We start from the raw sequence: 121,896 nt of genomic DNA, 5'->3' as shown, positions 1-121,896 counted from the left end.
GCCACCAAATATCAGTAATCACACAACCACCCAATGAATACTAGACTGAAACAACTCTCCTCATGTAGATCATGATACAGGCCACCAAATATCAGTGATCACACAACCACCCAATGAATACTAGACTGAAACAACTCTCCTCATGTAGATCATGATACAGGCCACCAAATATCAGTAATCACACAACCACCCAATGAATACCAGACTGAAACAACTCTCCTCTTGTAGATCATGATACAGGCCACCAAATATCAGTAATCACACAACCACCCAATGAATACCAGACTGAAACAACTCTCCTCGGGTAGATCATGATACAGACCACCAAATATGGGTAGTCACACAACCACCCAATGAATACCAGACTGAAACAACTCTTCTCAGGTAGATCATGATACAGACCACCAAATATCAGTAATCACACAACAACCCAATGAATACCAGACTGAAACCACTCTCCTCTTGTAGATCATGATACAGGCCACCAAATATCAGTAATCACACAACCACCCAATGAATCCTAGACTGAAACAACTCTCCTCTGGTAGATCATGATACAGGCCACCAAATATCAGTGATTACACAACCACCCAATGCATACCAGACTGAAACAACTCTCCTCGGGTAGATCATGATACAGACCACCAAATATGAGTAGTCACACAACCACCCAATGAATACCAGACTGAAACAACTCTCCTCAGGTAGATCATGATACAGACCACCAAATATCAGTAATCACACAACAACCCAATGCATACCAGACTGAAACAACTCTCCTCTGGTAGATCATGATACAGGTCACCAAATATCAGTAATCACACAACCACCCAATGAATACCAGACTGAAACAACTCTCCTCATGTAGATCATGATACAGGTCACCAAATATCAGTGTTCACACAACCACCGAATGAATACTAGACTGAAACAACTCTCCTGAGATAGATCATGATACAGACCACCAAATATCAGTAATCACAGAACCACCCAATGAATACAAGAGTGAAACAACTCTCCTCAGGTAGATCATGATACAAGCCACCAAAAATCAGTAATCGCACAACCACCCAATGAATACAAGACTGAAACATCTCTCCACTGGTAAATCATAATACAGGCCACCAAATATCAGTGTTCACACAACCACCCAATGAATACATGAGTGAAACAACTCTCCTCAGGTAGATCATGATACAGGCCACCAAATATCAGTGATCACACAACCACCTAATGAATACTAGACTGAAACAACTCTCCTCAGATAGATCATGATACAGACCACCAAAAATCAGTAATCACACAACCACCCAATGAATACTAGACTGAAACAACTCTCCTCAGATAGATCATAATACAGGCCACCAAATATCAGTGATCACACAACCACCCAATGAATACCAGACTGAAACAACTCTCCTCAGGTAGATCATGATACAGACCACCAAATATCAGTGTTCACACAACCACCCAATGAATACTAGACTGAAACAACTCTCCTCTGGTAGATCATGATACAGACCACCAAATGTCAGTAATCACACAACCACCCAATGAATACTAGACTGAAACAACTCTCCTCAGATAGATCATAATACAGGCCACCAAAAATCAGTGATCACACAACCACCCAATGAATACCAGACTGAAACAACTCTCCTCAGGTAGATCATGATACAGGCCACCAAATATCAGTAATCACACAACAACCCAATGAATACTAGACTGAAATAACTCTTCTCAGGTAGATCATGATACAGACCACCAAATATCAGTGATCACACAACCACCCAATGAATACTAGACTGAAACAACTCTCCTCTGGTAGATCATGATGCAGACCACCAAATATCAGTGATCACACAACCACCCAATGAATACTAGACTGAAACAACTCTCCTCTGGTAGATCATGATACAGACCACCAAATATCAGTAATCACACAACCACCCAATGAATACTAGACTGAAACAACTCTCCTCAGATAGATCATGATACAGACCACCAAAAATCAGTAATCACACAACCACCCAATGAATACAAGACTGAAACAACTCTCCTCTGGTTGATCATGATACAGGCCACCAAATATCAGTGATTACACAACCACCCAATGCATACCAGACTGAAACAACTCTCCTCAGGTAGATCATGATACAGGCCACCAAATATCAGTAATCACACAACAACCCAATGAACACATGACTGAAACAACTCTCCTCTGGTAGATCATGATACAGGCCACCAAATATCAGTGATTACACAACCACCCAATGCAAACCAGACTGAAACAACTCTCCTCAGGTAGATCATGATACAGACCACCAAATATCAGTAATCACACAACCACCCAATGAATACTAGACTGAAACAACTCTCCTCTGGTAGATCATGATACAGACCACCAAATATCAGTGATCACACAACCACCCAATGAATACTAGACTGAAACAACTCTCCTCAGGTAGATCATGATACAGACCACCAAATATCAGTAATCACACAACCACCCAATGCATACTAGACTGAAACAACTCTCCTCTGGTAGATCATGATACAGGCCACCAAATATCAGTGATTACACAACCACCCAATGCATACCAGACTGAAACAACTCTCCTCGGGTAGATCATGATACAGACCACCAAATATGAGTAGTCACACAACCACCCAATGAATACCAGACTGAAACAACTCTCCTCATGTAGATCATGATACAGACCACCAAATATCAGTAATCACACAACCACCCAATGAATACTAGACTGAAACAACTCTCCTCTGGTAGATCATGATACAGACCACCAAATATCAGTAATCACACAACAACCCAATGAATACTAGACTGATACAACTCTCCTCTTGTAGATCATGATACAGGCCACCAAATATCAGTAATCACACAACCACCCAATGAATACCAGACTGAAACAACTCTCCTCTGGTAGATCATGATACAGGCCACCAAATATCAGTGATCACACAACCACCCAATGAATACTAGACTGAAACAACTCTCCTCAGATAGATCATGATACAGACCGCCAAAAATCAGTGATCACACAACCACCCAATGAATACCAGACTGAAACAACTCTCCTCAGGTAGATCATGATACAGGCCACCAAATATCAGTAATCACACCACAACCCAATGAATACAAGACTGAAACAACTTACCTTGTGCAGACTCAAAAGATCCAGCTTAACATTAGAGACAAAATGAATCAATATTATGTTTTAGGTTCTACTATCAAGACCTTTCAGGATCCTCTTATTTTACACACCTTCAATTATTTGTAGGCAGATATTTCATTGGTTGATAATAATGACCAGAAAAGTGGAATTTTGTAAGATGCTTGTTTGCTAAAAAAAAAGTGTGGACGCAGAAAATGTATTTCAACAAGATTGTTTTGTAAATGTGATTTTTGAAGACACTGGGGAAACATTATGAGAAATAGGGCAAATGTACACAAACACTTCTAAATTTTAAAACAAATATTTATTCAAAAACCTATATGGTATTTTTCACTCTGTAACAACAATTACATCATAACATACAACCACATGAAATTAGCATGTAAAGCTCCATAAAGATACATATAATATTGAAAATTGTGTGGTTATTACAGCAATTCACATTCTTTTATAATATTAATCATAATATGCCTAAATTAATTTATTAAATGATGACTGATTAATGTCCAGTAGCAAATATTACATTTATAATAAATCTCAGTTAGATTAATACCATTATGAGATATTTATACACCAAGCTTTGTAATGAGTTGATGCAGTAAGTCAATTTACAGGAAAACATATCACTCTTGTCCATGTTGTCAAAGATCTTATTCCAACTTGGCAAACTGTCTTTTCCCTTGTAATTGAAACATTAAATATGGTAATGGGTGATACATGTACGTGTGTCACATGAGAGGGATAATAGCTTGCTAACATAATAATGAATGTTCTGCAAGGCTGTGTAATACAATGGATTTAAAATTGGAAGAATAAATATTATTGGCCATAAGATTTACATTTCTTTGAGAAGACCCCTAAAAATATCAAACTTAAAAATTCTAAAAACCCAAAACACATGCCATGATTTCAACTTACTAAAAGAGTACTAGTCTAATAACCATGCAGTGTAAGCTTACACTGGGAAAAGATGGACACAATTTTATTATTCCAGGTTTAAGACGTTGACTTATTAGTTTATTTTGGGGTATTACTTTTCTTCTTTCCATGAACTTTAAATTTCTATTCATTTTAATGATCTGTGTCAAATCAGGTTAATTTCCAACTTTCCAAATGTTATTGCTTTAATATTCTAACCAAAAACAGCTTAAAGTGCTGTTTTCAAGATGTCTTAAAATCACCAAAATTAATAAGAGAAACTAGACAAAAAAAAATCCAATAAAAAAAAAATCCATCAAACTCAATTATTTACATATGTATGTACACATAGGGCATCATAACATTTGCATTGTTTAAAACTGTTTTCTAAAGACTTCAAATTTAAATTTACCCCCTCAAAAAAAAATCAAGATTGAATCAAATATTTATAAATAAATGTATATCAATAAATAAAAATAATTTGTACACTGTACATATTTATGTTTTCATAAAGTTTTCAATTGTCACTGATAATGAAGCCTTGTTGGATCATCAAAATTGTCTAAAACCTCTACCAATCATCGTCATCACTGGAGTCATCATTCCTTCCACGAATTGTTTTATTTGTCTTGGCATGTCCTAAAATTCCCGTCTTTTTCTCGCTTGCAACAGTTGGTGGTTCCAATAAATCACCACTATAATTGATAACATCAGCACGTCCTAAACGCCATTCTAACATTTCTGTTGGAAAGTCATCTTTACCTCCCATTTCATCAAAACCCACAATATAGTCTGTTGTTTTTCCATCTTTAGCCACACACATCGTAGGAAGGACAACAATCCTCAATCTCTCTATCAGAAACGGGCATTTCTCTGCATTGATCTTGGCAAATTTTGTTTCCATATGTTTATGGGCTAAGATTTCTAAATGTTTGTCAACAATTTTACACCTAAATGTACTGTCCCGGTAAAAATGACAAACTACACGCTTACTCTTTTTACACATTTCAAAGAATTCTTTTTCATCTAGAATTTCAGTGTATTTGCCATGACCTTGTGTCATCCAATCCTGTTTTTGCTTCTGTGCCTTTTTCATCCCTTCCATTCGTTTTCTACGCAGACTTTCAAAATCATCTTCATCCATGTTGTCAAGACGATGTAATTCAGCATCAACCTGCTGTTCCATCATCTGAGCTGCCTGAGTCAGTTGATTCTGTAAAGCATCTTGAATCATTGCGTTCGCCATTTTCTAGAAAAAAATAATGGTAAGGTAAAGATATGTAACAAATGTTTTAAAAACTATTTTCAAAACTACAGAGTGTGAATTATTTTATGTTTAATATAATAGAATTATTCACTTTTATTGAAGTTGCTACACTAACTTATCAACCAACATGGCCATCTACATGTATGATACTTGTCATAACACAATCCAACAGCCAAGGGTGAGTCATATAGAATTTACTAGATGTCATAAACCTGTGTAATTCACATCACCCCTCTCTACCCTTAATTTTGATAAGACTCGATTATCAAATGTTACAATACACATAATAAAAAACAAACAGTACAGGAAAACTATTTCAAAGAAAGTTTCGATAGATAGTAGTTCAAACTCAAGTGCACAAAATAATACGAGTATAAAAGTTTTGCACCAAGAAGTTTTTCAACCCCCCTTTTTATTTTGTTTTGGTTTTTTTCTTGTACAGCACTTGCATTTTTTCTGTGTTATTAGTTTTTTTACGAGGAAAACATACCTTGAGCTGTAAAACTGTTTTATGTAAAATGAATTATATTGTTGATAAACGTCGTTTTATTTGAGACAGTTTCTATCCGCTGGCTGATTCACGTTACTAGTCCCAACGTGAATTGCAAGAACTTATCCTTTGTAACATGAATTTTGATTGGACGATTAAAAATTTTGAACAAATCGAATTCGGGTTTGCAAAGTTGACTTAGTGATCATATAAATATTTGTTTGGGGATCACAAGGGGTTGCACGACGACGTCATTATCGGTATAAGTCAAATCGGCACCTGCTCATTGTTGTGCTGGTGAAATCGGCCCCCATATAAAAGTTAAAGCGGCAGTTGTTCAAATCGGCCCGACCCGACCGTGCAAGGGCTGTATAGCCAGTCAAGGTCGTTAAAACCTTCATTTGTTTGTTTGTCAAATCGGCATCGAATAGTATTCGGTGCCGATTTGACCAAGTTACAGTATAGAAAGTCCCTAATTAAATCACATTTTTTTTAATAACGTTAAAAGTCACATCGGAATCTAAAAAAATCGATATCGATTTAAAAAAAAGAAGTCATATCGGCATGTATATAAAAAAAAGTCATATCGGCAACTATATAAAAAAAAAGGTCATATCGGCAACTATATAAAAAAAGTCACATCGGCATCTATAAAAAAAAGAGTCATATCGGCATCTATTAGAAAAAGGTCATATCGGCATCTATAAGAAAAAAAGTCGTACATCTATCGGCATCTATAAGAAAAAGGTCATATCGGCATCTAGAAAAAAAAAGTTATATCGGCATCTATAAGAAAAAGGTCAAATCGGCATCTAGAAAAAAAGTCATATCGGCATCTATTAGAAAAAAAGTCGTAGATCTATCGGCATCTATAAGAAAAAGGTCATATCGGCATCTAGAAAAACAAGTCATATCGGCATCTATAAGAAAAAAAGTCATATCGGCATCTATAAGAAATAAGTCATACCGGCAGATCTATGATAATAAGTCAGATCGGCATTTATATAGTTAGTTATCAATTCGGCACCAAATAATATTTTTCACCTTTTTTCTGCTTAATCATTTATAAGAAAATTGGACTATGATTGAATTTTATTTTGTTCTGCATGACGTACATGTACACAAACAGAAGATATTACTCCGAGGATTTTGAACAAATCGAATTCGGGTTTGCAAAGTTGACTTTGTGATCATATAAATATTTGTTTGGGGATCACAAGGGGTTGCACGACGACGTCATTATCGGTATAAGTCAAATCGGCACCTGCTGGTGAAATCGGCCCCCATATAAAAGTTAAAGCGGCAGTTGGTCAAATCGGCACCGAATAATATTCGGTGCCGATTTGACCAAGTAACAGTATAGAAAGTCCCTAAACTTTTAACGTCCCTAAACTTTTAACGTTATAAAAAAAAAATTGGGATTTACACAATTTTTTTTTTATAACGTTAAAAGTCACATCGGCATCTAAAAAAAATCGATATCGGCATTTATAAAAATGAAGTCATTTTGGCATGTATAAAAAAAAAAGTCAAATCGGCAACTATATAAAAAAAGTCACATCGGCATCTATAAAAAAAAAGTCATATAGGCATCTATAAGAAAAAAAGTCGTAGCTAGATCTATCGGCATCTATAAGAAAAAGGTCAGATCGGCATCTATAAGAAAAAAAGTCGTAGATCTATCGGCATCTATAAGAAAAAGGTCATATCGGCATCTAGAAAAAAAAAGTTATATCGGCATCTATAAGAAAAAAAGTCGTAGATCTATCGGCATCTATAAGAAAAAGGTCATATCGGCATCTAGAAAAAAAAGTCATATCGGCATCTATAAGAAAAAGGTCATATCGGCATCTAGAAAAAAAAAGTCATATCGGCATCTATAAGAAAAAAAGTCGTAGATCTATCAACATCTATAAGAAAAAGGTCATATCGGCATCTAGAAAAAAAGTAATATCGGCATCTATAAGAAAAAGGTCATATCGGCATCTAGAAAAAAAGTCATATCGGCATCTATAAGAAAAAAAGTCATATCGGCATCTATAAGAAAAAAAAGTCATATCGGCATCTATAAGAAATAAGTCATATCGGCAGATCTATGATAATAAGTCAGATCGGCAAATATATATTATTTTTCACCTTTTTCTGCTTAATCATTTATAAGAAAATTGGACTATGATTGAATTTTATTTTGTTCTGCATGACGTACATGTACACAAACAGAAGATATTACTCCGAGGATATTAAGTCATAGATAAGTCGTCGAACAAAAAATTTATCATTAAAGATAATCCTAATCAATGCGTAGTTTTAAGTCCAATGTGTGTTTTTACTCAAATAAAATGAAAATACTTGCTCAATTAAACTTGCCAAAACGTATCTTTATGGTTTTCTAAGTGTAATTGCATCAAGAAATTAAGTAATTAAAATTTATTCTCTTTTCTTTTAATGTCTTTCTATTTTGTTCTTTTTCTGCTGGGCATTACTTTTATGTCATTTTGTCTCTGGTGGAGAGTTATCTGAAGGCAATTTATCTTTTGGTCTTTTGCGGAGGGTCACAAGTTGTCGTAATTGTCTAAGAGGCAATTATACCACAGCTTCTTCTTATTTCTTCTATAATAAAAAGGAAGGAATAAGCTGTTCAAGTATTGAAATGTCTTACATGCACATAGGCAGATCCAGGGGGGCTGGGAGGGGGGTGTTCCGGCCCCCTCTTTCGTGGGAAAAATTTGGTTGATTATATAGGGAATTATACTGAAGCATGACTGGGGCGGGTCCCCTCTTTGGTCAGTCAACTGAGCCCCTTATGAAAAGTTCTGGATCCGACACTGATGCACAATTAAGCGTTCTTTCGTGTATATAATGTCTATAATCACTATAATTATTAATCCGATTGACACTTAAATGGTCAACAACTACGGTATTGTATATAAGTTTCAATGTAGTTCGTAATTTACAATAGAACTCCATATCAACAAAATTATCATGTTAAATCGCATTAAGTTTCCTAACTTTCCATTTGTCATAGTATTGTTCTATTGTTCTTTATTGTCTATAGATATGAGAAGTATGAGTTAACAATGCCTAAGTACCATAGATTACTAGAATATACAAGTTCAGACTGCAATGGTCCGGCTTAAAGAATATTCCTCAATGTCAAGAATCCAGTTATTTTGTGCCATCTTTATCTGATTTTAGGTGCTGTTTTTTTTTACTGTTCTAATAGGACTGTAAAATATGGACCCGGCGACAATTGTTCTGTCACAGATTATTATAATTGTATAATTTATCTTTTTTAATCCAAATTATTATATTAACTAGCCTATTCATTTGATAGTATTTGTATGTTACGCTTATAACTGCTAGCCCATTCTTTTGCATTTATTCCGCCTTTGTGTCAAATAATATTTAAAAAAAAAATACAGCTAAATTGATTTGATAGTATTTGTATGTTACGCTTATAACTGCTAGCCCATTCTTTTGCATTTATCCCGCCTTTGTGTCAAATAATATTTAAAAAATACAGCTAAATTGGCACTAGGTGTTAGCAGGCTCTTAACTTAACGATTCCAGTTTTAACAACTCATTACTGAACAGTTATAAATCAAATGCCAGCTTACATCTACAATTCATAGAAGGAAAAAAATGTTTGTGTGTAAATAAAATTTTCTAAACATGTTCAAGGGTCTTGAAAAAAATGTTTGTGTGTAAATAAAATTTTCTAAACATGTTCAAGGGTCTTGAAAAAAATGTTTGTGTGTAAATAAAATTTTCTAAACATGTTCAAGGGTCTTAATAACTTGAGAATTAGCACTACTGTGACATGTATAACATGTATAACCTTCCTTAACATATTACCAACGAAGCTGTCATAAAGAGATATAGTGAAAAAATACCAAGAGGACAATTAAAAATCGGTCTTTGTTAGTCTTGTATTATTTTAACTTTTAGTTTCTTGTGTACAATTTGGAATTTAGTATAGCGTTCATTATCACTGAACTAGTATATTTTTTTTAGGTGACAGCAGAAAGACGTCTCCGGATGCGGGAATTTCTCGTTGCATCAGTGAAGACCTGTTGGTGACCTTCTGCTGTTGTCTGCTCTATGGTCGGGTTGTTGTCTCTTTGGCACATTCCCCATTTCCATTCTCAATTGTATAACTCATATAAACAAAATAAAAAATATTGCACAGAAAAACAATGATTTAGCCACACCAGTCTGTGAGACAAATAATACATACAATCCGAAAAGCGGGGTGAACGTCGGTTTCTTCCGAAAAGGCAATACATATATGTAACACGCCACGACAACTTGATTTCAAAAATATTATGAAAATAATGTCACTGAATAACATATCAGAGGGTCGTAATGCCCTTTACAGTCAGGCGTCAAACGGCCATTTTTGGCTACCGTTAGCATCAAAATGATTTAAGTTTTACCGTGATTCGTTAGAGGCCTCACTGAAATAAATATCGTTACCGTTATTTTTAAAAAATCTCGCCTAAAAGAAAGTGCATATTTTATCGTCATGCATCAAAAATTACCGTTATCGTCATTAAATTTTTGTCAAGAATTTTTACCGTAAACCTACTAAACGTCATTTATCAAAATTTTTACCGTTTATTCGTCAAGAAGGCACCTCCTTTACCACCCTCATATCATACAGATTTTTTATGTAAACATTTTATCTGAGACTAGTCTCAGATTTTATTAATATTTTAAACATGTAAAATAAATAGTGAAAAAAATAAAAGAACATGCAGAGTTCCATTGTTCCATTGTCCGCGCCCACCGTACATATTGGGCCATTCCAGTTAATTTCTGACAGGTGGATAGGGAGATTTTTTTTATACGTATCAGAAAAAAACCACATGAAAAACTACCTATCAGATCTAAAAATTAAGACATATCAGATGTAGAGTTTCTTTTCATATTGGGTCGATGGGCTTTCATGGCACTGAAAAAATGACCCATCAGAATTTTTTACTGCAAGGATTGTGGCCATCAGAATTTTTTAATACAATACCAGATAATGCATGATACGAAACTGTCTGCATTCCAAAGCACCCATAAGATCTGACATACGCATTTTTCTCAACCCCTAAGATGTAATTATTTTTAATTATTTGCTGCTGCAAGAACTTCGGAAGTTTTTTGCGTATAAGTGTACGTGTCAGATGAAAAAAAATCACCCCTAAGATGTATAAATTTTACACCCCTCAGAAAGGACCATCCACCCCCCTTTAGCAGATATTAACTTGAATGGTCCATTTTCTGTCCCAGGACAATAACTGACAAGCATATTTTTTCTTTAAAAACCATTTTTATATTATTTTTTTTTTTTTTAGATATTTCCAATGATCACAATTCTTTAACAATTTGTTAATAGGCACTGATTTTCAAAATTGGTAGAGGCATTGCTAATATTAATCTTATATGATATCTGGCAAGAATTGTACACTTATATTTTCCATAGTGTTATATTTCCAATTCTTTATAATTACATTAGATGTAAGTTTCATTATATACTTTAGAGAACAGCCCGGATTTTCCCTGATATTCAACATTGAAACCTTGTAATTGATTGTTTATACAAGCAATTAAATGATTAGGTTAAGTGCTTCTATCACAGTTGGTGTCCACTGATGTTATCAAATGAACACAGATGGCTAGTTGGTCAAAATTATTTAATTTTCATATCCTCTACATTTTATATTCTTGTCTACAAAAATTCTCAGTCAAGGTATTTTAAATGAAAAACATTACCTCAAAAATTCATTTAAATAATATATAAATTTAATTTAATTTTTCTTTAGGATTTCTGCAGCTTATTTGGAAATGCTATGATAAATATTTTAAATTTAGCAAATTTTATATGTTTTAATATTATATTATTGTCAATCGGGCCCAGGACTATAATCTAGACTATCTTATTATAGCCTCAGTAATTAATTCCATTTTTCATGTGCATATATTTGAAGCTGGTATATTCAGTGAAGGATAAATATTTCTTGTTAAAAAAGTTTTTATAGAATACATTTTTTAGCATACATGTTGTGTTTTTTTATTTTTTTGGTCGGGTTGTTGTCTCTTTGACACATTCCCCATTTCCATTCTCAATTTTATTTTTATTTACTTTTTTTATTTCCAGTTGCAAGCTTGTAGTATATAATTATTGTGTGTGCATATTAAGATGAAAAAACAAAATCTGGTCTGAGTTTCTAATACTAACGGAGGTGTTTCGGTTACGGCCACCTTTCCTCATCAGGTATTCCTAACCTATATGTTTTCTTTCTTGTAATACTTAGAATGGTTCGAATTTGCTTTTACTATGGTGATACTCCAGAGGCCGATTTAGAGGGGGGACCAAGCCACCCCTCTTTTCTGGGAGACATTTGATTGATTAAATAGGGAATCACTGAAGCCTAACAAGAGCAGGACCCTCTAAGGCAGACAGTGATTCTCTATATAACTATTTTGAAATCAATCAGGTTCAGGACCAATAGATATAGGAAGATGTGGTGTGAGTGCCAATGAGACAACTCTCCATCCAAGTAACAAACAATCCATATATTCTTTAAAGGCTAAAATATTTTCTAATTCTGTTTACGTGCAAATCATATGGAGTGGACACACACACCTTTTTTATTTTCCACTGAATAGAGGGGCAATATGTACATAAACTACTTTTATTGTGATAGCATCGCATTGAAATGAGTGAGATGAAACGCTTAGAATAAGAGAAAAAAAGTTGAAATATGAAATAAAAATGAGAATGGAAATGGGGAATGTGTCAGAGACAACAACCCGACAAGAGAGCAGAAAACCTATGAAGGCCACCAATGGGTCTTCAACACAGGGAAAAGTTCCAGCACTTGAAGATGTTTTAAAAATGAAAATTAAGCACAACAAGAACGTGTCCACAGTACACGGTTGCCCCACTCGCACTATCATTTTCTATAGTTCAGTGAAATTGGAAAAATTCTAATTTGGCCTTAGAATTAGAAAGATCATATCATAGGGAACATGTGTACTAAGTTTCAAGTTGATCGGATTCCAACTTCAACAAAAACTACCTTGACCAAAAACTTTAACCTGAAGCGGGACAGACATAAGGACGGACAAACGGACGCTACAACCAGAAAACCTAAAGCCCCTCTACTATTATAGGTGGGCATAAAAATAAACAACAGATGCACCATGAGCCATCTAGCGTATGATACGCCTAACGGTGTTCAAAAATACAGTCACTAACTTCTCAATGTCATACCAGAAATTTATGAAAAAAGGGGGGGGGGGGGGTGATCTTAATAGATATAACTCAGTCAACAAAGTTTAACGAAAAAAGGTCAAAGCATTTTAAGGTTATTCTCTGAAAACAAGAGAATCACTCCTTTTCATGAATAAATATCATCACTAGGGAATGTGAAATCTAAAATTTATAAAAAAAAACCAAAAGGCAGATTAAATAAATATAAATTCACAATTCACAAAAGTTTCATGAGAACTACTGAAAGCGTTTTTTGAGTTTTCTCCAAATACTAGATAATGTTGATGTCTGACATGTAAAAGACGGGCAGACAAAGATATAACATAAGACTTCCTTTAAGCAGGCGTATAAAAAGGGGGAGGGGTGTTCTTATCCTAAATTGTGTTTGCTTCATGAATATTTTATAAAAAAAAATTGTTTAAACATTAAAGGGATTTTTGTTTTATAATTAAATCAAATTTATCAAAAAAATGTTAAAATTTCAAAGAATATTCATTTCTAATCAAAATTAATCTTCAAAATGACAAAAATATCATTTAAAAAAAAAATAATAAAAAATATTCATAACTTTATTTTATATTCCTTTAACTGTATTTAAACATGATTGATGAAAAAGGTGACTTGTTTGTCAAAATCCTATGAAGAAGATAATGTTACAAGTAGTAGAAATATTTATTTTTCAAGAAAAGACAGAAAATGCCAAAATGTTGACTTTCTTATCAGATAATCTATGTGTAACATCTGTGGTCAGTTTATTGGGAAGAGTGATATATAATTTACAATGACTTCAAACTGTGAAGGTAATCAGTTGTGAAATTGGAGATTCCCTCAAATCTGAGGGCATTCTTCGGGCTGTACTATAAAGTATATAATACGTTATTCTGATTGGCTAACATGTTATTCCGTAAACAATTGCATCAGACAATAACATTTATCATGCATGATGACACGAGGTCTCACAAAAAAGTGCACAGGTGAATTAAATAAAACTGGATAAAAATCAGTCGTGTTTTCATGATTTTAGCTAAAAAAATGTAATTATAAGTATTGAATACTTCTTTTTGAAACTTTATAGGGTTGTAAAAGCGTTGACCGTGCGTACATTTTTAGAATGAAGCGCTTTTTACAAAAAATATAAGCATTTACCGCATTCGGCAATGCTCGGTGGATCCTGTGCTCTCCTTCTGAATGTACGGAATCTGCCGAATTGTGACGAATGGCATTTACCGATTGAAATATCACATGATCTTATTTCATTCGAAACATTCGTTAGATTTCTTCAGATTTATCCATCTGCACAGAATACCGAAAAACGAAAAGAACCCGTATGAGAACGTCATAAACAAGAAAAATCTCTCCGCATTAATTAGGGAAATATCAATCAAATACTGCGATAAAGGCACAATTATTGTAAAATATAACGTATAACAATGTCAACACCTGCTAGGAGACGATTGATGAGAGATTTTAAAAGGTAGTGTAGCCCTATTCTCATTTAAAACGAATTATGTACTTCAAAACAGTTATCAAACATGGCTTCCGTTTTTGTTTATATATTTTTTTTACAAAGTTCTTACTGTTCATTTTCAGATTACAAGAAGATCCACCTGCTGGTGTAAGTGGTGCCCCAACAGACAATAACATAATGTTGTGGAATGCAGTAATATTTGGGTAAGTTTTGTGGAGAAACATAATTTGTCATAATAATCAGGTCAATCCCTATTCATTGTCATTGAATAATCAGAGTTTACTAATTCCAGCACAACAACATTAAACATTTAGGAACATTTGAATAAGTTACAGGTGCCCTTTCATGGAAAGAATAAATAAAAAGCCAATTACAAACATGCATCATCTTCTACAAAAAAACTGTGTATCTTTTAGCCATATTGCCATATAAGCCACAGATCTACTTATGCCAATGCAACTGCCAGTGCCTATGATACACTTTAACAGGGTGACCCTAGAAATCTTCTGGTAGCGTGATTTCAGGGATCCTGGTCGCATGAATAATTAATTAGATCCTGGTGTAGTCTGAACTGAACCACAAAGTCAATTAAAAGTTAAATATTATACAATTTAAATAAGGCACTGGCTACGGTTACATGGAAATGTAACAATAATAAAAATATTATTGTTACATGGGAGACTAATTGCCGGAATGCAAAGTTGGCGAGGAACCGAAAAATTACGAATGTAACAATAATTACTGAGGCTACGGTTACATAACTTTATTGTTACATGAAAAACAGTACGCTTGTTTATTAAACTTAAATCTTCTATAGTCGTGTTGCTTAATTCTTTCATATGTACCAAATAATACTTGTAATAATGATAGATAGTAAATATTATTATTCAACAAATAGTGTTTAGGGTGAGAGAAAAAAAAGAAAACTTGGGATGCGTTTTAAACGAAACTGAAACAATATCAAGACATAAATTTCATACAGCTATACAACTTGACGCAAATTGATACATCAAAAGCAAAGTTTGCTAACTGTAACTTAAATACTAAGAACTTTTGTATGTACACGTTTCCGTGGAGGATGTAATTGTGTTCATAAAAAATGTCGGACTTTCAAAACCAGTTACTGGATTTGTAGAAATTGTCATTGTAAATAAAAAGTTACAGTAAATAAATTGTATGTAATAAATTTATGTATTGTAAATATAAAATAAATGTCTACAACTTTTATAATTTAGTACATATTACTAGTCCCATCGTACATTGCTGTTTTTCATGTAACAATAACGCAATGTAACCGTAGCCTCAATAATTATTGTTACATTCGTAACTAAACAGGTCCTTGCCCAACCATGCATTCTGGCATTTAGTCTCCAATGTAACAATAATATTTTTATTATTGTTACATTTCCGTGTAACCGTAGCCAGTGCCTTTAAATAAACCAAAGAAACAGTTATACAAGTTTACAACATTTAAACTGCAGACTCAACAATATGGGGGCATAATCTTAAAACTTTGAAGAACACTTATCTCGAACAAAAAACTCCCTCTCTAGAGCTGTTTTCTTTCTATACCATTCTACATTTATTTTCCTTAGTATCCTGATTACAATATGGTTAAATGACTCTGATCAAAGAAATGATAAACAGGGCAACAGAATTATTTTGACATTTTTCAAATACAGATTTTCATTATGACTCATGGGCTCATGTGAGAACTCTGTTATGATACATGATATCGATCCTGACCCTGTTATGGTTTCCAGAAAACATCAGAGAAGAACAATGAATCAAAGAAAAATGCCACCAATTAAGCATGCATATGTGGAGTCTCATGTTAAAAGAAGAGACTTGACACTACTGCATCCCTATAATTATAAAATGATTTCTTAACATACATTTTGAAATTTGAGCTTAGTTTGTTTACAGTCTTATTTTATTGCTTGTTTCATGAACTTTATTTGTTATATATTCTGTTTTAGGCCACATGACACACCTTTTGAAGATGGTACATTTAAATTAACAGTAGAATTCACTGAAGAATATCCAAATAAACCCCCTACAGTACGATTTGTATCTAAAATGTTTCACCCTAATGGTAAGTGTGTATTTAGTACAGATTTCCTACAGTACGATTTGTATCTTAAATGTTTCACCCTAATGGTAAGTGTGTATTTAGTATAGATTTCTACAGTACGATTTGTATCTTAAATGTTTCACCCTAATGGTAAGTGTGTATTTAGTACAAATTTCCTACAGTACGATTTGTATCTAAAATGTTTCACCCTAATGGTAAGTGTGTATTTAGTACAAACATCCTAAGAATGATGTAGAGCTTGACATATTATTAGGTCCTGGTGCTCATTCAAACTCATAGATAAAATTGAGAATGGAAATGGGGAATGTGTCAAAGAGACAACAACCCGACCAAATAAAAAACAACAGCAGAAGGTCATCATAGATACATGTATAAGAAGATGTTATGAGTGCCAAAGAGACAACTCTCCATCCAAGTCACAATTTGTAAAAGTAAACAATTATAGGTCAAAGTATGGTCTTCAACACGGATCCTTGGCTCACACCAAACAGCAAATTATAAAGGGCTCCATTAATGACTAGTGTAAAACCATTTAAACGAGAAAACCAAGAATCAAATCTACAAAATAAAAAGAGAAATGAGAAACATTTATGAACCACATCAACAAACAACAACTACTGAACATCAGATTCCTAACTTTGGACAGGTGCAAACAAATACAGCGGTGCTTTTAAACGTTTTGATAGGGTACATTGTTTTATTACATGTAGGTACAACCCTCACCCTTTCCAGAAACAATAGTGTAACATCACAACATAGAAAGACACATACACTATAAAATATCAGTTGAAATGGCTGGACTCAATCAAAAGACATATTAACACAAGTGAACATACACTTACTTATAAATTTGACTGATTAATTTATGAGCTGTATATAATGACAAGTTAACAAACGCATCTTTCTTTGTGTTTTATACAAAGTTCCAGAATAACCATCAATCCACAACACATTTTGGTACAGGAATGTATTCAATTATTTTTATGCCCCACCTACGATAGTAGAGGGGCATTACGTTTCTGGTCTGTACGTCTGTTGATCTGTCCCGCTTCAGGTTAAAGTTTTTGGTCAAGGTAGTTTTTGATGAAGCTGAAGTCCAATCAACTTGAAACTTTATACACATGCTCCTTATGATATGATATTTCTAATTTTGAAGCCAAATTAGACTTTTAACCCCAATTTCACAGTCCACTGAACATAGAATATGAAAGTGCGAGTTTCAGGTTAAAGTTTTTGGTCAACATGGTCAATGTAGTTTTTAATGAAGTTGAAGTCCAATTACATGTTCCCTATGGTATATGATCTTTCTTATTTTAATGCCAAATTAAATTCTTTGCCAAATTTCAGGGTCCATTGAAAATGGAAAATGATAGTGTGAATGCGGCATCCGTGTACTTTGGACACATTCTTGTTATTTTATGAATTTGTATGAATTGCTTGTTGATAATGTATTTATTTACTAACATTATATTGTTTCAGTTTATGCTGATGGTAGTATATGTTTAGATATTTTACAAAATAGATGGAGTCCTACATATGATGCATCAGCCATTTTAACCTCTATACAGGTAAGGTTACATATAACACTAGCCATATTTACCTCTATACAGGTAAGGTTACATATAACACTAGCCATATTTACCTCTATACAGGTAAGGTTACATATAACACTAGCCATATTTACCTCTATACAGGTAGAGTCCTACATATGATGCATCAGCCATTTTAACCTCTATACAGGTAAGGTTACATATAACACTAGCCATATTTACCTCTATACAGGTAAGGTTACATATAACACTAGCCATATTTACCTCTATACAGGTAAGGTTACATATAACACTAGCCATATTTACCTCTATACAGGTAAGGTTACATATAACACTAGCCATATTTACCTCTATACAGGTAAGGTTACATATAACACTAGCCATATTTACCTCTATACAGGTAAGGTTACATATAACACTAGCCATATTTACCTCTATATCAGAACATGGGTATTAATCATCAACCATTGTATCATTTGTAAGATTTTACAAGACATTACACATTTTACTTTGCTGGTATTTTAATAAAAATTGAAAAAAAACTAAAATATATTTAAAAATTTACTCAAGGTCAAGGCATTTACTTGTTATAGCCAAGCAAATTTAACAAATATTGAAATATGAATGTGTATATGTACAGTGAAATTATCATATGAGTCATTTATAAGGAATTGAGAGATTATTGTCTTCAGTTGGTTGCTTCCCTTACATCATGTTACTTTGTACAGGTGCTTGGAAATTAAACAATTAGAAATAAACAGAAAATAAATTATTTTGGTTTAACATCCCGTTGTTGACGACATTACTTTAGGTCATCTTCATCATCCATATCTGTCATCATCCTAGCACATTATTGTCTCTTTCTGATTTTAGTCTTTACTTCACGATCCAAATCCAAATAGCCCAGCAAATAATGAAGCTGCTCAGTTATATAGAGAAAATCGGCGAGAATATGAGAAAAAAGTAGCATCAATAGTGCAACAAAGCTGGCAAGATGATTCGGACGATGAGGAGGACACAACTAAAGAATTGTCATAGCAACAGCTTTCATTAATTAGACATGCAGTTAAAAATCTCTCCATTGATAATGTACACATATCTTTTCCTTGTAAGGGGTTGTCTCAGAACTTTTCCTTATTTGGTGTCGTTAATTTTAAACTACATGTAGATTTTATAACTAACATCATTTTAGAATGTTGATCAGCATATTGAGCTGTTTATAATTCTGAAATTCAGAAAATAGTCATGTCAATTGAACTCGTAAAGTATTAGAATTTCAATATAAATATGTTATGAGACAGCCCCTAACAGTCATTTCTGAAAGGGCAACATATGTTTGTTAATGTTTGATTGAATTGTACCATTTAGATGTGTTCCAGTCTTGTTAAGTCCAATGTCAGTTATGGTATTGTTAAGTAAGCACCAAAAAAAAAGAGTAAAAATATGCCTGACAAATGGGTAATTTTTCATCTGTTGCTAGTTACAGCATCATGTTTTTAATCAGTTGTAAAATTCAAGGGATTTATTTTATTTTCACTTGTGTTTTATCAAGTTTTACAAAAAAAACTTATGATTGAGAACAATCAAATCAAAGCATTTTTATGATCAGATATCTGAAATGAGAAAGTTTTTAGGATTTTTTCTGTGATAATGATTTATGTAGTATGACTTAAACATTTCAGAGATCTTGATCATGTTGGTAAGGGAGGTAACTTGTTGTCTGCAATGATAAATTGTATTAAGGCCACACAGACAAATCTCTGTGTTAACAGTTCATCTATTCAATAGTAGTTAAATGGTTATAAATTCTAACAATGAACGTTATCATATAGTCATAAAATACTGTAAATTTTAAAATAAAGTTTAGTCCCAATTTGGGTATTATTTCAGTCTTTGCTTGATGAACCAAATCCAAATAGCCCTGCAAATAATGTGGCAGCCCAGCTATACAAAGACAATAAAAGGGAGTATGAGAAACGAGTTAAAGTTATTGTAGAAGAAAGTTGGATTTTTCATGGGTCTATTGAGGACGATTGAATAACATGGTCAGGTCTACAAACATCATAATTATATCAATGTTTTATTGTATAAAACTTTAAAAACACTTCTAACTGAGTTAGTTGATGTAAAGATTTTTTTATATTCTTATTTTAGATCTGTATTTTTGGAAAAAATCCTTCTGAATTCTGAATATTTGCTATTTTATAATTGGAAATGTTTAAAAATTGAAGAAGAAGTTGGTTTATATTAGAAATTGCTTAGAATTGTCAACAAACAGTTAAATCCAGGGAAAAGCGTCAAACAATTGAGCTCACAATATATTTGGAAGTTGAAATAAGATGGTGGAGGACATATTTGATTTCTACTTTATATTTTGAATACCTTCTTTTTATACCAAAAACAGTTGTATGTTGTAAGTCATTTTAGGGTAGTGTGGGGAGACATTGGGTATATGTCAATGAGACAATCCATGACACTTGATCATGTATTCAGTTTAGATTCTTAAAGTAAATGAAAAGGAACATTTGACCCTTATACATTAGAATACAAAGTTCATCACAGTTTTATAGATTCTTTATATGGAGTTAACCTCTCCTTTAGATAGACCATTGACCTTGGTGTCTAATGAGAAGTAGAATATGAAGCAGGGAGACATATGTCTCTATCTGTATGAAGTATTATACCAGAAGTGCTGTAATTTATAATGATAGGAAATTGTATGTGTACAAGTTTCTGTATAAGACTATTTTGTTTTATTTTATACCTATTGTATCATCAACTTCTCTACAGTGGGCTGTTATCACTAGTCTGTGGTAACCATGGTAACCATTGTTTTATAATATATTCATGACAATTTGTTGTCATTCTTTATAAGTCGGAATAATAGCTCCACAATATGTATTTAATAAAATAACAATACAATGTAAATATCATTAGTTTGTTTCGTCGTCAAGTAACTGACCTAACTGTTAATCCATTAGTTCTGTAATGATAGATCATTCATTATTAAAACCTTATTTATAATTGACTTTTTATAGTGGTACAAATATGTAAAACTTGTTAAACTTGTTAAGTTATCATGAGGGACTAGGTAAAGTTAACAAAATACAGTATTACGGGTCTGAGATATACAAAAATAGATTAACAGACCCCAAAAATATAGAATAGACACCAATGGCCTAAAAATATTAGAATATTTAAATAAAGCCCTTTTTAAATACATAGACACTGGAGAGAAATTGATGATATTGTTTATTACTTTGTGGGCACACAAATAATAAATGGACTTCATCCACAATGCAAATACTTGTATTTGTCTTGTGCAGATTTCAGTATAATTATTGTATTATTATTATTGTTTTGTTCCCAGGGATACTTTACAGAGTAGTTATAATACAAGTTTTTTTATGCAGATATTATTTTCATTCTTGGTAATTTTAAAGTTATATTTTTCACTTGAATAATTTATAATCAAAACCACACTTGAAGGATTTATGTAAACATTTATATGGCTACTCAAATGAAGATATATATTTTGATGAGTTTCACTTCAATACAGTATGTATCCCTGAGTACTATGCTTTGGTTGTTTTTGTTATTGTATAATGTTGCCTGTATCATAAAGTATTGTGGTGTACTAATACTAGGTATATTTGAAGGTACACCAGAATTCTTATTAAAGTATTTCATTGGTCACATAACTTCACTCAAAGATTTCTGTGTTATATTATATATTTAAACTACTTTTGTGTTATTATATAACGAAAAGACTTGTGTTTATATTATATAACTTTTAATTGTTAATTTTATTAGTTATATACATCTATCATCTGTTCTTGCCCACACAATTTTAGGTCATTAATCAAGGAAAGAATTGATGATCTAAAATTTGTGGCATTATCCAATTAAAATGAACGTTACATAAGAACAATGAATATAAAGCACTCTATCTGACTATTATTATACCGATGTCATATTCTGTCTGACTATTATTATACCGATGTCATATTCTGTCTGACTATTATTATACCGATGTCATATTCTGGGTTATAGTTATTATGTTATGAACCACTTGAGTGAACTTTCTTTGTATTATCTCCGTATAACATGATCTATTTATCATGAGTTATTGAGTTTTGTTTCATTTTTGTAGTGATCATTGATAATGTCTTAAAATGAGACATTAAAATTGAAAAAAAGTTTAGTTGTCTTATTATTTAAATATTATTTCTGAAGGGCATTGTGAGGTTATCATGTGCTAGTTTGATCTCTGAAAGGCATTGTGCGTTCATTGTGTGCTAGAGTGATCTCTGCCCGCTGATTCACAAAGCTTTCAACATTTCACTTTATTCATGACCCTTAGTTCTAACTCATAGCTGATCATTCTTAATGAAATGACTGAAGAAAAAAGAGTATATAAACACATGAATCAAAATAGCTACAAGCACCTGGCAAAAGACATAGGCATAAGATTAGTGACAATTAAAAAGCCAAAATTTGACAACAGACACCACCGTAAACTTCACACAGTTAGTGTTACAGTAAAAAATAAAAAAGTATAGGCTACCAATCTATAAAGACCAAAGAAACAACACTTTTATTGTGTTCTTTATAAGTCACAGTGATGCCTTCAACACAGAGCAAACATTCTCACATAATACAATAATAGAACTAGTTGGAGCATCCCACAGGCAAGATATTCTCCTGACAAAACCCAAAGTATAGAACCAGTTGGAGCAGAAAATGTTAGTTCATCCCACAGTCAAGATATCCTTACTGACAAAACCCAAAGTATAGAAACAGTTGGAGCAGAAAATGTTAGTTCATCCCACAGTCAAGATATCCTTACTGACAAAACCCAAAGTATAGAAACAGTTGGAGCAGAAAATGTTAGTTCATCCCACGGTCAAGATATCCTTACTGACAAAACCCAAAGTATAGAAACAGTTGGAGCAGAAAATGTTAGTTCATCCCACGGTCAAGATATCCTTACTGACAAAACCCAAAGTATAGAAACAGTTGGAGCAGAAAATGTTAGTTCATCCCACGGTCAAGATATCCTTACTGACAAAACCCAAAGTATAGAGACAGTTGGAGCAGAAAATGTTAGTTCATCCCACAGTCAAGATATCCTTACTGACAAAACCCAAAGTATAGAACCAGTTGGAGCAGAAAATGTTAGTTCATCCCACGGTCAAGATATCCTTACTGACAAAACCCAAAGTATAGAAACAGTTGGAGCAGAAAATGTTAGTTCATCCCACAGTCAAGATATCCTTACTGACAAAACCCAAAGTATAGAACCAGTTGGAGCAGAAAATGTTAGTTCATCCCACAGTCAAGATATCCTTACTGACAAAACCCGAAGTATAGAAACAGTTGGTTTAATTAATGTCAGAGTTGAGCCACCGACATAGAATGAAAACTGTTGCTGACAAAACCAACAGCATAGGGACAGTGACTTTGGATGTTCATCTTTTCTGAGTTCAGCCTCCAACACATTAAAAAAAAATTGCATCAACATGTACTGGTTTGAGTTATTACATCTGTGCATTTTTCAAACTCTGCAAACAGTTATACAAATTGCTTATAACCTACAACCAACATTATCTGCAAACCAAATATAAAATTATCCAGGATATTATTGAACTTATCTAATTATATAGCAGGGATTGAACTTAAGACTTTGGCAATTGTAGCCCACAGTTTAAATTTTGTATCCTACATCTAGTCCTAAACAAGAAAAGCAGAAATTGAAGAAGCTCACACCAAATTTTAGGGGCCATTGCCAATTTCAAACCCTGTATTGTGACGAAGGCTACAGAAAGTGGGTCACTAGTTTTTGTTGAGCCTGCAACTTTTGTTGCAGAAAGCTTGAAATAGTGATGGTGATCCGGCAGCAGCGGCTCTAGCTTACTTCTTAAAAGCTTTATATTTTAGAAGGTGGAAGACCTGGATGCTTCATACTTTGTATATATATGCCTCATGTTACAAAGTTTCCGTCAGTCACATGTCCAATGTCCTTGACCTCATTTTCATGGTTCAGTGACCACTTGAAAAAAAAGTTCAGATTTTTTGTAATGTTGAATTCTCTCTTATTATAAGTAATAGGATTATTATATTTGGTATGTGTGTTCCTTGCAAGGTCCTCAGGCCCGTCAGACAGTTTTCACTTGACCTTTACCTCATTTCATGGATCAGTGAACAAGGTTAAGTTTTGGTGGTCAAGTTCATATCTCAGATACTATTAGCAATAAGGCTAGTATATTCGGTGTATGGGAGGACTGTAAGTGTACATGTCTAACTGGCAGGTGTCATCTGACCTTGACCTCATTTTCATGGTTCAGTGGTTATAGTTAAGTTTTTTGTGTTTTGGTCTGTTTTTCTTAAATTATATGCAATAGGTCTACTATATTTGGTGTATGGAATGATTGTAAGGTGTACATGTCCAACTGACAGATGTCATCTGACCTTGACTTCATTTTCATGGTTCATTGGTCAAAGTTAAGTTTTTGAGTTTTGGTCTTTTTATCTAATATTATATGCCAAAGGTCAACTACCGGTATATTTGGTGTATGGAAATATTTTATGATCTATGTCAGTTCTGCAGGTTTTATTTGACCATGACCTCAATTTCACGGTTCATTGGACAATGTTAAGTTTATGTGTTTTGGTCTATTTTTCTCAAACTATAAGTAATAGGTCAACCATATTTGTTGTATGGAAGCATTGTTAGCTGTACATGTCTGTCTGCCTGACATGGTTCATCTGATCTTTACCATATTTTCATGGTTCACTGGTCTATGTGAAACTATCTTGGTTAATTTTAAGTTTATGTGACAGTTGTAATAAAGCTTTATACTTAAGACTATCAACATAATATCAATGATTAGTAAAGAAGGCGAGACATTTTAGCGTGTGCACTCTTGTTGTAATGTTAAATTCTCTCTTATTATAAGTAATTGGATAACTATATTTGGTATGTGTGTAGCTTGCAAGGTCCTCGTGCCCGTCAGATAGTTTTCACTTGACCTCAACCTCATTTCATGGATCAGTGATAAAATTTGAAAAAAAAGGCAGGACAGGATTTTGAGTAAAAAAAAAAGGCAGGATGAGTAACTTGGCAAAAAAAAAGGCAGGATGACAATTGTAAACCAGATGCTTCGCAGGGCGTAGCTTTATACGACCGCAGAGGTTGAACCCTGAACGGTTGGGGCAAGTATGGACACAACATTCAAGCTGGATTCAGCTCTAAATTTGGATTGTGATTAAATAGTTGACACAGCATAGGTTTCTGACACAGAATGAATGTGTTCTAATGAATTTAAAATTTTTGTTTTCTCTTAAAGCAATTCACTATGCTGTTCAAAATAAATCCTCTCAAAAAAATGTTTGAAGAAATTTTCTTTTTATTTATGAAATTTCAAATAAGAAAAATTGAACCCAATTTTTTAATCACATCCCCCTTTCCCTTATTCCAAAACTAATCTCAATTAAAATATTCTAATGGAGTTTGCAACAATAACTACTAATTTAAATACATCATAAAATATTAAGATGTAAAAAAACTGCTTGTTATCACTGAATGGTAAAGATTATTTAAATTTATCAGTTGGTAGTAAAAAGTGAATATACATTGTATATTGTATATAACAAAGATTTAAGTTGATTCTGGACAAAGAAAGATAACTCCAATTAAAAAAAAATCTTGCAATAAGATATTTCTTGCTTACTATTTTGGACAAAGAAAGATAACTCTAATTAAAAAAAATTTTGCTATTTCACAATATTGTGAAATTAGATATTTCTTGCCATTGCACAATACTGTGCAATTGAAAAGACTTGTTATTCCACAATACTTAATATGATAATTTTAGATCCTGATTTGGACCAACTTGAAAACTGGGCCCATAATCAAAAATATAAGTACATGTTTAGATTCAGCATATCAAAGAGGCCCAAGAATTTAATTTTTGTTAAAATCAAACTTAGTTTAATTTTGGACTCTTTGGACCTTAATGTAGGCCAATTTGAAAACGGGACCAAAAATGAAGAATCTACATACACAGTTAGATTTGGCATATCAAAGAACCCCATTTATTCAATTTTTAATGAAATCAAAAAAGTTTAATTTTGGACCCCGATTTGGGCCAACTTGAAAACTGGGCCAATAATAAAAAATCTAAGTTCATTTTTAGATTCAGCATATCAAAGAACACCAAGGATTCAATTTTTGTTAAAATCAAACTAAGTTTAATTTTGGACCCTTTGGACCTTAATGTAGACCAATTTGAAAACGGGACCAAAAGTTAAGAATCTACATACACAGTTAGATTTGGCATATCAAAGAACCCCAATTATTCAATTTTGATGAAATCAAACAAAGTTTAATTTTGGACCCTTTGGGCCCCTTTTTCCTAAACTGTTGGGACCAAAACTCCCAAAATCAATACCAACTTTCCTTTTATGGTCATTAACCTTGTGTTTAAATTTCATAGATTTCTATTTACTTATACTAAAGTTATGGTGCGAAAACCAAGAATAATGCTTATTTGGGTCCCTTTTTGGCCCCTAATTCCTAAACTGTTGGGACTTAACTCCCAAAATCAATACCAATCTTCCTTTTGTGGTCATAAACATTATGTTTAAATTTCATTGATTTCTATTTACTTAAACTAAAGTTATTGTGCGAAAACCCAGAATAATGCTTATTTGGGCCCTTTTTTGGCCCCTAATTCCTAAACTGTTGAAACCAAAACTCCCACCTTTCTTTTGTGGTCATCAACCTTGTGTCAAAATTTCATAGATTTCTATTAACTTAAACTAAAGTTATAGTGCGAAAACCAAGAAAATGCTTATTTGGGCCCTTTTTGGCCCCTAATTCCTAAAATATTGGGACCAAAACTCCCAAAATCAATACCAACCTTCCTTTTATGGTCATAAACCTTGTGTTAAAATTTCATAGATTTCTATTAACTTTTACTAAAGTTAGAGTGCGAAAACTAAAAGTATTCGGACGACGACGACGACGACGACGACGACGACGCCAACGTGATAGCAATATACGACGAAAATTTTTTCAAAATTTGCGGTCGTATAAAAAGTCAGGATAAGCTAAGAAAAAAAAGGCAGGACCGAATAGACTGAAAAATATAAAGGCAGGACAGAGATGACAACTAAAAGGCAGGACAAAATTTTTCATCCTAGCCCCCCTCCCCCTCCCCCATAAAAATCAAATGGTAGCTCCCTTAGGTCAACTATATTTGGTGTATGGAAATATTTTATGATCTATATGTCTGTTATGCAGGTTTTATTTGACCTTGACCTCATTTTCACAGTCCATTGCTAAAGGTAAAGTGTTTGTGTTTTGGTCTCTTTTTCTTGACCATTTTCATGGTTCATTGATCAATGTTTCGTTTTCTTGGTTAATGTTGAGTTTATGTGACAGTTGTAATAAAGCTTTATATTTTAGGTCTATCAACATAATATCAATGATTAGTAAAGAAAGCGAGACATTTCAGTGTGTGCACTCTTGTCTTTGGTTAGTAGGAAGATTCACAGTGTTTATATGATATCCTATAAACGTCTACATTTTGTGTAATTCATGTTTCAGTATTAATGATTAAAAGGAGACTGACAACCAGCAGCAAAACAAGGTCATGTAAACTCTGCCAGACATAGCCACCCTGTGGTAAACTCTGCCAGACATAGTCACCCTGTGGTAAACTCTGCCAGACATAGTCACCCTGTGGTAAACTCTGCCAGACATAACCACCCTGAGGTAAACTCTGCCAGACATAGTCACCCTGAGGTAAACTCTGCCAGACATAGCCACCCTGAGGTAAACTCTGCCAGACATAGTCACCCTCAAGGTAAACTCTGCCTGACATAGTCACCCTGTGGTAAACTCTGCCAGACATAGTCACCATGTGGTAAACTCTGTCAGACATAGTCACCCTGAGGTAAACTCTGCCAGACATAGTCACCCTGTGGTAAACTCTGCCAGACATAGTCACCCTATGGTAAACTCTACCAGACATAGTCACCCTGTTGTAAACTCTGCCAGACATAGTCACCCTGAGGTAAACTCTGCCAGACATAGTCACCCGGTGGTAAACTCTACCAGACATAGTCACCCTGTTGTAAACTCTGCCAGACATAGTCACACTGTGGTAAACTCTACCAGACATAGTCACCCTGAGGTTAACTCTGTCAGACATAGTCACCCTGTGGTAAACTCTGCCAGACAAAGTCACCATAAGGTAAACTCTGCCAGACATAGTCACCATGTGGTAAACTCTGCCAGACATAGTCACCCTGAGGTAAACTCTGCCAGACATAGTCACCCTGTTGTAAACTCTGCCAGACATAGTCACACTGTGGTAAACTCTACCAGACATAGTCACCCTGAGGTTAACTCTGTCAGACATAGTCACCCTGTGGTAAACTCTGCCAGACAAAGTCACCATAAGGTAAACTCTGCCAGACATAGTCACCATGTGGTAAACTCTGCCAGACATAGTCACCCTGAGGTAAACTCTGCCAGACATAGTCACCCTGTGGTAAACTCTGCCAGACATAGTCACCCTGAGGTAAACTCTGCCAGACATAGTCACCCTGTGGTAAACTCTGCCAGACATAGTCACCCTGAGGTAAACTCTGCCAGACATAGTCAGCCTGAGGTAAACTCTGCCAGACATAGTCACCCTGTGGTAAACTCTGCCAGACATAGTCACCCTGTGGTAAACTCTGCCAGACAAAGTCACCATGAGGTAAACTCTGCCAGACATAGTCACCATGTGTTCATTCTGTGAAACAAATATAGTTGAATTATCTGAGAAACAGATTTCACCAGGAAAACATAATATTATAAACTGTGAATAAAAATGAGGTAAAGGTCAAATGAAACAGGTCTGCCAGACTGACTTGTTTACTTAACAATAATTTCATACACCAAATATAGAGTTGACCTATAGTACTGCTTATAGTATCTCAGAAAAGGACTTAAACATTGATCAATGATACATAAAATGAGATCAGCTCAGGTGAACTCTGTCTTGGAGAAAGTTTCGACCTTGCAAGGAACTGAAAATGAGGTCAAGGACAATGGACATATGACAGACAGAAACTTTGCAACATAAAACATCTGCAAAAAAGGTGTGAAACCTCCATATATTCTACCCTCTGAAATACAAAGCTTTATACAAATAGTTTACTACAGGATAGTGATCCCTATATATACATTTTGCGACTCATCGCAGTCGAGACAATAACAAACCAAATCTTTCAAATTTTTCTGAAAAGATTTCTCAAGTACAGGATTATGTCAATACTTTTGTTTTCCATAGGATCATACATGTCCTATCGTTTCAAACTGATATCTTTAATGTTTCTTGTCCTCTTTCCAATGTCAAATGCAGGCTGACCTCTTACAATAACACACAAGCTTGCTTCCTTTTTGTTTTTTAGGTGTCATATTTTTGTTTTCTGTTGAATCATTTGAAATAATGTCATGCTAGGAAATCTTATTGACAACTATACATTATGGATTTTGCTCATTGTTGAATGACAAGGTTGTATGGTACCCTTTAGTTGTAACCTTATCGTTTCTTTGGACTCGGATGTAAAGCTGGCTCAATGGCAATCATACCTCATATTTCCTTTAATTTGTAGAGTATTTATAACGGTAATGTATAGCTATCTCAATGGCAATCATACCACATATTTCCTTTAATTTGTAGAGTATTTATAACGGTAATGTATAGCTATCTCAATGGCAATTAAACTTCATATTTCCCGTTTGATATTTTACAGTTTTTTGTGGTGAAAAATAATTTGACATTGTGGCTTCAGAAGAATGCCCAAGCACAATAATCCCTCAGATTAGGAACCATTTCATAACAGTTTTACTTCAAAAAGATAAATAAATATCAAACTATTTACATTCTATATTTATTATACTATTCACTTCCATCACAGACTTTATACATAGATATAACTTAAACAATGAGAATAATTATGACGGCTATTTATTACTTTCTGCCATTATCTGTAATCCCTGGTATCAAGTATTGTGGTTTCATTTATTTTCCCTGGAAACAATTTTAATAGTTCGAGAAAAATCTCTATTCAATCATCTGTTTTGTTATGTGGTCTTATGGAAGATGCTAAGATTTGTATTGTATAGAGTATCTCAGTTCCTTGTTTCTCCCTACCAATGAAAATCCAACTAGTATTCAGGTCTCTACTGTTCATTATTCTAAACCAATGAAAATCCAACTAGTATTCATGACTCCATTGTTCTATTGTAATGTTAAGTGTCTTTTATTCAATCTTGTAACATGTGTTATTCCAATGTCCATGTGCTAAGCAATGTATTCTGATTTGATCACAATATATAAAGTAATGTATGTTAATCTGATTCCTTGTTTAGTACGTCTTTAACTTCTTGTGTCATATTTTCAATCACACTGAAATCTATTAGAATCTGCGTTTTCTTGGGAATATGTTGTCTGAAAAATAAAAGTAACAAAAGTTGTAAATTGCCTTTTGTAAACACTCTTTTGGGGAGTAATTATATATCAGCAGTTGAGATTGAATGGTAAAACTTTTTTTTATATTTTTTTTAAAGTCCGACAGATTGAGAGCCAAATATTTTGTGTATGTACAGTTTATTGTTGAAAAAGGAGTGTGTTAACCACTAAATGTCTTCCCTTTTTTTTTGATTGCTGTCTGTCTGAACTCTTCTTACAAGTGTTTGATTTTCTCAACAAACAGTTTTGATGTTTTCTAACACATGTCTGAACTTTTCTTACAAGTGTTTGATTTTCTCAACAAACAATTTTGATGTTTTCTAACACATGTCTGAACTTTTCTTTAAATACAAGTGTTTGATTTTCTCAACAAACAATTTTGATGTTTTCTAACACATGTCTGAACTTTTCTTACAAGTGTTTGATTTTCTCAACAAACAATTTTGATGTTTTCTAACACATGTCTGAACTTTTCTTACAAGTGTTTGATTTTCTCAACAAACAATTTTGATGTTTTCTAACACATGTCTGAACTTTTCTTACAAGTGTTTGATTTTCTCAACAAACAATTTTGATGTTTTCTAACACATGTCTGAACTTTTCTTACAAGTGTTTGATTTTCTCAACAAACAATTTTGATGTTTTCTAACACATGTCTGAACTTTTCTTACAAGTGTTTGATTTTCTCAACAAACAATTTTGATGTTTTCTAACACATGTCTGAACTTTTCTTACAAGTGTTTGATTTTCTCAACAAACAATTTTGATGTTTTCTAACACATGTCTGAACTTTTCTTACAAGTGTTTGATTTTCTCAACAAACAATTTTGATGTTTTCTAACACATGTCTGAACTTTTCTCATACACATGCCTATTTCCAATGACATATCCTTGTGATGCTAGTTATTAAACTGTAGCTGTGTCCATTATTCATTTACCTGTATTTCACTCCAGCCATGTCCATCATTAATTTACCTGTATTTCACTCCAGCCATGTCCATCATTAATTTACCTGTATTTCACCCCAGCCATGTCCATTATTAATTTACCTGTATTTCACCCCAGCCATGTCCATCATTAATTTACCTGTATTTCACTCCAGTCATGTCCATCATTAATTTACCTGTATTTCACTCCAGCCATGTCCATCATTAATTTACCTGTATTTCACTCCAGCCATGTCCATCATTAATTTACCTGTATTTCACTCCAGCCATGTCCATCATTAATTTACCTGTATTTCACCCCAGCCATGTCCATTATTAATTTACCTGTATTTCACCCCAGCCATGTCCATTATTAATTTACCTGTATTTCACCCCAGCCATTATTTCACTCCAGCCATGTCCATCATTAATTTACCTGTATTTCACTCCAGCCATGTCCATCATTAATTTACCTGTATTTCACTCCAGCCATGTCCATCATTAATTTACCTGTATTTCACTCCAGCCATGTCCATCATTAATTTACCTGTATTTCACTCCAGCCATGTCCATCATTAATTTACCTGTATTTCACTCCAGCCATGTCCATCATTAATTTACCTGTATTTCACCCCAGCCATGTCCATTATTAATTTACCTGTATTTCACCCCAGCCATGTCCATTATTAATTTACCTGTATTTCACCCCAGCCATTATTTCACTCCAGCCATGTCCATCATTAATTTACCTGTATTTCACTCCAGCCATGTCCATCATTAATTTACCTGTATTTCACTCCAGCCATGTCCATCATTAATTTACCTGTATTTCACTCCAGCCATGTCCATCATTAATTTACCTGTATTTCACTCCAGCCATGTCCATCATTAATTTACCTGTATTTCACTCCAGCCATGTCCATTATTTATTTACCTGTATTTCACTCCAGCCATGTCCATCATTTTCCTTGAAGCAATGAATTCTGGTTTTTCATGATATTTATCTGAATAGTAAACGACTTGTTTGATACCGGACTGTATAACAACTTTAGCACACTCATTACATGGGAACAAAGCCACATATATTGTACAGTTCTTTACATCGGATGAGTTCTTGTTCAGAACAGCATTTAATTCTGCATGGCAAACTGAAAATAAACACATAATGATTCACATCGGATGAGTTCTTGTTCAGAACAGCATTTAATTCTGCATGGCAAACTGAAAATAAACACATAATGATTCACATCTGATGAGTTCTTGTTCAGAACAGCATTTAATTCTGTATGGCAAACTGAAAATAAACACATAATGATTTACATCAGATGAGTTCTTGTTCAGAACAGCATTTAATTCTGTATGGCAAACTGAAAATAAACACATAATGATTCACATCAGATGAGTTCTTGTTCAGAACAGCATTTAATTCTGCATGGCAAACTGAAAATAAACACATAATGATTCACATCTGATGAGTTCTTGTTCAGAACAGCATTTAATTCTGCATGGCAAACTGAAAATAAACACATATTCAGTTTAATTTTATGGAGAAGTAAGCAATCCTAAATTGCCTTTTGTTTTGAGGTTTCCCAAAATGTTCTGCATTTTTTTTATACAAATCAACAAATATAAACTGTATCATGTGCAATAAATTTAGACATTTTTTACCTCTGACCACACAATTTAATGTAAAATATTAGACGTCATAGAAACTTAATAACTTCATGGTGTTACAAATGACACTTCAGTAGCCCAGGCAAAATTTGAGTTGTCATTGAAAACTGCTATTTGGAAACATACAGGCTAGCTGCTAGAGAAGAGCAATGTACATGATGTAATTTCTTCTAAACTTAGGTGTAAAAACTATATAATACCATAAAGCTGTTTTGTTTGTAAAACATCTGAATGTTCACGTCCCCATGGCATTAAATCGTCATGACAACCAATTGGCATACCATTATATCCAATTCCAACAATTTTATTTTCCTCGTTAACAATACAAGCCCCTACCTGAAAGGTAAACAGAAATTAAAGATGTATATTTCTTTTGGTGTCATATGGTGTTTTTAGGGGTTGTATTTCAAGATTATCAAGTTACTGTCATAATGAAGGAAACCAATATCTGCTACCGCATTACCTTTTGAAGTTAACAGATATAAACTATCTATTAGTTGTTTTAGTTTTTTACATATACATTCAGTACAGTATTATCAAAACTATTATATACTCACTTAATATTCAGATTTTTTTTAGTACATTTACCATAGTGGTTTTTTAAACAATGTTATTGCTAGATTTATAATTGAATTTTTTTTATGTATATGCTGCCTTCTTGAAAAGTAATGATAGCAAAATTTTAAATGTGTAATTTTTTTAATTTAGTAAAACCTTTTCTTTCACAATTGGAAAATTTCACAATATAGAAATAAGGCCAAAAATAAAATTTCATTCGTTTGATGTTGCCGACCCACCCACCTAAAAAGAAGCCTACCTGAGCAATTTTATAACAATAACTGTTTTAAAAGTTTTGTAACTTCTACTGATGTTTTTCATGATCTGATCATCATTTTCTTGTCTAGATCATATAAGTTATGAGGTGGAATAGGACCTTTATCAGGACTCCGGGATCAGCTGTTTTTAAGCTCTGGATTTCGGGATTGGCCCTTTCCGGATCCAGGATTTTTTTTTTTAGGATTTTAGGATGACGGGATTTACTTTATTTAATTTCGGGACCTCGAAATTAGTGTTTTTAAACCCGGGAATTCAGAATCAAGACCCCCTCCTTTCCCCCCTCAGTTATGTTTTGGTTAAAAAAAAACAAATACCTACTGACCTGGCCAACCTTACAATTTTGAAATATTTTGATCTACAGAGAAACTCTGGTTTATCCACAATTTGTACCTTAGCTTAGACAGCTGGTTATCTGGAGCCTGTGTTGTCTTTGGTAGAAAAGCAACACTGATGACAGACCCCATCCCCAACAAATTGTCAATGACCTATTGGTGAAAGGATATATTCCAAATCATACCAAACGATAACAAGTACTGATAATCAGGCTAGTATCACCATTTCAAGAGTCACTCCCCAAGTAGATATAATCCTAACCATAATAACATCAATATATCTTACCTGGGTTCTAGGATCTTTGCTTCTTTGTGCAGAAAGAAATGCAATTGCCATGAAATAATCAGGCCAATCTAAATAGTTCTCTCGCTTACCATTTATAACACCAGTGACTTCACTAAAATAAAATTTAATTTTATGTTTATACATAGTTAATGAAATGGCTTAGATAATAGGGTAGTAGACAATTCTTTTTTTAAAATAAGTTATATAAGATCATTTCTTATAAAGACAGTAAGGATAATCAAGAATTTGCACTTTCCAGACCCATTTGACAGAAAAACGAAATAATCATTTCCCTCTTTTGATGTTGAATAGCTGCGGTTCCCCAGATCAGAAGGAAATCTGTTGATAAATTGCTGAGAGCGTCAAGGGAATGTGTACCACAAACTGACAGTGTTTCAGTGAAAGGCCAATATTTACCATGTCTGCTAGAAATAAAATTCAATTTTGCTGGGCAAACATGCAATGACGGAAATAATGTAAAAGAAGATGGACACAACTGGTTTTTCTCCTATATTATTAAACCAAGATGTTATACTGACTGATTTGATAATTTTTTTGTTTAAAAAAATATAGGGTGGGTTTCATACACCTAATCGCTATTTATTCCATTCCGGATTAGTTATAAAATTACACAACTTTTTCATCCAGTTGAAGCTATCTGGGACCCTGTTTAAACAATTCACCATGCTTGATACTTTTTAATGAGACCTGTTTAAACTACCGTAAATACTACAAGCAAAATAACTTTATACTTCAATTTTAATTTCGAAAAAAGTGGAGCATACTATATCAAAGTTTCTTGATGATCACTTTCTAAAGTTTTTACTCCCTCAGCTCACTACTGATGACCTCCATTTTTCGGCCGGTGACCTAAACAGGAAGTTGTTTAAATGACTGTTTTTCCCGGAATGGACTAAATAGCGATATTAAAGTGTATTGGGGTCTGAGCATGATGCAGGATTGCTTGGTTTTAAATTTTAGCGCGACACCATGAAAACTGGAAACACAGTCTGGATGGACACTATTTTTCAGAGACAAGTGACCGTGAGTAAGATTATCAGCTGTCAGATTATAGGACTGACAGACTCTTGGAGTGTCAGATTATAAGACTGTCGGATTATAGGTTTGACCCCAATAATACGTACCATTTCTCTTTAAAATCGTCGCTAATGTTATTTGCTGATGACATCGTTCATAAATTTCGCGGGAAGATTCTTCTTTAGAATAAAAGAAAAATCCAAAGTGTTCCGAATGAGTAAATCAATCCGGAACAGACATGATTTGAATCCGAAAACTAGAACTTTTAGTAATTCTCTGCAACCACTAACCAAGTTCATTAAGTCTAACTGATCAAATGATCTAGTAATCAATTAAACCTGATAAATGATGTCACTAAGCTTGACATTCAACCCTCCTGCTAATACACCTTATCGCTATTAGCCTACTCGGCCGCTTGACCTTTTGACGCATACAACAATCACTGTTCCATTGTGCCGTCATATATGTTGTTTTACGACACAAAATTTTACAGGAACCTGTGTGATATCCAGTAATGGCTGACAACTAGCGATAAGGTGCATGTGATCTATTTAATCCATTAAATTTGACAAATCATACTAACCATCAACTGCTGAAAATTGACAATGCTGTGATCGAACCATTTCTTAAATTGGTCTTGGTCTGTGGTATATCAATCTACTAAATCAATCTAATCATGTGATCTATCAAATCAGTCTAAACAGATTATCTATCAATCAATTAAAATTTGTAAGGGTTCCGCAGAACCCAGTGTCTCAAAATTTACTTCTGGATACTATCTTGTGATCAAAAATAAGCTTCAATCCAAGTTTGGTACAAATCCAGGATAGTTTAAGAAAGTTATTAACAATCTATTAATAGGAAACACAAAGAGATGCTGGTAACAAGTCAGAAATAAATCACTTCCATTCCTTTGTTAGATGTGTTTACGCTTTTGATATTGCCACTTTATAAAGTACTTTTAAGTTGGAATTCTCATTGGAGCTGTTTTTTTTTTAAATTTTACTTTTAAGACTGGACTGATCACGTGATCTATCAATCCATGAAAATAGTGTTTACTTTTACCAGATTTTTGGCTGTGTATACTGATCCTTCCCATGACAGTAAAGCCCTTTTATATCAATTAAAACACCTGAACATGTGACTTCAATTTATCAATACTACATGGCCCAAAAACTTACTTATGGAAATCAATGAAGCAAAGAAAATAGAAGAATTACACATTTTTTTTAAAGGTCAGCTGAAGCCCACTTCTGGATGTGATTTCCTCGCTGTATTGAAGACCCATTGGTGTCCTTTGGCTGTTTTCTGCTCTTTGCTTGGGTTGTTGTCCCTTTGACATATTTCCCTAGATACATCCTTACAATTAGGTTTATTTGGATCTTTTAAAAATTAATGAGACATACACCTTAACCCTCTTTGCTGCCAGAGGGACACATATTTCCACACCGGCAGTGTTTGAGGGACACATATGTCCGTGGTGAAATTTATGCAAGCTTCTTATCAATGCTGTATCTCTTTTAATTAAAAAAAGCGAGATTAAACAGTGTTATGTTTTTTTCCAATGGGTCCTAAATGTTACAGTCATTATGTTGTGACGTCATATATAAAATGACGTCGTTGTTTGGCATGTTACGTCACAGACGTTGAGCTGTCGTATTTTCCCGCATATGAAATGCAACCTTGAAAAACGATCGGCAGCAAGAGGGTTAAGGGTTTACTTTGTCCAATGCAATGGAATTATGGGTTGTGTGACTATCATGTTTATAAAGACACAGGGTCCATCTTTTGAACATGTATCAGTTTTTTTCCCAATTATCCTGCTCACAGACAGGGATGTTAAAGGTGCCACTTATATGGCCTAAATCAACATAGAAACGAAATTAAACATGGTCTAAAATTTTAATTGATCTTGATCATGCACAAAATACATAAATAATCAAACTCAACACATGATATGTCAGCCTAAAGTTGAACCTGATTTAAAACAAAACCTTTACTGACATGCTACATAAAGAATCAGTAAGTAACAAGATTGAAAATGTGATTCTATGATCAAAAGTTTATCAGGCAATGATTTAATTTGTGCATATAAATGTGACACATAAGATAATATTTGTGTGGCATATCCCTGCTGCATATATAAAGGTCAAATCAAAGGCATCGTACATATTCATCAAATAGTATGTGCTTGAATTTCATTTAGTGATGTTTAGAAAAGCTTGAGGAAAAATATTTAGAAATATGACTGGCATATCAAGCACTGGTGTTACCAGATCATTTTTTGTAAATACTTTAACAGTTAAAAATGTTGCTAATTCAGGCAAGTGTTAATGAGTTGAGTTTTTTTCTAAACTTTTTTCTCTACATAAGTCTATATCTAGTTATTACTAATCACTACATACTAAAAACTAAAGAACAACAGACACTATAAAAATAAAGGTACAGAGAAAAATTATCGCTTGTAGATCGAACAAAGATGAAAAAGTACCTTCAAGATTTTAACATTTACTAATAAAAAATAAATAGAGGTAGTGTGAAAAATGTGCTGCCATAGGTTTAAAATTGTCATAGTTTAATCCTTTATATTAACTCAGAAAAGATACTTGTACCTATCATACATATAGATTTATAACAAATGATTTAAAAAATAAAAAGTGGTTGCATACATAATTCTACATTAAAAACACTAATAACTATTTAAAGTACAGTATAAAATACAAGGTTAAACTACAGTGGTACTTCACATAATTAAAACCTGCTATTTCCTCGTCTTAAAAGTGATATGCGTGAGTATATATGAAGTAAGAAATGAAGCTGCTGTAATATTCAGTTAACATTTCTGACTAGACGCTGTTCTCAATGGGGTAATACCTATTTAATTATCCAGGTGATATGAGAATATGTTTTGGGAGACACTAAAATTCACAACCTTCAAATGAATATTATATGATCTTGAGAAGTCAAATCTTGGGTTTTATATTTTATGAGGAGGAATGGAATCTTTAAAATCAATCTTACAAATAATATTGCTATCATTTTTGTTTATTAATAATGATTGGGTATTTATATTATGATAAAACAATACATTGTCACAATTATTTCACTCATTGTTAGAATCATTTTACACCATTAAAACTATGTGCTGTGTAACTTGACATACAGTACAAATTCTCTATCATTTTACACAAGGTTACTCTACCAGCTTTTCCGTTAGAAGGTGTTGGTTCACTCGTCACAAATGTTACTATAGTTAAATAATGTGACATCACACATATTGTTAGATTCATTTTACACAATGTCACTGTAAGATTATAAAAGGTAACATATAACACATTATAAGTATCATTTTACACAATGTAACAATAACACTATATTGTCATACTTATAACACACATTGTTAGAATCATTTTACGCAATGTAAAAAATAACACTATATACTGTGCTCCTTGACTTCACACCGCTGACATTTAACAGGTCCATAATGGTTAGGTTCCCTTTCTTTTGGCTTCTTTTCTTTATTTTCTATTTCCTAGAAAAATAAATAAATATATGAAGAATGAGGTTATCAAAAGAAGTAACAGAAAGCAAGTTAAACTTGTACAATGATTTATAAACAGTGTGTTGACTAATTGTGTATGTATTATCAAATGTTTGCTTCAGGATTTAAGAGTCAATAAAAATTTCAAATATAAATGTGTTCATAGGTTTGAAGCTAAAATAATAAATCTGTTTGTTGCAAGAGTATAATACTATTGTGCTGACAAGAACTATTTACCATCCTTTAATGGACTTGATGGTGGAACTGTGTTCTCTTTCGATTGGAAAGCTTTAGATGGATCAAATCTTTTTCGCCCTTCTAATGTCAAGGTCTTTTCCTCTAGTTTCTGGTTGGTTCTTTTAAGCTTATTAACCTGTTCTCTGAGTGAGGTAGTTTCCTTTAAAAAAAAAAAGATTAAAATTTTATTAAAAATATAGATCTAACATATCAAACTTCTGTCTGACCTCACTATAATAACTAATAATTGTTGCCTGTTGAGTTGCTGGATCATCAATCCGTAGGCCCAAAAAAATATATGTCTGTTTAAGGTAATATGCTTTAAAAAAATAGGGTAGGTAGGTTAGTATTTTCATTTTATTTTTAGTGACATGATTTTGAGTGTGCAGTTTTGAGGTCAAGGTCAGAGTTTATCATGGGTCGGCAAGTTACGTAATTTTAATGATTGGATTACTTCCCTTTGTTATTGATTGTAAAAAATGGCAGCACAATGTTTATTTCATCACACAAGTCCTTAAAACAGCTATCATATTCATGATTAGGCAACACTATCTTCACTTTCAACACCAGTTCAGTTTATTTTTCACTTTACGACGGATATAAAATGGCTTAGGGTCAGCACTCAAAATAGGGTTTGTCAGGTAACGGTAAACAGACATATATTTTTTTTTGGCCTTACCAAATTATAAGGTAAGGGATTGCACTGTTGTTGCTTTACATTCTGTCAAGAGTTAAATGGATGGTGACATTAAGAGATGTCAATATTGACTTATTACTATATTTCTCATTAATGGAGATAGATATACCTACTAGTTTAAATCCTATACAATTAAGTTCTTTTTGGGTGTGTACCAATACACAGATTGCTGTTTTTTTTTACATTTAAATTCTTGTCTCTTTTTCCTTTTTATTCCATTATTGATTTATTGTTCATTCACTTCTCAATCTGAATATATATGAAATATTAGCCACTGGACTCGGTTTATGAGTCAATACAAATAGTTTCACCTATTCAGTTATATTGCTAATACCTTTTTCAGACTATTATTTTCTTCTTTTATTTTGACAATATGATGGATTTTCTGTTTTTGATTTTGATGCCCCAGTAATTTGGCATAGGCTTGACTCAATTTATCCATCTCTGCCTGGGCAAACTGACTTCTCCCTGCAATGAAAAACAACCATCAGTCTGTTACATGAATAGTTTAATCTATTACTGGGAAAACTGACTTCTCCCTACAAGGAAAACAACTCTTTCGCTAATCAAACAGCTGTCCCCTAAAAAATATTGCAACATTAAGTATAAACAATCATAAAATAAAATAAAAAGTTCTTTTGGTAAGTAATTTGTCAAGTGTGTCAATTACTGTATAATTCAGGGCTATTCCATTTAAATGTATACTTTCAAACTGGGGTAACCACCTACTGAAACAAATGAAGAATATCATTTAACATTCCTACTGTAGCACCCATTCATAGTGTCTCCCCTGGGTTCCATGTATGTTTTTATGGAAAAGCTTGTAACATACATGTTGTTTGCTCTATGGTCGGGTGGTTGTCGCTTTGACATATTCACCATTTCCTTTCTCAATTTTATATTATATAATTTAAGTACAATCTAATATCAATAATTACCCAGTAGTGCCATTTTCTCCATCTCATAAGCGTCTATCTGTGCCATGAATGGCTCCACTTTTGTCATCAGGTCTTCATACATCTTCTTCCAGCTGTTAATGAAAATAATATAAATAATATATCAAATTGTGATGTCAAATTTTACAGGAACTTTGTGATTTGAAGTTACTGGGGACTATTTAGTATACAAGTGTAAATACAGCTATTCTATTTGTGTTACATTGCGGATATGACTAAATCAGATCATACATTATTCACAATATCACCGACCACATGGACAAAATGGATTTAACTGTAATGGTAAATATCAAGAAGACAACATTACATCTAAAGCTTAAGAAGAAAAGTGTTGCTGAATAATCATAGAACATTGACCAATAATTTAATTTTGGATGTAACACATCTCCTGATTGGCTGACGTTATTTTGTTATGAGCCCATAGACATAATTAAGTCATGTGACCACGAGGTCACAAACGATTTTTCATGGTTTTCTACGGTTTAAAATGGAATTTAGAATTAAATTATAAGAAATGACTGTAATATTTTTTTTTTGTCTATTCGAAATAACATAAAAAATGTAGTGCACACTGTTAAATAACCCGCTACGCACGTTATTCAGTGTGCACCAAATTTTTTTGTCATTTCTTTATAGACAGAAAAAAATATTACAATCATTCCTTAAATAAATCAGACATGAAATGTTATACACAAAAAATTTTAATCTTTGAAAATGATGTCACCCAATAAAACCCCTGGGAGTTTTGAATATGAATCCTATTTTACTATATTTATAATAATGGAGGTTGCAGTTGTTGAAGGAACGGATACAATTGTATGATTGATATAAATATCTTTTTATTAATTAGTTGAGAAGTTTGAGACACCTACTTGTTATCATTGTCCATAGCCTTGGCTTGGTCTCTCAGATCCATTAATTCATCTTCATAGTGTTTGGCCATTTCTTCTTTTTCATCTTCCACTGTGTGTATTTGACTAAACATAAAGTAGTATTTCTATTTAAATACCTGTAACTTGTTTAATAATATAAAGTTATTCATATTAATACTAATAATGGGTGTGAATACTCCAGAATTTGGCCCCAAAGCCTTTCTTCATTTAAAAAACTTTAAAAAATGGCTCCTTGTTACATTCTCATAAAAATTTCTCTTTTCGGAAAAAAAATTAACACCTCAATATCTTAAAACTTATCGTATTTGTTTCAAAAGATTTTGTACATTAAGCAAGCTATTGACATCCTGATAGGCAGACTGCATTCTTCCTACTGTAAAGCTATAAGTATAAGCAGAGATTGATTTCTTAACAAATATGCGGTGTGGGCTTTACTGGTTGTTGAAGGCTGTATGGTGACCTCTAGTTAATTTCTGTGTCAATTGGTCTCTTGTGAAGATTTGTCTTTTTTATACATGAAAAGAATAAATCACTTAAGACTGCCATTAAAGGTAGACATATTTATGACTAATAGATGGACAATTGTATATAGATCTAACTATACCTTTGTAAAGATTGAACTTCCTGTGTTAGCTGATTCCTGTCCTCCTTCACTGAATGGAGAAGTTGAGATAAATCTTCTATTCTATTTATTGATTCACTTTCTTTATGCTTTACTTCGTTTTGCATCGCTTCAGTTTGTGTTCTATATTTCACAGTTTCACTTTCTAATTCTTTAAGTCTGTTTTCTAAAAGCTGTATATTATCAGTCAAATCTCTATTACAAGATTGTTGACCTTTGACCTCAGTTTTAAAAGTTTTTATTTCAGATTCATATTGTAAAGTTAACCTTTCTATGACCTCTTCTTTAGTATCTATTTCCTTTTCAAGTCTTGCATTCTCCGTATTTAAAGTATCGACTATTTTATTAATATCGTTAATCTGCTGATTCAGCATATCTTTCCCTGCCTCAGTGTCCTGTATTTTAACCTTTAGTGAATCAATCTGTGACATCATTTCCTGTTCCACATGTGATATTTCTTTGACTTTATCTTCATACTTCCCTTTGAAATCTTTATACACATGTATTTCTTGTGTTAACTTTTCTACATCGTTTTCCAAGCTGTGAGATCGTACACCTTGATCCTCTAATGTCTCCTGTAATGTCAGGTTCACAGATTGTAGTGTCTCATTCTGGTGTTCTGTGTTTTCTAAACGGGTTTTAATAGAATCTATTTCTGTTCTACTTTCTCTTTCCACATCTTCCAACTTAGTTTCTAAATGCTTAACTAATTCCCCAAGTGCTCCTTTTTCCTCCTCAAGGGAAGTAATCCTTTGTTGTAAGATCTCCTTTTGGTTTGTGACCGTCTGTAATTCTGTGATCAATCTCTCCTGTTCACTTCTCCAGTTGGTCTCCTTCTCTGTTGATTTGTTACTCACTTCTTCTAATGAACTCACTAACTCAGAAAACTGTTTTGAGATGGCCTCTTTTTGTGTTGTTACTTGTTCTAATTTTGATGTTAGCTCTACTTTCTCTTCATCTAATTCTTTCTCTCTAGTATAAGCATCTTCTAATGACTTGAGATGTTGAGATATAGTCTCAGTCTGAACTGTCTCTTTCTCCTTCAGATTCATAGTGTCATTCCTCAACTTTTCAATCTCAGAATGAGCATCTTCCAATGACTCAACATGTTGAGATATAGCCTCAGTTTGACTCTCATCTTTCTCCTTCAAATTTAACAAATCACTTTTCAATGTTTCAATTTGATCCTTAATTTCATTTTCATCCCTCAATTTTTTCTCCTGTAAAAAGTCAATCTCATTCATTAACTGTGTATTTTCTTTGTTTAGACTGTGGAATTTAGCATCCAACTTCTTCAGTTTATCATCAGTGTTTTCTTTATCTACTTTCACTTTGCCTAACTCCTCCTTCTGATGTAATATTTCCTGTTGTTGTTGTACTTTCACTTTCTCTAATTCCTGTATCTGTTCTATCAGGTAAATGTTGTCAGATTTACTTTTTTCTATTTGTGAGGTAAGTGATTGTAAGTTGTTGATCAAATCTTGTTTCTCCTGGATAACTGTCTGAATGTTTCCTGTCATCTGCTCAGCAATATCAAGACGTGTTTGTTTTTCTATTTCTAGTGTATCTTCTACAGTTGTTAGTTTCCCTTCAAGGTTAGAAACTTCTTCCTTCAAACTTGCTTGCTTTTTTTGTGTGATTTCCAGTTCAGTTTGTATGCTTTCCTTTTCTTTCAGAACCAGTTGTAACTGGTTTGTCAATTCCTTGTGTCCGTCCTCCATTTTCTCCTCAACAGCAGATTTGAGATGATTCATCTCTTCTAGTTCTCTACATAACTTGATGTTTTCCTCGGTAACAGAAATCTCACGATGTTCTAAATGTAATATTCTATCTGCATGTTGTCTTGCTGTTTCTTGGTTGACCTTGTTTTCGTGTTGTATTTGACTTTGAAGTGACCTCTCCATTTCCTCTAGACTGTGAATTCTGTGTTGTAAGTTTATGATATCACCCTCCTTATCTTCTATGCTGTCCATTAAGTTCTGTAATTCCACTTTTGTGGCCTCTAGTGATATCTCCAAGTCTGTTATTTTCTCTTCTTTATCAACAACTAACATCTGGAGGTCAGAGGTCAGCTGTTTCTGTTCATCTAATTCATAGATAAATTTTTCCACATTCTCCTGAAAATTAAAACAAAACTTGATAACAACTTCTAAGCAATACATTGATGCTCAAGATAAACACATTAACAACAAGGTCTTCACTGTTACAACAAGTGTTTTTTCTTCAAATTCCTAACAACAATCATACGCTCATATGATATACCAATTTTTGTTGATTTTGTGGGTACAGGAGAATCACAAATTTAAATGTTCATTAATTAATTGCATAAGTTATGTCAGGAAAAACCTTTTTGTTCACTCTCTCTCTGATATTAAATGTTGTTCATGTCAGACGTGTTTTCTATAAATTATTACCTTCTCTTTGTTGATGGAATGGACCAGTTCTTTATTCTTGGACTGTAGGAATTGATATTGGTCCTGGACCTCCATCAGATGACATTTAGTAACATCCAGTTGGGACTGAACTTGATCGGATTTCACATTATTCTGATTTTGTTCCTCTGCTGAAAAATACAAACTATCATAAAAATTCAGAGATATGACATGACTGCCATTGAGACATCTATCTAATGTCCAGTGTTGGGAGGCCTATTTTATTTTTGGTGTAATGAATTGATACACATTATATTGATTCTTGATAAGTAATTACAGTATCAACATAACTTTTATTTTATTTTCGTTAGTACTACTATGATATGTTCAAATTCAAAATTTCGTCAGACAGGAACTGCAGTCAAGATATCGATTATCTGATGATTTTAAAGATTGTGGCCTCATAGAAATACAGTCGATAAATTAAAATTTTATGGGACTTCATGAAACCTATTAGGATTTTTTATTTTGTTTTTTAATGTATTTTATGAAACAATCCTAACATATTTTATAACACAATAAAAAACTCACCGAATTGACCTTCAATAAAATAATAGACTCACCAAATTTAATTCAATAACTTGATACTCACTAAATTGACCTTCAATAACATTAAACTCACCAATTGACCTTCAATAACATAATACTCACAAAATTGACCTTCAATTACATAATACTCACCAAATTGACCTTCAATAAAATAATACTCACCAAATTGACCTTCAATAACATATACTCACCAAATTGACCTTCAATAAAATAATACTCACCAAATTGACCTTCAATAACATAATACTCACCAAATTGACCTTCAATAAAATAATACTCAACGAATTGACCTTCAATAACATAATAGACTCACGAAATTGACCTTCAATAACATAATACTCAACGAATTGACCTTCAATAACACAATACTCACGAAATTGACCTTCAATAAAACAATACTCACGAAATTTACCTCCAATAACATAATACTCACCAAATTGACCTTCAATAAATAATACTCACCAAATTGACCTTCAATAACATAATACTCACCAAATTGACCTTCAATAAAATAATAGACTCACGAAATTGACCTTCAATAACATAATACTCACCAAATTGACCTTCAATAACATAATACTCACGAAATTGACCTCCAATAACATATAATACTCACCAAATTGACCTTCAATAAAATAATACTCACCAAATTGACCTTCAATAACATGGTACTTTTCTGTTAATGTCTTGATGTTTTCATTCAATGTTCCATTTTCTCTGAAATGATTTATATGATTAAATACTCTATCAAAAATAAGATATAAATAGACTTATAAACAGTTGCACCATCTCAGAGCAATATAAACAATTCTATTTTTTTGTTAAATATGAAATTAAAATCAAGTTATTATCAGGGCTAAAGGGCTAATGATACAGTTACGTGGGAAGTAATGACATCACTTACACTAAAATCAGAATAATTTTATAAAATTTTATTTTTTACAAAGATTGTTGAAAATGGATTCTATCACTGCATCATGTATGATAGCATATAAATCGATTTGAGACAGTTATAAATTTTACAAAATGCAGATTTTCGCTGTAAAAAGCAGTGGGATCAAAACTACAATATGCTTTAAAGACACATGAAAATTTTATAATATGCACATAAAAATGAGGTCAAGGAGTATGGACATACGTCAGATGAAAACTTCAGACCATAATATACAAAATATGGATTATAATTTCTTCAATCATCTGAAATGAAAAGCTTAATACAAAACGATAACACTGACACCAACAGAAAAACATCTGTATGTTTCACATTCTGTTACATACTTGTTGAATAAGGAAGCTATTTGACTTGATGAATAAGGACGCTATTTAACTTGATAAATAAGGAAGCTATTTGAAGTGTGTAATGACTATGAAGGTGTTGTATAAATAATCTTACTCTTCCAGGATATCCAATTTCTCCAGGAGACTGGCTTTCTCTGCTCTGACCTCAAACAATATCTGTCCTTCTTCCTTCAAGTTATCTTGTTTGGAAAATACCTCTCCTTTTAAATATCTAAAAATAAAAATAAAAGATAATCTCACAACCTGGTTTAAAGTTACTGTGCTGCTAAATTCTATTAACTTTGCATAGATCCAGTATTCTCTTTACCTTGTGGAAAGTGAAATGTTTCAAATATATAAAAACTTCCTAAATGTCCAGTTTCATTTTTTGTTGAACTTCTAAGCCATTTTAAAACACATGTTTATCCTGGCTTTAAATTGCCATACCTAGTTATAATACATTGGAAATACTAGTTACATGGTAATAGTCCACTTCATTTATTATAAAAAGAAAAAAGTTTACTAAATACAAGAATGTGTCCATAGTACATGGATGCCCCACCGGCACTATAATTTCCTATGTTCAGTGGACCGTGAAATTGAGATAAATCTCTAATTTGACATTAAAATCAGAAAGATCATTTCATAAGGAACATGTGTACTAAGTTTCAAGTTGTTCAGACTTCAACTTCATCAAAAACTACCTTGACTAAAAACTTTAAACTGAGGAGACTAGCGAAGTGACCAACAAACTGATGGATGCACAGACCAGAAAATATAATGGCCCAGGATAAAAGATGTTTTTCTCTCTAAAAAATAACTTATCTTTCCACACAAACAACAATCAATAAAGGTTACAAATTCAATTGATAATTGAAACCTTATCTTTGAAGTCTTCATTGAAAGTGCATAAACATAAGGGATCTGCACAATATTTTCCCAGATTCTCGGGTTAACTTCTTCAATCTCTTGGAATATCTTGGTGTTTACTTATAAATCTTTAAAATGGTTCAATACCTGATATCATCCTCTTGACTCCAGGTTTCTGACTTTAAATCTTTGATCATCTTTTTTAATGTGGAATATTTAGTTGATAACATACTCCTGAAATAGTACAGTATATTACATGTTACAGTAGAATCATTAGTGTAAATAATCAATCAACATAATTTAATAAATTTTTATAACTTTATTGGTGCAGGAAGCCAGAGTGCTATGAGAAAACCACAGACCTTTGATATGAAAACTGACAATCCCAGAAAAAAAAGATTGAAATCGAGAGCATTTGCACGAGCAGGGATCAATGTCACAACCTCAGTGTTGACTGACTAGTGATAACAATAGTAGAACTACTTAGACCACTCGCTACCGATGCACCCATGACCACATTGTGAAGATCTGATGAGTCGACTTTTAATAGTTTATTCTAATGTATGGCTTTTATACCACTGTCCCATGTTTTTTGTGTGTAATTAAATGGAAGTTGTAGGTTCCAGTCGGTTTTTGTCACTAAATTTTCATATTTTGTTATGTCTGGGTTTTTTTTATAGTTGACTATATACAGTATGAGTTTTGTTCATTATTGATGGTCATAAGGTAACCTATAGTTCTTTAAATCCGTTATCATTTGAACTGTGTTGGACAGTTGTCTCATTGGCAATCATACCACACCTTTTTATTTTACACATGTTATTCTAAATTACCTGTTTTTTTCAAGAGTGTCAGATTCCTCCCTATAATCTTTCAAGGCTATCTCCTTTTTCTCCAGATTTTGTTCCAGATCTACTTTGTCCGCCATAATCCTTTCATACCGGGTCTTAAACAACTGTATCTTCTTGTCGAACTCTTGAATTGTCTCATTAAAACGTTTCTGTAACTTCTACAAATCAGAGTCAAATCATGAAATATCATTACAGCTAATTTCCTAATGCATGTAAAGCAAAACTTTGGTTGCCTTGCTTGCTTTGTTTGTATAATTTTTTATACAAGCTTTGTAAATAAAATTAACATCTTTAAACAATATATATAGGCAAAGTTTAACCTGTATATATAATATTTGAATTTAATTGGGTGTTATCCTAATTATTGTACAATATAAAAACAAAGCCAGTAAGCTAACTAAAGTCTTGCTCTACATGCTTTAGGAAATTAGCTGTAATAGATACAAAGGGTTATCCTTGAATCAGTTGATACCATGACACAGTTACAGCTGTATTTCTGTTTCTAGATTTCTTCTTTTTTTAATTTTTACATTTTCTCATTTGTTATAAAGACAAGCAACTTTGCCTCTTTATTAATCAAAAGAAACTTTCAAAACTACCAAAATATTCCTTCTATTGACAAAGAAACAGCTATGCGTAGGAACTATTTTGCTTAAAATATGTACTGCTTTCTTTCAAACCAGGCCTGAATTAGTGGTTCTATACCTTTATATATAGATATGTAAATTTTTTTTTTACAAATTTCTCACTCAGAGGTATTTTATTCAACGATTTTCTTGGTATAAACATGTAGATATGCAGTTTTACCTCAATGATTTTCTTGGTATAAACATGTAGATATGCAGTTTTACCTCAATGATTTTCTTGGTATAAACATGTAGATATGCAGTTTTACCTCAACGATTTTCTTGGTATAAACATGTAGATATGCAGTTTTACCTCAATGATTTTCTTGGTATAAACATGTAGATATGCAATTTTACCTCAACAATTTTCTTGTTATATTGATATGCAGTTATACCTCAACGATTTTCTTGTTATATAAATATGCAGTTTTACCTCAACAATTTTCTTGTTATATTGATATGCAGTTATACCTCAACGATTTTCTTGTTATATAAATATGCAGTTATACCTCAACAATTTTCTTGTTATATAGATATGCAGTTCTACCTCAACAATTTTCTTGTTATATAGATATGCAGTTTTACCTCAACGATTTTCTTGTTATATAGATATGCAGTTTTACCTCAATGATTTTCTTGGGGTTTTCTGTTTTCATATTGACAGCCAAATCTTCACTGCCTTTTCTTTTGAAACCTGTAATAAGAAATCAAACATTTTTACCAAAATACTTCAACAGTAAGTTAAACATCTTCAAATAATTTTTCCATCATTTTAAGATATCTACAATTTTGTGCTATTGGCAATTCATTTTTTATAGGAATATCTAATATGGATGTGATTGGCTGCTTTGTGGAATATTCAATGTCTAGACTCATAAACAGGGTTTCAACTGCATTTTTCCATCCAATATACATGAACATTTTATTCTTGTTAATTTAATTTATGTCTAGATTCAAAATTAAATTTTAGTGAAAATATAAATTTTTGAAGAAAGTTTTACTTTTTAAAAATGGAAGATGTAAAACAAATTTTTAAAACTTTTGGTTTCTAAACAAAGTTTTAGTTTGGGGTTGATTTTTTTCAAATTAAATACCATTAAAAGTTTTGCATGTGAAATTAAAGTGAAATAATTGTTGTTAAAGTAGCTCTTTTAAAAATGTTTCTGTTTGTGTACATCCCTGGCTTGTAAATATTTCGGCATTGCATGTTCCTAATGAAGGTAAATCCACATAAACGGTTTTCCCCCCAATGTATGTTACTTACTGCTTATTTCTGAGTTGTTCCTAGGTGTGCAGTTATGATCAGCATCAATATCTAAAAAAAAAATGTAAAATATTACAACTGTTATACCGTATCCAACATGCCATGTTTTCTCATTATCACAATGTCATGACATAATTCTTATCATTCTCTATCAAAGTACCAGACTTCAATTGTTGTGCTGTAACCACTGTCCCAGGTAAGGGAATTGCTGACCACTCATAAACATGTTAAACCCTGCAACATTCTTTATGTGCCTATACCAAGTCAGGAGCTTGTAATTCAGTGGTTGTCATTGGGTCATGTCTCATATTTGTTTTTCATAATTCATATTGTATAAATAATTTGTTCTTATGTTGTACTGTTATACCACTGTCCCAGGTTAGGGGAGGGTTGGGATCCCGCTAACATGTTTAACCCCGCCACATTATTTATGTATGTGCCTGTCCCAAGTCAGGAGCCTGTAATTCAGTGGTTGTCGTTCGTTGATGTGTTACATAATTGTATTTCCTTAATTTTTTTACATAAATAAGGCCATTAGTATTCTCGTTTGAATTGTGTTACATTGTCTTATCAGGGCCTTTTATAGCTGGCTATGCAGTATGGGCTTTGCTCATTGTTGAAGGCCGTACGGTTACCTATAATTGTTAATGTTTGCGTCATTTTGGTATTTTGTGGATAGTTGTCTCATTGGCAATCATACCACATCTTCTTTTTTAAAGGTCATGTAGGTTCACATTTTTCATGTCAGGGCATTCATTAGCTGTCTTCATAGTATGTAATTTCAAGAGTTATTTTATATCTGGAATAAATATATTTAAACTAAGAATTCCATCATTTATTGTACGATAACACTAGAAAAAAAAAAATCTCAAAAATAGGTGTGATTAAAACATACCCAAATGATGGATTCTTTCTTCTATCACCATGACAACATTTTCTAAAATATGTAGTTCATTGTTCTGGTGATTCTGTGTGATATCCAATTCATGTTTAACACGAGATATTTCTTTATTCTTACACTCCATCTGGTGTTTCAGGGAAGATAACTCATGCTGAAGACTTTCTTGTTTCTTACATGCTGTGTCTGCATTTGACATCTGCTCAGAAAAAAAGTACAACAAACATGTTAAAGTTATTCTTTAGTAAAGTTAAATGGGTCCAGTTAAATATAAACAATTTACAAAAATTGAAATAAAAGAGTGCCCTACTTCAATATATATTAGTAATTCATATTTGAGATAATCACAAAATTCAGAAATTAAGTATAACATTAGATTAAAGCTTTGCTACAGAACAAGTCTTGTAATAGATTGATCATTATTTACTCGATGTTCAGAAGCAAATTTTTCCAGTATATTCAGGCCACAAACAAATTTACAATAAATCCGAAAGGTAGGGTCTATGGTTTGGTTGACTGGGGTGACCGATAGAGAAGTTTACTGCCAAGAAAAACATGGCATTGTTAGAAAGGGCAGAAATTGTGCCTAGCGAAAAGACACCAAAATAACTGTATTATTAATGAAAAAGAAATATACACCTTATTTCTGAGGACTTCATTACTTTTCTTTAGCTCCTTCAATTCTTTTTCTAGTGAAGCTATTTTTGCCTGAAGGGAGATTTTATCTGTGTGAGCTGTTTGTAATCTTCCTTCTAATTTAACTATATCGTCTTCTCTGTGTGTTAACTGCTTATCTAAGTTATTTCTCTCCTGAACTAACCTTTTTATCTGTAAGCAAACAATGATTTATCAATAGGTCTAAATGAAGAAATAACTGCCATACGTTTATTTTTAATGTGTAATATTGTCAAAAAATTGCTATTAGTGGGAAGAACATGTTAAAAGAATTAAACTTTTAATCCATAATGCAATTTCAAAATTTGAAGTAAAATTTAAAATTGTAGATTAATTTTTGATTTAAATTAAAATTGTAGATTTATTTTCCATATTAATGCAGCAACACATTCTGTACGTAGATACTTATCCCAAGTCTGTAATTCAGAGTTTGTCGTTTGATGCTATGTTACATATTTGTTTTTTGTTAAAAAAAAAAGTACATAAATTAGGCCGTTTGAAGCTGACTGGAGTATGGGTTATGCTCATTATGCTCATTGTTGAAGGCCATATACCTATAGCTATGAATGTTGGTGTCATTTGGTCATGTTTTGTGGCGAGTTGTCACATTGTCAATCATACCACATCTTCTTTTTTAAGTCAATAATATACCTCTCGTTCCAGATCTTTGATTTTTGCCATTTCCAAGGAGTTTTCTGAAGTTTTGTGATTTTTCTTTTTATCTCCCTGCAAATAAAAGATATGATTATTACATTAAATTCTATTCCATACCAGATAGACAGAGATACATGTAGATACTTTCCACTTAATAGAAAACATGCCTGATTTTTAATTATAGTAGCATAAAACATTGTGCTTCAGTTCCATGCCAACATGAAGTAAAATACCTTAAAATGTTGAACTTAACATAACTCTGTAACAGTTTTATGCCATAAAGCTTTATATTTTGATATTTTTCATTGTAAACTTAGCAGTACATAGATTAATAAAAAAAAAAGTTGATCCAACCATGTGCTCCTATATTGCACATTAAGATTTTCGGACTAACCAATGACTTATGACCATCAACCATTCCTACATTTAACATGTTATAATTAATTCTAACATGAGGTCCTTCAAAAGTACACACCCGTGGTAAAATATGAATATATTCCCTGGGCTGTTCCGATCATACTCCCACGTCATATGTTATTTATGAATGAGCTTCCAAACGTCATTGAACGATGACGTAAGAATATAAGCATTTAACGTGAAAATATACGCTTCTGAACCGAAAATCATCACAACAAGGAAATGTAAACAAACAATGCTAAAATATGGTATAAGCCATTTTTTTTTTAAATATATAAGACATATAAGTAAATTTTCATTTTGATTCATCCAAAACGATCTAAATACGTTATTGAAAATAGTTTAAGCATGTCACTAATTCAGTTAGCTCTGTTCTTTTACGCCAATTAAATAGTGTGTTTATTTATGGGAACAGCAAATATTTGCCTCCACCTAGAGCGCTTCAATCCAACAGAATTGCCATATTTGTCCTATTAGAATCGAAATAATTCATGGGGGCTTGAATATATCTAGATTTTACCACGGGTTGTCCCTTTATGCCGATATTTTACGCCTCCCTATCACTCAGGTTAAAATTAAGAAATAATTCATGGGGGCTTGAATATATCGTGATTTTACCACGGGTTGGCCCTTTATGACAAATCTTTTACCCCTGAGCGATAGCGAGGGGTAAAATATCGACATAAAGGGACAACCCGTGGTAAAATCTAGATATATTCAAGCCCCCATGATTTATTTCCATTCTGATAGGACACATACAGCAATTCTTTTGGATCGAAGCGCTCTAGGTGTAGGCAAATATTTGCTGTTCCCATAAATAAACTAGCGTAAAAGAACGGAGCAAACTGCATTAGTGACATGCTTAAACTATTTAAAATAATGTATTTAGACAGTTTTGGATGAATTTGAATAATAATTTATTTATATATGTCTTATATGATGTTCAATAAAGGGCTTTTGCCACATTTTAGCATCATTTGTGTATGTTTCCTTGTGATGATTTTCAGATTCACAAGCGTGTATTTTCCCATAAAATGCTTACATTCTAACGTCATTGTTCTATGACTTCGGGTATCTCATTCATAAAAAAGCATATGACGTGGGAGTACAATCGGAACAGCACTGGCAATATATTCATATTTTACCACGGGTGTGTACGCAAAGCGTTTGAAGGACGTCATGTTAGAATATTTGTCATAAAGGGGCAACCCGTGGTAAAATCTAGATATATTCAAGCTCCCATGAATTATTTCTTAATTAGATCTATCAAAAGCTTCAGCTACTAACCCCATTACTACATGTTGATTGATTCAATGGGCACTTTTTAACTGGTGTATCAATGTCAAAAGATCCAGGTCCAAGAAGAATATCTGAAAAAAAGAAATTACAATTTTACATTTACAAACTCACTTGCCAGTATATAAAGTTTGTAATATTTAGTTAAACAATAATGATTGATTGTTTGTGTTTTAATACCACTTTTGAGCTATTTTGTGGCAATCAGTTATTATTGCTGGAGGAAGCGGTAGTGCCCTTGATGTTGACTGGCTAGCTAGTGATTACAGTTAACTGTGGATTCATTAATATTCAATGGATACCATTTTTGTGATTTTCGTTGGTAAAAGGGAACCTGATAGCATAGAAGTGTCATTTCTCTATAACAGAAATAACATTGTTTTTATAAAACGTTTACTTCTATGGCTTCTTGTCCTTCACCTATTTTCATTTGTCCTGGACAAGCTCATGAAGCTGACAAATGGTAATGTTGAGTCCAACTGATCGATCCCCTGTTATATCTAACAATATATATTACCTATTGATGTTTTGAAAAGATCCCTTCCAGTTTATAACAATACATATATTACCTTTTGGTGTTTTGAATCGATCCCCTCCTTTATCAAATTGCATAGAAACAGCTTTATCCTTCTGTTTAGGATCATATGAGCCAACAGGAGGTGCACAACCTATAAAACACATACAGATCATTTTAGTCATTCAATAAATTTAAATTTCAACATGTTTTTCTTGTTTTATCCATTTTAAGTACCGAACAAGTTGTGGATGATGTTGTTAGGACACTCATTCCAATTAATAATTGACCGGGAAGGATATTTAGGTCCTTTACTTAGAATGATTTCCACTCTCAGTCATAAACAATGTTAATGTCTCCTGTTATAACATGGGGACTGGGGCCATAAATGTATTCAGAATAATGGCAATTTCATGAGGTAGGTGTACCGTCACTGATATTGACACCTTTAAACACTTCGCTATAATGATAAAATACATATTTAAAAGTATGTTAATGCGAGTGGAATGAGTAATTTTTTTCTTTCTTTTGTCAGCTGTGCCATTCATGCGTCGATATTCATTATTAAAATTATCAGGATTTGATCATAACTGGTCTGTTTCCGATGAATCTTTAATACTATGACCCGTAGTTCTTACAAATATTTCAATGATGGACCAGGGATCTCCATGGATGAAAATTTAACGATGGAGGAACTTTCACCATCACTTACCATGTCTATTCTGTACAGTGTAGCGTGATCCAAAGTATTTCTTCCCTCAATGTAAGGAATTGTGAACATGCTAATTCATTGCTTATTTAAATTATATTTTTGAACTTTCATTTTAGAAGTATCAATATTTTCATTAATTGCCCTTTGTAACGATTCAAATGCCAAGCCTCCATGCTCCCCTTAGTTGAGTATGAATTATAACTGTCATGAAGGTCCCTCTGTAGTTTTTCTACTATTTTTGGTAATTGTTATGTGGGTTAAAAATCATGTGGAGCTTGTGTTTCACAGACACAGACAAATTAATAAGTCATGAACCCATCACCAGTATGGTTGATTTGCGATAACAAAACGATTTGTACGGGTTATGTAAAAGGCTGAAGAGATTTGTAAAGCAAACGTTGACAAATGAAAAGGTTTTTAATGACTTTATCTAGCAAATTGATGCTATGCAACATGCATCTTTCGAGTCTGAATATAAACCGGAAACGCAGATGTATCAATTTGATTGTAAACTACGAAATGAATCTGAACAGAATTACAATACAATATCTTTTCACAGTAAATATTTAAGTTTTTACTTTTTAACCTTTAAAGTAATTCTATATTATGGTTACAGCAGTACTCGAGTTATTTGAGATGAAATAATATTAATGACTTAGGTCTTATTTTGTACTTCTTAAAGGGGCATTAGCTGTCAAATTCATGGTCACCGATTTGACTCAAATTCTCATAATTGATTTATAACAATGTAAAACATTTATCCAAACTACCAAAAGTCTAAAATAAACAGGATACAGAGCATGGCATAGATAATATGTAGGTTTGTTTCATGTGTATGTTAGTCCAGACACCATCTAATTAACTATTGATTTGACCTCAGATGACCATATAAGCGATGTAAACATAAATAACAATATCAATAGATTAAACCAACATGTGCAATTGGATTTTTATAGGTCTGTTTGATTTTATCTTATAGATTAAAATTTATGTGTCTCATTGTTTTTAACCGTATAAGAATGATTTTATATAGATAGAATCAGTAATCAAATGATTTACTGTAGTTTCACTTTCATTGTTGACATTCTTTTTTCTTTAAATAACCTGTACACGTACATGTATAATGCATGCGTTGTCAATCTCTAGCGAGGGGTTAAATTGAAGTTCACATGAATATGGATTGAATGAGGTCGGCTAATTCACTTGCAAGTGAAACAGTAATTATCAATGTTTCATTGCTTAATTTGACAAAATTAAACCATTTTGGCTGCTAAATGCAAATTATTATTTCACTATTTCATATTTCACTTTCATTATTGATTGAACAAAAAAAATATTACTTAAGATTTTTTATATATCTGGTAGCTAGTGCCCCTTTAAAAAAAAGGGGGATGCTGATTCGTATTAAAGTTAAAATAAAAGCATGTCTTCGACTTGTTAAACTGTTTTCTTTCTAACTGGATAATTAATTTATTTATTTAATCTAAATTATCATAAGCATTTGCTGAAACTTAGTTGAATAATTTGATAAATGAACCCTCTATCTTCAGATAGTATTCTCTTGTCTGGTATGTTGATCTACCTGTACAAGCTCAGGTACAAGTGATGAGAGATTTAATCCGGATATCAGATCCCTCAGGTGTTAGAACTGGATTATAATATAATATAGCCTAGAAGGGCTGTAAGCTCATGAGTCTTGCTGAACCGATTAAAAATCTCTTCCATGTAATGACATGCTAATAATTAAGTCAATGCTTTGATGTGATAGTTCCACTTTGATCTGACAGCAAAAAATCCCAATCTTGATCTAGATAATACAAAAGGGCACATGGCATCAAATTTTACAAAGAAAAAGAGCATTGCATCAAAACATAGGCCATGGCGTTGTGCCATACAAAATTGCTTTAGATAAAACACTTATCACTCCTTACAACTCATTCTAAATTCTATTTGTAAGGGGTAAATCTGACATGAAAAAATGTTGATGAAACACAGTCATATCAAATTTAAGTGTACAACCATGTACGCTGATAAACAAAATACTCTCAGCCAATCAGAAGATCAGTTACTGTATGAAACAGTTTTTTAAAAAAAAGGGACCTTCAGTTTTTTAATCAAAATTATTAAAAGTTTATTTTAAAGATTGTAATTTGAGATAAGTTTTCATCTATACCAGCAAACTTTTATAATTTTTTTATAAATACTACCACTGGACCTCAAAAGAGAAGAAGCCGGTATCCGACAAATTGCAAAAATAAAATCATATAAAATCACTATCCCTATTAAACAAATTTTTGAAGATTGGAAAAATATAAGTGAACCTGAAAAAATAATCTCACCAATTGGAAGAATGGTATTACAGGCTGAAGACATGAAAAGGTCAACAGAGATTGATTCTGACTGTATAGTCTCAATTTGAATTCCGAGGGTTAGCAGCCTCAAAATCACCACCAGAGTATTGGAAAAATCTCGGAAGTTCAAAGTCTAGATCAGAGGAACAAGCATTTCAGGGAAAAAATATTATTTTGGAAAAAATACATCAACTTAAAAATAATACAACATTAGCTTTCACTGATGGCTCCTGCAAAGGAAATCCAGGTCCATGTGGTGCTGGGGCAGCTATTTTAATATCAAACAGCACAGAACATGTGGAGTTAACCCAGCTAGTTTCCAATATAGGATCTATTTTATTAGGGGAATTAGTAGCTATCAAGCTAGTAATAGATTTTCTTTTAATTCCAAACAACAGAAAAAACACTGAATCTATCCAAATTTTCTCAGACAGCCAATCAGCAATTGGAATTTTAACTTTAAATTGGAAATCTGATAATTATGGCAAAACTATTCATGATATTAAAATTGGTATATTGGCACTTAAATCTGAAGGAATCATGGTTTCCATTGAATGGACCCCTGGACACGCTGACATACAAGGTAATGAACTAGCAGACCAACTAGCTAAAAAAGCAGCACAGGAGGCAGAAAAAATACAAAGCATTCCAGTATTTACAAGACAAGATATACAAAAAGGAGCAAAAGACAGTGTTATGGTAAAATGGCAAAACCGATGGGACACCAGTGATAAAGGAAGAAGATATTATGCCTTTCAACAAAATGTAAAAAATACACTTCCAAAAGACAAGCCGTCAACTGAAATATATAGAATAACTACAAGTCTAAGAACAGGATATTGCAATTTAAACTTTTACAAATCAACAATATGCCCAGCACTCATCGACAAATGCAGCTGTGGACAAGTAGAAACAGTAGACCATTACCTGCTGGATTGTGAAAATTATGAGGAGGCTAGAGACAAACTCCGCTCAGCACTCTACTTCATAACAGCAAAACTAACACTTGAATCTGAAGTATTGTTAGCAACAACAGAAAATGATAATTACAAACATCACATAGAAGATATTCAGCATTTGTTAGGGGTCTTTATTAAAGATACTGGAAGGTTCACAAAATAGATAGTTAAGGTTTTATAAGAGTTAATTACTTATTCAATTTTTTTTTTTTTTTTTTTGGGTAATTAATTATTGAATTATTTATTAAGTTACATATTTTTTTCTGCAGTGCCACATTATAAATACAAATGTACCAATGAGTTTTATACAAAAGTGACGTAAATTTACCAGTGTGATTCAAATTACAGAGAGATTATAGTGTCAAGTTGACACTTCTAAAGACTAAAGACTTCTAGAGTTGTTTACTTTGAAAATTAAGATAATATTTAATAATGGTTTATTTCTTCAGATATACACACATTGCCAATTGTAAACCTTAAGCAAATCGCAAGAGGTGGTAAAAAAAATCAATAGGAATATCAATATACAAATGTAAACACAGACACCCTTCTAGCAAGATAATCTTAGACCAGGAAAGGCACCGAAGGATATGAAAGGGCAGATATTTGCTCCGACAGCTGCCATTGGAGTGAAAAAAAATATTGTTTTGTTTACATAAATGAGGAAATGAAATACGCTTTACAAAAACTATTGTTTAGGTGTGACTATAAAGCGAAAATAGTGATGGTAATATTTGTCACTGCAGTTGTAAATAAAAAAACACAACAAAGCCAAAGGAGCCACTGTGCATGCAGTTGTTTAAGCTACAGATTACGAGAAAAACCAATTTGATCATTGCAATTATAATCTTGTACCCCATTTTTTTACCAGGTCCCGATTTTGTATAGGTGCCGAATTGACAACTTTTTTTTATATTTGCATTGATCAGCCTCAGTGAATCTTTAATCTATATTTTCACCCACCTGTCTTTTCGTTAAAGCGTTTAAATGGTGCTTTAGAAAACGCCATAATGCTGGTTTTTTTTCTATTACTGATACTTTGTCATTAGGTATGTAGGGATATTCAACAGATATCTATGCAGATATGCTTAGGACCGCCAGATTTTCGAATTTCTTCTTTCACTTTTTCGCTTTGACCAATGAAATTTGTTTCCGGAAGTAGAAGTAAAATTAGCTCGCATGATTTTGACGGATTATTTTTTTCCGGATAAAACACATTCGAATATATCTATTCCTTTAACTCAAATAAAGTCAGCTAAAAAATAATACGATTTCTAATGTCTTTTCTCATTCTTTTCTGCATATATCTCGATACAGTTGTTATAAAGTGTAGAATATTTAAACAATTTGGCTATAAATAAACCCGGATATATTTACGGATCAATCCGGTTTTTGTTTTAGATTTTAGACACTGCATTATTTTTATTTTGCTCATTGCAGTTGCAAAGATGCCAGAAAGTAAGTTTGCACCCCACAAACACACATGAAATCAGCACACATACTATCTGTAAAGCATTTATTTTCAATTTTAGACTGTATTATCAAAGTCATGTATTTATGATAAATTCTCTGTTCTGACAAAGTCTGATGAATTTCTTCTTCTTCTTCCAAATCTTCACATCCTTTGTAGGACAACCACACCATTAAGGCATGTAAAACAAAACCCACCACCATACAAGTAGGAATATATATACACTATAATTCGGATAGTTCCATCCTCCACCGCTATATACAGGAGCACTTTTGTAGTTTCGCATATATCTTGTTGTATGTATTCTTAGTTGCGTTTAAAATTGTTAGGCTAGTTACCGGACATATATACAATGGGATTATATATGTTTACGTAGTAAAATAGTTCATTCTTAAGAGACAATGTAGTAAAATAGTTCATTCTTAAAAGACAATGTTGTAAAATAAGATGCTACACTCAAGTTCGCACTGATAAAAAGAATAATAGATTTGCAGCAGTAAAATGTAAAATAGTTCGCCTTTCGTGATATGATAAAAAGATCTAAAAGTTAAAAGAAAATCACTTTCTTTCCTTTTCATATACTTAAAATTGTTTAAAATGTTCATATAGCCTAAAAACTTAATCCACGCATACATGGCATAGAAATAGACAATTTCACATCATAAAATATATAACAGGATTTTTAAGATTTCGTTGCATCTATATATTAGCACTTTGTGCGACGTTTACGATCTAGGCACGCACTGTAATTTAACAGCAATTGTCATATGTTTATTAATATAGTTCTAAAAGCTTGTCTTTAAAAGGTAAAAGATTTTATCTCACATCTATATTGGCACCGGCACACCCATATTACGTATTTGTTGCAGCAATCTGCATAATGTTCATTGTAAATATGGTCAAATTACACCCATGAATTCCGAAGCGTTTGAAATTAACATGTTATACAGTGAGCTCGACTTTTTTGGAATTGGCTGCCCTACACACCCAGACCCAACCCTACCATAAACCCTGATCAAATCATCTTCCAATCAGCTATGGTTGAAGTAGAAGTTTACATCTGGCGCTGTGTATAAGGTATATGAGACGTTTTGCTTGGTGTTCTATCTTTGAGACTTCTTCACTGTTCAGACGAAGTTGTCGTTGTACCATGGTTATGTCCATCAATATCTGTATTTTGGTCCCTTCATTAAGAGATTCCCACTCTATTTTGCTGTTGCTTGTTAATATGTTCTCTATCTCTTTAATTACAGGTCTTCTGATGTTGTCCCAAGCTTTACATTTGATCAATAGATGGTCAACCGTTTCCACTTCTTGGCTGCATGCGTTGCATATCTCCTGGTTTCCTTCTTTGTAGATTTTATATCTCAGGGGCTGCAGTGAGTAGGTTCCAGTGAGGAGTTTTAGTTTGATTGGAATTCTAAAACGGTCTTTGTTGGTGTATCTTTTGATCTTCAGTATACTGTGGATTTTGCCTGCCATGAAGTTGTCTGTTTGAAGGTATTTTAGCCCTTGATACAGGTTGGCAATAACTGATATTTCTTTGACCCAGTGGTTAGCAATTTGTCTTTTTATTTGATTGACAGTGGTTTTAGTCACATCTGCATTATTCAGCATATCAATGGCTCTGCCGAGGTTGTATTTGAACATGACCCTCTGTACTTCAATATACCAGCTGTGGCTTCCTGAGGATTTTACAGCTAGTTGTCTTTTACCAAGCTGTTTTTCAACACTATTGTCTGATTGCTGACATATGTTACTAAAGAATGTCATCATTTTGGTATGGATTTGTGCCTCGACTGGTAGGATGCCGGTTAGAATGTACAAAGATTTTCTATTTTTTAGAGTAAGAGAGTAATGACATTCCATTTTCTATTTATGTGTTATCTGATAGAGAATGACTGTCACAAAGATGTCATATATGTTTAGACCTGTATAATAATTAAAAAATTGATACGGCAGCATGGTAATTAGTCCGAGATTACTCTCATGATGTCTAACGGCTGTTTTGCCAGACAAGCTTGGGTCGTGGAACGTCAGGGCTCATCCCATATCAAAAAGTGGATATTTGACCACCCTAAATAGATGCGCTGCTTCATCGCTTCTGGTGCAGACTGACGGCCTTGGAATTATATAAATCGGGCATCAATCTGTTCATTTTTCATTTATCTCTTCATTTATGTAAGTTTCACCTACCTACCTGCCTACCGATTTTGGCATTTTGTGGTATTGCTGAAGTCCCACAAATAATAATGAATTTACAATAACTAATTTTAAATACAGAAAATATTTCAAATTGATTCAAACAGATCTAGATATGACTTAAACTTTCAAATTAGATTAAAATTGCCATTAGAAAATCTAAGATCATTTTAATGATTATATATTTTAGGAGGAGATTCTGAGGTTTTCTCAAATCCACTTCCTCCAGAAAATCATCACTATAGTGATGATGAGGATGAAGGGTAAGTTACCATAGTTACTATGATTTATAATAACTTTTGTATAGAAATAAACTCTCACTGTTATACCAATACATAATCCTAATAATATTTTTTTCAAATCTATTTATGACTATCTAATTGCTATCAAATTATACTTGCCAGTCAAATAACAGTCACAACACATCCTGATGATTAACGAAAAATAGTTCCTAAAATTGTCATGATTGTCATTCAGCAATGGTGAAATTATGTCAAATAACTAGGAAATATATCTTATTGTGTTGACTAAAGAGATTTTCTCTTGTTTTTTTTATGGATTCTTATTTTTTGTTTAGTGTTTAAAAAACAAGTATTAAATCAATTTCAATTATTATGTTAAGATACAGGGTCAGTAATTTATATATTATAATAATTTAATACATGTACAATGTATATTTAGACATCCCCTGACCAATGATGACTTTAGGAAAATGATGATGACCCCTCGGGGGCCAGGACCAGCAGCAAAACAACAACATCATCATCAACACAATCAACAACATCAGCAACATTCATCTGTCCCTAAGAAACACTCAAGCAGTAGTAGTAATACAATATTGTAAGTATTCAGGAACTATGACAATATTATTGGTATGGAAATAAGGATATATTGTATGATTGCTAATGAGACAACTATCCCCAGAGTTAAAATGAAGTGTTAGAGAGCAACTGCCACCGTTCTACAACATTAATCTGCTCATAAAAAAACCAGCACCATTACTCTATTGTAATATAAAAAAGAAGATGTGGTATGATTGCCAATGAGACAACAATCCACAAAAGACCAAAAACATTAACACCTATAGGTCACCATTCGGCCTTCAACAATGAGCAAAGCCCATACCGCATAGTCAGCTATAAAAGGTCCGGATAAGACAATGTAAAACAATTCACAAAAGACCAAAAACATTAACAACTATAGGTCACCATACAGCCTTCAACAATGAGCAAAGCCCATACTGCATATTCAGCTATAAAAGGTCCCGATAAGACAATGTAAAACAATTCACAAAAGACTAAAAACATTAACAACTATAGGTCACCTCTGTAAGACCTCTGTAACTATGGCATTTGGTTTAAGAACTCACTAGTAATTTGATAAAAGCCTCAAAAAGCTAAATACATTGGTTATTGTATAGACTTGTTCATAGTGCTCCTTTTTCAAATCCTTGATCCACAAATGTACTGAGCCCATAATGATTCCATATCTACATATAATCATCAGCTGGCCATACAAGTCACCAGTTAGAACTAGTTTTGTATTAGAAACTTTGTTGTGGAAGTTATAACCTCATCTTTTGTAGAACTCCTGGACCTATTGTTATCATCTATAATGTAAAATACCTGACTCCATACCAGCTATGTTATTAAGTCTCCCAAACATTCTGATTGACCTACAAGTGACCTAGGAAAACATTTGTGTAGGACAGCATGGGATGTTGTGTATAGTCAAATGAACAAAATAAAATTTAAAATTACGAATATCCCTTTTAAATAATATTAAACTTGTGTATGAGTTCGAAATCTATAAAAGAGGGAAGAAAGATACCAATGAGATATCCTCAATTATAATCAAGAACGAACTGAAATGATATGGACAAAAACCATAAATGACAAACAGCAAAGCACTCTAAACACATAAAGATTTGAATGTTTGAAAATTATACTTTTTTTTTGTTCAGTTATAGAACAGAATATGTGATTTAAAAACAACCAAGATTACAGTTAAATCTAAAGACATAGAAACCATTGTTAGGCTAACAACCCTATTTTTTGGGTTTTTAGTTGAATTATTGGTTTCCTGATATTCAGTACCGGTACTCATTAAATTTCTTTTCCAGAGAATTACCCAAAGACAATGAGGATGATGATGCAGGGACCAGAAGAAGGAAAAAGAAAATGTAAGATTTAGTATTCACCAATAGTAAATTAACAACTAATAAAAAAGCTTATTTTATGATTATCTGAATTATATTTGAGTTGATATTTGTGCTATGATTTATCAATCATATATAATTGATTTTGTACTGATGAAATATGGACACCACATATGTTTCTCATTTAAATCCTGTAGGGAAGCAGATTTGTCTTCTTCTGTTACATTTTAACTGGATTTGACATGCTTTTGTTTGAAGGTCACATGCTACTATAAGGCAAATAGTATGACACTAGAGCAAATCTTGATTTTGATTGGTCAATTTTCCAGTTTACATCACAGGATGAAATGTTTTTTGACTTGTATCACTTTGTTGTCACTGTTAGATACTCTTCACATTGGAATGAAGAACCTAGAATGAATCTTAAATATTGGCCATTTTTTTCAGAAGGGAGACTTTTAAAATCATCCTTTATTTTTTTCAATTTTTCTTTTGCTGTCATATATTGGTATCACGTCATCGTCAGCGTAATCTGAAGGCATTTGGTTTCCAAACAATAACTCTTGTATAAGTAAATAGAAATCTATGAAATTTAAAGGCAAGGTATATAACCACAAAGTTTTTCTAGTTTCCAGACAAAAACTTGTGGAACAGTGTATGGATCTCTCTGAAATAATACCACAAGTTTCCACAAAAAAAATGGTGGTGCTGTTATATTAAAACTTAAGGATGTCCGCTGCTCAGTTTCAAAATAAATAACTTTTCATAAAACTAGTATGTATTGATAGGAAATAAATTGAGGAATCAAAATAGCAAACAAAATACAGGGGTCCATGTACTTGTTTTCGAGATATTAGCTATTGGAATTTTGGCGGGAAAATGTTCTCTCTTGATTTTTTATAGCTTTATCATTGACCAGTTAAAGTTCTCAAATACTATTAAAAAATAAATAAAATTTTATAAGACTTTTACAAATGATTTATAATTATACATGTTAAAGATTTATAAAAAGAAAAATGGGGGTTCATGGGGAATTTTTTTTAAGGCATTCAAATGGATAAAACCAGAGGATTCCGAAAATCTGATAATAATTCCAAAACATGACAAGCAGACATCCTTAAGTTGTAGAAACAATTTTACCACTATTAATCACTTATATTTTAAATTTTTGTGTTGATTCTGAAGTTGAGTGCGTTGAGCCTTGAACTTTACCCCCAAAAATATGTTTTTCCATTACAGTTACTATGCTAAACTTAAACGAATGGAAGAAGAGAAACAGAAGGAGCTTGAAGAGAAATACAGAGATAGGGTAAGGTTGCCAATAGTTACAAGAAATAAAGTTCAGAGATAGGGTAAGGTTGCCATTAGTTACAAGAAATAAAGTACAGAGATAGGGTAAGGTTGCCAATAGTTACAAGAAATAAAGTACAGAGATAGCGTAAGGTTGCCATTAGTTACAAGAAATAAAGTACAGAAATAGGGTAAGGTTGCCATTAGTTACAAGAAATAAAGTACAGAGATAGGGTAAGGTTGCCAATAGTTACAAGAAATAAAGTACAGAGATAGGGTAAGGTTGCCATTAGTTACAAGAAATAAAGTACAGAGATAGGGTAAGGTTGCCAATAGTTACAAGAAATAAAGTACAGAGGTAGGGTAAGGTTGCCATTAGTTACAGGAAATAAAGTACAGAGATAGGGTAAGGTTGCTATTAGTTACAAGAAATAGAATACAGAGATAGGGTAAGGTTGCCATTAGTTACAAGAAATAGAGTACAGAGATAGGAATGCTTGAGAAATAGTTATGTTCTAGAGTGATAAGAAAAAGGCACACAAAATAAGATTTCTTTAAAAGATATTAGTTTATTGTAGTAATTACAGATGTATCATACATGTACATACCATATAGGAAATAGAGTGCTCATCATGTCTTCAGCATGGTACCCATTCTAGCATGTATATTGAATGAAACATGTATACCCACTCACAGATGCTTCCTGAATGATACTTAAATACCCACTCAATAATAAAATTGAAAATGGAAATGGGAATGTGTCAAAGAGACAAAAAAAACTAAAAAAGTCTACTGAATGATACTTGAGTGTCCACTTGCACATGTCAACTTACCGGTAGTTATTCTCAAATACCCACTCTGCTGAATGAAGTTGTAGTCTGAATAATTAGGTGATTATAATAATAATGTTGTATTTGCCGTATTATTTCAGGCTCGAGAAAGACGTGATGGTCACAACAAAGATTACGAAGAAACAGAAATTGTTAGTACTACAGCTGATTACAGAGCTGTTGCTCCAGATGTTAAGGCGTAAGTAAATTTATAGTCCAGAAGTTAAGGCGTAAGTCTATTTATAGTCCTGATGTTAAGACGTAAGTCTTTGTGGTTTTGCAGATTTTTGTGTTCAATGCATTTAGGAAAGTTGTAATTTGTGGAACATTTGAATCTGTGGTTCAAAAACATAAATATTGAATTTGGAGCAAATGACATAAAAAATCTGCAAACATGTACTATAAATGATGTGATAAATAAAACTCAACAAAAAAACAATGTAAATTTCATAGATAAGGAGTTAGAGTCAGTGAGTGTACATACTATGAAACATAAAGGTACTCATGTTCCCTGAGTGATGTTTATGGTTATAAGAAAAGAAAGAAATTACCAGCAACCGTAGGGTCCATCTTAGGGTGGAATCAGTAATCTTTCTTTTATATCTAAGTTACCAGGATGGTCTGTCTGGGATTCAAACTGAAATGTGTACTTTTATATCTATAAGCCATGAGATGGGTTTAAAAAATAAAAATAATAATGATTTACTCCGTGATTATGTTGATAATCTCTGATAAATGTATTCCCAACTATAATGAATTTAAAGCATTACTATTGTCTTTTGATTGATAGAGGAGAAAACTATGCTGAAAGAAGAAAACAAGTAATCCAGGAATCTAAGTATCTTGGTGGTGATATGGAACATACCCATTTGGTCAAAGGTTTAGATTTTGCTTTACTAGAAAAGGTAGGTATCTTGGTGGTGATATGGAACATAACCATTTGGTCAAAGGTCTAGATTTTGCTTTACTAGAAAAGGTAGGTACAAGTATCTTGGTGGTGATATGGAACATACCCATTTGGTCAAAGGTTTAGATTTTGCTTTACTAGAAAAGGTAGGTTCAAGTATCTTGGTGGTGATATGGAACATACCCATTTGGTCAAAGGTTTAGATTTTGCTTTACTAGAAAAGGTAGGTATCTTGGTGGTGATATGGAACATACCCATTTGGTCAAAGGTTTAGATTTTGCTTTACTAGAAAAGGTAGGTACAAGTATCTTGGTGGTGATATGGAACATACCCATTTGGTCAAAGGTTTAGATTTTGCTTTACTAGAAAAGGTAGGTTCAAGTATCTTGGTGGTGATATGGAACATACCCATTTGGTCAAAGGTTTAGATTTTGCTTTACTAGAAAAGATAGGTACAAGTATTTTGGTGGTGATATGGAACATACTCATTTGGTCAAAGGTTTAGATTTTGCTTTACTAGAAAAGGTAGGTACAAGTATCTTGGTGGTGATATGGAACATACCCATTTGGTCAAAGGTTTAGATTTTGCCTTACTAGAAAAGGTAGGTACAAGTATCTTGGTGGTGATATGGAACATACCCATTTGGTCAAAGGTTTAGATTTTGCTTTACTAGAAAAGGTAGGTTCAAGTATCTTGGTGGTGATATGGAACATACCCATTTGGTCAAAGGTTTAGATTTTGCTTTACTAGAAAAGGTAGGTTCAAGTATCTTGGTGGTGATATGGAACATACCCATTTGGTCAAAGGTTTAGATTTTGCTTTACTAGAAAAGGTAGGTACAAGTATTTTGGTGGTGATATGGAACATACTCATTTGGTCAAAGGTTTAGATTTTGCTTTACTAGAAAAGGTAGGTACAAGTATCTTGGTGGTGATATGGAACATACCCATTTAGTCAAAGGTCTAGATTTTGCTTTACTAGAAAAGGTAGGTACAAGTATCTTGGTGGTGATATGGAACATACCCATTTGGTCAAAGGTTTAGATTTTGCCTTACTAGAAAAGGTAGGTACAAGTATCTTGGTGGTGATATGGAACATACCCATTTGGTCAAAGGTTTAGATTTTGCTTTACTAGAAAAGGTAGGTACAAGTATCTTGGTGGTGATATGGAACATACCCATTTGGTCAAAGGTTTAGATTTTGCATTACTAGGAAAGGTAGGTACAAGGATCTTGGTGGTGATATGGAACATACCCATTTGGTCAAAGGTTTAGATTTTGCTTTACTAGAAAAGGTAGGTACAAGGATCTTGGTGGTGATATGGAACATACTCATTTGGTCAAAGGTTTAGATTTTGCTTTACTAGAAAAGGTAGGTACAAGGATCATGGTGGAAATATGGAACATACTCATTTGGTCAAAGGTTTAGATTTTGCTTTACTAGAAAAGGTAGGTACAAGTATCTTGGTGGTGATATGGAACATACCCATTTAGTCAAAGGTCTAGATTTTGCTTTACTAGAAAAGGTAGGTACAAGTATCTTGGTGGTGATATGGAACATACTCATTTGGTCAAAGGTTTAGATTTTGCTTTACTAGAAAAGGTAGGTACAAGGATCTTGGTGGTGATATGGAACATACTCATTTGGTCAAAGGTTTAGATTTTGCTTTACTAGAAAAGGTAGGTACAAGGATCATGGTGGTGATATGGAACATACTCATTTGGTCAAAGGTTTAGATTTTGCTTTACTAGAAAAGGTAGGTTCAAGTATCTTGGTGGTGATATGGAACATACCCATTTGGTCAAAGGTTTAGATTTTGCTTTACTAGAAAAGGTAGGTACAAGTATTTTGGTGGTGATATGGAACATACTCATTTGGTCAAAGGTTTAGATTTTGCTTTACTAGAAAAGGTAGGTACAAGTATCTTGGTGGTGATATGGAACATACCCATTTAGTCAAAGGTCTAGATTTTGCTTTACTAGAAAAGGTAGGTACAAGTATCTTGGTGGTGATATGGAACATACCCATTTGGTCAAAGGTTTAGATTTTGCCTTACTAGAAAAGGTAGGTACAAGTATCTTGGTGGTGATATGGAACATACCCATTTGGTCAAAGGTTTAGATTTTGCTTTACTAGAAAAGGTAGGTACAAGTATCTTGGTGGTGATATGGAACATACCCATTTGGTCAAAGGTTTAGATTTTGCATTACTAGGAAAGGTAGGTACAAGTATTTTGGTGGTGATATGGAACATACCCATTTGGTCAAAGGTTTAGATTTTGCTTTACTAGAAAAGGTAGGTACAAGTATCTTGGTGGTGATATGGAACATACCCATTTGGTCAAAGGTTTAGATTTTGCTTTACTAGAAAAGGTAGGTACAAGGATCTTGGTGGTGATATGGAACATACTCATTTGGTCAAAGGTTTAGATTTTGCTTTACTAGAAAAGGTAGGTACAAGGATCATGGTGGTGATATGGAACATACTCATTTGGTCAAAGGTTTAGATTTTGCTTTACTAGAAAAGGTAGGTACAAGTATCTTGGTGGTGATATGGAACATACCCATTTAGTCAAAGGTCTAGATTTTGCTTTACTAGAAAAGGTAGGTACAAGTATCTTGGTGGTGATATGGAACATACTCATTTGGTCAAAGGTTTAGATTTTGCTTTACTAGAAAAGGTAGGTACAAGGATCTTGGTGGTGATATGGAACATACTCATTTGGTCAAAGGTTTAGATTTTGCTTTACTAGAAAAGGTAGGTACAAGGATCATGGTGGTGATATGGAACATACTCATTTGGTCAAAGGTTTAGATTTTGCTTTACTAGAAAAGGTAGATATTTAGCTATACATTTACTACTTTTAAGCTCACCTGGCACAAAGGGCTAAGTGATCTTTCTTATCACTTGGTGTCCAACGTTCATTTACTTTAACAAAAATCATTATTCTGAAACTACAGGGCCAAATTTAACCAAACCTATATCATCATTTAAGTATCTAGTTTTAAAAATGTGTTCCATGGCACAATCTGCCAACCTAGATTGTCGACATGGCTGAAATGAAATATAGGGGCAAAATGCAAGTTTTGAAATGAACATTTGACAGGCAAAAGTGTTTTACATGATGAGCCCTACTTATTGCATTTCGATCAGAACTGTCTCAAAAGAAGTTATTGTCGCAGGTTATACTTTTTTTCTACTTATCAATGACAACTGCTACAGCTTCATTAAAAAAAAATCAGTTGATATTCAGCAAATTTCTTAACCTGTAATATTCATTACACCTTGATTTTGTAGGTTCGTGCAGAAATCAGCAATAAAGAGAAAGAAGATGAAGAAGCAATGGAGACAGCTGTCACTCAGAAAAAGTAAGGTTTAAGATACAGAAAATAAATTCCTGTTTACAAAACTTTGAATTTTTCGAAAAAGTAATGAATTTCTTATCCCAGGCATAAATCACTTTAGCTATATTTGGCACATCTTTTTGGAATTTTGGATACTCAATGCTCTTCAACTTTGTACTTGTTTGGCTTTATAAATATTTTGATATGAGCGTCACTGATGAGTCTAATGTAGACGAAACATGCATACTAAATTATAATCATGGTACCTTTGATAACTATTTCCCAAGGAAAATGATATATATAGAATAATAGGTAGTTGAGTTTTTGATACTGACTATATCATGTGGAATATCTAGACGAGCCTGTTAGGGCGAGTTAAGATATTCAACATGATATAGTCAGTATCAAAAACGAAACTACCTATTATTCTGTTTATCGGTAATTATGATGTCACACAATGTTATGACGTCATGCAATGTATTGCCTAATATTTTCAGTGATACAGCCAGTACGTTGATACTCGCAAATATTAGGCAGTAAGATCAAAGGGAAAATATACGAATTACCGATAAATCCTGCATTCTCTATGTAAAAGTTCTACTTATTCCATTTGAGTATTAAACCATTTATATATCAGTAGATAATCATATCTTACTATTGAATTAAAATTTGATTTTGTATTAAAACAGGGAAGAGAAACCAGAAGAAACAGGCCCAAAAATAGAATTCAGGACTAAAATGGGTAAGAATATACACATATACATTATACTGGGCCTAAAATACAATTCAGGACTAAAATGGGTAAGAAAATACACATATACATTATACTGGGCCTAAAATAGAATTCAGGACTAAAATGGGTAGGAAAATACACATATAGATTATACTGGACCTAAAATAGAATTCAGGACTAAAATGGGTAAGAATATACACATATACATTATACTGGCACTAAAATAGAATTCAGGACTAAAATGGGTAAGAATATACACATATACATTAAGATACGGGACCAAAAATAGAATTCAGGACTAAAATGGGTATGAAAATACACATATACATTAAGATACGAGACCAAAAATTGAATTCAGGACTAAAATGAGTAAGAACAAACACATATACATTAACCCTTACCATGCGGAATTGTTTTTAGAAAATGTATAATTTTCGTTTATTTGCAAAAATATGCAAATTATATGCAAATGAGCTTAGCCCTGTTGCTGTAGCATATTGATTTCTTTAAATCTAATATGGATGATCAGGGAGTGAGGAGGCAGATTTTTTTTGGCGGGAATTTGCCCCAAAGTGGGTCAACAGGTGCAAAAAGCGTCAATTTTGGCGATTTTTCACCCCTTCTCTTGACCCAGATGACCCAGGGTTGCTGGTTAAGGTATCCAGCTGAAGCCTGCGTGTAGAGTGGACCCTAGTGAACAAATTGACCCCAACAGTTGTTAGGTCGGAGTGAATCTGATCTTGATTCATCAGTCTACAGAAGGTCATTTGGACCCAAAATACAGAATTTCACAATTTTTGCCGATTTTTGACTTCGAATGGACCCAAAACCGGAAGTGGTTGTTTCCTATGCGTATTTCAATAATAATAATGATCAGTAGTTATATGGCTGTGGGTTTGCACTATTTTTGACAGTTTTATGCCTCAGAACTTCTTGTATAATATACAGATGTGAAGCCTACCCCTCCAGAAAACCGAGTTTTAGCCAATTTCAATTTTTCAAGTCCGTATTTGTGCTCAAAATGCTACTTATACATGAGAAACGTGAATATGGATAGCCTCAGGTTGACGGAACATGCATAACTTTTAAAATAAGTATAATAAAGTGGACTTCTTAAAGTATGGAACGCCATTGGAGCCAAATAACGGTTATTAGGGTCCGCCCGTCAAAAGACGGGCACCGCATGGTAAGGGTTAAGAAACAGGACCAAAATAGAATTCAGGACTCAAATGGGTAAGAATATACACATATACATTAAGATACGGGACCAAAAATAGAATTCAGGACTAAAATGGGTAAGAACAAACACATTTACATTAAGAAACAGGACCAAAAATAGAATTCAGGACTAAAATGGGTAAGAATATACACATATACATTAAGATACGGGACCAAAAATAGAATTCAGGACTAAAATGGGTAAGAATATACACATATACATTAAGATACGGGACCAAAAATAGAATTCAGGACTAAAATGGGTAAGAATATACACATATACATTAAGATACGAGACCAAAAAATGAATTCAGGACTAAAATGGGTAAGAAAATACACATATACATTAAGAAATGGGACCAAAAATTTAATTCAGGACTAAAATGGGTATGAAAATACACATATACATTAAAAAATGGGACCAAAAATAGAATTCAGGACTAAAATGGGTATGAAAATACACATATACATTAAGATACGAGACCAAAAATTGAATTCAGGACTAAAATGAGTAGGAAAATACACATAAATGTACATTAAGATACAGGACCAAAAATTAGCTTTAAGTCTTGAGTTAGATAAGAAGATACAACCAAAGATACATGACAAAAAAATTCACACAAATAGAGGAGATGGGATATATTTTATTGGTTTTTATGGTTTGATGACAATGTACACTGTAGACTTTGTGATTTGATAAATAATACTACACTCCTTCATATATTGCATGTAAAAAAACATAATGCAGTTTTGTATAATAATATGTGGTGAAATACACATTTTTCTGTTCACATTTCAGCAAGGAACATCTACAAAACTTTATTTCAATCCAGACTCCCGGAGAGGAACGAGTTATTTTTACCTAAACGTATGGCCTATGTTGTTGACCTTGAGGATGAGTACGCTGACAGTGATGTACCAACCACTATCATAAGGAGTAAAGCAGACTGTCCTACAGTTGATGTAAGTATCATGTAAGGCCATCAGCTTGAGGGCAGATAGTGATGTCCTGACATGCATTACAACATTTGTTCTCATTTAAGTTGGCCTCAATTAAATATTATAAAACTTATACACAATGCCTATTACCACAAAACAAATCAGTTTTAATATGGCATAACTTTCAGCGTACCGTTATAATTGTAAAATTTGTTTAATTAGCCATTTAAACATTTTTTAGCTCACCTGTCCCGAAGAGCCAAGTGAGCTATTCTCATCACTTGGCATCCATTGTCGTCGTTATATTTTTACATTTTGAACTTCTTCTAGAGAACCACTGAATGGAATGGAACCAAATATTGCATCCAAGATGGCCGCCACCGGGGGACTTAGTTTTAAATAGGACCCTAAGGGAAATACATACAAATGTCTTCTTTTAGAGAACTACTGAATGAAACCAAACATAACATAAATGTTCCTGAGGAGGTGCTGACCAAGTTTTTATACGACCGCAAATTTTGAAAAAATTTTCGTCGTATATTGCTATCACGTTGGCGTCGTCGTTGTCGTCGTCGTCGTCGTCGTCCGAATACTTTTAGTTTTCGCACTCTAACTTTAGTAAAAGTGAATAGAAATCTATGAAATTTTAACACAAGGTTTATGACCATAAAAGGAAGGTTGGTATTGATTTTGGGAGTTTTGGTCCCAACATTTTAGGAATTAGGGGCCAAAAAGGGCCCAAATAAGCATTTTCTTGGTTTTCGCACTATAACTTTAGTTTAAGTTGATAGAAATCTATGAAATTTTGACACAAGGTTGATGATCACAAAAGAAAGGTTGGGATTGATTTTGGGAGTTTTGGTTTCAACAGTTTAGGAATTAGGGGCCAAAAAAGGGCCCAAATAAGCATTATTCTGGGTTTTCGCACAATAACTTTAGTTTAAGTAAATAGAAATCAATGAAATTTAAACACAATGTTTATGACCACAAAAGGAAGATTGGTATTGATTTTGGGAGTTTAGGTCCCAACAGTTTGTGAATTAGGGGCCAAAAAGGTACCCAAATAAGCATTTTTCTTGGTTTTCGCACCATAACGTTAGTATAAGTAAATAGAAATCTATGAAATTTAAACACAAGGTTAATGACCATAAAAGGAAAGTTGGTATTGATTTTAGGAGTTTTGGTCCCAACAGTTTAGGAAAAAGGGGCCCAAAGGGTCCAAAATTAAACTTTGTTTGATTTCATCAAAATTGAATAATTGGGGTTCTTTGATATGCCGAATCTAACTGTGTATGTAGATTCTTAACTTTTGGTCCCGTTTTCAAATTGGTCTACATTAAGGTCCAAAGGGTCCAAAATTAAACTTAGTTTGATTTTAACAAAAATTGAATCCTTGGGGTTCTTTGATATGCTGAATCTAAAAATGAACTTAGATTTTTTATTACTGGCCCAGTTTTCAAGTTGGCCCAAATCGGGGTCCAAAATTAAACTTTTTTGATTTCATCAAAAATTGAAAAAATGGGGTTCTTTGATATGCCAAATCTAACTGTGTATGTAGATTCTTCATTTTTAGTCCCGTTTTCAAATTGGCCTACTTTAAGGTCCAAGGAGTCCAAAATTAAACTAAGTTTGATTTTAACAAAAATTAAATTCTTGGGCCTCTTTCATTTGCTGAATCTAAACATGTACTTAGATTTTTGATTATGGGCCCAGTTTTCAAGTTGGTCCAAATCAGGATCTAAAATTATTATATTAAGTATTGTGGAATAGCAAGTCTTTTCAATTGCACAGTATTGTGCAATGGCAAGAAATACCTAATTTCACTATATTGTGAAATAGCAAATTTTTTTTTAAATAGAGTTATCTTTCTTTGTCCAAAATAGTAAGCAAGAAATATCTTATTGCAAGATTTTTTTTTAATTGGAGTTATCTTTCTTTGTCCAGAATCAACTTAAATATTTGTTATATACAATATACAATGTATATTCACTTTTTACTACCAACTGATAAATTTAAATAATCTTTACCATTCAGTGATAACAAGCAGTTTTTTTACATCTTAATATTTCATGATGTATTTAAATGAGTAGTTATTGTTGCAAACTCCATTAGAATATTTTAATTGAGATTAGTTTTGGAATAAGGGAAAGGGGGATGTGATTAAAAAATTGGGTTCAATTTTTCTCATTTGAAATATCATAAATAAAAAGAAAATTTCTTCAAACATTTTTTTGAGAGGATTAATATTGAACAGCATAGTGAATTGCTCTAAGAGAAAACAAAAGTTTTAAGTTCATTAGAACACATTCATTCTGTGTCAGAAACCTATGCTGTGTCAACTATTTAATCACAATCCAAATTTAGAGCTGAATCCAGCTTGAATGTTGTGTCCATACTTGCCCCAACCGTTCAGGGTTCAACCTCTGCGGTCGTATAAAGCTACGCCCTGCGAAGCATCTGGTGTTACTTTGTAGCTGATCCATCATCCAAGATGGCCACCAGCAGGGGACTTAGTTTAAGAAAGGACCCTATGGGAAAATCAAATACATACAAATGTCTTCTTTTAGAGAACCACTGAATGGAATCAAATTTGGCCTCAAACATTATTATAAGTATCTTTTATGATTTTATCTTTTTTTAAATTATTTCAAGTAAAGTCAGGTGAGCGACACAGGCTCTTGAGAGCCTCTAGTTAGTTTGCCGCAACCAAATGTTATGAAACGTATGCACAATGCTTATTGCCACCAAATACAAATCAATTTTGAATGTTGACACTTTCACCATTCTCCAATATAATGTCCATAGGTGTATCTAGGGAGGCCTGAGGAGCCCTATCCCCCCACTCCTTTTGTGAGAAAAATTTGATTGATTCTATAGGAAATTAATGAAGCATGACTGGAGTGGGCCCCTCTTAGGCCAGTCAGTGGGCCCCCCTTTACAAAAAGTTCTGGATCCAACACTGATGTTCTTTAATAAATGGAAAAATTGCTGAATTTGCTGTTACTTTTATTTTAATTCTGTTTTATGATTTAAGTCTTAGACAACTTACATTACTACAAAGTTAATAAAATGTGTATTGGTTGACCTTTCTATTTCAGTCTACAACAACATTAACCACAAATGACATTGTCATCAATAAGTTAACACAGATTTTGTCATACCTTAGACAGGGAAGAAGGGAAAGTAAAAAACTGAAAAAGAAGGAGAAAGGTAGGTAGAGAAAGAACAGAATTAGAATATTTAGGGTTGGAATACAACATTAGAATAAAAAGATATAAAAACATTCATACATGGATTTAGACTGAAAGTAATAAACTAATATTGAATAATAAATGGAGAAAAAGATAGTTTTAAAAAAGATGAGGGGAATTATAAAAAAAGAAAGAAAAAAAAGAATATTATCTTGATAAATTCGTTCAGGGTATTGATGTTTTAGAATGGCCTCTTGGCTATGTTGTTCAGCACTTATCAAGATTTTAGGATTTTGGTAACAGATGTCTTTATTTGTAAGATTTTGTAAATAATCAAACTAATTAAATTGTAGGTAAACTGAAAGAAGAAGAGAAAGCCAAGTTAACAGGAGGTGATGACAAGTAAGTTAACTACATATTACAGTGACTTGACTGTTAGTGTTGCTATCCACCAATTGCAACTCATTCAAAATTTTGACCCAATTGCAATTTGTTTTATTAAACCAAATTGTTCAACTGGTCAGAATATTGAACAAATTGTTCAGTCAAACTGTGAAAGTGTAAGGTGATAAAATAAAACATACTTACAATCCTATAAGACTTTAACTCCACTTTAATGATGTTGTCAAAATTTGAGTCTACCAGTTTGTATAGGTATATTAAAGTCATTACCATGCTTAAGGTGAAATTGTTTATTTTGAATAGCTATAAAAATGACCAAACTAAGCTTTCATATAGTTTTTCTTTCTAAAAGTATTCTATATTCATAAGAACCAGATATCATTTTAAATAAAACATCATATACTCAGGAAAATATGTGTGAAATAACAATATGCTATTGATAAGTTTTCATGGGGAGATAACCTAAAATATTAATCTTTTGAATTAAGACTTTTTGAAAGAAAAAAATATTATCTCCCCATGGAAACTTCCTACAAACATATTGCAATTTTACACATGTTTTACTGAATATGAAATGTTTTAATTCACACAATGTCTGATTCTTATGAATATAAAAGACTTTTCGAAAGAAAAACTATATGAAAGTTAGTATGGACATTTTTACAGCAATTCAAAATAACAATTTCACCTTAAGAATGGTAATGACTATAATATACCTATACAAACTGATAGACAAATTTTGTCACAACATCACTAAATTGGAGTTAAAATCTTATAGGATTGTAAGTATGATTTATTTTATCACCTTGCACTTTCACAACCTGACTGTGGTTTTCTACAGCAGTTGGTTCAAATTTCTGACCAGTTGAACAATTTGGTTTAATAAAACAAATTGCAATTTGGTCAAAATTTTGAATGAGTTGCAATTGGTGGATAGCAACACTAACAGTCAAGTCACTGTAACATTTTCATAAACTTGACTTGCACAAACTTTGCATAATCTGTGACAAGATAAAGATAAAAAGTCTTATTTTAAAATTTCTGTAGCATTATTTTTATGAAATTTAACTGAAATAGAAACAACTTGCATTTTTGTCAATTATGAAACAATCACATTGATCTAGATAGTATGGCATGTCATGTTCGCAGACTCGAAACTTGTAAAATAGTATTTTAAAAACTCAAATCAGTATAAAAAACCAAGAAACAAGAAACACTAATTTACCACATCAACAAACAACACCACAGAACATCAATGGTGTGGATATGTATTTCTTTTCCAACTTATAAAGGCTTAATTTCTGTCATTTCACAGGAAAGAAGGAGTATTAACAAAAAAAAGTGCCAAGAAATACTTTGTATACAGGTATTTCCAAATTAATGAGTTAAAATATATATATATATGTGTGTATTATCTGTTTTAGTATCTATAATGAGTTAATTTTTTATCTGTTTAGTATCTACAATGACATTGGAGATTATGTTCCTACTTATAACAAAGTCCAGGATAAGAAAGATAGAAAGAAAGACCGTCGGGATGACGACAGAGAGAAGGGACGAGATAGGGACAGACAGAGAGAGAGGGGAGACGATCGTAGAGATAGAGACAGGGACAGACATGGTGATAGGAGAGACAAAGGTGACCGAGACAGACGGGACAGAGATCGTAGAGACAGAGATAGAGATAGGGACAGGGAAGACAGGAGGAAGAAAACATATTTTGAAAAGCCTGTGGAGGAGGTATGAATTATCAGACTTTAGATTAAGACAGATTATCTTCTCTTGGATAGGTTGTTGACATAGAGACAAAGCTTTTATGTCAGGACAGACTCTCCTTATTAAGAGAAAATTCAATAGGTGGCTTTATGAAACTAGTGCAGGCTTTATATATATTTAATGGTTGGTTATAAAATAACTTGTCACAACAGTCACTGTCACCTATGTCATGTTTCAGAGCATTTTGATAAGATTGCTCTAGAAAGATCATGAGACATATCTTATTTTTTTTCAAAGATTTTTCAAAACAAAATTCTCATTTTAGACAGATATATGACATTTGGACTTTTATTTATGAAAACTTCATTGTTTTTCAGGATGAAGATCAGAAACAAGGTCAATCAGCTACTCAAGTGGTTCAGTCCATTAATGAGAAGTTTAAGGTAAGACAAAATTATGCACTACTGAGCTGGTTCAGTCCATTAGCAGAGGCAGATTTAGGGGGGCAGGGGGACTGCCCCCCCTTTTCTGGGAAAATTTTTGTTTATAATATAGGGAATCACTGAAGCTTGACTGGAGCAGGCCCCCCTCTTAGGCAGTCAGTGGGCCCCACTTATGAAAATTTCTGGATCTGCCACTGATAAACAAGAATTTAAAGGAAAGAAGTTTCAATTGAATTGAATTTCTCACATTTGGTTTATGTAAAAAAGATGTGGTATGATTGCCAATGAGATGACTCTCTACAAGACCAAATGACACAAAAATAACAACTATAGGTCACTGTACGGCGGCCTTCAACAATGAGCAAAGCCTATACCCCATAGTCAGCTTTAAAAGGCCCTGAAATGATAATGTAAAACGATTCAAACAAGAAAACTAACGGCCTAATTTATGTAAAAAAAATGAACGAAAAAAAAACAAATATTTAACACATAAACAAACAATAACCACTGAATTACAAGTTCCTTGTTTGGGACAGGCACATATATACAGAATGTGGTGGGGCTTTAAATGTTAGTGGGGTCCCAACCCTCTCTCTAACCTAGGACAGTGGTGTAACAGTAAACATCAGAACGACCTAAAAAATCAGTTAAAAAAGGCAAGCTCATCAGATGAATACAAATACTAATACTAATAGCTAGTATAGTCTAAAAGTCTAGTAATTAGCAAAGTTTTTTGTCAGTTCACAGTTGGTTTAGTCCATTGGTCAGAAAATTGAGTTGAGACAGTATGATATAATTATTCTATTCATGAGATGTATCATAAAGAGTACAATCTTATGTTTTGAACATTAAGTCAAATAAGATGTAATTTCTGTTATAACGACTTTGTTATGCTAGTATATTATTTTGCCACTATGTCTTCATTGTAATTTTGATTTCAGAGTTTTGCTGGTATGGTAGAAGAAGAAAAGGAGAAAGAAAAGTGTGTTAGAAAAGTTATCAATTTAAGATTAAAAAACAAATTTATTATCATAAAGACAAAACCTGAATATTTGCAATCAATGTGGCAATAATTACTCGTTTTTCAAGAAGTAGTGATTTTGATTTTTGCATGGCTTAATGGAATAATTATAAGTAGCAATTTCTCAAGCAAATACAAAATTAATAAGATATTGATAATGAATTGCCTTGGTTAAATTATTTTCCATTGTATAAAAGTCTTTAAAGTCAAGCCTTTTCCATCTAATTTTAACACGTTTGTCCTAATATTTTGTTATTACACCAGATTATTTTAAGGTAAATGCTCACTAACATGATTGATCTGCCTCATTCTGAATCTGATTTTAAATGAATAGCAATTAACAAATTTAAGTTTTCTGATGAACTGTATTATGTAATTATTTTATCTTACAGAGGCAGCACTAAACTACAGAAGCTGAAAGGAAAGATTGATCATTACGGATACGATGAATGTTACCCTGGGTAAGAATAATGAATGTTATCCTGGATAAGATCTTACAGCTAATGCATGTAAATAAAGACTTTGGTTAGCTTGCTTGCTTTGTTTGTATACTGTGACTGTTAATTGTAATTAGGATTATGTCCAATCAAATTTAAATATGATATAAACAGGTTAAAATATGCCTATATATGTACTGTTCAAAAATGTCAATGTTAATTATAAAGCTTGAATTAACGTTTATACAAGCATAACAAGCAAGCTAACCAATGTTGTACTCTACAAGCATGAGGAAATTAGCTGTAAAAACTACAAAATCTTTTAGTCTATCAAGGTTGAAACATTTCTATTATGAGCCTGCTATTTACAAATTATTACATGTCAAAAAGAGTTTAAAGTTCCCATAGGGGGATATTCAAAACTGAAAAACCAACAAGAAACTAATCATGCAATGGGGAAAACAAACAAAAAAACATAAATGACAAACAGCAGTCTATACAATACCACATAGAAAATAAACTCATCATAGATACCAGGATTGGTATTTGCGTCAGACATGCATTTCGTCTACATAAGACTCATCAGTGACAATTGAATAAAAAAAATGATAAAAGAGGCCAAATAAAGTAGGAAGTTAAAGAGCATTGAGGACCAAAAATTCCTAAAAGTTTTGCCAAATATAGCTAAGGTTATCTATTACTGAGATAGAAAAGCCTTAGTATTTCAAAATATTAAAAGTTTTGTAAACACATTAATTTACAATTAGAGCCAAATCAATGATAATTCATGTCTACACAGAAGACAAAAACTCACAACCCGTTGTCTTTGCTTTATTTAGTGGGTACACATTTTGTATCTCTAACTCCTTCTTAAGGTAGATCACCAGTATATATTTTTTGAGACAGAATTTTTTTATAATTTACCAAAATGAAGATTTTACTATGCTCTTCAAAAATTAAATAAAAAGTATGGGTCACCGTGCTATTTTTCAAGCCACGAGACGTTGAAAATTGCCAAAATTTGGTTAGTTTGTTCATGAAAAAACACATTAGTGTGCATAAAAAAAATTCTATGAGATAGAATTTTGAAATAAATTGTGAGAAGAAAGGTTTCATAATATGTTTTAAGAAAATAAAAAGAAAACATGGTGTCACCGAACTTGTTTTCTTGCTACAAGTAAATATAAAAAAATTCCCTATTAGCCCAGTATAAATTTTGTACTAAAAGAGTTATCTCCCCTTAAATGGCTCATTTGAAAAAAAATATTTTAAAACCAAAGAAAATGATATTTGTTAAAATATTTTGTATAATACAGTTAATTAACAAGTTTTCTTTGAATAGAAAAAACTTCTAACAATTGTATTGCAAATCTGTCTCCTAATTTGCAGATTTAGGCAAATAACTAGACCGATTTTGTACCGTGATTGTACAATCCAAGATGGCGGTATACCATCAATCTACCTTAAGGGAGTTTGCTTCTCAGTTTCAAAGTAATTAACTTTTCAAAAAAACTAGTTTATATAGATAGGGGATTAATAAAGGAAATTAAAGAGCAAAAAAAATATATAGGTCACCATGCTTGTTTTCGAGGTATTAGCCATTGAAATTTTGGCGGGAAAATATTCTCTCTTGACTTTTCATAGCTTTATCATTGACAAGTTGAAGTTCTCAAAAACTGTTAAAAAGTAATTAAAATTATAAAAGACTTTTACAGATGGCTTATCATTATCCATGTAAAACATTTACAAAAAGAAAAATGGGGGTACCGGGCAATTTTTTTAAAGGCATTCAAATGGATAAAACCAGAGGATTCAGAAAATCTGACAAAAAATCCAAAACATGACAAGCCAGCTTCCTTAACCCCTTATTACAGTTTATTGAAATATTTTCACAGTCTTTACTCTTATTTTTATGCCCCACCTACGATAGTTAAAGTTTTTGGTCAAGGTAGTTTTTGATGAAGCTGAAGTCCAATCAACTTGAAACTTAGTACACTTGTTGCTTATTATATGATCTTTCTAATTTTAAAGCCAAATTAGACTTTTGACCCCAATTCCACGGTCCACTCAACATAGAAAATGAAAGTGGGAATTTCAGGTTAAAGTTTTTGGTCAAGGTAGTTTTTGATGAAATTGAAGTCCAATCAACTTGAAACTTAGTACATATGTTCCCTATAGTATAATCTTTCTAATTTTTATGCCAAATTAGATTATTACCCAATTTCAAGGTCCATGGAACATGGAAAGGATAGTGCGAGTGGGGCATCCGTGTACTTTGGACACATTCTTGTTTTTATTAGAATCATTTATTATTTGTTTGTTTTTTAGAAGAATCATTAGTTATTGGTTTGTTGCATTGAAACTCAAATTATTTATTATTTGTTTGTTTTAGTGAATGGCAGATGCAGGATACACTGGATGATTCGGATGATGAAGTGGACTATAGTAAAATGGACCAAGGAAATAAAAAAGGTCCAGTGGGTCGATGGGACTTTGACACACAAGAAGAATACAGTGATTACATGTCTAACAAGGAGGCACTTCCTAAGTAAGTAGTACAAAGTTAGATAACTTCAAAAATTAAACATATACAACTGTTTTGGTTCATGCAAACAAAAAGTCTATTTAAACTTTTACATAATAGATAAGACCTTTTACGTCTAGGATTGAGGCTTTTTTGGTTTGCTACAGGCCAGTAAAACAAAAAGAAGTCAATAAGATATGAAAATATCCAGAAATGGACCAAAGCATTTGAATATTGGAGTTGGCTGTTGATTATCCTTAGGCAGCAACCATTTGATTTTCTGGGGGGGGGGCTATGGTTTTTTTTTCTGTACAAACTTTTTTTTCGCCTTCGGGGAAGAACAATCTATTTTTTGTAGCGACAAACCGAAAACAATATTTTCTTTCAATTTTAACATTACATATAGTGGCAGCTGAGGGTAAAACAAACATTTTTTTTTCTCAGGGTCCAAAACAAATTATTTTTTTCACCAAAAACTGGAAACAAACTTTTTTTTCCAAAAAAATCATAGCCACCCCCCCCCCCCCCCCCCTCTCCAGAAAATCAAATGGTTGCTGCCTTACCTGCAACATGATTGAAATATGTCATTGAGAAACAAGACAGATTCTAAAAGTGGAGTTTCAATGAATGTCACAAATTGCTCAAAAATATTTTTCATTAGAACCTACTGCCTAATATTTGTTAGATCATAAACAGGACTTCATACTCTAGAATATTAGGCAATGACATGAATTATCAGCAATGTAGTATGTTTATTTCCATCTGTGGTAATTCATTGATGAATTGCATGTGACTTCATTCATATAACCAAACAACTATCACAAAGTTTTTATGTGTTTTAGTTTTACTTACTATTTCATTTAATTACATATTTTAAACCAAACAATATATAGAGGTCTTGCTTGATATTCTTGCTGATAAAGTCAGCATCAAAAACATATATGCCATTATTATATGACCCCAGAACATTTTTGGGATTGTATAATGGTATGATGTCGTCGTCGTCCGAAGACACATTGGTTTCCGGATAATAACTTTAGTTTAAGTAAATAGATCTTCATGAATTTTTCAGAAGGTTCCATACCACAAAAGGAAGGTTGGGATTGATTTTGGGGATGATGGTCCCAACCAATTAGGAATTAGGGGCCCAAAAGAAGCATTTTTCTAGTTTCAGGATAATAACTTGTGTAGAAGTATTTCAATTGCTCTGAAATCATACCACAATGTTTAAAACCACAAGTAGAAGGTTTGGATTCATTTTAGGGGTTATGGGGCCAAAGTTTAGGAATCAAGGGCCAACAAGGGGTTAAAACAAGCATTTTTCTAGTTTCAAGACAATAACTTATGTGTAATTGTATGGATCTCTCTGAAATTGTACCACAATGTATCACATAACAAAGGGGAGGCTGGGATTAAGTGTTTGGTTAATTGCCCAAAATATGTAGGAATTAGGGGCAAAAAAAGGGCCAAAAAGAAGCATGTTTCTAGTTTCAAAACAATCATGACAATAACTTGTGTTTAAGTGTAAAGATCTCTCTGAAATTGTACTACAAGGTTCAATACTGTAATGGAAAGCATGGGATTGAGTTTAAGGGTAATTGCTCCAAGGGGAGGGCTTCCTTTTTGACCATATTAATTTTGTGACAAAAACCTATATTATGTCAAAAATTTGATCACAATCCAAATTCAGACAGAACTAAGCTTGAATATTGTGACCAAGTTTGCCCCAACTGTTCAGGGTTCTACCACTGGGGTCGTATAAAGCTGCCCCCTGCGGTGCACCTGGTTCTTTATAAATCTCACTTGCACAAGATTTTTCATTTCAATAAAAATGTTGTTACCATGTTATGTTTTACAGTGTAATTTCTTGTCTTTTTTAGGGCAGCGTTTCAATATGGAGTTAAGATGGCTGACGGAAGAAAAACCAGGCGAGCAGGACCTAAAGATGAAAAGGCCGAACTAGATAAACAATGGCAGAAAATTCAAAATATACTAAACAAACGTAAAACAGGAGAATCAGGTGATTCAGGTGGCAAAAAACCTAAATATTAAAAAGAGAAAACCTGTTCAACAAGACTGTTAGAAGCAGAAACTATTGATGACAACGAGTAAAAGGAGTCTTTTTAATCTCTAGATTTAATACAAATGTGTCTAAGTTTTTGATTAATCTCTAGATTTAATACAAATGTGTCTAAGTTTTTGATTGTATGATTGAACATTATAATTTTAAGAATTAAACATGATAGTGATGATTGGGGTTGATTATTTATTGTTGTATATTAGTGAATGTATTCATAAGATAGGTATTTTTGTTAGGGGAGGGACTTGTAACCAATGCTGATTTTACAGAAAAAAATGAAATTATCCTTACATGAGAGTTAATCGTTCAGAAAATTCAATCACTTCTTGAATTAGTTGAGGGAGTATAAATTTATGTGTCACTATTTAAATCAGTTTAATTCAATCACTTCTAGAATTAGTTGAGGGAGTATAAATTTATGTGTCACTATTTAAATCAGTTTAATTTTGTTCTTTCACCCACCCTTATTTGACCTTGACTCTGTTTTGTGACCTTGAACAATAATCATGAATACTATGTATAAAATATATGTTTTCATTACATAAAATATGAATTTTGTTTTCATTGATGAGTACAGGTTATTTTTCATTAAGCAAGATAGGCTGGCCATTTACATTTCCTTAAAAATGTTAAAAAGTAAATATGAAAGTTTTATGTATTCTGTTAAATGAATAATTAATAATGACTCTGACAAAAATGATATACATCATGTGATCTTCTGAAAGCTTATGTTTCTTTTTTTCTTTACTGCAATAACATAACTTTTTGTTCATTAAAATATTTTATACAAGAGGTATATCATTTTATTTTATCATTACTGGGATTTCCTGTTGTCATTTTTCTGTGATATAAAAATAAGAAGAAGTGGTATTATTGCAGAGTAGACAATTATCATCAAGAGACCAAATGTTGTGGAACTTTAATACAGCTAAAAAGTTCACTGTAAGGCCTTCAACCATGAGCAAAACCCACAATCTGTTTATATAGTATAAAAGACTCTTTCACTTTTTTCTAGGGTCATATTTTATTATTGACCGAGTTGGAGGTCAACAGGTTTTTATACGACCGCAAATTTTGAAAAAAATTTCGTCGTATATTGCTATCACGTTGGCGTCGTCGTCTGCGTCGTCGTCGTCGTCGTCGTCGTCGTCCGAATACTTTTAGTTTTCGCACTCTAACTTTAGTAAAAGTGAATAGAAATCTATGAAATTTTAACACAAGGTTTATGACCATAAAAGGAAGGCTGGTATTGATTTTGGGAGTTTTGGTTCCAACATTTTAGGAATTAGGGGCCAAAAAGGGCCCAAATAAGCATTTTCTTGGTTTTCGCACTATAACTTTAGTTTAAGTTAATAGAAATCTATGAAATTTTGACACAAGGTTTATGACCACAAAAGAAAGGTTGGGATTGATTTTGGGAGTTTTGGTTTCAACAGTTACGGAATTAGGGGCCAAAAAAGGGCCCAAATAAGCATTATTCTTGGTTTTTGCACAATAACTTTAGTTAAAGTATATAGAAATCAATGAAATTTAAACACAATGTTTATGACCACAAAAGAAAGGTTGGTATTGATTTTGGGAGTTTCGGTCCCAACAGTTTAGGAATTAGGGGCCAAAAAGGGACCAAAATAAGCATTTTTCTTGGTTTTCGCACCATAGCGTTAGTATAAGTAAATAGAAATCTATGAAATTTAAACACAAGGTTTATGACTATTAAAGGAAGGTTGGTATTGATTTTGGGAGTTTTGGTCCCAACAGTTAAGGAAAAAGGGGCCCAAAGGGTCCAAAATTAAATTTTGTTTGATTTCATCAAAATTAAATAATTGGGGTTCTTTAATATGCCGAATCTAACTGTGTATGTAGATTCTTAATTTTTGGTCCCGTTTTCAAATTGGTCTACATTAAGGTCCAAAGGGTCCAAAATTAAACTTAGTTTGATTTTAACAAAAATTGAAACCTTTGGGTTCTTTGATATGTTGAATCTAAAAATGTACTTAGATTTTTGATTATTGGCCCAGTTTTCAAGTTGGCCCAAATCGAGGTCCAAAATTAAACATTGTTTGATTTCATCAAAAATTGAATAATTGGGGTTCTTTGATATGCCAAATCTAACTGTGTATGTAGATTCTTAATTTTTGGTCCAGTTTTAAAATTGGTCTAAATTAAAGTGCAAAGGGTCCAAAATTAAACTAAGTTTGATTTTAACAAAAATTAAATTCTTGGGCCTCTTTGATATGCTGAATCTAAACATGTACTTAGATTTTTGATTATGGGCCCAGTTTTCAAGTTGGTCCAAATCAGGATCTAAAATTATTATATTAAGTATTGTGGAATAGCAAGTCTTTTCAATTGCACAGTATTGTGCAATGGCAAGAAATATCTAATTTCACAATATTGTGAAATAGCAAATTTTTTTTTAATTAAGAGTTATCTTTCTTTGTCCAGTATAGTAAGCAAGAAATATCTGCAAGATTTTTTTTTAATTGGAGTTATCTTTCTTTGTCCAGAATCAACTTAAATCTTTGTTATATACAATATACAATGTATATTCACTTTTTACGGCCAACTGATAAATTTAAATAATCTTTACCATTCAGTGATAACAAGCAGTTTTTTTACATCTTAATATTTTATGATGTATTTAAATGAGTAGTAATTGTTGCAAACTCCATTAGAATATTTTAATTGAAATTAGTTTTGGAATAAGGGTGGTTCATTTTTCTCATTTGAAATTTCATAAATAAAAAGAAAATTTCTTCAAACATTTTTTTGAGAGGATTAATATTCAACAGCATAGTGAATTGCTCTAAGAGAAAACAAAAATTTTAAGTTCATTTGAATACATTCATTCTGTGTCAGAAACCTATGCTGTGTCAACTATTTAATCACAATCCAAATTTAGAGCGGAATCCAGCTTGAATGTTGTGTCCATACTTGCCCCAACCGTTCAGGGTTCAACCTCTGCGGTCGTATAAAGCTACGCCCTGCGGAGCATCTGGTTTGTATTACCCTCAGTCAGCACTATTGTTTAAAGCTGCATGAGGTTAGGGTTAGGGTTAAGTTAAGTCTGAGGGTCCATCATCAGCTGTTTACCAAGATTCAAGATTAAAACTTTTTTTGTGGGTTCATTGTTATTTGTTGGATACCTATTTTCCTTTGTTTAGTGGGGAAAGGTGAACCACGAAATCCATTGTTCAACAAAATGCATATTTTTAATAGGTTTTGAGTACAAAACCACTAAATCAAATATCCACGATTATACAAGATTACAGCAATCCACAAAAATTTATACCCACGAAAAATCAATGAATCCACAGTATTTGTATCTTTTTAAACATAAATGACAATGCCTACAATGCCACTCTAGAAGGATAGTTTTGTAAATCCTATTTCTTTTAATATTTAAGAACCAGAAAGGAGAACTTTACATTGACCAATAAACCATGAAAATGAGATCAATATATGATACATACCAGACTGACATGTACAATCATTCTCTGCTATAAATGTATAGTTGACCTTTTGATTATATTTGACAAGAGGACAAAACTACAGAAACTAAGAATTGAACAATGAACATTGAAAGTCAAGGTCAGATGAACCCTGCAAAAGACATGTAGCATGATGATATACACCTTGCAATCATCTATAGGAAAACTGACAATCTTGATCAATGAAGATGGAAGATGAGGCTCCCACACAAGCAGGATCCAACTTACTGAAATTAAACAAGTTTTCAGTCAGCAGCATTAACATTCAAATACCTTCTGCCAGATTGCATGCTTGTCTTGATTAGCATCCTCACTAGTTCTGATAAGCACTCACACATTTCACCTCATCAGTTGAGCTGTTGCCAAATATGAAGTCTTTCTGTTAAGTATTACAGGACAAAACTTTGGTTGGATGATTGGACAAGATCTTACATGTAGGCAGTTAGGGTCCAAAAAATAGAGCATCCTTGCTTTGCTTGAATTTAATTCTGAAACACTCCTATACCTGATGTTCAATAGGTGTTCTACGTTGATTTGGTTCATAAGTGTTTCTCACTTTTTATATGGATATTACCATTGGTTTTCCCATTTGAATGGTTTTACATCAGTTATTTTGTGCCCCTTATCACTTAAGGCTCTGTGTGAAGACTGCACTTTGATCTATAATGATTTACTTTTACAAATTGTGACTAAGATAACAAAAGTTGTCTCATTGGCACTCATACCACATCTTTTTATACCAACTTTCTTTTTGGAAATTGATGAACAAACAGGTTTTTGTATATGACACAGGATTCTTTAGAAGTAAAAACATGGTTCAAGTCTGTATTTGGTTTCTCCTTGTTGAATTGCTTACATAGACATCGTTTAAACAATGGTCCATATTTGTCTCATTGGCAATCACACCTCATCTTTTTTTTATAATGGTATACTGTAAATTCAGAAATTATTGCTTGCATTTATTATTGTGATTTAGTCATTTAAGACTTAAATGCGATTTTAATTTTTATGATTTTGAGAAAAAACCTGTTTAATTCATTTAGAATATTTCAAAATGGGAGTTTAAATCATTGTCTCTACAACTAACGCATTTGTCACAATAATTTCTGAATTGACAGTGATTGATGATGATCTTTTAAAACTGGTTGAAGTAAATAAATGGGTATAAAAAAGACACAAGACACATTGAAGCAAACAAAATACTTTATTGAATACCATTCAGTTTTACACTCATAACAAAACTTGTGATTAAAAATTGTACATTCTGTTACATCAAAGTAATATAAAAAGAGATCAATCTTCAACAATACACAAAGCTATTGCATCCTGGGTAAATTACAGGGCTGCACAAAATGCATAATTGGGACCTTATTGGATGAAATTCCAGCTGGTTTTTCCCTTTAATTTAAACCTAGAACTTATGTCTTTCATTACAAAATTCAGTATTAAGAAATGAAATCATACAAAAACGTTTAATATTAAGATTCAAGGCTACTATTGCAATAACATGAGGGTTTGTTCTTCCAACTACAATGAATGCTCCACTTACTGACAAAGTGGCTTTTTGATGGGAGACAACTCTTTGTAATTAGATAAACAGTTCCCTATTTAGATGAAATATGTTTTAATTTTTTAATACTTATTTCTATTGTCTACCGTTTGATTCCTAACAGAAATGAGAATGATGTTTGAACAAGGATTAACAAGATGGTGAACACTTTATTCTAACAACAATCCCCTACAACAATATGAGAGCACCGTTTTAATTTATATGATGTGAACTGGAATGTGTTCTGAAATGCAACATTATAACCCAAGAAAAAACTTTTAAAATACATTTTCAGAAGAGAAAAGAATGCCTATGTTATTATAAGATAATATATTTCTCATGGGTGAAAGAACTTTTATAGAATAAGAAAATAATGTACTCATTTTAAAAGTTTGTTAACAATTGCATATGACCAAAATAAGAAAAACTGTCAGATTATCTTTAATCTTTCACCCATGGATGGTCCAGTAAACATTTTAAACGACCTTTGTTACAATTTTCTGTATTATTTTTTTTACTTTCTAGGTTACTTAATTTAATTTTTTTACACTCCTATTTTGATAGAATTATGATAAGTAGGTAATGAAATAATGACTTTGGTTCGATAATTTGACGATAAAAATTAACAATAACAACTGTTGCTATGGTAATGATATCAACAACTGTTCCTATGGTAACTGAAAACAACTGTTGCATAGTTTGAAAAAAATTTCACAACTTTACTCTTGCATCAAAAAAGGGGGCATACAAAAACTATATAATGGACGGCTAAACAAAGGTTTAAAGACAAAATAAAACATCCTTTAATGTGGTTGAAATACTGGCCAATCATTGAAGCCTCTATACTGTTTGGTCTCATTTCGTTTATAATGTCAATATTTTCATAAGGGTTAACATTTATCCAGATAAAAAAAATTGCAAAAAGTAAACAGGTCTACAAGACTCGTACTCTGCATTACAAATTATGACATTTAATAACTTGAAAATGACTTTGTTTCATATGACACTTATGAATATACTAGTTTGTCATCAAATTATATCGAGTTCAATTTGTTCATATTTGATCTTTGAGTTAAACTGGCAGAATTGACCAAAAGAATCTAATATGTACAAGTCAAAGATAACAAGCTGAAAATCTGTTGAACAGCATTCAAATTCCATTTAAGGTCCACATGCATTTAGGCTTGGATAATGCATTGATCTGTGTTGCTAGGCAACATATGTGTAATTACACAATATTTCTCCTGGCATTTTGCCAAACATAAAGAACAAAATCATTGTTGCTATTTACCAAAACACACGTTACAGCATGAATAAAATCTTAAATCTTATTAAGACCAAAAAAAACTATTTAATACCAAAAATTTCATTGTTAAGGAATAAAATCAAAATAGGAAAAGATTACACCATGTCAACCTGCAGTAGGCAAGGTTTATATAAAACTAAATAAATAAATAAATTAAATAACATGTAAATAATAATTTAAATAAAACTTAACAAGGTGAAGTGGGCATCACTATAAAGGGTCTATATACTCGTTTGAGCTGATCAATTAGATCCATTAGCTGAGCTCCTGAGTTATGGGTCTTGATCCAAATATAGGACTAAAATCATGTGACCAGTTAAAATACAGAGAGACTTGTCTGAACTTGCTTAAATCATTTCCTAATTTTAAACTTCAAAATGTTCACTTTCTTTTTACTCTATATTCACATTTTAAATTGTTATTAGTTATTTTAAACTAAATTTTTTTTCACATTACAAATTTCTTATATTACAATGCATGTTCAAACAAATCTAAGTCTCTGTAGGTGATAAATAAATTACCATGGTAACCAGGCTAAATCCTTAACAACAAAATTGATGCACAGATTTTCAGTGATGTTCAAGTATCATTCATTTCAGGCTTTGACCTTTTGACCTTAAGTCTGCTGTGAGAAACTATTGTATTATAAGACGGAGGAGAGGAGACACAATCATATCACAAACATAATGAATGAAGTCACGATTTTTTAATACAAGAGTGTTTTGATCGACAGAATGGTGGGATTTGTTTATACAATCATTCAATAAAGCCTTCAGTATATAATTTATACTCATAACACAACATAACACACACCAAAAATCTAAATGCTACTTAACAAAAAAATAATCAAAAAAACCTGGATACCAAACTTAACATTGCATTAAACAACGATGATTAGATGAAGCTATGATATAAATGTTATATATGATGAAAAATAGATGTTATTGATGCCTTTCACTGAACAAATTAACTTTACAAGCAAATCACTCTACAATTCAAAATTCTTCTACTGTAAAAGCTTTAATTCACACTTTCTTTCATTTAAGTTACGAAACGTTCAAAATTTTAAATAATATTTGATTTCCAGTAAAAAGCAACAACAAGATTACAACCAATAGTTTAAATGGTTCAACAAAATGAGTATTTTCTCAACAAATGATTATGTTGATAAAAATTATTATAATAAATCTACATGTTATATCTATATATGTAATATATATCTAACTATCGAGTAACCAAGGAAACAAGGAGAGATGAAACACTACAAAAACATTCTTAACATTTTATTTAGTAGAAAACCTACAAATTACCACTTTTTATAAAGGGTATTCTGTTTAACCATGTTAACCTTCACTTGTCTTTTAAATGGAGCAACTTTTGGCATCTTTGATTGATTGGTAAATTTAATGCATATAGGCTGACTGAATTACCATTATCCAAACAAGTTCAAAAACTAGGTCATTTCATTTCTGTAAAATGATGAAAGGTATAGAAAAACTGAAGGGGTGAACCCCTATACCTGTATTTTATAAGTATTCCAACAATTTTATCTTTCTGTGCCATTTTTTAAATCAACACAAAGAAAATATGTTATAAACTGATCATTAAAAATATTTGTACATTTCCAAATTTCTTCATCAGATTACTTTTATTCTATTCATTTTATATTTTTTTTATTCCTGGATTTTAGTTCTTTAAATTCTTGAAAGGTTTAAAATACATATGCCAAATATTTGATTTCAAAGCAAAACCCCTTTCAATAATAATTTGTATGAAACATCTTAATTGTTTCCTTTTAGGATCTTTAAAGATCACATTCAGTTTATAACACATTTACTTCTAATAATACAACCTTATTAAGTTCCAAGGTAGGACCATGCAACCTAACTGCCATTTTTTTTTAAACAATAACTTTCCACAAGATAAATATTTTAGAAAAAATTGACAGCAATTACAGCAATCAAATTTTAGTCGATTTTGTAAAAAATAATTTATTCTTCATTATCTTGTATAAATACCTAAAAATTCAAATTTCATTAATTTTTATTTTATTCTCTAGAAATATTGTTTACCTAAAAATGTCAAATTAAAAAAGTTCATGTTTTTTTTCTAATATAAAGATAAGAAAAAAAGTTGTATTACAATTTGAGCTGAAAAAGATTTCAATATGAACTTTAAAAAAAAATTTGTATTACAATATTTTCCCAAAAAATTACAAAATTTTAAATCTTTCTTCACAAAACATTTGAAAATGCTCTAACAAAATGTAGAAATATGTCTGATTCAAACTATCATTACTGCAAAACATAATTTTGTCAATATTTTTTTTACTAGAAAAAGTATAGAACTGAATTTTTATAAAATGTTTCCTAGCAACGGATAATGGAATGAGGCAACAACAAAAAACAACACAACGTAATAACAATTAGCACTGACACTAAAACGTTCTACCTAAATATATAAGTATATCAAATTTTCGACATTTTTCTCATACAAAAAAATCGCACATTACATTCCATTTCTTTACAAACGTTTTTTTTATACTTTTGTATGTCTTTTTTTTTGGCAAGTATGGAAAAATGTCAGATTTAACAAAGAAAGGCCCCTTATGTTAACAGCAATAAAAAAAGGTAATTTTAGCAGATCAAATAGCAACATATATATATGGTCAACAATCTAACTTGAAAAAAATATCAGAAAAAAACACATTTCCCTTGAAAAATATATAGGATATACATTAAATTTGTACCTTATCAAGCATGAACTCAAACTCTATAGCCTGACCAATCAAAAACAATCTTCGGACTGGTAAAAAATATTAACAACAGTTTATTAACGAAATTTTTGTAGGTTTTATCAACCATTTTCATATCAAAACATGTAACTAGAAACTGCACCAATGTTTATTCAACAAGCTTAAACAACACCCACAACAGGACTCAGCCATTTTTTCTTTACCAAACTTAAACGATATGCTAGGACAGATGTTTACACAATCAACCATGTTATTAACAGTAACCATGGTAACCTAAGCCTGTATACATCAAATAATTTTAACAATTAACAGTCACTTGATTATGATATGGATTTTAATGTAACACAAGAGAAACACTTTAGATATAGTGTACCTTATTTGTAGCGGAAGATACTATTCCTAAAGTTAAAATATGGGACTAACAAGGAAAAAATCAGAGTGAATATTGCTTTATAATTGCTTCTTCCGTATAATGATTTTTCTTAACTTTTTTGAAATAACAAAAATAAAATAACCTGAAGTAAAAAATATACTGGTCATCAAATTCACACACAAATCACAGACAATCTTTACCCTATTTATCCCATTAAGTCATCCTGTAACCTTGGCAACAGGCATTTTCCTGTTTAAAAACTGATGTTTAGCATCAATTACCGATCCAGTAATTAAATTTCTCATTTTAATTTCATGACCCTCTTCTCAAAATAAAATGTATCATTTTCTTTTAATAAGAAGAGTTCTTATCAAGGGAGACAATTATCATACATTTATACAGGGGAGACAACTAATGGGACAATTAAGATAACATATATACAATGAATAAATGGCTATACTACAGTAATGTATAACAACAGCAATGAAGAAGATTTGACAAGAAAGTGGACACTTTTATAACCATTCACCATAACACTCCAAAATAAATAAACAAAAAACAAACCAAACATTAAAAAATGGCACTTGTCTATTGTACAATTAACTCCATGGAAACATCTCCACAACTACAATTAACTTCATGGAAACATCTCCATAACTACCTCAACTAGTTCAATACAGACTATTGTGTATGGACTAGTGGTTAAATAATCTTGTAACCATGGTATGCATATAGCATAAATGTTCAAATAAGGATCTGAATAGCATTACTTTTTTGTTTTTATAAATTTTTTGTTTTAATGCTAAATCTAAGGGAGCACCTCAACTGATCCTTTGTGAAGTTTCTAGTTAAGGATCATAATTGTCATTTCTGGAGACCTGCAACCATAAAGTCTACATAGTTGTTAACTTCCTAAGTTGGACTTGACACAAATTACAGATTTTTTTTCTATTCTTAAAGAATAACCCTTCTAATTTATTCATGCACTTCTGTGCTAAGATGCAACAAGATGTACAGGTATAACATTGGGAAGTACAGATTATATAAAAAGTTTATAGCAGATCGTTCTTGTCAGAAACATAAGATGAGACAACTCTTACAAGAAAACATGGAATTCATATATATATATTAACAACAAACATCTACTGACATTCTCCATGGAAACATCTTAACGACCGTATCCATGGAAACATCCATTGATAAATAAAGCAATGAATAATATAATTGTAATAACAACTGGCAAAATAAATTATAACAACAAAAAAATAACTGAGGCAATTATTTAAATCTCTGATTATGAGTGACTCCTCACTTCATTGGTCGATCTCCTAATGAAAGGTGTGGTGGCTTATTAATGGGAATGTTCATACACTATTTTTCTCTGGAAACAAAACATCAATTTATCTAGCTTTAATATGGACACTGATTCTCGTATATCCTCTTTTAACTTTTTATTAAGGTGGAAAGTTTAATCTTAACTCTCAAAATTTATTTTTCTCCAAAGTGATCTACTTTACAAGGCTTGTGTAAATTTGAATTCTGTATTTTGATAAAAAATATTACCATTAAGCTTTTGAAGTCTCTGTTCTGTTTAGAATTTCAGTAAATTAAGCTTCTCAGTTTCAAATTGATTTTGAAGAAATCAACAAGCTCTAAGCTAAAATGCTTTTCTTTTTGTTTGGTTATAAAACATTAGTTTGAACATATAACTATTTTTTTCAAAAAGGGAGAATCCAGAAACCAAACTTGTGAAACCCTTTGGTAAATTATTTTGAGACAATTCCAGAGATAAATTTGCTGAAGTCTACAATGAAAATGATAGGATGGTTTGAGCACCAGCCGAATGATGCAAACAAGTGCATGTAAGTCACTGGTTACATAACAAAAAACAGTCAAAATAGCACAATTATAACGAATAACAACAGCAGAGTGGTTCCACTTTTTTGACGAAAAATTTCCGTTGTAAAATATTAAGGCTTTCTCATATGTATTATTTTGTAGTGTTTTTGGGAAAACATCAACCGTTACTGAGAAGACATAAGTTTTAAAGGATACCAATTTCAACAAAAAAATCCAACACCTACCCTAAACATGCCAGCTGTATTTACAAAGCATATCTAACCTTTCTTCCCTTATTCATAACATTCCCTCAATTCAAGTTGTTACCCAATCAAATTTAATTTTACTGATGTAATCCACAGAATGGTTGTCAACTGTGGCTGGAGCTTCTAATTTGGCTTTAATTGTTGAATTGTAATCTGGTAAAACTGGTACCCATTTAATACAAACGAATTCACAGCAATGAACTGTAACTTAGATAAAACAGTTCAATGTACAACCAGTATTCATTTTCCATGGCCAAAATATGAAATTTATCTTGTTGGATATTTCTTCTCAGAACATAAGGCAAATGTTTAAAATATAAATGAATTTTGAAAATTTTCCAAAAATGAATTTCAGTCTATTTATGGATATATATTTTTTAACAACTTTATGAAATCTGTTCTTCCAAATCCCCATGGAAACATGAATATAGATTTGTAGGAAGACACCATGGTAACACACAACCCCTATCAACAATAACAGCTAACTTATAGAAAAATATTTCACGCCCTGAACACAATTCATTATGAGCAACAACCGACAACAGGAATTTCTCTTGCTAAATGAGATACATTAATTTTAAATATCTATAAACTTGTGATCCTTAAAGACTTATCCATTTTTTAAACATTTTATGTAACAATTTTTTAACCTCATTTGTAACTGCAAGAAAAATTCCCACGTCTCATGATCAGCCTTAATCATATTACAATTATAAACACGTTAAAAAATCTAACGCTATTATACCATTTCTGGCATGTAACATGGCTAAACACTGATTATATAGCACAAAGCATTTTTTTTGTATTTTCTTTTTTTGTTTTTTGTTTCAAAGACAACAATAGACTATATGGCATGCATGTTTGTTTCCCAGTGTATATCAAATATACACTTATATAATAACAGGACTATCAATACAAAAAACGTTAAAAAATTATCTTAGAAAATTATCAAAATTTGTACAAAAACACCGACTTTGTCCACTTAATAATAATAATGCCAGCAACCTATATAATGAAAACATCTTGTTTGTACATTTAATCGTCTCAAATTGAGTATTTGTCTCAAGGCTTATCTTTTAAAGAGACTGTCATTCATTTTAAGTTTCATTCATTTTTCATTTTACAAATTTTAAAATTACAATTAAGAACTTGCTAACAAAATATGGTACAATACCCATTGCACAAATTCACAAATAAATTAAAGCTATTAAAAACGTGCTTGTTCCAGCACATGATGAAATAAAACAAATAAATTGTGTGGCAGTCATTCAACATGTGCAATGTTTTAACAACTTCAGATTCCTAATGTATAAAATGAAGTACCGTTTTAAACCACAGAAATTTACTAAATTGCATCAAAAAATTCAGATCATGCTAAAAATTAGATTCTAAACATTACCTTCACAATTAATATGGTTTCTACAATTTCTAGTAAATATGGGTAGAAACTTTTATTTGACCTTCACCTATATTCATATCTGTGAATTGTCTACTTAAAAATAAGCAGATTTTGTACCTTTTTCTTTTAAAATGTAATTGTTTGCAATTAATACTATTTTTTAATGACTTTTGATCAGTAATGTTTACTTTGAGGTAGCTTCAAAGGGGAGTAACTCCTTTGAACAAGTAAATAATCTATATGAACATAAATTATAATATCTTGAAAACACCAACAATTAACTAAAGGAAAATATTAAACAAAATAATAATTATAGTAACCATGGTAACCAAACAGATATATATAAAATAACACAAAATATCTAAATTGTCAACACCATGCAAATAATTTGATAACATACAAAAATTACAAAGCGGGCAAATTAAATTTATGAATGCCACAACAAAAAACACGGCTATCACATAAATATAGCACAAGAATGACTTCTGCTACAAAGAAATTCATGCCATCAAAATACGGTTCTAATTTCATATATATAATTACCAGTTTGATCGACAGGCATTTGTACTGAAATACTGATCTTTTAACAGTAAAAAAATCACATGCATTAGAAAAAATAGCCACTTAGGCAAATCATACAAAAATTGACATGCATCAGATATGCTCATTACATTAATGTCTTTTGCCAATATGGCTGTCATCTTTTTTTCTTGTAAAATTTGACAAACAAAAAATATCTCAATGATTATGACTAGTTCATAATTGGCTAGTAAAAAAAACAACAACATACTGTATTCTCTGTGTACAGAAATCCAGTGTCCTGAATTGTTAGTATAATTAAACAGATCTGCTTTGACATCTTGACCTTCACTTTCTCTTTAACTGGATACTATTGGTAAACATTGCTGCTCAATGCCAGTAATAGTCAGATATCCGCGTCAGTCCAATGAACACTTCAAACAAAATGGCTTCCTTCATGAATCAAATCCCTAATCCTGGAATCTGAGCGTATCTATAAATATACAAGCGGTAATCCTTGCTGGCCAGAACTACCGATCCATCATCCATCAGGGACACGTCAAAACACTGGGCATGCTTAACCTTGCTCTCCAATGCGTTTATTAACTGTCCGTCCTGGGTGAAGATTGTGAGATTAAAATTGTTATGATTATCTGCTACCAGAATCTCGCCAGCGCTGTTGATTCCTACTCCTATTGGGTAATTGGTTATACCCTCACCACCAACTTGACGAAGATAGGCACCTTGATAGTTGAAAACTTTAACACAGTGAGCTCTGTTGTCACTAATGAAGATCTCTTCTTTGTCATTCACGACAACGCCATTTGGAAACTCAAGGTGTTTAGAACATCCAAACTTGTGAATGACATTTCCAAACTGGTCGAAAATGATAACTCGCATGACTTTACATTCTACGATAATGATTCTGCCTTTGTTGTCAACGGTAACCCCTCTTGGATGTTGAAGAATATTGGCTCCAAATTTACGTACAAACTGTCCATATTGGTTGTATATCTGTATCTGATGGGTTGGACTTCTTTCAGTAACAATGATATCACCTGAAATGGCAGAAATAATTTGATAAACCAGAACCAATATTGTTCGAAAAGCCAAAATAGAGCAGTATAAGAAATGTTTTATATATTCAGGATCTTTAGAATGGAATAACATACCAATATCCCGAAAAAATCAACCTCATTCACAAAAGATTTTAAAAAGAAATTCTTGTTGGAACATTTAAGAAGCTGTGTAATTTTGTATGCATAATTTTCAAACATTTACTCAAACTTACATATTAAATATACCGGTACATGTATTATTTAGGAAATTTGAATGATGCTAACACTATATAAAATTGTAATTTTTATCTGTTTTGAAAATTGAATATTTCATAACAATTTTGTATTTCATTTTTTCATATATAACTGAGTGATTTTTTTATATTTTGTAATTGTTTGTTATATTTCATTGTATTTCCATGAGGGCCAGGGTAAGATTAGTTTTGTAGCCAACTGTGTAACCCTCTTTAAATAAAGAATTATTATTATTATTATTAATACCTGATGACTTGACGACAGAAACTCGATTTGGGTAAAGTAACTGTCCATCTCTCTTGCCACACTCTCCAAACTGGAACTTAAATCTGCCTTCTTTGTCAAATATCTGAATTCTATGATTATTTGTGTCAGCGACAATGATGTCATTCTGTGCGTTTACAGCAACACCGCTTGGTTCGGTGAATTGTCCTTCCATCACTCCAAATTCACCAAACTTACAATGATAAATCATCTTTTGACGTTTGATCTGAGATTTTGGTGGATAGAGTCCGCTCAAATTAAGTTTAGTTGTCAAGTCAAACAAAGGATCGGCACTAGTTGAGAATACATCAATTCCATTCTGAAAGATGTCAAGTCCATTGGACCATTTCTCATACATATTGGTATCATTTGCTGGGAAAACCAAACTATTCTGAGAACCAAACTCCTTGTTCAATGGTGGAGCTTCAAAGATGTTATGACCATTGGTGAGAGGTGGTGAAGTGGACACGAGTCCATTAGGCCTTGCGATTGGTTGAGGTTTCTGTACGGGTCCATTCATATCACCATTGCCTTCACGGATGTAGCCAAAGGTATTACGTACTCCGGCAGTAATGGCCTGGAAATTAGACACAAACTCAATATCTATGTACGACTGGTTGTTCAGATCTGGACAGAAGTTGAACATGTTGTGGAATCGTTGTTCAACAAGGTTCTTGAACAGAAGGGCTTCTGTAACACTGGCATACTTTAAAATCTTCTCTAAGAATTCACAACCAAGATACAACCGATCTATGTTGTCCTGTATTTTGGTTGCCAGGCCACTAATGGCCACTTGTTTTGTGTTGTATGCTTGATCTAACTCTTTCAATGACTCCTGTTTTCTCTCTTCTAACATGGCTCTGTAGAAGTTGTATGTATCGTTGATATCATTCTGTGCTTTGTGATACTGCACTTGAAGACGGCTTGAGAGATGTTCGATTCCTTTTGCTGACATGCGTAGCTCGTTGGCTTTAAGTTTGGCATCATTGTTAATATGCTGCATCATCTCTAGTTGTTTTTCACCGATATCCATAATAAACTGACAGTCATGTCCCCGACCGTGATCGAACACGGTACATTCTTTACAGATGGGTTGCTGACATGTTTTACAGAAGAATTTGAGGACATCAGTTTTGTGTCTGGGACAGTATATTGATTTCTCAGTCTTATCCTCTTTGTTTCCCTGCAACTCACTTAAACTGGCCACACGATGTCCCTCAAAGCAGTGCATGAACTGATGTGCCATCACACAGTTAGCACAGAGAAAGTTGGCACAATCAAAACATCTAGCCACAGCATTTGTATCTTTACTTTTACAGCCTGTACAATGTAAGGCACTCGTATCTAATGCATTTGTTTCAAGGAGATTGCTGACAGCATAATCAGGTAGGAGTCCAGTTAAACCTTGACCTCCCAGGTACGTATCTTGTTGACATTCTGGACATGTGATTTTATCTGCTACTTCTTGTGTTTTCTCGAGACATGGTTGACAGAATGTATGAAAACATGTAAGTACTTTAGGTATGGTATATGTTTCATGACAAATTGAACATCTTGTGTTGGGTCCTGCGTTTTCCATCTCACTATCAGAGGAGTTTGAGGTTGTAGATGCTGTAGTGACAGTATCACTCTGTGAGGGAGTTGGAGAAGCCATAATGAATTTTATTTTCTTTCTAAGTTTTCTTCAGTTTACTGCAAATAAAAAGAAAAATATATTATTAACACTTGAAATATCTTCCCTCTACCTGACACAGATCAAAAGTACCACACTAATAAAGAATACAACAAAAATAACAAAAATAAAATATGTGTATGTCTAATTTACTTAACCTCTTCAGCATCCTTTTTTTTGGTTTATTTGAAATCAGGATTTCACGGAAGTCAGATCTTTAGAATCATAACATTTTTTCCTGGAATATTAGAAATAATAAAGTGTTCCCCTTTTAAGTAGCATATATATATGTCATTCTTGTAATACTGAAATTAATCCTTCCATGCCTTTAATTATCATTTTATAGAAACATGTACTGTGGATTCCTTATTATTCATTGGATACCAACTTTCTGGGATTTTGTGGCTATGGGTGAAACATGAAATAAAATGTTCCAATGAAAGTCAAATTTTCAAAGGGCTTGAATGCAGCAGATATCAACAAAATCAACGATCCACAAACATAAGTTTTTCTCAATTCACGAAAATATTGAAACTAATCAAAATAAACGAGTCCACAGTACATGTAATAAAATCTGTTATATCAGAGAATATTACACTGTGCATGTTTTCAATTGCAATCCTGGAATTTGCAAGAGGGAAAAGATCTTATTTTTTAATATATATCTTACATTTATAATATCATGAATATATGGTCTGTTTAATAATAACTTGGAATTACACTAGGTTGCGCATGTTTTTTTAAGCCTGCAGCACAATTGTTCAATTGAAATGGTCCAATATTTAGGGAAGTGTGTGCAATACTGGGACTCCAGGGTGCATTATGATTAGAAAAGAAAGGACCCACCCCTACCCCTGCTTTAATTAATGATTTAAGCTTAATTAGTGTTTTCATGTACAGGTCATAAAAATGTTTATAAATAGTTTTAAATAAATAGTTTAATTTCTCTTACGCTCAAAATGTTTATTATCAAGTCTTATAATTTTTTTGATTTTGTTTAAGCTAATATCATAATGCAATTGAATGTAATTCAATCAAATTTTACTCATTGTATTGGTCAAATTGAGGTAACATTACATACCTCAATTATGATTTAAGCCAATGACACTGGACAACAACACTCTTTAGAAGTTAATTCTTTGAGGTATACAAATGTATAAATTGGGTAAATATCCCAAGTAAAGCAGCTTATTTTGGTTTCTCAGTATTTGTAATTCAGCAGAAAATTACAATGGAAGTTATTTATTCCAGTAAAACAAACACCTGCCTTAACTGAGGACAGCTGTCATGCAGCACTATAAATCCTACTCCTGATCCAGACAAAGAGAAAAGAACAATACATATTCCACCTTCTTAAATTTTCCTTGTTTTTAATAAATTAACAAAGCACCTGTCCCGATATGTTAACACCCCAACCAGGTCTATGTTCTTTTTTTTTAATTGCTTCTTCTAATATAATATCTATCCTTTACTTATAAATATGTACAATTGCTGTATTGGCCTTAAGTACAACTATATTATATAATCAAGGTAAAATCACTTGAATTTCAATTGTTCCTGTTTAAACATATTAATTTGTCCACTAAAATTATATGAAGTGTGAAAGTTAGCAGTTTTATGATTAAACATTTCTAACCTTTTTAACGTTAACTAGCATTATGACTCAATTTCTCTTTGTGCTATTTTCAGGAGAAATGTGTGAGTCATGATTCTTTGTTTAGAACTCTCTGATTCACTAACAGCATCAAGACATAGTTAGCTAAAGATTTTTTTATCAAGTGACAATGTTTATGAATAATTACAATGTTCTCATTTATCAATAATTAATATTATTAGGAAAGTTGGCTGATCATGATTGTTGAACAAAGACCACAGAATGAAAGATGCAGGACAAATTACAAACAGGTGTTGAGGGGAAAGATGGTGTATCAATACACTAAATCCTTACACACACTTGACATGAGGGGAAAGATGGTTTATCAATACACTAAATCCTTACACACACTTGACATAAGGGGAAAGATGGTGTATCAATACACTTTATCCTTACACACACTTGACATAAGGGGAAAGATGGTGTATCAATACACTAAATCCTTACACACACTTGACATAAGGGGAAAGATGGTGTATCAATACACTAAATCCTTACACACACTTGACATAAGGGGAAAGATGGTTTATCAATACACTAAATCCTTACACACACTTGACATAAGGGGAAAGATGGTGTATCAATACACTAAATCCTTACACACACTTGACATGAGGGGAAAGATGGTTTACCAATACACTAAATCCTTACACACACTTGACATAAGGGGAAAGATGGTTTATCAATACACTAAATCCTTACACACACTTGACATAAGGGGAAAGATGGTGTATCAATACACTTTATCCTTACACACACTTGACATAAGGGGAAAGATGGTGTATCAATACACTAAATCCTTACACACACTTGACATGAGGGGAAAGATGGTTTACCAATACACTAAATCCTTACACACACTTGACATAAGGGGAAAGATGGTTTATCAATACACTAAATCCTTACGCACACTTGACATAAGGGGAAAGATGGTGTACCAATACACAAAATCCTTACACACACTTGACATAAGGGGAAAGATGGTTTATCAATACACTAAATCCTTACACACACTTGACATAAGGGGAAAGATGGTTTATCAATACACTAAATCCTTACACACACTTGACATAAGGGGAAAGATGGTGTATCAATACACTTTATCCTTACACACACTTGACATAAGGGGAAAGATGGTTTATCAATACACTAAATCCTTACACACACTTGACATAAGGGGAAAGATGGTTTATCAATACACTAAATCCTTACACACACTTGACATAAGGGGAAAGATGGTTTATCAATACACTAAATCCTTACACACACTTGACATAAGGGGAAAGATGGTTTATCAATACACTAAATCTTACACACACTTGACATTACTATAAGTGTTTTGATTACTATTCTTCATCTCAAAACCATACACAACCCTTTTACATGAGGTCAAATTTAACAGATTACTATTCTTCATCTCAAAACCATTCACAACCCTTTTACATGAGGTCAAATTTAAGCTTACAAATCCTTTTCATTTTGTTCATATCTTTTTATTTAGATAATAAAAAATGTACCTTTATAACATAATGGGAAAAAGATGAATTAATTCAGCCACAAAACCTATCTACCCAGGTATAATAAGGTATTTTCTCTGCACCCGACTTAGAGGAAATAAAATGGGGTATAATCTCTGCACCAGACTTAGTGAAAATAAAATGGGTATAATCTCTGCACCAGACTTAGTGAAAATAAAATGGGGTATACTCTCTGCACCAGACTTAGTGAAAATAAAATGGGTATAATCTCTGCACCAGACTTAGTGAAAATAAAATGGGTATAATCTCTGCACCCGACTTAGAGGAAATAAAATGGGTATAATCTCTGCACCAGACTTAGTTAAAATAAAATGGGTATAATCTCTGCACCAGACTTAGTTAAAATAAAATGGGGTATACTCTCTGCACCAGACTTAGTGAAAATAAAATGGGGTATACTCTCTGCACCAGACTTAGTGAAAATAAAATGGGGTATACATACTCTCTGCACCAGACTTAGTGAAAATAAAATGGAGTATACTCTCTGCACCAGACTTAGTGAAAATAAAATGGGGTATAATCTCTGCACCAGACTCAGTGAAAATACAAAACAAATATTTGAAGAAATTGTCTGTTTAAGTTTTGAAATCTGAAATGAGAATGCATCTTAATGTATAAAAACATTCCCTTGAAATACCTTTAACCTGGGACATTTAAATGCATTATTCTGACTAACTTAGCAAAATACTTTTTCCTTTTGCCCCTGAAACCTGCAGGTTGCCATGCTATATTCCAGACGTTCCGTATCAAAAGAGGTATCTGGCATTTCTTCTGTACTTCTTGTATTATTATTCAATCTTAACATTGACAACAATAACAGTAGATAGTAACCTTAATTGATAAGACACACCAACAATTCGCTGAAGGCACATCGTTTACAAAATGTTCAAACAAGCCAAAGACAACAAAAAAATTTGCTAAGGACAGTTAAACACCTTTTTCGAGACAAATACTAAATTCATACAAAGGCTTTTGGGTATATCAATTGAAATAATAGCAAGCTTACTTTAAAGATTATAATTAGAGAAAAAGTCTTGTCAGAACTTGCCAAATTTCACAAATATAAAGTTGTTTATAAAAATTATATCATGAATGATGGTTAATTACGTTTTTATACCGCATGTGGATGTATTACCATAGGAAAACGCCTGAGACGTCCCAAGAGTATATAGGTGGTGCTCCTATCAATGGCGGGAACACTAAACTATACACATGGTGACACGATACACAATCGTAAATCCCTTTAACGTTATCTAAATGTTTCAAAACAGAGTGGAAAATATTGTGCCACATCGCCCACATTTGTCACTTTTATGCACCATTTCTGGTTGAAAAGTGCATGTCCTTCCCAATCACTGCTTTGGGATCAAACATTGGAACTCTTAAAATTTTCCCTTACAAAAGAGTCATGATTTCCTAACAAGGGAATATGGGATTTTCCTCAAAATAAGATAAATCTATAATTTTTTTTAAATCTGTGTGAATTTTATATTAATTTCATCCAAGACAGATACATGTGATTGTAACTAACTGTGTTTACCCTCTTTAAATAAAGAATTTATTATTATTATTATTATTATTATTATTACATGTAGCTCTATTTATGTCTGTTGTAGTCCGAAATAACTCTGACGTCCAATGGCTGTTTTGCCGGACAAGCCGCTGGGGCCATGGGCATGATGGGACTGTCATGGAATAGAAGTTCCTTCATAATATAAGTTCCAAAAGGAAAATATATTCAGGAATATTATTTCCACAGGAATAAATATTGCAGTTTATGTTCCTAATGGAATAAATGGAATAGAATATTTGTTCCAACAGGAATAGATATTATGACAATGTTTATAACAAAGTTTCCATTGGAACTTCTGTTAGGAGGAACAAATATATGTTGACATGGAATAGGAGTTCCTTCATAATGTAAGTTCCAAAAGGAAAATATATTCCAACAGCACCCCAACTTGTCTGGCAAGACAGCCTTTCAACGGCAGATTAATCGCAGCCTGTCTGTTGCAACAATGATCGGGGATGGTTCTAACAAGTACTAATGTGATCATGGTCATCTAAAGAAAGATCTTTATTTTTGTCTTCTAGAACAGGCTTTATAGGTAAAAGGAAATACATAATAAATACATGCAACTGTGTGTTTAATAACTACTTGTCCTCGACATTGATCTTACACAAATTTGTGCCGTCATCCTGATTTTTAACCCCATATCCCTCAACGGTTTAAGCCATATACCCCTCCACCCCCCTAACCCAATCCAAACCATCCCTTTCTGGTAAGGAAACTTGTAGCATAATTTCAGAGAGATCCATACACCGTTCCACAAGTTATTGTCTGGAAACTAGAAAAATGCTTTTTTGGGTCCCAATTCCTAAACTGTTAATAGGATCATGACACCCATAATCAAACCCAACCTTCATTTTATGGTTATATGCCTTGTGTTTAAATTTCATATATAATTTTATTTACTTATACTTGAGTTATTATCTGGAAACAATCCATTTTCGGACTACAATGCAACAACGTGATACCAATACATGCTGGCAAAAAAAAATTGCGGTCATATAAAAAATGACGAAAATAGAACACCACATGTTTTGTGGTAATAAAGCATTGTGTATAAGTTTCACAACATTTGGTTATGGCAAACTACAATTATAGAATGGAAACCAAATTTCGAGATGTATTGAATTTAATAAATACGGTGGAATGTGTAAATGGGATATAGATGATGTCCCTGCTTGCAAACAACTGAGTTTTGTGGAATAAAGCATTGTGTATAAGTTTTACTACATTTGGTTGATGCAAACTTAAGTAAGAGAAAGGAAAAGAAAAATTAAAACAGACATTGTCCTAAGTCAGAAACCTAATGTTCAGTGGTTGACGTTTGTATTAAAAGGGGTAATCAAATTTTGTTTATAGATTCAACCTAGTTTTCCTGTTTGAACAGTTTTACACTGGTATTTTATGGGGCATTACTAGCTTGTTGTTCGGTGTGAACCAAGGCTATGTGTTGAATTCCATACTTTTTACCTAAAATGATTTACTTTTACAAATTGTGACTTGGATGAAGAGTTGTCTCATCGGCACTGATACATCTTTTTATATCTACTGCATCACTCTAGAATGGTAAAAGGGACATCACCAAAATTCAAACTGGATATGTGTATAGTGATTATAACCATGGACTTTGTGTATATGTTTCATAGTTTACTTGAGGCAAACATAAGTTTGTGAACCGAATTAAATATCCAGAATCAATAATTCAAAATCAAAATTTATTCCATTTGTCATCTCCACATGGTAAAAGTGACTACCGCCAAAATTCAAACTTGTCTGTTTTTATGTTGTACTTTTATACCACTGTCCCAGGTTAGGGGAGGGTAAGGAACTTGGGATCCTGCTTACATGTTTAACCCTGTCATATTCTGTATGTATGTCCCTGTACCAAGTCAGGAGGCTGTAATTCAGTGGTTGTCATTTATGTACAAATGTACATACAATACATAATTATTTTTGTTCATTTTTTGTACATTAATTAGGCCGTAAGTTTTCTCGTTTGAATTTTTTTAACAATTTGACAATTCCACATTGGCAACCATACCACATGTTCTTACGTATATTGATCTGTGTTTTGTGGTAATAAGCATTACCACTGTGTTACCATTGTGTATAACTTTAGTTGTAGAATGAAATCCTTAAATTAGCAATTGCAAAGGAGCACAACTCTAAAACAGTGTAAGTGACGCCACAAGAAGTCAAACTTTATCTGTTTTTTTTTGTGGTAATAAGTATTATGTATAAGTATTCATTTCATCAATCCCCGATATTATTGATAACAACCATTTATAAAGAACTTCTGCAAACTAGCTAATATAAATGAAGCATAGTGTTTAATTTTTACTTTTTCTTTCTAAGTTACTGTTAGTCCTGACAATTGTTATACCCTAACGACCTAATCACAATATTCACATTATTTAATCACTTGAGATTATGTCGCCTACAAAATGTGTTTTCCCCTAAATCTACTTACCAACAATGTAATTAATATCAACCATTTATGTTTTCCATAACTAATAGCCATGAAAATACATTCAAACCATAAATCTGTATTACTATCCTTTTACTATTTCCCCAGTTATAGTATTAAGTTTTCCTTGATGACTGATGCTGGTCATTGTTTATTGTTTATTAGAGACAGGAAGCACTACGTTCTATATTTAACCTAGTTTGTTGTGACAAAGGAACCCACCCTTTAACATTGTACTAATTGACTGTAAGAGCCAATTTAAATATAGTAAACAGATAGTTATGAAATGCCCTGGTGAACAATAACCTAGAATATGGGGGTTGTTGTTTGGACGGTTACTGACCATTTGGGTGGATCAATGACTCATCTTGTTGAATCAGCTGATTAATCATTTTTATGATTAGTGTTTATAACTCTAAAGAAATCTTTCTTAGATTGTCAACATTCACAACTTGGTTTTGATAGTGTTTCAAGAATGAAACAATAGATAAACTTTCATGATCTTTTGTTCTAAATTAAATTACGACCTTAAATGTATGACAATAGTCGGTATAAACATCCAGTGACACACTTGTCTCGACCAATCAAATGTCTCAAAACAGATGAACTCTGCTCGGTCATGTCTAAAACTTGTTAATTTTAAAAATAAATTTCTGCAAGACAACAAAGAAAACCTAGACAAAAATATAGAAAATTGTACTAAAGCTTCTTGTTATTCCTCTGCAACATTTCAGATCAAGAAACAGTACCAGATCTAAGAATAAATACATGTTTTCACCTAATATCATTGTTTCTTCACATAACAAAAACGCCATGTTTTGAAAACGCACAATGGACCCGGTGAAACTTACATTCCTCATGGGAAATCGACAACAGTGTTGACAGAAAACTTTTTAAATATTGACAAAATAAGTCACAAAGTATCGAAAAAGGCCTCTATTTAATTCATACTTACATGTAATCTATGTTTCTGAACTGTGTTTGATGGGAAGACATGTGCGCTTCAGTGTCCCGCCATGACAAATAAAGATTACTTGCCTCGATATGGAAATGAATATGAGATTGAATTAATTACGATCAATGCGCCCTCTACTAACACAACGAGCACCTTGCTGACGTGAAGTAACTTGACCAGTGATCACTTTGTTTCCTCGGGAGGACCTTTAATATAATTTCGAGCGAAAATCAGTAACAAGTCCTTGCAAATTTTTAGTGATTTGTTTTATATAATCGTGAAATCTATTCTTTTATGTAACTTATTTAAATCTGATTGATTGATTGATATGTTTGCTGTAATATTTTCAAATGATCTCAAATCAGCAACCGAAATAAAATTTTGATAACCCCCTATGTCAGTTTATTTTGTATTCGTATTAAATTATTGGTTTCTCTGGAATGGATCCATGGACACTAAATCCTAAGTGAAAGCCTGACCAAACCGTCTGTTGGGACCAATTTCATGAATTTATAATTATACTCTTTACCGGATTTGTTATCACATATATAAGCAACACGACGGGTGCCACATATGGAGCAGGATCTGCTTACCCTTTCGGAGCACCTGCACCTGCCTGGAATCACCCCTAGTTTTTGGTGGGGTTCGTGTTGTTTATTCTTTAGTTTTCTTTGTTGTGTCATGTGTACTGTTAGTCTTTTTTTCATTTTTAGCCATGGCGTTGTCAGTTTATTTTAGATTTATGAGTTTGACTGTCCATTTGGTATATTTCTTCCCTCTTTTATAAATGTAATGAAGTGGAGCAGCATACTTACCAGACAATGTAGTCTCTTGACTGAATTATATTCCTGTTTTACCTACATTTTTTTTATTGCAACTAACATTGAATAATTAATAAAATTACTTGGTTTTGATTTATCATTTGCTTGTCTGTTTATTGACTTCCTGGGGCGTTTGCAATATGTTTACACCGGCTTAGTGCTTTCAACCGTTATATGTTGTGAATTTGTATTTTGCCCTTTTACCTCTTTAGGATAAAATACTAAGTTTTATTTGAAGAAAATACAATTATAAATAATTCAATAGACATGATAGATGTATCAGATATTTTTAATATTTTTTTTGCTACTGTCGCTGAGAAGATAGAAAATGATGTTATATATGATCCATTAATCAATCATAGCAAATATACATGTCATACATGAACAAAATCACATGAAAGCAGATGCAAATTCTAAATTTCAAAAGGTGACATCAGAAAAAACGGAAAAAATCATCAATAAAGGTTAATTTGAAAAAAGCAACTGGAGCAAATGGCATACCAGCAAAAACAGTTAAAGCAAGTAAATATGTCGTTGCACCTCAGCTGACCAGTCTTATAAATGTGACTGTAGAGACGGGCATATTTCCAGACGAACTTCAAGAAGCCCAAGTTACACCCTTACATAAAAAGAGCGACCACTACTGATATCAAATTACAGACCAGTCAGTGTGTTACCTAATTTTCCAAAATTTTATGAAATGATATTTGAAATACAGTTATGCGATTTCTTTGATTCCATTTTTAATCCTTATCTATGTGCTTTCCGTAGAGAACATGGATGTCAGACAACGCCGCTCAGATTACTGGACGACTGGTGAAAGCCTTAGACAAAAAAAAATATATAGCTGCAGTTCTTATGGATTTATCAAACGCTTTTGACTGCTTATACCTCATGAAATTTTACTAGATAAATTACTAGCATATGGTGTTTCTCCACACTCGGTATCTTTATTAATTTAAAAATCATATCTTTCTGATAGAAAACAGCAAATTAAAGTTATTGCTGTAGGGAAAAGAACCTTTCCAAAAAATCCATCTTTATAAATTCAGCAAAATATTTTATCATGGTGAAGAAAAAGTAAAGTTATTTGGAATTGATATTGATTACCAACTAAAATTTGATGCACATATAAGTAACTTGTGTAGAAAGGCATCAAAACAGCTGAATGTTCTCAAGAGAATCGGTTCTTTTTTAAACAGATTAAGTAAACTTACAATTTTTCATACTTTTATTTTGAGTAATTTTAATTTTTGCCCTTTGCATTTTTGTACAGAGAAAAATTCAAGAGAGAGCATTAAGATTTGTATATGACGACTACTTATCATCCTCTGAAACTCTTCTTGAGAACGCAAAGGTTCCAATCCTACAAGTAATACGCACCAGGACAAAGGCACTTGAGACCGTAATAAAGTTTTAAATGATTTGGCTCCTTTATGTTTACAAAATTTACTCCAAACTAAACACACTAAATATTCTTTTAGGTACAGAAATATTAAGAAAATACCACAGGTAAGAACTACCTCGTATGATAAAAAATCATTTAGTTTTGCTGCTGCTACTTTATGGAATAGCTTACCAGACCATTTCAGCTTCTCACATTTTAAAAGTCTGTTCAATCCTGAAGTGGAACAGAATGTTTTTGCTATGCCTGTAGATAATTTGTGTTACAATTATTTATTTTTTTATGCATTGCAACTGAAATTTTGTTTTTAAGGTGGACGTATTATACAGGAGGGAGCAGAAAGAACTGAACAAATTGTTCCATTTTGGACCGATCCTTACAAAAGGCTAAATCTGAAGTTTCGGCTATAGCCTCTGCTCCGGTTATAGATGCCAAGTCTAGCGACATGATAATAGTATTTATAACTATATATATGAAACAATGTTTAGATATTTCAAAACGTGCTGGTCAACAATATGCTGTGCAAACATTTGACAATTAATTGTATGTTGTTACCGAAAGTAAAATGGTCTATACCAGACGTTTTCGAAGATAAACTTTGGTAGATGAGCTCTCATGGCTCTTTTGTTTAATTTGAAAGCAATGACACGAGACAAGAAGAATGTCTCTGATTTAATAAGGTTTATGCATGCAAATTTGACAAATCCATTTAACGTTGCCGAATGCAATCATTCTTATTCATTGATAAATATTTCTACAGAAATGCAAGCCTCAATAAATGTTCAGGATTATCTTCTTAAATCTCCTGAACGTGGCAACCAGGTGTTTGAATCTTTTGTGGAAAGCTGCTCTAATAATTGAAACCCATGTACCTTCTGGTAGCTATTATTCGTGTTTCTCTCTGTCCTATTTCCCATTTATTTGTTTTGTAGACCTATCATGTAATGTTGTCATTTTAATGTTTAACATTGCCATAAAAGTGGGAAGTTTGGCTAGCCACAACACCAGGTTCAACCCACCATTTCTTCTTAAAAATGTCCTGTTCCAAGTCAGGAAAATGGCCATTGTTATATCACAGTTCGTTTCTGTGTGTGTTACATTTTAGTGTTGTGTTTCTGTTGTTTCGTAGTTCTCCTTTGCTATTTGATGCGTTTCCCTCAGCTTTAGTTTGCAACCCGGATTTGTTTTTTTCTCAATCGATTTATGAACAGCGGTATACTACTGTTTTCTTTATTTATTCTACAGTTCTATTTCGATGTCTCCTCTCAATATTTTCGAAGATACGACCCAGACCTCAAAACACATGTGTAAAGAAGCTGACTTGTTAAAGCACATATAAACCCAAACTTCATCGTGCTTTAGTTCTTGCTAATGCGTGTAATAATGTGACTATAGTCAGGATATTGGCATATCCTATTGGTACCATTCCTTCAGCTCTGTTCCATGATGATGGTACCATGTGGAAATGTTGTAAATCTGATATAATTCACCTCCTTGAAGAGAAAATTTTCTCCTCTTTGAAGCTTCCAAGTTATGACAATATTTAGCAAAGGTACCAGGCTTATAATTTGATACACCAAACGAGCGTTCGTCTACATTAGACTCATCAGTGACGCTCAGATGAAAATAGTAAGAAAGCTAAACAAGTATAAAGTTGAAGTACATTGAGGACCAAAATTCCAAAAAGCTGTACCAAATACGGCTTAAGTAATCAATGCCTGGGATAAGAAAATCCTTGTATTGTGAATAATTAATACTTTTGTGAACGATAAATTATACAAATGACAAATGATATTAATGTCAACACCGAAGTGCTGAATAATGGGCTCGTGTTACCCTCTTCCGATAAGTTTTCAAACGGGAGACCAGGAATTGTCGTTAACATTGTATGATCCGAAGAGAAAGTTTAGATATCTTCACGATGATCTAAACAAGCTAAGGGTGGAATTTGCCGCCACAAAGGATACCAGTTTTATGAAAATTTTGTAGGGACCTATGTCAGTAGATTTTCTTCAAGACCTTGTTTTTACGTATACGGGCAAGGTAAAACAGCTTGCAATAACAACTATGTATGCAACCAACAGAAATCCGCGTAAACCAATATTTGTTCATGTGAAGGGTCTGCTGGTGGTAGAACTTATTTAATTCACCGAACAAATATTGGAAGAAGGACGACGATGAAAACGATGACTAATGTCAGGTTTTCGAAAGTGGTCATACCCTTTGTTCGTTAAAATACCCCCATACAATCACTCTTTCTGAAGGTACATGTGTACTTTTGTAAGGCAAAGGCACATGAAACCTTAAAAAATCTAAAGAGCTAGAATATACGCTGAAACATAATTTTATCATTAAACTCGTTTGATTTAACTGCCATGTGAAATATTTGTGCCTGGCATTGAATATACATCAAAACAAAAACCACATTGACTTCGATTCATTTTAAATAAGCCGTAAAATTCAGAAATATATCGTTAGAAGTACATGGGATATTGAGAGTCGGTTGCTCAATCTTCTACTGATTTGCTAGTCTGAATTCCCTTTAAAATGAGCATTTGGTGATTTCATTATTTTTAAATTAAGTTGAAAATGAAGTATTACGGTTTATTTCATTATACATTTCTTTTTAGTAACAATTCAGATATCGTTTGATACTTTTTACAACGGCTCTTTTGAAAAAAATTACAATAGTGAAAAAGTCAATCACTAATCTTTGACCTTATTTAAAAAAAAATGCACCATATTTCAATTTTAAGACCAGGCAAAAATTAAAGAATAAACATTTTTCTTTACAAAAAGTCATTATTAGCCTGCAGGTAGGGTTGTCCATTAAAGTTGAAAAATTGTTGACTTGGTCACTTCACTAATTCTTAAAAACGATTACTAAAAGATTAATTGTCCTGTTTATCTCCATGATTTTATCCACTTACAGGAAAACCCTGACTCTATTATATACCGCCGACCTACCGCATGCGAGAACCATTATATACTAGTATGGCCTATTAGATACCGCCGACCTACCGCATGCGAGAACCACTATATACTAGTATGGCCTATTAGATACCGCCGACCTACCGCATGCGAGAACCACAATATACTAGTATGGCCTATTAGATACCGCCGACCTACCGCATGCGAGAACCACTATATACTAGTATGGCCTATTAGATACCGCCGACCTACCACATGCGAGAACCACTATATACTAGTATGGCCTATTAGATACCGCCGACCTACCGCATGCGAGAACCACAATATACTAGTATGGCCTATTAGATACCGCCGACCTACCGCATGCGAGAACCATTATATACTAGTATGGCCTGCAATACAATTAAGTTAATGTGTGCGGGTGTTAAACTTTGAAATGAGCTACCAGATGAGCTACGTAACTAACTAAAGGCAATCATCTTTGAATCAATTCAAGAACTTGATAAATTCTCGGTCTGGCAGCTCATGCCAATGTTTGGCTTGCAAAACCAGTTAACTCTGTTCATTATTTTCAGTTGAATGCCTTCTTTTCTGCCTGACAACATTATTTTGTTTTGTTTACTATAGAGTGCTTCTGCTATTTTGTGCTTATCGTACTTTTGCTATTGTGTTTATTTCTCAAACGTGAATGTTTCTGTGTGTGTGTTTCAGATGCTTTATAGAACTTTTGAATATATCTTAATTTGAACTCTGACTTTCAGTATTCATTTGTATGTGTGCCTGACTTGATAGAATTTTGTTTGTTATGCTTTTGTTCTGTCGGGTTTCAAGGCTCTTCAGGACTTATGTTTGTAATTGTATTGCTTATACAGACTGTAAATAAAGCTGCATGTCGTAATCGGGTTCTTACTAAGGATTTTTTGAAGGTGAGTCCAGGAACTCATAATTTTTGGCCATGGAGAGTTCAACAGTAAGAAGAAAATATTTTATTGGAATTTAATTTATTATTCTAGTCTCCATGACCTAATAAAGTTATGCAATGAAATTAAATTCAGAATACTTTTGACCACACGACCACCTGGGCTTCATAAAAACGAAGCTTCGGTAGCCGGGTGTTACCTTTCCACGTCAGTTTTAATCTAGCGTCGAACTACAGTACATGCTATATAAACCACGAAGATGTTATTCTTACAGATCAGCTAAATTATCTATAGTAAAGGATCCTAAGTTGACTGGGTTGGTAAATCAGCCTACAAAGATCAAAAAGGCATTGGATGGACCCTCACAAAACGACTTGAAGATCTCGAATTTGCTGATGACATCTGTGCACTATCCCATTGCTTTCTAGATGCACAACATCAGACCAAAAGTCTTGAAACCGTAGCAAAAAAAACCAGGCCTATACATCAACGCACAGAAAACTAAATCAATGAGGCTAAATACAAACCAGCAAGATTGTCTTAAACGACTCTATATAATACTGTTGAAGATGTTCAACAATTCACCTATCTGGGAAGTATTGCCAGTACAACAGGAGGCACAGACGAAGACATATCGGCAAGAAAAAAGAAAGCACAACAGGTATTTTCCATGCTTAAACCTGTTTGAAGGAGTAATGCTTTAAGAACTGGCACTAAGTTAAGGATATTTACCACCAATGTCAAATCTGTACTCTTATACGGATCAGAAACCTGGAGAGAAACAGCTGCATCCATCAAATCTATGCAGACTTTTGTCAATAAATGTTTGAGAAACATCCTCAACATCAGATGGCCAAACAAAATATCCAACAATGAGCTATGGAGAAGAACCAAACAACAGCCAACAACCCAGACCATAAGAGCAAGAAAGTGGAAGTGGATCGGGCATACCCTAAGAAAGAAAGATACGCACATTACCAAGCAAGCCCTAGAATGGAACCCCCAAGGACATCGAAAAAGGGGAAGGCCAAAAAAACACCTGGCACAGGGGACTAACAACCGAGCTGAGTAAAATTGGGATGACCTGGAAAGAAACAAAACGAATAGCCATGGACAGGAAGAAATGGAGAGAAACTGTAGTCGCCCTATGTCCCCCTTGGGACGAAGTGGATTAAGTCAAATAAGTCAAAGGATCCTACAAATTAATGTAAGCTACAGTCACAGAAAATAATTATATTTATAAGTACGTCTGAGCCAGTTACAACTCTCATAAGGAACTGTTCCAGCAAATCTGACAGGTTTTTTATAACTTAATTTTGAGCTTTGAAAAAAAGACAAAGCGACAGTTTTCTTGGAAGCGAAAGGAAAAGGGCATCTAAAGTTATCCTTGCTGTTCTTATAGAGTTTTATAAATCTTTGGAAGCATTTTTTATCACAATTACCACAAAGTCAAATATTAGTGAAATATAAGTGTGCTGAGTCTTTTGTATGAATATGCTTGTTTGTTTGATCATTTCAAAACGGTATCTCTGCCTATACAAACATGGAACAACGTACTAACACGAAGAATGTGTCCATATACAGTTTCAAGTTGGTTGGACTTAAAACTTCTTAAAAAAATACCCTTGACCAAAAACCTTAACCTCAAGAGAGACAGACGGACGAACGAATTTACGGACGGACAGACCGAAAACATAATGCCCATATACTATCATAAAATTGAGAATGGACCTTTGGGCCAGGTGAGCGAAAAAGGGTGAACCCATCCAACCTTGGAAACTAAGGAACCGTTAGACTGGTCAACCAACAGAAAACAGGTGTCCTTATCCTGGTCTCTACCAAGTCAGGAATATTATATAAAAAGAAGATGTGGTATGATTGCCAATGAGCCAACTATCCACAAAAGACCAAAATGACACAAACATTAACAACTGTAGTGTTACTTTTTTTTCAGCCTTTCCGTAGTATATTCACTCCCCCTTTTTGAATTCACCTTGGAGTTCCATATTTTCTATTTTTTTATTTTGATACATCCATCCTTCACAGAAACCGGGTTTTATTTCTAGCTAAAACTTCCACTTGCACTATACTTGTTTATAGTTCCCATTATGGTGACAAATTGAGTGAGCAACGTAAGTCAGAAATCTAATGTACAGTAGTTGTCGTCTGTTTATGTAGTTCATACGTGTTTCTCGTTCTTATATAGATTAGACTGTTAGTTTTCCCTTTGAATGGTTTTATAGCTTGCTGTTCGGTGCGAGCCAAGGTTCCGTGTTGAGGTCCGTACTTTGACCTATAATGGTTCACTTTTTAAATTATTACTTGGATGGAGAGTTGTCTCATTGGCACTTATACAACATCTTCCTATATCTATAAAATTATTTATTATAATAGGCTAATGTAGCAATAACAGCAATCCAACAGTCGACGTTGTGTAAACATAGAGCACAGACAAAACACTAACTATAAATTCAAACAAACATACAAATACAAATGAAAAAGACGACAACAAAACAGTTATGGCAGTTGATATTATCTATTAGCTTCTTATAATGTTTGTATACTGACATACTACTGCTATGTTATAGTGTTTGCACACTGGTTTAGTAAAACTACTGGTTTAATAGTTGATTTGTCTGAGTGCTTTGTGAATAGTTTTCTCCTAGCTTATCGTAGAATTTTGACCTCTTGTTTGATTTCGAGTCTATTTACTGGTTTTGAAGATTGTATATTGGTTTCTATACTATTTGCGCAAAGTGTTTATCTAATTGGTTGTTAAAGAGTTTGTTTAGTGGTTTGTTAAAGAGTTTGTTTAGTGGTTTGTTAAAGAGTTTGTTTACTGGTTTGTTAAAGAGTTTGTTTAGTGGTTTGTTAAAGAGTTTGTTTAGTGGTTTGTTAAAGAGTTTGTTTACTGGTTTGTTAAAGAGTTTGTTTAGTGGTTTGTTAAAGAGTTTGTTTACTGGTTTGTTAAAGAGTTTGTTTACTGGTTTGTTAAAGAGTTTGTTTACTGGTTTGTTAAAGAGTTTGTTTACTGGTTTGTTAAAGAGTTTGTTTACTGGTTTGTTAAAGAGTTTGTTTACTGGTTTGTTAAAGAGTTTGTTTAGTGGTTTGTTAAAGAGTTTGTTTAGTGGTTTGTTAAAGAGTGTTTACTGGTTTGTTAAAGAGTTTGTTTACTGGTTTGTTAAAGAGTTTGTTCACTGGTTTGTTAAAGAGTTTGTTTACTGGTTTGTTAAAGAGTTTGTTTACTGGTTTGTTAAAGAGTTTGTTTACTGGTTTTTTAAAGAGTTTGTTTAGTGGTTTGGTGAATACGGGTAGTTTATCTACTGGTTTGGAGAGGAGTTTCTTTAGTGGTTTAATGTAGAGTTTGTGTTTTGGTTTGGTAAAAAAATTGTCTACTGGTTTGAGGAAGAGTTTGTCTACTGGATTGGTGAAAAGTTTGTCTACTGATTTAATGCAGAGTATTTCTACTGGTTTAAAGTAGAGTTTGTCTACTGGTTTAATGAAGAGTTTGTCTACTGGCTTAAGAAGAGTGTCTCCTGGTTTAATGTAGAGTTTGTCTACTGATTTAATGTAGAGTTTGTCTACTGGTTTAATGAAGAGCTTGTCTACTGGTTTAATGTAGAGTCTCTCTACTGGTTTAATGTAGAGTTTGTCTACTGGTTTAATGTAGAGTTTGTCTACTGGTTTGGTGAAGAATTTGTCTACTGGTTTGGTGAAGAGTTTGTCTACTGGTTTAATGAAGAGTTTGTCTACTGGTTTAATGTAGAGTTTGTCTACTGGTTTAATGTAGAGTCTCTCTACTGGTTTGGTGAAGAGTTTGTCTACTGGTTTAATGTATAATTTGTCTACTGGTTTAATTAGAGTTTGTCTGCTGGTTTGGTGAAAAGTTTGTCTACTGGTTTAATGTAGAATTTGTCTACTGGTTTAATGAAGAGTTTGTCTACTGGTTTGGTGAAGAGTTTGTCTACTGGTTTAATGTAGAATTTGTCTACTGGTTTAATGTAGAGTTTGTCTGCTGGTTTGGTGAAAAGTTTGTCTACTGGTTTAATGTAGAATTTGTCTACTGGTTTGGTGAAGAGTTTGTCTACTGGTTTAATGTAGAGTTTGTCTACTGGTTTAATGTAGAGTTTGTCTACTGTAATGAAGAGTTTGTCTACTGGTTTGGTGAATAGTTTGTCTACTGGTTTAATGTAGAGTTTGTCTACTGGTTTGGTGAATAGTTTGTCTACTGGTTTAATGTAGAGTTTGTCTACTTGTTTGGTGAATAGTAGGTCTACTGGTTTAATGTAGTTTGTCTACTGGTTTGGTGAATAGTTTGTCTACTGGTTTAATGTAGAGTTTGTCTACTTGTTTGGTGAATAGTTTGTCTACTGGTTTGGTGAAGAGTTTGTCTACTGGTTTAATGTAGAATTTGTCTACTGGTTTAATGTAGAGTTTGTCTGCTGGTTTGGTGAAAAGTTTGTCTACTGGTTTAATGTAGAATTTGTCTACTGGTTTGGTGAAGAGTTTGTCTACTGGTTTGGTGAATAGTTTGTCTACTGGTTTAATGTAGAGTTTGTCTACTGGTTTGGTGAATAGTTTGTCTACTGGTTTAATGTAGAGTTTGTCTACTTGTTTGGTGAATAGTAGGTCTACTGGTTTAATGTAGTTTGTCTACTGGTTTGGTGAATAGTTTGTCTACTGGTTTAATGTAGAGTTTGTCTACTTGTTTGGTGAATAGTTTGTCTACTGGTTTAATGTAGTTTGTCTACTGGTTTGGTGAATAGTTTGTCTACTGGTTTAATGTAGAGTTTGTCTACTGGTTTAAAGTAG

The 121,896-nt window shown here is 32.7% G+C and overlaps 7 protein-coding genes across 14 annotated transcripts in view; 2 read left to right on the top strand and 5 right to left on the bottom strand.

Annotated features, from left to right (window-relative positions):
* Window positions 1-3,479: 3,479 nt before the first annotated feature.
* Window positions 3,480-6,015, bottom strand: LOC134697193 (thioredoxin domain-containing protein 9-like). Its single transcript, XM_063559286.1, has 2 exons — window positions 5,873-6,015; window positions 3,480-5,364 (listed from the first exon to the last, which is right to left on the bottom strand). The coding sequence occupies exon 2, from the start codon at window positions 5,359-5,361 to the stop codon at window positions 4,687-4,689; it is 675 nt and encodes a 224-aa protein (XP_063415356.1). The 5' UTR covers window positions 5,362-5,364; window positions 5,873-6,015; the 3' UTR covers window positions 3,480-4,686.
* Window positions 6,016-14,391: 8,376 nt separating this feature from the next.
* Window positions 14,392-22,456, top strand: LOC134696394 (ubiquitin-conjugating enzyme E2-17 kDa). 2 transcript variants are annotated; one of them, XM_063558145.1, is made up of 5 exons: window positions 14,392-14,613; window positions 14,730-14,810; window positions 16,587-16,702; window positions 18,182-18,270; window positions 20,143-22,456. In XM_063558145.1, the coding sequence occupies exons 1-5, from the start codon at window positions 14,570-14,572 to the stop codon at window positions 20,287-20,289; spliced, it is 477 nt and encodes a 158-aa protein (XP_063414215.1). In that variant the 5' UTR covers window positions 14,392-14,569; the 3' UTR covers window positions 20,290-22,456. The 2 variants fall into 2 exon arrangements, with proteins under 2 accessions (XP_063414215.1, XP_063414214.1); XM_063558144.1 differs by having other exon boundaries at window positions 19,126-22,456.
* Window positions 22,457-30,292: 7,836 nt separating this feature from the next.
* On the bottom strand, window positions 30,293-36,103 carry LOC134695959 (deoxycytidylate deaminase-like). The gene is made up of 5 exons (XM_063557462.1): window positions 35,986-36,103; window positions 34,841-34,952; window positions 33,586-33,721; window positions 32,646-32,859; window positions 30,293-30,764 (listed from the first exon to the last, which is right to left on the bottom strand). The coding sequence occupies exons 1-5, from the start codon at window positions 36,027-36,029 to the stop codon at window positions 30,665-30,667; spliced, it is 606 nt and encodes a 201-aa protein (XP_063413532.1). The 5' UTR covers window positions 36,030-36,103; the 3' UTR covers window positions 30,293-30,664.
* A 1,658-nt stretch (window positions 36,104-37,761) lies between these two features.
* Window positions 37,762-60,325, bottom strand: LOC134695958 (hyaluronan mediated motility receptor-like). 2 transcript variants are annotated; one of them, XM_063557460.1, is made up of 19 exons: window positions 60,134-60,325; window positions 55,204-55,302; window positions 54,626-54,708; window positions 52,919-52,993; window positions 52,232-52,420; window positions 51,590-51,791; window positions 50,695-50,745; window positions 50,054-50,124; window positions 48,787-48,962; window positions 48,101-48,187; window positions 47,199-47,315; window positions 46,452-46,522; window positions 45,239-45,387; window positions 42,807-44,941; window positions 42,182-42,286; window positions 41,292-41,383; window positions 40,688-40,821; window positions 39,657-39,816; window positions 37,762-39,410 (listed from the first exon to the last, which is right to left on the bottom strand). In XM_063557460.1, exons 1-19 carry the CDS (start codon window positions 60,177-60,179, stop codon window positions 39,397-39,399), a joined length of 4,056 nt encoding a protein of 1,351 aa, XP_063413530.1. In that variant the 5' UTR covers window positions 60,180-60,325; the 3' UTR covers window positions 37,762-39,396. The 2 variants fall into 2 exon arrangements, with proteins under 2 accessions (XP_063413530.1, XP_063413531.1); XM_063557461.1 differs by having other exon boundaries at window positions 45,239-45,384.
* A 72-nt stretch (window positions 60,326-60,397) lies between these two features.
* LOC134697302 (protein Red-like) lies at window positions 60,398-86,687 on the top strand. 6 transcript variants are annotated; one of them, XR_010103097.1, is made up of 19 exons: window positions 60,398-60,628; window positions 63,034-63,106; window positions 63,525-63,683; window positions 64,966-65,025; window positions 66,241-66,310; window positions 67,223-67,320; window positions 67,912-68,026; window positions 71,327-71,397; window positions 72,063-72,115; window positions 74,124-74,287; window positions 77,362-77,473; window positions 77,808-77,856; window positions 79,314-79,596; window positions 79,950-80,015; window positions 80,957-80,997; window positions 81,429-81,497; window positions 83,866-84,021; window positions 85,878-86,162; window positions 86,203-86,687. XR_010103097.1 is itself a non-coding variant. In XM_063559492.1 (19 exons), the coding sequence occupies exons 1-19, from the start codon at window positions 60,619-60,621 to the stop codon at window positions 86,047-86,049; spliced, it is 1,821 nt and encodes a 606-aa protein (XP_063415562.1). In that variant the 5' UTR covers window positions 60,398-60,618; the 3' UTR covers window positions 86,050-86,687. The 6 variants fall into 6 exon arrangements, 5 of the variants coding, with proteins under 5 accessions (XP_063415562.1, XP_063415563.1, XP_063415561.1 ...); XM_063559492.1 differs by adding an exon at window positions 69,067-69,092 and having other exon boundaries at window positions 67,912-68,000; window positions 85,878-86,687; XM_063559493.1 differs by adding an exon at window positions 68,990-69,015 and having other exon boundaries at window positions 67,912-68,000; window positions 85,878-86,687.
* Window positions 86,688-90,753: 4,066 nt separating this feature from the next.
* LOC134697055 (brain tumor protein-like) lies at window positions 90,754-111,174 on the bottom strand. Its single transcript, XM_063559073.1, has 3 exons — window positions 111,008-111,174; window positions 101,134-102,843; window positions 90,754-100,632 (listed from the first exon to the last, which is right to left on the bottom strand). Exons 2-3 carry the CDS (start codon window positions 102,803-102,805, stop codon window positions 100,037-100,039), a joined length of 2,268 nt encoding a protein of 755 aa, XP_063415143.1. The 5' UTR covers window positions 102,806-102,843; window positions 111,008-111,174; the 3' UTR covers window positions 90,754-100,036.
* Window positions 111,175-120,219: 9,045 nt separating this feature from the next.
* LOC134696866 (uncharacterized) overlaps window positions 120,220-121,896 on the bottom strand; it is a 2,480-nt gene continuing 803 nt past the window's right edge. The window contains exon 2 of the mRNA XM_063558824.1: window positions 120,220-120,955. Within this exon, the coding sequence (XP_063414894.1) occupies window positions 120,220-120,955 (736 nt within the window). The remainder of the gene's footprint in view (window positions 120,956-121,896) is intronic.

This window comes from Mytilus trossulus, chromosome 14, assembly GCF_036588685.1.
Source record: "Mytilus trossulus isolate FHL-02 chromosome 14, PNRI_Mtr1.1.1.hap1, whole genome shotgun sequence".
Classification (NCBI taxonomy): Eukaryota; Metazoa; Mollusca; class Bivalvia; order Mytilida; family Mytilidae; genus Mytilus; species Mytilus trossulus.
This window is presented reverse-complemented; position numbering and strand designations above follow the sequence as displayed.

Excerpts from the sequence above, each read along its gene's own strand:
- LOC134696394 (XM_063558144.1), top strand. The coding sequence starts at position 14,570 with ATGTCAACACCTGCTAGGAGACGATTGATGAGAGATTTTAAAAG. Across the intron at positions 14,614-14,729 it reads TTGATGAGAGATTTTAAAAG|ATTACAAGAAGATCCACCTG; the intron begins GTAGTGTAGCCC and ends GTTCATTTTCAG. Across the intron at positions 16,703-18,181 it reads TAAAATGTTTCACCCTAATG|TTTATGCTGATGGTAGTATA; the intron begins GTAAGTGTGTAT and ends ATATTGTTTCAG.
- LOC134697302 (XM_063559492.1), top strand. Across the intron at positions 69,093-71,326 it reads ATTTTGCCTTACTAGAAAAG|GTTCGTGCAGAAATCAGCAA; the intron begins GTAGGTACAAGT and ends TTGATTTTGTAG. Across the intron at positions 81,498-83,865 it reads TACGATGAATGTTACCCTGG|TGAATGGCAGATGCAGGATA; the intron begins GTAAGAATAATG and ends TGTTTGTTTTAG.
- LOC134697193 (XM_063559286.1), bottom strand. The coding sequence starts at position 5,361 with ATGGCGAACGCAATGATTCAAGATGCTTTACAGAATCAACTGACTCAG.
- LOC134695959 (XM_063557462.1), bottom strand. The coding sequence starts at position 36,029 with ATGTCATCAGCAAATAACATTAGCGACGATTTTAAAGAGAAATG. Across the intron at positions 34,953-35,985 it reads GACGATTTTAAAGAGAAATG|TGAAGTCACTGGTGTTATAA; the intron begins GTACGTATTATT and ends ATTTTATTTTAG. Across the intron at positions 32,860-33,585 it reads ACAAACAAAACAGCTTTATG|TTTGCCATGCAGAATTAAAT; the intron begins GTATTATATAGT and ends GTTTATTTTCAG.
- LOC134697055 (XM_063559073.1), bottom strand. The coding sequence starts at position 102,805 with ATGGCTTCTCCAACTCCCTCACAGAGTGATACTGTCACTACAGCATCT. Across the intron at positions 100,633-101,133 it reads TTCTGTCGTCAAGTCATCAG|GTGATATCATTGTTACTGAA; the intron begins GTATTAATAATA and ends CTGCCATTTCAG.
- LOC134695958 (XM_063557460.1), bottom strand. The coding sequence starts at position 60,179 with ATGGCGTTTTCTAAAGCACCATTTAAACGCTTTAACGAAAAGACAG. Across the intron at positions 47,316-48,100 it reads AGTCAAGAGGATGATATCAG|ATATTTAAAAGGAGAGGTAT; the intron begins GTATTGAACCAT and ends TTTTATTTTTAG. Across the intron at positions 44,942-45,238 it reads ATTCCATCAACAAAGAGAAG|GAGAATGTGGAAAAATTTAT; the intron begins GTAATAATTTAT and ends TTTAATTTTCAG.